General features: G+C 44.3%; 2 protein-coding genes across 2 annotated transcripts; both read right to left on the bottom strand.

Annotated features, from left to right (window-relative positions):
- Nucleotides 1-64,582: 64,582 nt before the first annotated feature.
- Nucleotides 64,583-129,549, bottom strand: LOC147434800 (uncharacterized). The gene is made up of 8 exons (XM_086491215.1): nucleotides 129,455-129,549; nucleotides 124,357-128,666; nucleotides 121,343-121,379; nucleotides 121,116-121,257; nucleotides 120,854-121,036; nucleotides 120,655-120,756; nucleotides 103,455-103,610; nucleotides 64,583-65,043 (listed from the first exon to the last, which is right to left on the bottom strand). The coding sequence occupies exons 1-8, from the start codon at nucleotides 129,532-129,534 to the stop codon at nucleotides 64,882-64,884; spliced, it is 5,172 nt and encodes a 1,723-aa protein (XP_086347341.1). The 5' UTR covers nucleotides 129,535-129,549; the 3' UTR covers nucleotides 64,583-64,881.
- Nucleotides 65,057-70,518, bottom strand: LOC147434801 (uncharacterized). Its single transcript, XM_086491214.1, has one exon. It carries the CDS (start codon nucleotides 66,364-66,366, stop codon nucleotides 65,644-65,646), a length of 723 nt encoding a protein of 240 aa, XP_086347340.1. The 5' UTR covers nucleotides 66,367-70,518; the 3' UTR covers nucleotides 65,057-65,643.
- Nucleotides 129,550-144,179: the final 14,630 nt, after the last annotated feature.

The raw sequence follows: 144,179 nt of genomic DNA, 5'->3' as shown, positions 1-144,179 counted from the left end.
TTTTTGATGGAAAAAAGACAATGCTTAAGGGAATCCCTCTTCACCTACCAGTGGCCTAAAAATTGCTTGTTGATGACTAGTAGAGCATCACCTTTCACTATTAACCTAGAAATGCCAAACTCTACACATTGCTTCAGCCCCAAATGAAGGGCCAGGTACTCTGCCTCATTGTTTTGTAGATAACTTCAAGATTATATTCTTTGGAAAAAATAACTTTATCCTATGGATCCTGGATCACCACCCCGCCTCGTGCTTTTTGCACCACTCTCCTATAGGCTCCATCAAACCACATCACAAAAGCATCTTTCAGATCATGCTCCTCTCCAGCTTCATCTCGTACTACTCTTGGATACACTGGTAGGTCCGCACCCCTATTGACCAAAATGTCCGCCAAGTGAGACCTGCTAGTATGGTCGATCTGGAACTCAAATTCAAATTTTTGCAGCTCCAGCACCCACTTCATAATACGCTTTTCGGGCTTCAAATGCAGCACTACTTTAGGTAGTAGATTGTTAGGCATCAACACAATATTTTTTGTGAACAATCAAATGCACTCTAAATTTCATGTATCTGAAGAATGAAGTCGTCACCCATTGTTCTGCTTCAGTGTAGGTCATCTCCCCATGACTTATCACCCTACTCTCAACGTAGACATGCTTATAGCTCTTGCCTACTTTTTGCAACAACACCGTTCCAATGGCCACAATACCCACAATCATAGCAATATAGAAATCATCCTCACGGTTTGCAGGACACACCATCACCGACTGACACAAAATCTCCTTCACCCTACCAAAAGCTTCTTGTGCCTCTTCAGTCCATTGAAAACCATGAACTTGATGGGCCATCTTCTAAAGGGGTACACATATTGCAAGAGAATCCAGAAAAAATGCCACAAATACTGTTAGGAAATAAGACGTATCTAAATAGATAATTGAGTAGATTACTTAATGGAGAGAGACAGATTTATATACACGAGATTATAGAGTAGAGAGAGAGAGAGAGTACACACGATATACGTGGTTCACCCAATGTGGGCTACGTCCACGGGAAAGCAGCCACTCAATGGCTTTAGTACTTCAAAACAAGAAGTAGTTTACAAAGGGATTATACCCTTAATGGAGCTCCCGCCTTCCTTCACTCTCACCACCTCACACTCACCTTGTTGCATCAACTTCACACTATGAAATGTGTGTAGAAATGGCCTCCTTTTATAGGCCAAAAGGGCTGCCCTCTCTTATGAGAGACAGCCATGTGTAGCCGCCCTTGTGCGAATAAGTCCAAATCTGACCCTCCAATCCGCCCATGTGTGGCCGCCCTTGAGAAGACAAGTCCGCTTTTGAATTCGGCCACCGGCCATCGGCCATTGACTACCGGCCACTGGCCAATTGACATGTTGTTTTCCGACCACTTTCCGGCCGCCGTCCGGCCATAATATTCTGGCGAAAAAGAATATTCCGATGAAAAAAAAAGTCTCGGGGGCCTCCGCCCCCGAGGCCTTTAAAGTTTCCCCTGATTCTTGTCCGTGAAAATTTTGGTTTTCGGTGAGTGATTTTCCTTCACGCACGATGGCTTCTCCTCATAATGGAGGCCTTACAAATGTGCGCCTTTACCACAGAGAATTACAAGGGTAAATCAGGCTCCATACTTAACAATCTCCCACTTGGAGACTGATCTCCAAACCAAACCTGTGACTGCTTTCCATTCTGGCTTCTTATCCTTGAATGCTGATTGAAGATGAGCAAAAGCTCAACTTCTCCTTGTTGACCACCTTTGTAAACATGTCTGCAGGATTTTCACTTGTATGCACCTTTCCTAGCTTTAGCTGTCCCTCTTCCAAAAGAGTGTGTATGAAGTGATATCTCACCTCAATGTGCTTTGTCCTTGAATGAAAGGCTGAGTTCTTCGCAAGATGGATAGCGCTTTGGCTATCACTGTACAAGACACAATTGTCTTGTTTGAATCCAAGCTCTTCTAAGAATCTGTGAAGCCACAGAATTTCTTTGCTTGCCTCCGTCATTGCTACATACTCTGCTTTCGTGGTAGAAAGTGAAACCACTTTCTGCAGCTTTGAAGCCCAGCTTACTGCTGTGCCTCCAACCGTGAACACATAGCCAGTAGTGCTCCATCGAGTATCTTTGTCACCTGCCATATTTGCATCAGCATACCCTTCTAGAAAAATATCAGTTCCTCCAAAATACAAAGCATTTGTTGTTGTCCCTTTTAGATACCTAAGTATCCACTTCACAGCTTGCCAATGCTCTTTACCTGGGTTGTCCATGAACCTACTCACAACTCCCACTGCATGTGCAATGTCTGGCCTTGTCCAGACCATAGCATACATTAGAGAACCTACCGCTGCAGCATATGGAACTTTAGACATATAGGCTATCTCCTCTTGTGTCTTTGGACACATATCCTTCGTTAGTTTAAAATGACCAGCCAAAGGTGTAGAAACTGGTTTTGCATTTTGCATTGCAAACCTTTCTAGTACCTTCTTGATGTAATCTTCTTGAGATAGATTTATTGTCTTCTTCGTCCTGTCCCTTGATATTTTCATACCAAGTATCCTCTTTGCAGCACCTAAATCTTTCATTGAAAAAGATTTGGACAGCTCCTCTTTTAGGTCTTTCATGTCTTGCATGTTAGCACTTGCAATCATCATGTCATCAACATACAACATTAGGATGATGAATTTCCCATCTCCCAAATTCTCCGTGTAGACGCAGTGATCCGAGTTTCATCTTCTTAATCCATGATCCAACATCCATCGATCAAACTTCAAGTACCATTGTCTTGATGCTTGCTTTAAACCATACAAGCTCTTCTTTAATCTGCAAACCATTTTCTCCTTACCTTTTACTTCATACCCCTTTGCTTGAAGCATGTAGATTTCCTCCTCTAAGTCACCGTGAGGGAATGCCGTATTTACATCCATTTGCTCGAGATTTAGATCATGAGCAGCCACAAGGCTTAAGACAAGCCTAATTGAGTTCATTTTTACAACAGGAGAAAATATTTCATTGAAGTCAATACCTTTCTTTTGAGAAAAACCTTTTACCACAAGCCTAGACTTGTACCTTTTCTTCCCACCTTCTTCTTCCTTTAGCTTGTACACCCATTTGTTTTGAAGTTCCCGCTTACCTTTAGGCAACTCAACCAACTCCCATGTTTGGTTGCGATGTAGTGAGTCCATCTCCACTTGCATGCTCTTCGTCATTCTTCTTTGGATTCATGTTGCATAGCTTCTTCATATGATTCCGGCTCTCCAGAATCTGAGACCAAGAGATGGTTGAAGGAAGGAACAAACCTTTCTGGAGGTCTACTTGCTCTTGTAGATCTTCGGGGAATAGGTTGAGGCTCCTCATTTGGTTGACGTTGTTGCACATTGTCACCGTTTGCAGTCCTTGAGTCTTCACCGTCCTCAAGCTCCATGTACTCATCACCTGTTTCTTTTGTTTGTTTTCTTTCCAAGTAATCTTTGTACATATTTTGTTCGTTAAAAATTACATCCTTACTCCTTAAGATTTTACCATCTTCAGGATTCCATAGGCGATACCCAAAGTCTCCTTCTCCATAGCCATTGAAGAAACACTTTTTGGACTTTGCATCTAACTTTGATCTTAGGCTTCTATCTATGTGCATGAAAGCTTCACACCCAAACACTTTGAAAAATGCATAATTCACCGGTTTACCTGTCCATGCCTCTTTTGGAACTCCCCCATCCAATGCCGTTGAGGGTGACCGATGGATTAAGTACACAGACGTACTTACAGCGTCCGCCCAAAGCTCAAGCGGTAGGCCTGCATGTAGCCGCATGCTTCGTGCTCGTTCCATGATTGTCCTATTCATCCTTTCCGAAATCCCATTTTGTTGAGGTGTCCTTGGGGTTGTCCTTTGCCCCCGAATGCCATTGCTAGCACAAAAGCTTTCAAAAGTTTGGGTGCAATATTCGCCTCCATTGTCGGATCTGAGGCATTTAACCTTGGTACCTGTTTCATTCTCCACAAAGGCTTTCCACCTTTGAAATATGGAAAATACATCGGATTTATTCTTCATGACATAAACCCATGTTTTTCTAGTCGCATCGTCTATGAATGTTACATAGTACAATGAGCCACCAAGTGATGGTGTACTTGCAGGACCCCAAACATTAGAATGAACGAACTCAAGTTTTTTATTTTTTCTTTCATTTCCTGATTTTTGAAATTTTACCCTCTTATGTTTACCATAAACTCAATCTTCACAGAACTCTAAGTCCACTTCTTTCAAACCTGGTAGAAGCTTCTTTGTTTGAAGGATTTGCATTCCTTTGGCACTCATATGCCCAAGCCGGTAGTGCCACACTGCACTGTCAACTTCTGTGGTTGTTGCACAAGCTGAAGGTTGCGTGCTAACAGTACACAAGTAAAGTGTACCGACCTTTTCTCCCTTGGCAACCACCAAAGATCCCTTTGAGATCTTCCACCGTTTGTTTACGAATGCAATGTTGTGACCTTCATCGTCGAATTGTCCTGTAGAGATTAAATTTTTGCGAAGAGAAGGAACATGCCTAACATCTTTAAGCTTCCATTCATTTCCGTTAGCAATTTTGATAGAAACTGTACCTTTGCCGACAATCTCACAAGCTTCATCATCTCCCAAGTATACATACCCAAAATTACCTTTGGTGTAGTCTTGGAAATGTTGCTTGTGTGGTGTCGCATGGAATGAAGCCCCAGAATCTACTATCCAGGAATTAGACACGTTGTCTAATGAGAGAATTAGAGCATCTTGCTCTACTTTACCTGCCACATTGGCCTCCGATGTTGGCTTGTTGTCTTGAGACTCTGTCTCCTTCTTCTTCTTGGACCAGCAATCCTTCTTGACGTGGCCCTTCTTGCCGCAGTTCCAACATTCAAGAACTGACTTTGTGCGTGACTTGCTCCGCCTTGAGCGATCATGACCCTTTTGGTTTTTGAACCTCTCCTTAGGCCTTCCTCTTGTTTCCACTGATAGTGTAGCACTTGATGATTCTCCTGTACTTCTCTTTCGTATTTCCTCGCTTAGGAACACCCACAACATCATCAAACTTAAGAGTATTTGTGCCAGAAATAGAATTACTTACAGCCATCACAAGGCTGTCCCAACTATCCGGTAGAGATGATAGTATAAGGAGAGCTCACACTTCGTCATCGAAATTGATTTTCACTGATCGAAGTTGACTTATGTTTGTGTTAAAGTCATTTAGGTGTTCTGCAACTGAACCATTCTCTACCATCTTTAGATTGAACAAGCGCTTCATAAGAAATACCTTATTGGATGCCGATGGTTTCTCGTAGAAGTCGTCAAGTGACTTCATCAAGTCCTCCGTGGTATTCATCTCCGAAACATTGAAGGCCACCGTTGACGCCAAGCTTAACCGGATTGTTCCCAGTGCCTTTCCATCAAGGACAATCCATGGTTCATCTGCCATTGTTGCGGGCTTCTTCGCAAGACCGCCAAGTGGCAAATAGAGGTCCTTCTGGTAGAGATAGTCTTCAATTTGCATCTTCCAATGTTGGTAGTTTTTGCCGTTGAACTTCTCAATCTTGAGCTTCCCTTCCTCTGCCATAACTCCCACTCAATTCAAGGAATCCTTTCCTTGAGATAATTTAGCTACGAGCAAACCTTGCTCTGATACCAGTTGTTAGGAAATAAGACGTAGCTAAATAGATAATTGAGTAGATTACTTAATGGAGAGAGACAGATTTACATACACGAGATTATAGAGTAGAGAGAGAGAGAGAGAGAGAGAGAGAGAGAGAGAGAGAGAGAGAGAGAGAGAGAGAGAGAGAGAGTACACACGATATACGTGGTTCACCCAATGTGGGCTACGTCCACGGGAAAGCAGCCACTCAATGGCTTTAGTACTTCAAAACAAGAAGTAGTTTACAAAGGGATTATACCCTTAATGGAGCTCCCGCCTTCCTTCACTCTCACCACCTCACACTCACCTTGTTACATCAACTTCACACTATGAAATGTGTGTAGAAATGGCCTCCTTTTATAGGCCAAAAGAGCTGCCCTCTCTTATGAGAGACAGCCATGTGTAGCCGTCCTTGTGCGAATAAGTCCAAATCGGACCCTCCAATCCGCCCATGTGTGGCCGCCCTTGAGAAGACAAGTCCGCTTTTGAATTCGGCCACCAGCCATTGAATTCGGCCACCGGCCATCGGCCATTGACTACCGGCCACCGACCAACCGACCGGTTGTTTTCCAACCACTTTCCGGCCGCCGTCCGGCCATAATATTCCGGCGAAAAAGAATATTCCGGCGGAAAAAAAGCCTCGGGGGCCTCCGCCCCCAAGGCCTTTAAAGTTGCCCTTGATTCTTGTCCGTGAAAATTTTGGTTTCCGGTGAGTGATTTTCCTTCACGCACGATGGCTTCTCCTCATAATGGGGGCCTTACAAATGTGCGCTTTTACCACAGAAAATTACAAAGGGTAAATCAGGCTCCATACTTAACAAATACTTTAGCGTGTGCATAAACAAAGACAAACCTTGAGCACTTGAGAGAGGCTCCATCAACACTAGAGCCTTGACCTTCTCTAGATCAGCTTCTAACCCATTTTGCAACACCACATGACCTAGTAATCGTGCTCCAGGTTGGGCCAATTTGCATTTCTTAGGTTTGACTTGACCACCCTCTTTGTCAAGCCTTTGAAACACAGTTGTAGCTTCGACAGATGCTCCGACCTAGAATTATAGCACCCGATATTATCCATGAACACTTTGATAAACCTACCCAAATACCCTGTTCATCCAATCTTGTAAAGTGGCATGCACATTCATTGAATCAAATGGCATAATACGAAGACAAGACATCCCCAAGGAGAAATGAATGTCGTGTTCAATTGGTCTTCAAGCGCAATACCTATTTGGAACTACCCAGAAAACCCATCCATAATGGAATACCTCTCATGGCCTACTACCTAATTTAATATTTCATCCTGGAATGGAAAGGGATAGTGATTCCACTTGGTAGGCGCATTCAATGGCTTGTAATTGACACACACTCTCCACTTCCCGTTCTTCTTTGGAGTGATGACAACGGGTGAAGCCCACTCCAGATCCTTCACAAGATAGATGATACCCGCATCCAAAATCTTGTTAATCTCTTGCCAAAGAGCTTCCTTTGGGATCTCTCCCAACCTTCTCAATTCCTATGCCTTTGGCTTATACTCCTCCTTAAGAACTATTTTGTGCTCCACACCTTTTGCCCCTCACAAATCCTTGTACTCCATTGCAAACAAATTAAGATAAGAGGCATGCACTTGGACATACTCCTCTTTTTCCTGCTTAGTCAGATCCTCACTCAACATATCAACCACTTTGTCTGCACCTAGGCCATGAACATGAGGCTGCATACCTTCTTTTATAGGAGGCTCCTCTATGGTAACCCCAAATAGATCAACACCAATCTTCAACATATCATCCTCGCTCTCCTCTTCCCCTATTTTATTGGTGTAGCCCTCATCATAAGCCATCTTGGTCTCGTACTCATAGCTTATCAATGTATCATCTCCACCTCTTGTTGTGATAGGATGGGAACGTCTCTCTTTGGTCTTCAAGTCTAGTACTATCTGTCTCCCCTTCCCCTTATCGGGAAAGGTAAACACCCTGCTCTCCCAATCCTGTTTGGCCCCTATTGCCACAAGCCATGGCTTCCCCAAGATAATAGGGTAAGTGTTGTCACCCGCTTCACAAGAAGGTCAATGAGACACGTTCACGTCTTGTGTCACACCCAAAAACCTAAATTTAGCATGATTGTCCATTCTCATTTGTACATTTGACTTGGCCATTGCCTTGACACCTGTATCTCTCATAGCCGCTTCAATCATAACACAAACCCGTGCTCCACCATATATATATGCTTGCACTTGCATCTTCTTTTCAATGATCGCATCAATAAGAGGAAGAACATTTGTTTGATTTCCTACGATCAAGGCCATGTTTTGCACAACACACATATCACCCTTAACCCTTGGGAGCCTCGTGCTCACACTCATAGACCACCGCCTTCTCAACTTGGGATTCAATGCCAACAATTGCCCAAAGGTGATGTTAGCCTTTTGATTTTGAACATCACTTACTAGGTCGTTAGGGAAAATATGAACCCCAAAAGGGTCATTTAGGGTCAAAGATGCTTTTGGAATATACACTCTACACCAATTGAGAATGGGCTTGTGGCCATGGTCCCACCAAATTTAACATTTTTTGAATGGCCATAACTTGAGAATTTTAACTTCAAATTTATTGGACAATAGTGTATTTGGATCGCATTGCCGAGCTCTTTCCATATATATGTTACATGATATAGTTTTGAGGTACGTAGATATGGGATATCCATGTCCCCCCTTTTATGTCCTATTGTTGAATGAAATGTGATTGGTTGCTTTTAGAAGGGCCTTTTAGGGTTCATATTTTTTCTAATGTCATATTCCAGACGACCATGCCCTAAATGGAAGTCTGACTGCTTGATTTTGCGATGCCTCCTTTTTTTGCTAGTCTCCGGTTGTTCCCTACCTTCATATACCTTTATCCTTGCAAGCTCTGGTTTCCCATTTAGTTTATGTTTCCTTGTCACCTCTCTGCCTCTTGTTATCTTGAACATCCATGTCTTGCTTGTCTACCCCAATGATATTGACCCTGGGACATCACCTTGGTCTGCAATGCAGTTGGCAGTATAGAATTTTCAATTCCCTGCTCTCTTTGACCATTAAACTGCCGTTGCCCTCTGCCCCTGCCAAACAACCGGTATATACCTCCTCTCTCCCTAGGCGGATGTGGACAATTCGACGCATAATGACCCTCTTCTCCACAATGTAGCATCAGCTAGGCAACTGCCTAGCTCTACCTCTTCCTCCTCTTAGCTGTCCCTTTTCCATCACACTTAGTCACAGCTCCTGCATCTGCTCTGATAAATCTTGGATTTTATGCACCCATTTTTGTGGAATAGCTGCCATACCTTGATTCCTACAATTCTCTTCTTGAACAACATCTCGAGAGCTTTGCGATTTGAGTAGAAATTACGACCTGGTAACCCAAAACCCCCTACTCAATTTCCTTCTTCATCTTCCTATTTTTTAACCTTGAAATTTCCACTACCCCTTTGTAGTTCTCCATGTTGTCAAATCCACCTTTTTGTGCACCTTGGATGCAAGCACACCATGAACTTATCTAGCTTGAAATATGCCGCCATTGGCCAACTGCATGGCTATTGCTAAATCTGCCCAACATGCTTCAAAACGATCTAAAAACAAATTAAAATCTTCACTTACATCCTGTTTAAGTGCCTTTAGACTCGTAGTTTCTTTTTGACAACCAAGGCCTGAGGAATCAATGCACCTCCTCCATGGGAGCACCAAAAGATAAAAGAGGGGGAATGGGGAACACACCCAAAATGCACACAACTACCACTATATAGCTCATGGTATTCACAACACCCTTGTCCTCTTAGAAACACCTTCCAATTTAGACAATTCACACTAGCAGGGCCTTGCTTGCACACTTCCCAATACACACACCACTGTCAAGATCATCCCGCCACATGGTTCATTTTTGCACCACCAACTCACACAACACCTCTCACTCACTCTCTGTACACACGGACACTTCCAGTTCGGGGGGCATGGACCTCCACAGTCAACACCATGGGATGAGATGGGAGCAAGGGAAAGTGAGGGAGACGGGAAAAGACACCAGAATGGGGAAATATGGGCCTAATCTTGATTAAAAACACTTACAAAGCTTCATGCTGCCATAGACAGGGCTGGCTTTGACAAAAGTACACACTCTTGCCTTTATAAGCACCATACACTCTTAAAAAACACTTCTCTTAGCTTGACAAGTACACCCTTCTATCAAGGACTCTCTCTTTTTCTCAAAAAGACCCCCCAAAAAACGTATTTTAAGGCCTTTTATAGAGGTGCATTACATAGTTTGGCAACTCGCACCTGATTGGTCCACTTGCTTGCCCCACTTAGAAATTTTGAGGGTGGTGCCCTCTCGTGCTCCAAGCACTCTTTCCATGCCAAGCCAACAACACTCGATGCTAGTGCTCCCACCACTTACCTTTGTCAATAAAAGGGAGGGGGCCATGTGGGCACCCATCTATGTGTACACGTCCCACGGGCACCACTAGTTCCATCACCAAACACGAGCACTGCCAAGCGTTTCCCGCGAGTGCCATGAGCCGCCAACTACAATGCCACATGTGTAGTGCGCCATAGCCAACACCAAGGGATCTCTCTCTCTCTCTCTCTCTCTCTCTCTCTCTCTCTCTCTCTCTCTCTCTCTCTCTCCCCCCCCCCCCCCCCACCCCCCCTCACTTGTGTCTAATGGAGTGGTGGCCATTTAATATATACACCCCCCACTCCATGGTTTAGTTTCCCCATGTGGGATGTTCTCTAGTGCCATGTGGTAGCAACTAGTGCATTGCCCACCAAAACACCTCAAAAATTCTTCACAATTTTTTCAAACAAATCTCTCCCTTACACCACATTTGATCCCTCCCCATTTATTGCCGCATGATCCAATTGAATTTTTGCAAAATCACATTAACAACCCATGTTTTCTGCCTCAATGCCCTTGGATCCTGCCACTTCCTTGTGGCCTTTAACAGCACACCCAAAAAATGAGAAAAAACACATGATCCCCTTCTACCGCGATTGCCTGCCAACTTGAATTGACTGTATCTTGCCAACCGTGACTTTGATTGACAAGCCATCAATTTTGGCTGACTCCTCACACCACATACTTACCTTTGGAACATTGGCAAGGCCAAAAATATTCCTTGTTTGCATACCTACCAATGTGGTCAAAACTCACCAAAACTGGCCTTCTTGAAAACTTCATTTGGCCATAACTTGCCCATATGGGCTCCAATGATCTCAAAAAATTGATGTGCACCATAATTCCAGCTCTTTGAGTTTATCCACTTACATCTACCCTAGCCCTTCATTTGTACTTGCTCAACCCGTCAAGGATCTACAAAGCATCCCACTTTCTAACTGCCATAACTTTCCCTTTGTAGCTCTGTTTGAGGAGCCGTCTGGACCGACTTGGAAAGTGCCCCAAACACTACATCATGGCACATATTCTTGGTGCTTCAGAAACCTAGATCCATTAGCCTGTTTAGTTCCATGTAGGGTCCCCTTTGGTCTAGAAAACAGTCATAGGCATACATCTCCATATACCCCTAGCCGCCTTGGGCCTTCACACATGCTTAAGCATCCTAGATTGCACCTGCTAGCATGCATACCCATGCCTATGATCACTCATAGCACCGACCATCTTTGATTGCACCAACTTTTAACATGCAAGGGGGGAAAGCATTGAGTACCCCAATGGCTACATATGTAAAACCTAGCAAGAATGATTGCCCCAAATCGAATGCTAAAAAGGAAAAGATGGAAAAGGTGCCATATTCTTTGAGAGTTGGCAATCTCATGTTCGCCATGGTTAGCACACAACCAAACATATTTTTAGTGGGAGTGGTAAGCAGGTATATGGCAAACTTGGGTAGAATGCACTGGGATGCAATGAAGCATATCTTGAGATACATCAAGGGTTCAACCAGAAAGTGCTTACGTTTGGGAACAATGATGCATTCATAGTTGGATACACTGATTTTGATTATGCGGGCCGTGTGGACACTACGAGATCCACATCTGGCTATGTTTTCTTATTGTTGAAGCGGCATTCTCTTGCAGATTGTGTCTCCAAAATTTCATTTTGTCTTCCACCAGTGAGGCTGAGTATGTTGCAGTTTCCAGTGCTAACAAGGTGTGTGGTTATCTTGTCTATTGGGAGACCCTGGTATACATCAGACTCTAGTGTTACATTGTGACAGCTAGAGTGCGATTGCGTTAGCAAAGAATCTTGTGTTTCATTCCAAATCAAAACGTGCATCAAGGCTAGGTATCATGTGATACGGGATATTTTGGCTCGCAAACACATTGAGTTAGCCAAAGTACACATGGATGAGAACCCAATTTTTTTTTTGACAAAGAGTCTATCTTCAGAGTGGTTTGCACATTGCATAGAGAGGATGGGTGTAGGGTGAAGCTATGGTCATGCTTCACACTTGTATAGTTGTACATACTAACCATTACACTTATAGCCACTTGGGCCATGTTGGCCTTTAAGTGGGAGATTGTTAGGGTCTAGGCTAATTGGTCGACTACTGCCCACCGCCCATCACCAACCACTAACCCTTTGTTCTTTGGATATAGCAATAGAATAAGGAGTGGTGAGATAATTCCTCTCATCAAGAGCTCCACCATATCGTGTCTATGCTGCACTAAATTGCACCCAAGCACTCACACTTGCACACTCCGCACCGCACACCCATCATAAGCCGGGTCTAAACAAAGTCATAATTGTATCTCAAGCGGTTTAAGAGGGACTACTTTTGTGGGTCAAGAAAGAGCATCTAAGACAGATTGATAAAAACGTGCAGCATAGGTTGATATATTGCAATGGTATTAAACCTTAAACTTTCAATTTAAAAACTTTGAGTGCTTTCAAAAGTACGTATTAACAATGGAAAGATTGGTGGAAAAGTCTTTCAAAGAAACTGGTTAGTCATGGATTTGAAATGTGATGATCCTATCTTTAAACATGTGCATCTACCTTGTCATGCTAAGGCATGCCAAGAAGAGCATCACAATTTTAAAGCTTCACGATGTGAAAATCAACTCGCAACGTGGTGACATGGCATGACCCGACAGGATAAAAAGAGAAGAAGTAGTTTTGAGCTGATCAAAGATCAAAGATCAAAGGGCCCAACATTGGATCACTTCTGACATGGCATGACCTTACCATACCAGAAGAGAAGAGGTAGTGTCGAGCTCATCAAACACTAGATCAAAGGTCCCAACAATGGATCACTTCTGACACAACACGACATTTAACACACATGTCAACTAGCACATTGCCAAGCACAATCTACTTATGTAACAACCCGTGAATAGAAATCTCAAGAAATATTTTACCCATGTCAAGGTCTTGCATAATGCCACAGGGTTTCAAGGTGCATCACCGACCCAACAACATTGTTGACATGAACTCAAATTTGTGTGTCACCTCATCAACAGAAGCCGCAACATTACATTTATCTCACAGTCTTAGGACAATCTTTTAAGCTTACCCAAAAGCATTTGGCTCTCATCCAATAGACCTAAGTGACTACATGCATTGATTACACAAAATAGACTGTAGTTTGGGAGAGTGCCTCGTGTTGCATCCATTAGACCTAATGGACTACATGCATCAATTACACTAAGAAAATAGATTGTAGTTCGAGAGATTGGCTTGTGTTGTATCCAATAAAAACAATTTGGAGGTTCCTCGTACAACCGAAACTATCCATATCCTCATATAAGTGTTCTAGGCTAGAATTCATCTGGTCTAAACCCCTTACTTCTTATCTTGTTAAACAAAGCCTAGAACTTCCTTGCCACAAGCATGCTGGGCATATCTTGGAATCAACACATTCCAAGAGATGACCTTTTGGACAAGAAACTCATCAACCACTTCTTGTGCTTTTGTAAGGCACCCACATATGCCAAAACATATTTCCAAAGAACCACCAAGCATGTCATCTATGTATAATATCCTCTGAGAATTTCATGGTGAATTCTCTCACCTATGTGAACGTCTCCCATGAAAACAACATAGAGCCTTCTTGCAACAACAACGTTAGGCATATTTTGCAAGCAACACATTCCAAGAGACAACATTTTTGAATGAGGGTTTTCGCTTTGCATCTGGTTAAATAGCCTAGAGATTCCTTGCCATTGTTATGATGGGCATTTCTTATGTCTACAACATAGATTAAAGAGCTACCTTCCCTCCACATCTGGTGAAAAAACCTTATAACTTTCTTGAAACAGCCATGCTGGACTTACTTTTCAATCAACACGTTCCAAAAGATGACATTTGAGCCAAAGACCTCATCAATAACTCTTCGTGATTTCCTAAGGGCACCACATTTGGCATACATATTGATCTATGCATTTCCAAGCATATAATGTTTCTAGAGTAGCCCCCAACTAGCAATCTCATCACAAATTATCTAACCCATGTGAATCAAACATTCCTTTAAGGTCATAGGCCTTCAAGCTGCAAGCATAGGTGATTGAATTTGGAGAGAGTTTTTTCCAGACACTTGCAAGGTTCACAGAGCCCATTGGAGCTAGAGAGGGGCCTTCTTTTTGCATATGGTGAAAACAACATAGAGACTCCTTGCCACAACCATATTGGGCATATCTTGCAATGAACGCGTTCCAAGAAACAACATTTTGATAGAAAGGTTATCAAAAACTTCTTGTGCTTTCATAAGGGTACCACATTTGTCATCTATATTGACCAACACATTGCAAAGTACAACATGCTTCTCCAACAACCCCTAACTAGTAATCTCACGTTAAATTTTCTCGCCCATTTGAAGGTCTTGCATAAGTCTAGAGGCTTTTAAGTTGCAAGCATAGGTGATTGAATCTAAAGAGATGCCTTCCATCTGCATCCAGTGAGACTAGATCTCAATGACCACATGCATTGAGCATACTAGCAATACTGCTTGCATTTGCAGAGGTTCCCTTTTCTTGCATCCAACCAAATAAGTCCAATTTTTTTTTAAATCCAAATTATATTTTCTTGCAGACACACCTTCCTTTAAGTGCATTCCAAGAACCTTCTTTAGGCAAGGAACTCTCACTTTGTATCCAATATCCACCACATCTATGAATGGCATCTGCATGCAAGACCACATCAGAGACCGTATGGCTATGAATCTTGTATAAGACCGCTATCCTTGAACAACATAGAGTTTTCTTGCCACAACAATGTTGGGCATATCCTATGATAAACACATTACAAGAGAGAACATTTTGGACATAAACTTTGTCAAGAACTTCTTGTGGTTTTGTAAAGGCACCACATTTGGAATACATATCAACCTGCATTGCCAAGCACAATATGCTCTTTCCAACAACTCTTGACCAATGCATTTCCAAGCTCGACATGTTTGTCCATTAGCCTTGACTAGTAAATCTGATCGTAAATTTTATGAAGTTCTTCAGTAAGGCTAGAGGCTTTCAGGGTGCAGATAATTGTCATTGCATCTCGAGAGAATCCCTCTCTTTGTATCAATTGAAAATAGCTGTGTAGATTGGAGCTCTAGGAATTGAGCATAAGGTGCCATCAATCAAATAATACTTTTTGGCCATTTACCTTTGCATAATGTTGTAGTTATTTTTGCCAATAAGCCAATATGGCTCCATTGTACATATTTAGTGAGAATCCACCCTATTAAGGGTCATGCAATAAGTATTAGCTACAACACATTAACTAAAGTGTAAAGAGAGGCCTCAAATATGTGGCACCTAAAACAGATCAATAATAAAATTAACTACTCAACTCCACAAGAGGTGGCGTGGAGTTTGGGGGCCCAAATTTTAGGTCATTTTGTTGATTCCCCTCTCTCATCTCTTATGCTATGCTATGTGTGCAAAAAATATGTCTCCATCCCCTCCTCTTACAAGCTATCACTATCATATCTATGCTCTTGTGTGTGTGTGTGTGTGTGTGTGTGTGTGTGTGTGAGAGAGAGAGAGAGAGAGAGAGAGAGAGAGAGAGAGAGAGAGAGAGAGAGAGAGAGAGAGAGAGAGTGGTGTCCTTGTCTATTTGTGTGTACTTGGTAAAAGGAAAAGATGGTGAGAGGTTTGATGGGTGTTTGTGTGTGTGTGTGTGTGTGAGGAAAATTGAATAGATTAAGCATATGTTCTCCCGTTCTCCCAAGAGTGCTATCACAGCAAAGGTTTGTGGCAATCTACAACTTGATTTCAATTCCTGAAAGGGAAATTTGAATTGGCAATACAAGATTTGCAATCTAAGGTTTCGTCAACAATTAAGTGGCAAATAATTGATAAATTTTGCATCAAAATGCACTTATCAATAGTTGAAATCGGATATGTCAAGCACTTAATTCAAAGCAACTGTTAAATTTTTTGTATTTGTGAAGATACAAGCAAACAAATGAGAAGAAGGAGATTCTGAATAAATTTGAGTAAGTTTGGTGATTTTGACACGGCATTGGAGTGCTTTGAAGGGGTTTTGGAAAGGTCAAAACTTTTTGGTAAAGAAGAGGTACTAATTTGAAGGGAGTAAAAGAAGAAGAAGTATAATTGAAGGAAGAGAATCGGCAAGAGGAATGGCTCTTAAAATCTTTTGCAAGAAGTTCAAAAGGAAGTGGCTTGAGGTGCCATCTAAAGAAATTATTCTTTGGCTCGGCTTGGATTCTGTGTGATCGACTTCTTGCTCATAGGAAATCTTCCCTATCGACCTCCCTCAAAATCAGCAAAAACAATGTCAAATAGGGAGCCTCTGTAATGTAAGCTTTTTCTTCTTCCTGCTCTCTACCTGAAACAGCTTGTGCTGGTCGCCATCACCCCATCATCCCTTCACCTTGTCACTCTTTGTGTCTTTTCTCCTTGCATCTCACTTTTTGCTCATAGGAAATCTTCCCTATTGACCTCCCTCAAAATCAATGTTAACCCTCACGGCTCACGGACACCATATCACCTACGACGGATGTTGTATTATTTAGTTGGTATAGTCAGGTACCGGGCTTGTCGGTCCAATAGGAAAAGGGTAAGAGTGATCGCCGATGAGAGGCACACTCTAACTGGAACATTCAAGGGATTAGTTGGCTAAGCATGGGTGCCCAAGTGTGAATGGAGCGAGCTCATATAAAAGTCAACTAAACCTAAAATTCACTCATTCTCTCATTTCTGCAATTGAAGAGTGCTCTTGCTCCATCTCCATCTTCTTCTTCTTCATCGCCTTGTGTGTGTGTGCGTATGCGAGAGAGAGAGAGAGAGAGAGAGAGAGAGAGAGAGAGAGAGAGAGAGAGAGAGAGAGAGAGAGAGAGAGAGAGAGAGATGTTTGGGGTCCTGCAAGTACACTATCACTTGGTGGCTCATTGTACTATGTAACATTCATAGACGATGCGACTAGAAAAACATGGGTTTATGTCATGAAGAATAAATCCGATGTATTTTCCATATTTCAAAGGTGGAAAGCCTTTGTGGAGAATGAAACAGGTACCAAGGTTAAATGCCTCATATCCGACAATGGAGGCGAATATTGCAGCCAAGCTTTTGAAAGCTTTTGTGCTAGCAATGGCATTCGGAGGCAAAGGAAAACCCCAAGGACACCTCAACAAAATGGGATTTCGGAAAGGATGAACATGACAATCATGGAACGAGCATGAAGCATGCGGCTACATGCAGGCCTATTGCTTGAGCTTTGGGCGGAAGCTGTAAGTACGTCTGTGTACTTAATCAATCGGTCACCCTCAACGGCATTGGATGGGGGAGTTCCAGAAGAGGCATGGACAGGTAAACCGGTGAATTATGCATTTCTCAAAGTGTTTGGGTGTGAGGCCTTCATGCACATAGATAGAAGCCTAAGATCAAAGTTAAATGCAAAGTCCAAAAAGTGTTTCTTCATTGGCTATGGAGAAGGAGACTTTGGGTATCGCCTATGGAATCTTGAAGATGGTAAAATCTTAAGGAGTAGGGATGTAATTTTTAATGAACAAAATATGTACAAAGATTACTTAGAAAGAAAACAAACAATAGAAACAGGTGATGACTACATGGAGCTTGAGGACGGTGAAGACTCAAGGACTGCAAACGGTGACAATGTGCAACAACGTCAACCAAATGAGGAGCCTCAACCTATTCCCCGAAGATCTACAAGAGCAAGTAGACCTCCAGAAAGGTTTGTTCCTTCCTTCAACCATCTCTTGATCTCAGATTCTGGAGAGCCGGAATCATATGAAGAAGCTATGCAAGATGAATCCAAAGAAGAATGGACGAAGAGCATGCAAGTGGAGATGGACTCACTACATCGCAACCAAACATGGGAGTTGGTTGAGTTGCCTAAAGGTAAGCGGGCACTTCAAAACAAATGGGTGTACAAGCTAAAGGAAGAAGAAGGTGGGAAGAAACGGTACAAGTCTAAGCTTGTGGTGAAAGGTTTTTCTCAAAAGAAAGGTGTTGACTTCAATGAAATATTTTCTCCTGTTGTAAAAATGAACTCAATTAAGCTTGTCTTAAGCCTTGTGGCTGCTCATGATCTAAATCTCGAGCAAATGGATGTAAATACGGCATTCCCTCACGGTGACTTAGAGGAGGAAATCTACATGCTTCAACCAAAGGGGTATGAAGTAAAAGGTAAGGAGAAAATGGTTTGCAGATTAAAGAAGAGCTTGTATAGTTTAAAGCAAGCATCAAGACAATGGTACTTGAAGTTTGATCGATGGATGTTGGATCATGGATTCACAAGATACTCAAAGGAGCACTACTGACTATGTGTTCACGGTTGGAGGCACAACAGTAAGCTGGGCTTCAAAGTTGCAGAAAGTGGTTTCACTTTCTACCACGGAAGCAGAGTATGTAGCAATGACGGAGGCAAGCAAAGAAATTCTGTGGCTTCACAGATTCTTAGAAGAGCTTGGATTCAAACAAGACAATTGTGTCTTGTACAGTGATAGCCAAAACGCTATCCATCTTGCGAAGAACTCAGCCTTTCATTCAAGGACAAAGCACATTGAGGTGAGATATCACTTCATACGCACTATTTTGGAAGAGGGACAGCTAAAGCTAGGAAAGGTGCATACAAGTGAAAATCCTGCAGACATGTTTACAAAGGTGGTCAACAAGGAGAAGTTGAGCTTTTGCTCATCTTCAATCGGCATTCAAGGATAAGAAGCCAGAATGGAAAGCAGTCACAGGTTTGGTTTGGAGATCAGTCTCCAAGTGGGAGATTGTTAAGTATGGAGCCTGATTTACCCTTGTAATTTTCTGTGGTAAAAGCGCACATTTGTAAGGCCCCCATTATGAGGAGAAGCCATCGTGTGTGAAGGAAAATCACTCACCGGAAACCAAAATTTTCACGGACAAGAATCAGGGGCAACTTTAGAGGCCTCGGGGGTGGAAGCCCCCGAGATTTTTTTCGCCGGAATATTATGGCCGGCGGCGCCCGGAAAGTGGTCGGAAAACAACCGGTCGGTTGGCCGGTAGTCAATGGCCGATGGCCGGTGGTCGGAAGTCAATGGCCGGTGGCCGGTGGTCGGAATTCAATGGCCGGTGGCTTAATTCAAAAGCGGACTTGTCTTCTCAAGGGCGGCCACACATGGACGGATTGGAGGGTCCGATTTGGACTTATTTGCACAAGGACGGCTACATATGGCTGTCTCTCATAAGAGAGGGCAACCCTTTTGGCCTATAAAAGGAGGCCATTTCTACACACATTTCATAGTGTGAAGTTGATGCAACAAGGTGAGTGTGAGGTGGTGAGAGTGAAGCAAGGTGGGAGCTCCATTAAGGGTATAATCCCTTTGTAAACTACTTCTTGTTTTGAAGTACTAAAGCTATTGAGTGGCTGCTTTCCCGTGGACGTAGCCCACATTGGGTGAACCACGTATATCGTGTGTACTCTCTCTCTCTCTCTCTCTCTACTCTATAATCTCGTGTATGTAAATATGTCTCTCTCCATTACGTAGTCTACTCAATTATCTATTTAGCTACGTCTTATTTCCTAACAACTGGTATCAGAGCAAGGTTTTCTCGTAGCTAAATTATCTCAAGGAAAGAATTCCTTGAATTGAGTGGGAGTTATGGCGGAGGAAGGGAAGCTCAAGATTGAGAAGTTCAACGGCAAAAACTACCAACATTGGAAGATGCAGATTGAAGACTATCTCTACCAGAAGGACCTCTATTTGCCACTAGGCGGTCTTGCGAAGAAGCCCGCAACAATGGCAGATGAAGCATGGATTGTCCTTGATCGAAAGGCACTGGGAACAATCCGGTTAAGCTTGGCGTCAACCGTGGCCTTCAATGTTTCGGAGATGAAGACCACGGAGGACTTGATGAAGTCACTTGACGACTTCTACGAGAAACCATCGGCATCCAATAAGGTATTTGTTATGAAGCGCTTGTTCAATCTAAAGATGGCAGAGAATGGTTCAGTTGCAGAACACCTAAATGACTTTAACACAAACATAAGTCAACTTCGATCAGTGAAAATCAATTTCGATGACGAAGTGCGAGCTCTCCTTATACTATCATCTCTACCGGATAGTTGGGACAGCCTTGTGATGGCTGTAAGTAATTCTATCTCTGGCACAAATACTCTTAAGTTTAATGATGTTGTGGGTGTTCTCCTAAGCGAGGAAATGTGAAGGAGAAGCACAGGAGAATCATCAAGTGCTGCACTATCAGTGGAAACAAGACGAAGGCCTAAGGAGAGGTTCAAAAACCAAAAGGGTCGTGATCGCTCAAGGCGGAGCAAGTCATGCACAAAGTCAGTTCTTGAATGTTGGAACTGCGGCAAGAAGGGCCACGTCAAGAAGGATTGCTGGTCCAAGAAGAAGAAGGAGACAGAGTCTCAAGACAACAAGCCAACATCGGAGGCCAATGTGGCAGGTAAAGTAGAGCAGGATGCTCTAATTCTCTCATTAGACAATGTGTCTAATTCCTGGATAGTAGATTCCGGGGCTTCATTCCATGCGACACCACACAAGCAACATTTCCAAGACTACACCAAAGGTAATTTTGGGTATGTATACTTGGGAGATGATGAAGCTTGTGAGATTGTCGGCAAAGGTACAGTTTCTGTCAAAACTGCTAACGGAAATGAATGGAAGCTTAAAGATGTTAGGCATGTTCCTTCTCTTCGCAAAAATTTGATCTCTACAGGACAATTGGACGATGAAGGTCACAACATTGCATTCGGAAACAAACGGTGGAAGATCTCAAAGGGATCTTTGGTGGTTGCCAAGGGTGAAAAAGTCGGTACACTTTACTTGTGTACTGTTAGCACGCAACCTTCAGCTTGTGTAGCAACTACAGAAGTTGACAGTGTGGTGTGGCACTACCGACTTGGGCATATGAGTGCCAAAGGAATGCAAATCCTTCAAACAAAGAAGCTTCTACCAGGTTTGAAAGAAGTGGACTAGAGTTCTGTGAAGATTGTGTTTATGGTAAACAAAAGAGGGTAAAATTTCAAAAATCAGGAAATGAAAGAAAAAAAAAAAACTTGAGTTGGTTCATTTTGATGTTTGGGGTCCTGCAAGTACACTATCACTTGGTGGCTCATTGTACTATGTAACATTCATAGACGATGCGACTAGAAAAACATGGGTTTATGTCATGAAGAATAAATCCGATGTATTTTCCATATTTCAAAGGTGGAAAGCCTTTGTGGAGAATGAAACAGGTACCAAGGTTAAATGCCTCATATCCGACAATGGAGGCGAATATTGCAGCCAAGCTTTTGAAAGCTTTTGTGCTAGCAATGGCATTCGGAGGCAAAGGAAAACCCCAAGGACACCTCAACAAAATGGGATTTCGGAAAGGATGAACATGACAATCATGGAACGAGCATGAAGCATGCGGCTACATGCAGGCCTATTGCTTGAGCTTTGGGCGGAAGCTGTAAGTACGTCTGTGTACTTAATCAATCGGTCACCCTCAACGGCATTGGATGGGGGAGTTCCAGAAGAGGCATGGACAGGTAAACCGGTGAATTATGCATTTCTCAAAGTGTTTGGGTGTGAGGCCTTCATGCACATAGATAGAAGCCTAAGATCAAAGTTAAATGCAAAGTCCAAAAAGTGTTTCTTCATTGGCTATGGAGAAGGAGACTTTGGGTATCGCCTATGGAATCTTGAAGATGGTAAAATCTTAAGGAGTAGGGATGTAATTTTTAATGAACAAAATATGTACAAAGATTACTTAGAAAGAAAACAAACAATAGAAACAGGTGATGACTACATGGAGCTTGAGGACGGTGAAGACTCAAGGACTGCAAACGGTGACAATGTGCAACAACGTCAACCAAATGAGGAGCCTCAACCTATTCCCCGAAGATCTACAAGAGCAAGTAGACCTCCAGAAAGGTTTGTTCCTTCCTTCAACCATCTCTTGATCTCAGATTCTGGAGAGCCGGAATCATATGAAGAAGCTATGCAAGATGAATCCAAAGAAGAATGGACGAAGAGCATGCAAGTGGAGATGGACTCACTACATCGCAACCAAACATGGGAGTTGGTTGAGTTGCCTAAAGGTAAGCGGGCACTTCAAAACAAATGGGTGTACAAGCTAAAGGAAGAAGAAGGTGGGAAGAAACGGTACAAGTCTAAGCTTGTGGTGAAAGGTTTTTCTCAAAAGAAAGGTGTTGACTTCAATGAAATATTTTCTCCTGTTGTAAAAATGAACTCAATTAAGCTTGTCTTAAGCCTTGTGGCTGCTCATGATCTAAATCTCGAGCAAATGGATGTAAATACGGCATTCCCTCACGGTGACTTAGAGGAGGAAATCTACATGCTTCAACCAAAGGGGTATGAAGTAAAAGGTAAGGAGAAAATGGTTTGCAGATTAAAGAAGAGCTTGTATAGTTTAAAGCAAGCATCAAGACAATGGTACTTGAAGTTTGATCGATGGATGTTGGATCATGGATTCACAAGATACTCAAAGGAGCACTACTGACTATGTGTTCACGGTTGGAGGCACAACAGTAAGCTGGGCTTCAAAGTTGCAGAAAGTGGTTTCACTTTCTACCACGGAAGCAGAGTATGTAGCAATGACGGAGGCAAGCAAAGAAATTCTGTGGCTTCACAGATTCTTAGAAGAGCTTGGATTCAAACAAGACAATTGTGTCTTGTACAGTGATAGCCAAAACGCTATCCATCTTGCGAAGAACTCAGCCTTTCATTCAAGGACAAAGCACATTGAGGTGAGATATCACTTCATACGCACTCTTTTGGAAGAGGGACAGCTAAAGCTAGGAAAGGTGCATACAAGTGAAAATCCTGCAGACATGTTTACAAAGGTGGTCAACAAGGAGAAGTTGAGCTTTTGCTCATCTTCAATCGGCATTCAAGGATAAGAAGCCAGAATGGAAAGCAGTCACAGGTTTGGTTTGGAGATCAGTCTCCAAGTGGGAGATTGTTAAGTATGGAGCCTGATTTACCCTTGTAATTTTCTGTGGTAAAAGCGCACATTTGTAAGGCCCCCATTATGAGGAGAAGCCATCGTGTGTGAAGGAAAATCACTCACCGGAAACCAAAATTTTCACGGACAAGAATCAGGGGCAACTTTAGAGGCCTCGGGGGTGGAAGCCCCCGAGATTTTTTTCGCCGGAATATTATGGCCGGCGGCGCCCGGAAAGTGGTCGGAAAACAACCGGTCGGTTGGCCGGTAGTCAATGGCCGATGGCCGGTGGTCGGAAGTCAATGGCCGGTGGCCGAATTCAAAAGCGGACTTGTCTTCTCAAGGGCGGCCACACATGGGCGGATTGGAGGGTCCGATTTGGACTTATTCGCACAAGGGCGGCTACACATGGCTGTCTCTCATAAGAGAGGGTAGCCCTTTTGGCCTATAAAAGGAGGCCATTTCTACACACATTTCATAGTGTGAAGTTGATGCAACAAGGTGAGTGTGGCTGCTTTCCCGTGGACGTAGCCCACATTGGGTGAACCACGTATATCGTGTGTACTCTCTCTCTCTCTCTCTCTACACTATAATCTCGTGTATGTAAATCTGTCTCTCTCCATTAAGTAATCTACTCAATTATCTATTTAGCTACGTCTTATTTCCTAACAATCATCTTGTAGTAGGCTTCCACTCTACCCTTCCCATTTTGAGTCACCTTGGACGAAGGGTGTCATTAAATATCTAATATCTAACCAACCCAAATGATTTTCTCATATTAAACTGATCATTTAATATGGGATAATAAACGGGAACAAGGGTTAGAATATAGGCATGTGCTTATGGATATATCTCAACACGGGGCGAATGCTAAAGGGGCCCCAATGAGAGATGGTCTGTCAAAGATCAAGGTTAACTAATGAAGCTTAAAAGAACTTAGGGTTAGCTTCATTAAAGACCTCCAATGTTTAGTGTTAAAAGTCCTTTGACCTTCAGCAAACTAGGGCTGAGCTTGAGGTGGGAACCCGACCTAAACTTAAGCAAGCTAGGGCTGTGCTTGAGGTGGGAACCCAACCTAAACTTAAGCAAGCTAGGGCTATGCTTGAGGTGGGAACTCCACCTAAGGTGCTTGTCATGTTTGATGACGAAGGTACTTGAGGTACTTGTCACATTTAATGAGGAAGTTGCTTGAGAAGCTTCCTATGCATGCGCGGTAAGATGCTTGAGTCAAAAAGAGAACCTACACACTTAATGAGGAAGTTGCTTGAGAAACTTCCTATGCATAAAAATCTCAAAGTTAGGAGAATTCTAAAAGAGCACATGGGACACATGTCAAACTCTCACTAAGCTTAACCACATGGTGTGCTTGAATGCTATTGGTTGGGCTAAAGAGGGGTCCAATGAGCTTCTACTTCCATCTAGCAAATATCTAGATATTTTCAAGCTCTCTCTCTCTAAGGGGTAATGAGGACACTTGTCAAAAGACTACCCATGTACTTGATTGCATGATGCATGTGATTGGCTAGGGGGAGAGGGGTCCAATGAGCTTGCAACATGCAGAAAGGTCACCACTCGCCCAAAGCAAGGAGGTGGGGTGCTAGGGGGATATACTCCACACACACACACTCATTTGCAAAGCTATTCTCACTTGGTGAAAGTTGAGGAACACCACCTCCTTCCCCAAGCTTGTGAGAGTGAAAGCCTACACCAACACTCTTGGCTATGGAATGCAAATCCAACCAAGAGTCATGCTTCAATGCTTAAGCTTTCCATCTTCTCCATCTTTATTAATACGCTATTATGTATGCTAGCAAGAAGAGTAATGATAAGTGAGGAACTATTTCTTTCTCCTATGGAATGTTTCTTCTTCCTCTTCCCTATCCTCATTCCCCGCTAGTTCTCTCCACCTTCGAAGGTGTTTGAGGCCTTGGGATTGAGGCTTGGGATAGTTAAGGCTTTCTTCAAGTTTATGTTATGCTTGTGATGCATGAAGCTTTCCATCTTCATTGCAGCACCTAGGTTACAAGGAACACAAAGATTGTGTTGTACCAAGTCTCTCTTGATGGGAGAAACTATAATACAAATGCCTATTGGAGGGGGGACCGGCTCCATATGAATCCGGTCCTCAACTACTGTCATGTTCTCTAAACTCTCTCTCTTGCAAAAGTATTGTTCATGCCAAGTTAACGAAGTACCATGTTTATGTTGCTACCATCAATTAAGTTCAACCGCTATGCTCACAAAGAATCTCTCAAAAGTGCTTCACCTAATTTCCTAATTCTGCTACTGTCGAAGTCCATAGGCAATTACATTGGTATCAGAGCATTTGGTTTCTCTTTTCTTGCTTAAGAAGAGAGGTCCTTAAGTAGCCTATTAATGGTTGTTTATGTTAATTATATTAGTGTAAGTGGGTCTGGGATCTATTATCGGTTTTGTTGAGCCCACTATGTGGGATATGGTGCACACCTCGGGAGCTTTGGTCTTAATAATGGAGTCTTTTTAGACTTTCCTACATATTTACATTATTGAGCCATAAGAAGTCCGAAAGGAGCTATCCCTCGATAACTTCGCTATGTTAGACTCACTCCACTACTCTCTATAATTAACCAATTCGAGCCGTGGGTGTAGATACTTAAGTGCCTATTTTCAAAGGCTAAGAGGAGTAGCAACTAAGGTTTTGAATTGCCAAAGAATACACTAAGTAAACACATAAGTTTAATTAGCATGGCTGACAATAACCAAGAGAGGAGAATGAACATTGATAACTTTGATTTTGCACATGAAGGTGCCAATGATGATGCCCCCATGTTTGCTAATTATCTTGTCACTAGGTTGCAACAAGCTATGGGCAACCCCACTTTGCAAGCCGAAGTTACTCAACAACTTCGTGCTTATGGGATTTCCTTTCCTCTCCAAGAGGAGAGAGAGCTTACGAGGCCTCTTGAAGAGACCCCCAAAAGAAAACTCTCTCCCATACAAGAGGAGAAATCCAAAGATCAAGAAAGCAATGAATCCCTAAATTCCTTCGAAGATGTGGCTCCACAAAGAAGGAGGACTAAACGATCGCCAACTCCTCCCAAGAGGAAACGGTTAACCCATAGTCCTTCTCCTCGTCACTCCAAAAGGGAAGAGAGAAAACCAAGTAAGAAAAGGGCAAGAAAGAGGTCACCCTCTTCTCCTTCTTCTTCACCTTCCTCCTCTACCGGCTATTCTCCTAGAGAATATAAGAGGGGAGGACATTGAAAATCTTACCCTGCATGGCAAAGGTCACAAAAGCTCAAGAAGTTCAAAGAGGGAGGAAAGAGTATCTCTTTTCTCACCTGTGATGGCACCTTTGGTGCTACCGACAAAGTATTGGCTTTCATCCAACAATTTGATGCGGCCTTTGGAGACGAGGGCTTCACGGAGTCCTCCAAGCTATGCCATGTAGCTATGCACTTCCAAAAATTGGCTCGTCAATGGTGGTCTAGCCTTCGAGGCAATGGCGAAGCCCCAAAGACATGGAAAACTCTACGAGTTTCCATCATGAAGCAATTCCTTGCAAGTGATGCAAAGGACAAAGTGCTCACCGAATGGCGGAGTTTAAGGATTCTCTTTCATGAGTCTATCCACAAATATGTGGACAAGTTTTGGGATTTACATCTCAAGGCTACTGTCTTTCAAAAGATAGACTTTGCTGAGCAAAAACAACAATTTTGTGCGGGATGACCTGAAGAGATGGCCAAGTATGTCAACTCTCAACGGCCTGACTCTATCAACGAAGTAATCCACCATACCATGGTTGCTTCACGCATCAATTTCCAACAAGGGGCTAGATGGAATGTCAAACCCATGGAAAATAAAGACAAAAGTGATGCAAAGGGAAAAATTAATGCCCAAATTTTTTCCCACGACCATTCCAACAACAGCAACAACAATCGGTCCAAGGAGAAAGGAGTTTACAAAGGTAAAAATAAACTCTCTCCTGAAGAGCTTGAAAATTTTTGCAAGGATCACAAATGTTTTAAGTATGGGGAGCAAGGACATGGCTATCGTTCTTGCCCCAAAAGAAATGCTCACAATGAGACTCCTAGAGCTTCCATTATCGAAGCTCCAAAAGAGGATACTCATTGCAAAGGATTACCTCTCTCCTATACTTGGGGAAAGGTAAGGGAGCATGATGCTTTCATCTTGTTTGACCATGGTTCTACTCTCAACTTCATATCAATGGAGTTGGCCACCAAGTTTGGCATTCAAGATTTTGAGATGGGAGATGTTGTAACTGCCGATGCTGCTTTCAAGGGACAACAAGCCTCCGCTACTCTCTTGATTGGGAAGTTAAGGCTTCATGTCCAAAGCTATGTCGACAAAGAAGACTTCTTCATCTCTCCTCTCCAACATGAGGATGCTATCCTAGGGATACCATGGTTCAACCGCATGGCTGCCAACATGAAGTTCCCTGAAAGGAGAATCCACTTCACCTACAGGGGAAAGAATATGTATATAGATGCTAATGAGTTTGGTCATACTATACCACTTGTAAATCCTCTCGCCCTTGATAAATCAATGAGAAGCTCAGTTTTTGCATACATGATTTTTGTCAAAGAATCCCTAAAAGGTCCTAATTTTTTAAAAAGGTGAATGGTAGGAATCAAGAAGAGTTAGACTTGTCTAACTTTCTAAAAGGATTCAAGATGTTCTCATTGATGATATCCCTATGGACTTACCTCCAAAACGAGGGGATTATGACCATCGAATTGAGCTCCTATCAGGAAGCTCACCGCCTAACAAACCTCTCTATCAAGTTTACAAGATCAAAAAGAGGAGATCATGAGGCAAGTACAAGAATTGGTAGACAAAGGAATGGTGAGGCCTAGCTCCTCTCCCTTTTTCTCTATAGTCCTTTTAGTGCAAAAGAAAGATGGTACATACCGCATGTGTGTGGACTATCGTGCACTAAACCATATCACTATCAAAAACAGATTTCCCGTACCTCGGGTAGAAGATCTGTTTGATAAGCTACAAGGCTCTACCTACTTTAGTAGGATTGACCTTAAAAGTGGCTACCATCAAATAAGGATAGTGAATGAAGCTATCCTAAAGACCGCATTTCGTATAATGTTTGGCCTTTATGAATATCTAGTCATGCCTTTTGGCTTGACTAATGCACCAGCTACATTCAATCGATTAATGGAGAAAATTTTTAGACCCTACTGCAAATTCACTAGAGTGTTCTTTGATGATATCATCATCTACTCCAATTCCTTGGAGGAACACAAGAAACATCTCCAAGTGATTTTTCAAGCATTAAGGGAGAATAAGCTTTTTTCTCAATCAAAAGAAAAGGGAATTTTTCCTTCAAGAGATTCAATACTTAGGTCATATTATCTCTCAAGATGGTATCCGTATGGATCCATCAAAGTTGGAGGTAATAAAAGCATGGCCTAATCCAAGGAATCTACATGAGCTAAGAAGCTTTATTGGTATGTGTGCATACTATAGATGCTTCATAACAAAATTCTCTGAAATAGCAGGACCATTACATGACTTAACAAAGAAAAACGTTAAGTATTCATGGACTGCTAAGGAGCAAAGTGCTTTTGACAAGCTCAAAGAGAAGCTTATCTCCCAACCAGTCCTTATGCTTTCGGATCTCTCAAAGCCATTTGAGGTCCAATGTGATGCTTGTGGTGATTGCCTTGGAGAAATCTTACTTCAAGAAGGGCATGCCATTACATATGAGAGCCGAAGGCTCAACACGGATGAATGGGTCTTAGGCATTTATGAGAAAGAGATGTTAGCTATTCTACATGCCCTAGACACATGGAAGCACTATCTATTGGGGACTCCATTCATCTTATGAGCAGACCATCAAAGTCTCAAGTACTTCATGATGCAAACAAAGCTTTCCGACAAACAAATGAGGTGGACAAATTTTCTTTCACAATTTAATTTCCACATTGCTGGTAAGCACAATCAAGTGGCTGATGCACTTTCACGACGACCAAAAGTTAATGTTGTGTCAATAGCAACTCACAATGATCTATCTTCTATGATAGATGAGTATGCTACTGACCCTGACTTTAAAGACATAATGTCAGCCCTTGCTTTGGGGAAGAAAGAGTAACCATTCACCTTGCAAGATGGTTATCTTCTCCATGGCAATAGGCTATGTGTTACCCACTCCCTTCGTGAGAAAGTCATGTATGAATCCCATGCTCCTCCCTATGCGGGGCATAGAGGCATTCAACCTACTCTTCGAGGAGTAGAGACGTACTTTTATTGGCCTACCATGAAAGTGGACATACAAGAGTATGTTTCAAAATGTGTAGTATGCCAAAAGACCAAGTATGGTAGAGGGAAGCAAACTGGATTACTCCAGCCATTGCCAATTCCTAATTCACCATGGGAGAGTATATCCATGGATTTTATCTTTGGATTACCAAAATCTATCCATGGGAATACAGGAATATAGACAATAGTCGACAGGTTTAGCAAGCAAGCACACTTTATCACTGTTAAGAAGACTATTAAGGCACACCAAATGGCAACTCTCTTCATATCACAGATTTCAAGCACCATGGATTGACAACATCCATCGTGTCAGATAGAGATCCTAGAATGACTAGTAATTTCTGGAAAGGTCTCTTCAAAAATCTAGGTACAAGATTGAATTTCTCTTCGGCCTATCACCCACAAACGGATGGCCAAAGTGAGATAGCCAATTTTACGATTCTTGATCTACTAAGACCTATGTTATAGAAGTAGATCAACTCTCACAATGGGAAAAGTACTTACCTCTTGTAGAGTATGCGTATAATAATACTATCAATACTTCTACGGGAAAAGCACCTTTTGAAATCATAGAGGGAAGACCTAAAAGTCCCTTGCTACTTAAAGTACATGGGAAGATCTTCGCTGCTGCCGATGAGTATAGCTGTGACCTGCAATATCTTTTCAAAAGATTAAGGAGGCTATATCCCTCTCCCAACTAAGGCAAAAAGATGTTGTTGCTGACAAGCACAGAAGGGCCTTAACGTTCAAAGAAAATGATTGGGTCTTACTTAAGTTTCTAAGGCTCAATTGAGGCAAACGACGGGCAAAAATCTTACGGGCCATCAAAAGTATTACTCTAAACTAGCAAAAAGATACTATGGTCCTTTTCAAATTTTGAAGCGAATCAATGAGGTGGATTATCAACTCAAGTTACCTAACCATTGGCTCATACACAATGCTTTTCATGTGAGCCTACTCAAGCCCTACAAAGGAGAGCCTCCAAATGAATCAATTATTGAAGACCCTCCCGAAATCGAAGATCAAGAAGAGGTACTACAACCCAAAGCTATCATTTGGCATGAAGACAAGGTACTACGACATGGTAAGATTATCCGACGGTATCTTATCAAGTTCAAAAATTATCCTTTTGAAGATGCTAGATGGATGCAAGGAATCCAGCTTAAGGATAGTATGAACCTTGTCAACGCTTACAATGCTACATTAGAGTAACCAAATGTACATGTTTCTTTTAAATGATCAATGTCATTAAGAAGAGAATGGAGTTTAGGAGGGCCTTTATTTGGCAGTTTAAGGGAGTCAAACCTTTAGTATTAAGAAAGCAAGCAAAGGATGATTTTGAATTCAAACAAGCAAAGCGGCTAGTTTATTTGAATTCAAATTTTCCCCTCAAAATGAAATTTAAAATCTAGCGGGCAAAAGTATATCATGTAGCATACCTATCAAAAGAGCTCGGCGTGTAGATTCCAGATCTATAATCTCCGTTCAAGTCGGAGATCATATGTGGGAGTTATGGAAGGCCGAAAATCATAAAGTTTTCCACCCCCTTTTTGGGGGGAAAAGTGCATCCTTTGACCATCCTTACACCTCTCTTTCACACCCACCATTCTTGCACACATGGCCTACATCTATTCGTCAAAATGTTAATCACCTCCATAATCTCATGGCAAATAAAGAGGCCCTCTTAGACTCCATCCTCTTCCTAATGTTTTTGTCTTATAAGACTCATTCTCTCTTTATTGTGCACAAATTTAAGTAACTTATGCATACTAAGAATCATGTTTGGGATGACGACGTCTCTCAAGCACCATGTAGAATCTGCCACTCTACTTGGGAGGATGGAATGGACTAAAGAGCAGACATGCTTGCGGCAGCTATGTCTCCCAAGCACCAAGTGGATTAGTCATCCATCTTGGAATGATGTCGTAGGGTAAAAAGGGATCCTCTACCCACTAAGATAAATTGACTAATGACTATGATTTTATCTCATTTACCTCATAGTCGAGGACGAATATGATTTCAACAGAGAGGTAATGTCATTAAATATCTAATATTTAACCAACCCAAATGATTTTCTCATATTAAACTGATCATTTAATATGGGATATAAACAAGAACAAGGGTTAGAATATAGACATGTGCTTATGGATCTACAACACGGGGCCAATGGTAAAGGGGCCCATATGAGAGATGGTCTGTCAAAGAGCAAGATTAACTAATGAATCTTAAAAGACCTTAGGGTTAGCTTCATTAAAGACCTCCAATGGTTAGTGTTAAAAGTCATTTGATCTTAAGCAAACTATGGCTGAGCTTGAGGTGGGAACCCGACCTAAACTTAAGCAAGCTAGGGTTGTGCTTGAGGTGGGAACCCGACCTAAACTTAAGCAAGCTAGGGCTGTGCTTGAGGTGGGAACCTGACCTAAACTTAAGCAAGCTAGGGTTGTGCTTGAGCTGGGAACTCCACCTAAGGTGCTTGTCATGCTTGATGACTAAGGTACTTGAGGTACTTGTCACATTTAATGAGGAAGTTGCTTGAGAAGCTTCCTATGCATGGGGGGTAAGATGCTTGAGTCAAAAAGAGAACCTACACACTTAATGAGGAAGTTGCTTGAGAAACTTCCTATGCATAAAAATCTCAAAGTTAGGAGAATTCTAAAAGAGCACATGGGACACATGTCAAACTCTCACTAAGCTTAACCACATGGTGTGCTTGAATGCTATTGGTTGGGTTAAAGAGGGGTCCAATGAGCTTCTACTTCCATCTAACAAATATTTAGATATTTTCAAGCTCCCTCTCTCTAAGGGGTAAGGAGAACACTTGTCAAAAGACTCCCCATGTACTTGATTGCATGATGCATGTGATTGGCTAGGGGGAGAGGGGTCCAGTGAGATTGCAACATGCAGAAAGGTCACCACTCGCCCAAAGCAAGGAGGTGGGGTGTTAGGGGGATATACTCCACACACACACACTCATTTGCAAAGCTATTCTCACTTGGTGAAAGTTGAGGAACACCACCTCCTTCCCCAAGCTTGTGAGAGTGAAAGCCTACACCAACACTCTTGGCTATGGAATGCAAATCCAACCAAGAGTCATGCTTCAATGCTTAAGCTTTCCATCTTCTCCATCTTTATTAATACGCTATTATGTATGCTAGCAAGAAGAGTAATGATAAGTGAGGAACTATTTCTTTCTCCTATGGAATGTTTCTTCTTCCTCTTCCCTATCCTCATTCCCCGCTAGTTCTCTCCACCTTCGAAGGTGTTTGAGGCCTTGGGACTGAGGCTTGGGATAGTTAAGGCTTTCTTCAAGTTTATGTTATGCTTGTGATGCATGAAGCTTTCCATCTTCATTGCAGCACCTAGGTTACAAGGAACACAAAGATTGTATTGTACCAAGTCTCTCTTGATGGGAGAAACTATAATACAAATGCCTATTGGAGGGGGGACCGGCTCCATATGAATCCGGTCCTTAACTATTGTCATGTTCACTAAACTCTCTCTCTTGCAAGATTATTGTTCATCCCAAGTTAACTAAGTACCATGTTTATGTTGCTACCATCAATTAAGTTCAACCGCTATGCTCACAAAGAATCCCTCAAAAGTGCTTCACCTAATTTCCTAATTCCAATACTCTCAAAGTTCATAGGCAATTTCCATTACAAAGGGTTGTGCAATGTGCATGGGCAGTAACAATGTGTCGATGCAAGGCCATGTAATGTGGCCCTATTATGCCAATGTTGGAAATGCATGGGGTAACACTATGTTGTGCGCAAGATGTGAGTACTGAACTGGTTGTTCAATGGCATTTGCTATGGAGGCTCCACCTATACTACATTGTTGAAACATTTTTTTTTGAAGATGTTGTGCTCTTTCTTTGATATTTGGTGTTGAAAGTACCTGTGCCATGATTTTTGTTGTCTATGGCTTCTATCGTACCCACTTGTACATGGTAGTTGTGATTTGTGAGGACATCTGAGCTATGTGTCGATTTTGTTGTTTTGATCTCCATTGCCAAGTTATTGTCATTGATTGGGTTGAGTTTGAGGTTGCTTTAGAATCCATTGATACTTGGGTGGTATTGTGGTGGATTTTGACTATTGTTTGGGCTACCAATACCAAGTATAATTGTTCTAAAGTTGTTGAGATTTTGAAGTAGTAACCTACCATTTTTTTTGTCGCTTCTTTCAAAGCTATAGGCTTGGATATCCATATTTTCGTAGGTTTGTTTGCCATGATTGATTTCTCCACCCATATTTGTCTCGTGGATTGTCTATTTGAATGTCGTATAGGTGTAGGTGTAATCACTTGCTGCTGTCGATTTGCAACAATGGGTTGAACTTCCCACATGTGATCACTTTGTGCCAATGGAGTTACATAAGGGGTGTCACCAAGTGTGGACTTCAATGTATCCTCTTTCCAATCCGGAATGCTTTGTAAGTGTGCATCCAAGGAACACCTAGGATGATTGTTTTGTTGAGATTTGTGTCGGCCATGACATGAAACTGATGTGGTTAGTGATGGCCGTCAATATTGATTGATAGATTGGCTTGGCCTAAGGTGACTATCTTTTCGCAGTTTGCAGCCTTGAGCTCTATTTGATTCGTCAATTTTGGTACATTTGTCATCTTCATGTATGTCACCAAAGATTACAACTAGGTGGTTGTCCTCCCCCTTGCATCATTTGCTCCAATCAACTTGGATAAAAAACAAACACCTATACCTCCCTTAGACAAGAGAGACCTCCTCCTGGATCAAATTGATAGCTTGAATTGTAGCTATCCATCCACAACAGTCTCATGTACTACCCCTTCCAAGCATCAACTTGCATTCTCCAACTACCTTTAATCATAGCATTAGCTAGCACACCAATCTCCTAAATACGCATACATAATCTTTCCTTCAAACCAAGGATTGGGACAATTTCTTCTATCTCTACATGCATTTCCATTACGGTTGGCAATTGCTTGGCCAATCTTGCATTCGAAAGTCCTCACATAACCTATACCATGGCTAAAGCTTTATCAATAAGTAGTTGTCACTTTGCATTCTCATCTAACATTGGGTCATCAAATCCCCAATCAACTTTGTCTTCCAGACCTGCATGACCAAAAGAGTCTACACATGGCTTCTCAACATCAATATAAGTTTCTAACACATGTTGGCACTTGGAAGTACACCACCAAATGTCAAAAAGAGCATTGCATAGCACAAATCTTGCCACAAAATCTACCATAAAATGTCCAAGAGCATAGCTAAAAGAATCCGCAGTTGGTAAATTAAGTTGCTCATTCACAACAAGAGCTTTACATGTATCCATAACTTCATGAGAGCATTCCAAAGATACATGTACCTGCTCATGATGCAGCATAACTTCTTGCACACCCTTTGGCTTCTCACACATATCCACTACATCAATATGCATAAGATTATATTTCCCATACCTTGAGTAAGAAGAGACAATCTCCCAAATACTGTCCATATCCAAAGAGTTGTTATAGCTTGACTCGTTCTCCTCTTTTGTTTCTAGATCTAGAATCTCATCCATTTCTATCACTTCAACCTTGTCTACAAACCTCACAGATCACTTAAAATAGTGTTCCAACATGGATCATGATCCATACACCTCTAGCCCATAATTGATATGAATCAATTTCTCATAGTGCCTATAGTTACCTTAGACACACTGGTGATATTTTTTCAAATTTGGATATCTTTTGCTTAAGCTCATTTGTCAAATTATGGTCAAGTCTTCACTAAAGTGGATTTTTTGACAACTTCTCAACCAATTTTGTGGCACTAAAAGGCTAAATTTTAAGAGTAGGATGCCTCATCGATGTGCACAAGAAAAGGAGAGCTGCTCCATACAAAATTATTGACATTTCATCCAATGAGAAAACCCATGTCATAGATAAAGAATTGGAGCAATCCTGATAAACATATTCATCAAAAAGTTCTAAGCAACAAATGGAACTAAAGTGAAGGCCACCACCTTCCCCACAGAGATGTGGATACTCCATCAGAAGCCTTAAGTGATGGACAATGCTAGATGCTTGCAGTTAGATAGCATCTTTCTCCTACTACCTTGGGGCACTGATTTCTAGAGAGCTCACAAGCTTATGTCAAGCATTCTCAGTATAACGGAGAAGAAAATCTCGCCGACAAGGATGGAGCTATGGTGCAAGTCAAGATCACAAGAGAGATGATATGTCAAGAACTCCCCTGTCAACTAGCCATCACAACCTGCTACTCAAGACAAAAGCAATAAAAAACAACAAGGCCTTCATCAAGCAACGTGGTCACAAGTTGACATATAAGGATCTGATCTATTTAGAGACAAAGTTACCACATTGACCGATTTCACAACACCTTAAATACTTTCATGGTAAAACACAATCTCAAATTGAGCCCCATACAAATAATGTCGCCATATTTTGAAAGCAAACACTATTTCATAGAGTTCTCTTTCATAAGCACAATATATTTTCTATGCAAAATCAAGCTTCTTGCTTTAAAATCCAATTGGCCTCTTTCAGAGAATTCATCTTAAAGCCATCCAGCCAGACAAGAGGAACCAATACAACAAAACTCTGAAGAGAGTTAGGAGGAAAAATCTTGCATTTTAGATGATAGCTTTGGTAATAAACAAGATGAGATATATGTCAAAGTGTGTGAAAGGATACAGAAGTTAACGATCGAAATCAATGACATCAAGCGGACATTATCAACAGCTGCAAAATTCATTACATAGAAAGAAAAGATGAGGTTGAAGCTAGAGTAATGGACCTAGAAGCTATCCGAGATGATGAGGTTCCAGTTATCCAGGTGGATTACAAGCTAAGAAAGCAATGGGAACCATTGTCAGGAGTCATACTAGTGGATGGTGGCACTGGTGTCAATATCCTAGGGAAACATCTCAGACAAAAGCTAGGAATCATAGATTTAAAACCAGCACCATTCAGCGTGAGGATGGATGATCAAAAGGTGATTCAGGCTACTGGACTAAAACATGCAAATCAAAGTGGGCAAGAAGAAATTTAAGACCATCTTTCCAGTATTGGATATACAAGGAGCATATGGGATGCTTCTAGGAAGACCTTGGCTCAAAAATGTGGTGCTATACATAATTATGCAAATCATACATTAACTATCCAAGGGGCCAGTCCAAGGATTTATATCGAACTTGATAATACAAGAAGGTGGAAGAAGGTTTGAGGCCCAAGGAATTACTCAAGGAATATAGGATGAAGAAACTAGAAAAGATGCTTTCCTCAATGAATATTTTTGCACTCACAGAAATAGACCTTAGTGTTGTGCTCATGGATACAGATCAAGCCGAGAGACAAAAGAGACAATACCCATACCAGTTCACTGAGATGAACCTTGGAGAGAGGCAGTTCACTGAGATGAACCTTGGAGAGAGGATAGTTTAGATGGATGGATGGCCACCAGAACAACCATCACCAAACAAAGGGGGAAAGCAGTGCAAATTCAGACCAGAGGGGAAAACCAGTTCAAAATTTTTTGATAAAGAAAGCCCAGCAGTTGAAAAATCTAATATTTAGAATGGCCTTTTGGAATTAAGAAATACAATCAATGATTATGTTGTTGGTATCAAAATAGATAAAGAAGTTGAATCCATTGCTAAATGGAAGGGAGGAGCCTCAAACTGGTTACTCCCAGATGACCAAGAAGTTGAAGAGTTTAATCCCGGCTCAGAAGAAAATCCCACAGTGATCAAAATCAACAAGCATCTAACGATAGAGATTAAGGAGAAAGCCAAGGCACTATTCCAAAAAGTACAAAGATGTATTTTCTTGAACATATGGATATGAAAGTAGTCAATCCCGAGGTGTGACAACATAGGATACCACTGAAGCCAAATGCTAAACTGGTCAGGTTATACAGTATAGGATGAACCCAATTTTGCCAAGAAAGTGAAAGAGGAGATTGATAATCTTATCAAAGTTGGGTTCATCACAGAAGTTGCAAGTAGTGACTGGCTCTTTCCCATAGTGGTAGTTCCTAAAATGAATGGGAAACTAAGGGTATGTGTGGACTATAGGAAGATGAATGCACAGACAATTAAAGATCCTTTTCCACTACCCTTTACAGATATGATGAAAAATGAGATTGCAGGCCACAAAATGTATAGTTTCATGGAGGGATATAGTGGCTACAATCAACTCAGAATTGCACCAGAAGATAGGGCCAAGACTAGATTCATCATTGAATGGGGAGCCTTTATGTAACTAGTAATGCCATTTGGATTGTGCAATGCTCTAGCAAACTTTCAGCAATGCATGATAGAAATTTCCACTGAGTTTTTGCATAAGTTTTTGTTGATGACTTTACCATATTCTCCTATGAAGAAATGAAATTATTATTTTTGGAGATGGTCTTTGAGAGGTGCAGAGGAAAGAAAATATGTATGAATCCCTTCAAGTCAGTGTTAATGGTTTGGAAGGGACAAATTCTAGGACACATAATATCTAGCATTGAGATTGAATTGGCTAATGACATAATCAAATGTGTTCAGCATGCCACAGCTCCACGATAGTATCTAAATTGAGTTCCTTTTTGGGAGATTACAGGAGGTTTGTTCACATGTTTGCAGCTAAGGCATTGCCTCTATATGAATTGACCAAGAAAAGAAACAAGTTTATCTAGATTGAAAAATGTGAGCAAGGGCTCCAATCCTTAATCAGCAAGAAGCTAGTCCTTCACCAACCGAATTGGGATGCGATTTTCCATATACATGTAGATGCTTCTAGCATGGAGATGGGAGCTATACTGGCCCATCCTGATGGGAAGACGGACTACCCGGTCTACTTGCAAGTTGCAAGTTTAGTACAATTGAATAGGGATACTCAACCACTAAAAGAGAAGTAGTGGGGATGGTATTTAGTGCTACCAAGTTCAAGCACTGTCTATTGGGAAAATTATTTCACTTCTATGTGGATCATCAGGCTATGTTATTTTTTCTCAATAAAGTTATCATACAAGGAAGGTTAATAAGATGGATGATGTTTCTCTTGGAGTTTGAATTTAAGATATTCCATAAGCCAAGGAAAACACATTGTGGGGCAGACTTCTAAGCCAATAGATGCTGAGTTATTCAAAATGCAACTGAGGAGGAGCCAGACCCAGAGTGGTAGGATGTTTATGATTCCCTTCAGCTGGGAAGTTTTCTAGAAGATTGGTCCTAGAATAAGAAGAAGACGCTGATCATAAGAAGGCTGAAATTTACCATCATTATGGAGCACTCTACAGATTGGGCATTGATGGTGTACTTCGTAGATGTATGCCAATGAAAGGAAGAATGCAAGTGATTATGGAAGCCCATAGTGGAGATGCAGGAGGACACTTTTCAAATGATATCACAAATAAGAAGATCCTCCATGCAGGATTGTGGTGGCAGACAATGATGGATGATGTCAGAACGTTTTGTAAAACTTGTGATATTTGCCAAAGAATGGGAAGGCCAACAGTTGCTGATATAACACCACTGAGTCTTTAGTACATCAACTAGGAATATTCATAAAATGGGGTATGGATTTTATGGGGCCGTTTAAGAATATTACTCCAAGGAAGAATAAGTATATCATCATGGCCACATGTTATTTCACCAGAAATCGTAGATGCCATTATGTTGCTGATGTAAAAAATAGGAGAGAACATAAGTTTAATTTCTCTAGAACTTCGCCCAATTCTTTTATAAAGGAAAAACTTCATATTAGATATTGTCTCTTTTGATAAGTGCCTAAAAGCATTAAAGAAGTCTCTCTCTCTCTCTCTCTCTCTCTCTCTCTCTCTCTCTCTCTCTCTCTCTCTCTCTCTCTCTCTCTCCCCCCCCCCCCCCCCATCTATGTATCTTTTGTATTTATTTATTTTTTAAATTCATTTTTTGTCATGTAAAGCTAAGAGATCTCTTGGGTGTGAGAGCACACAAAATTGGAATAACCTTTATAACACCAAGATTAGATTTGATAGACTATTGAAATCTCTTGGGTGTCAAAGTAAGCACAAGGATTTCTATCACCCGAGTGAGGTAGTTCAGAGATCCCAATTTCCTCTATACTATTAGGGTTTACAATCAGCACTCACTTCATGGATCCAAAGGATCATCGAGGTAAAGAGAGAGAGAAAGAGAGCGAGTGTGTATGAATATGAGGAAAATATTGGAATATCCTTTCAATCAAACATGAGTTCTGTCTTTAGCCCTTTTTGAAATCTCTCTTCAATAGGTCTTACATAAGAGTCCTCGATAAAATAGTTGTGTCTCTTGAAATTGGGAAGTTGAGGAAGCTAAAATACCTTGTTGGTCACCCAAGTGTGGCAAGTTAGTTTCTTCAATTGCCTTTAGAGAATCAAGACTTCATTTTTGCTAGGTTAAGTGATTTCTGCTTTTTTTAATGCCGCATGAAATAGATCTTTGTAGTCTTTCGGGATTATACTCATAGAATTGAAAACCTCATCTCTTCTAGTACTCATGTGTGGCCGTAGAATGGGTATCTCAAAGTTTTACAATCTAGAGCAACATGTCTTACAATTCAAGACTCTTTGGATACTCATAGCTATGTACATGTGAATAGAATTTTTCACAACCTAACTTTGGCAGATCTACAGTATGAGGCCTTTTTGGATAGCCTCTCTATCACACAAGTGTGGTAGTTTGAATATTCTATTTCCCTCTCAAATATGAGGTCTTGAAATTAAGAACCACCATGTATAATATGAAGTTTCTCAAAATGTAACCCACAAAAGTAAGGTATTTTGGATATTTGAGTTCCCTCTCAGATATAAGGTCTTTAGTTCAAGGCTCTTAGGATAGATTTGTAATTTCATTTGGGATAGTTTCTATGTATGAGGAGTCTCAAGGAGTATGTTGATTATCGTAGTAACCTCTTGAGTATCATGCTTTGATTTAAAGGATCTTTAAAAGATCTATCTATTCTAATGTCTTAGAGTTCAAAACCCATTGAATACATTTGTTCAAAGCATTAATGCCATTCAAACTTGAGTGTGAGAATCAACACACAAGACAAGTAGAATGATCAATGCTTTATAGCAGGATTATCCAATAGTTTGCATAGGACTATTGTGATAGTTGATTTTCTTATTCTATTACAATGAGTCTTCTCGTGTGTGTGTGTGTGTGTGTGTGTGTGTGTGTGTGTGTGTGTGTGTGTGTGTGTGTGTGTGTGTGTGTGAGAGAGAGAGAGAGAGAGAGAGAGAGAGAGAGAGAGAGAGAGAGAGAGAGAAAGAGAGAGAGAGAATAAGAAGAGGGAATGCAATATCCTTTCTATCACCCATATGTGTCTCTCTTTAGGTCTCTCTTCTTAGATATCTATCAATCCATCTATCTCTTGGCTTTACCAATTCCCTCTATATTAGAAGGTCTTTGTAGACTCAAGTCTTGAGTTCTATGATCTTTTTGGGTTATACATGCATCTTATAATATCCAAGTGCTCTAGCATGTTTCAAAGATTTCCATAGCATTACATCCTTAGCTCAAAACTCATTGGGTAAATTTTTTGAGATCTTTAACCGAATTAAAACTATCTATTGTCACAGGTGTTGTGTGCCCTATTTTGACATCCCAATTCTCTCTAGATGGTCAACACACTTTTTGGAAGCCCAATCCAAAAGAATTTTTTTGGAATCTTGGGTTTGTTCCTGGAACCTAAACTCAAAACCAATGCATATTCAAGGGTTCTTGATAGTGTTCCTATAGTGTATGTCTTATCCCATATTACTAATAAGTAGGGGAATACATAGTCTATCACCCACTCATGAATTGGCAACAAAGATACTATTCCCCTAACATCCTTCTAGGCCCAAACTGTGGTAGACTAGAGATCTCAATTCTCTTTGGAGTATCAAAGTTTGAGTAATAGTGTGGGATTATCTCCATTGCCTCTTGAGTAGAATGCCTCAAGCTAGAGTATGAGCTTCCTTGCACAGAAGTTCAAGTCAAAGTAGATCATTGAGGACTTGGAATAACCTTTTTATAACCCTAGTATAGTATATTGTTTATTTTAATTGCCTCTTGAGTGGCATGGTTGGAGCTACATTATACGAGCATTATGCGCTTCCTAGCACTTAGGTTCAAGTCCAAGTGGCATGACCTTCCCATCATCCAAGTGTAATAGATTGCTTATCCTAGATATCCACCCCATCAAGTAGATCCTTGATGTCTCTTGGGATTATTCATGAAATGCTAAAATCATCTCCTCATGAATCTGATGTGTGTATGTTTGTGCATAAGCAACATTAAAAATGACCACATTAATAATACAATTTGTAGTAATGCAGGAAGTGACAAGATTCACATTATTATCAAGGCATATGGTATGCTCCCCATGGTGATGTTGGTAAATTTCCCTTTTTTTGAAAACCAAGTGTCATTCTATGTAAGAGTTGTTGTTGTTACGTGCATGCATCATAAACCAAAAACTTAATTAGTCTTTAATCTATGGATTGTTGGTGTCTTTGAAACAATGCACTTGTTATTGATGTCAACATAGTATGAACTATAGGCTTTACGGGGATTTGGTCAGCCATATTTGGGGGGGTTTTGTTGGCGATGTAAGGCCAAGTAGTCTATCTTATAACCTTAAGCTTTGCAGATTCCATACACATGCTTTTAAATAGCATAAGATAGGTGGCTCCATTTCTTGCAAGCTTTAGTTGTGATGGCAATTTCTTTGCTTTAAGGAGTGACCACCCTGTCATGCAAGTAGTGGGGGTAGATCACGCATGTGGTCCTGCCAGATCGTACCATCTAACACAACCCATCTATACCCATGATGAGATACTTTTTGGGTTTAAACCAAGGCTTACAAGTGGTTCTCTTGAAAATCCCTGTGTTGGATCCCACAAAAATTTCTCATGCTATTGTGTGTGAAAAATTTGTCCTCCATCCTTCCCGCACTAAGTATAAGATAGGAGTTACTTGAAGTAGGCCCCCATAGGGACTTAGTGCTCACCATTGAGCTTGTATAACATAGTTGGAATATTATGAAACTCTAATTGATAATTATGCATATTTCTTTTACCAGTATCCATAGCCTTTATAATCCTTTCAAAATTGGTTGTTACAAAATTCTTGAACCGGCCTTTTTATTTTTTGTACCACGCATAGAAATGAAGAGTTTGAAAAATGGATAGGCTTTATCTGTGATAGATTGACCTTATGTGCCTATCCTGATGTGTGGTTTCCGCCTTTGTGAATGTACTTGAAGATTTGAGTTGAGACTATTTTGTCTTTTTCTAGCTTCTTTCTATTGATGTTGCCATCCTCTAACTTAAGCTGCATAGTAAGGAATGTTGTCTTTGCCCTACTCCATTCTTGAAGGTTGTTACACTGTGGTCAAGTTTTAGACAAGGGGAATAGATTGGACAATGCTCAAGAAAGGAGGTTTGGTCAGTATTATTGACCTATAGTATATCATCAAATTACCTAAAGGTAGTATGGAACATCGCTACTTTATGCCTAGTTGTGGGTGTTGAGGTAAAGCCCCATGTGGTCGGTTAGGCCAGGCGCCCACCCAATATACTTATTCATTATGTACATAATAGAATAATAGGGCGCAAATGTTGATAGTGAGTTTTAGACTTGCAAACAAAAGTCTCCTCTTCTTCTCTCCTCTCCATTGCTGCAGACACACTCACACATGCTCCCACTCATGCACTTCAACTAGTATCAGAGCTTGGGGATCGGAGAGCACCATTGGAGCTTGGTAGGGAAGAAGTAAAAACTTCAGCACATTTTTGCAGATCTATTTTGGTTTCTCACAAGAGGTTTCTATTCATGCCAATTCCAGCGGGACCAAACCAATTTTTTGTGCTCTTCAACTTTGAGGAAAGTTTTCTCAAAATTCTCACTGATTTTGAGATATGTCACATAGACTGCTTGCACGCTGTGTAGGACAAGCTACACATTTTGCAAATCAAATTTCTCTTAGTAGCATCAGCGTTTCAGGTCAATTTCCATTATTCCGAAGCGTTTTCACGTGCCCTACAACTTTGCATGAGGAAATTTCTGCAAATTTTGCACGGTTTGGGAGATATCTACTTCAAACATTAGGATGGTCTACTTTTGTAGGTTCTTCTACCTACCTGTCCTTTGCATTGTAGGAGTTGTTTGGTGTGTGTACATATATGCATACGCAGAGATACACTCACAGATTGATATGCAAATGTTGTATGCATATTGTGGTGATTTTGAGTGTTTCCTGAGCTGATTCGCTACATCCAAAGAGCTCGGATTGAGCTTGTTGGTTCTCTTGTTTTGTGCATATATGGTTTGCTCTCAGTGAAGAAAGTGTGGGCTGAACATTCAAGAAATTTATGCGAATACATTGAGAACATCTTGTGGATGTATGCACTCTTGTGGACTCACAGGATTTGAGAGTGGATTCATCACATGTTATGTGCATTGACTTGTGCGATTGAGTAGATTTTGGAAAGTGTGGTGCACGGATTTGCAGAGAGTTTTGCAAGCATTTCTAGCATGATTGTGAGCTGAATTTTCAACTGATTTGGATGCTCATTTGATACAGATTTGGTGCATGCTTGATGCTTGGTTATATTGCCATGTGGATGCATATGATGTGCGCTTTTTGACGGATGATATTCTTCGCCTTGCAATGGCATATGTGTGCTAATTTTTAGTTGTTTTGAGCATCAATTTTGGCCATATTTTGGTTGGTTTGCATCCAAGTTTATGCTAGTATATGCCTTGCTTATAGAGTGCGGTTGATGCACTTTGTGTTTTGGATTATTAGATAGTTTTCCAAGTTCAGGGAGTTGAAACTTTGGGGTAGATCATGTATGCTTGAGTGTGGATTTTGTGCATGATTTGCTCATGGTTTTGAGAATGTTTATGGCATGTATGGTTATTATGATTTGCAATTGTGCTTTCATTTCATCTTGTCACTCATTGGTTGCTTTGCCATAGTGTTTTGGCATCGCATTGTGCGAGTGTTTGCTCACCGAATTATATCATTTGAAATGTATGCGGTAATCTCTTCAAGAAGGAGATTTTTGATGATAGGTTCATCGATTATCGCATAGTGCTCTTGGATTAGAGTGGGTTTCTTGGCATCATTTGATCGGTTTTGCTCACTTGTGTCATTACATTGATCGCCATATTTTTTGACAGTTCTCTTGGATAGCTTATGTTGTATTTTGAGAGTACTTGGTGTGTGAGTTATTCAGAATTTGGCTATTTAGTTGATCGATTTGTGCTTGATCTTGTCACGGGTTATCACCATGGATTTGGCATGTACATCATTGTCAGGGTTTATGCTTTTTCATACAAAGTTTGATGGTTGAAACTTTGAGCATTGGAAAGCAGGTAGGCATGATGCATTGACTTAGTTGGGCCAAGTGTTGCCACTACAGGGCATGGATGTTAGGCCAAAGTCTATGATTGATGATGAGTGGGAGGACTTGTACGAGCTTGCATGTTCACCGATCATGTTACACCTTGGTGAGTCAGTCTATCACATTGGTTTGGATGCATGTTCATCTAGAGATTTATTGGAAAGATTGTGCAATACTTCTGACACAAAATGAGTCTAGAGAGATGCCTATAGTCAAAGGACGATCTTGCGGACATATAGATGTTGTGTGTTGGCATTGCGGTCATACAGGGCATGTATGTAGGTGTTGTTTTTTAGTGGATGAGACAGCGCATGAGACATCACAGGAGAGATGCTATCACTTTGGATGATGTGGGAGCACATGTAGTGTATGTGGCTACACATGATGGAGATGTCGACTTTGCTTCCATGTTTACTCCTGACATTCTTATGTCGATTTTTGACGACACATTACCCTTGCATTGGATACTAGATGTGAGTGCTACATTTCACGTCACGCTGAGTTATGAGTGGTTTAGCAAATATTCTAGTGGTATGCTTGGACGTGTGTGTCTAGTTGATGGTTCAGCGCATGACATAGCTCAGTGCATGACATAGTTGGACGTGTGTGTCTAGTTGATGGCTCAGTGCATGACATAGTTGGTGCAAGAGATGTCAGACTATTGTTGCCGAGTGGTGCATCATACGTGTTGTGAGATGTAAGCCATGTGCCAGGTTTGATGCAGAACTTGATCTCTATGAGTCAGTTACGAGACAATGGGTTCTAGGCAGTGATGGACGAGCACAGTTTCATATTGCGTCGTGGACAGCTAGTCATAGCGAGAGGTTCTAGTGTTGGCACCATTCATGTGATGCAAGTACATTATATGCGAGATGGCACAATCTTTGTGAGTACGCAGCCATGCAGAGAGACGAGGCATGTCTCCTTTGCAAATAGGTTGCATGATGCTCTAGTTTGTGAGCATGTTGAGCCAGTTGTGCAACAAGGCATGTCATTCATGGATGCGATGATAGATATGGATGGCTTGAGCATTGAGGATTTAGTCGTGATTCAATTATTCATGGATATGCTTAGGCCAAAGACTGATTCATGTGAGTTGGAGCTAGGCATTGCTCCTGCCTCACAAGGTTCAAGACAGACATATGCTCTTGGTGCACATGTGACATGCGATGGACACGAGGATGAATTCTAGGAATCGGAGTTCGGGTGTTAGGGTGATTGCCATGAGTGGAGTTTTGAGCCAGATTTGACTAAGATGGTTAAATTGGCAAGATTGCCAGGATTGCATTAACATTCGGGAGTCTCATGTACAAGATACTGATCTCGAGACCCGACATTGCATTTGTTGTAGGTGCATTTGTAGTGGGAGCAGCCAGTCATGCAAGTGGCTGATATTGGCCTTGAGCAGAGGGGCACTTTGCAATGTATGGTGAGATATCTGCAAGATGTATGCGGCTTTTGTGAGGAGTATGTGGTGGATTGCTCTATACTTCCTCTACAATTAGAGCTGGATGCACACAAATTCAGTGAGCTAGTGTGCATTGGCTGAGATCATATTTGTGATGGCCTTGTACAGGGTTTGTACGGTTTTCTTTTCTCTCTCACAACCACATTGGCCTTTACGTGGGAGGTTGTTGGGGTAAAGCCCCATGTGTCCCGTTAGGCTAGGTGCCCGCCCACTATACTTATTCATTATGTACATAATAGAATAAGGGGGCTCACATGTTGATAGTGAGTTTTAGCTCCTGCAAACACAAGTCTCCTCGTTTTATCTCTTCTCCATTGTTGCACACACACTCACACACTCTCCTACTCACGGACTTCAGTGGGGTCTCACAACCTTGTACATATGTAGTCATATGTAGTCATAAGGGGGCTCACATGTTGATAGTGAGTTTTAGCTCCTGCAAACACAAGTCTCCTCGTTTTATCTCTTCTCCATTGCTGCACACACACTCACACACTCTCCTACTCACGGACTTCAGTGGGGTCTCGCAACCTTGTACATATGTAGTCATATTCTAAAGAGTGCAGTTATAGATTTCACCATCCCGTGACAATCCAATCCCATTGGTATGTCATTAACCTATTTGTAGTCATATTCTAAAGAGTGCAGTTATAGATTTCACCATACAGTGACAATCCAATCCCATTGGTATGCCATTAACCTATTTGTAGGTATCTCCATTACATTGGACAATCATGTTGTCCACAAGCCATGAGTTCATGAAAACAACTTGGTCTTAAAAATGGAACAACCATTCTTATATCTTATAACAGACCAGGTTCCGTTTACACCAGTGGTGGGGAGATTTTGTAATGGTCATAGGCATATGTAATGTGTTGGAATATTTTGGATTTTAGTCCTAGTTCACCTTCATGGGGGATGTTTTCATATCACCTTTCACATATGCTGAGAAAACTGATGAAGCTTTTAGAGGTGGTCATCATAGAAGGAATCCATAACCCATTATGATTGGATTTTAATGGTGTAGCATAGCAAAGCCATTTGGTTCAAAAAAAAGGCCCTCTTCTTGATAAGAGGAATGCATGTGTTAAGGATACATGCTGGTAACAAAGACAATCAGAAAAACAACAATAACGTCAAATTCTATAATTCTTCACATGTTGTGTGAATACATAAGGGTTGAGTAGGTATATGGTTTAGCCCTTTATGTAAGACATTACGAATATATGAATCAAAATTAGCTAAATCATATGTGAGTATGTGTTGTATTTCTTCAGAGAAGCCCATGATGCCTTGTTGGCATAGACATACATATTGTGATTCATAACAAAAAATAGACTTGGCATTTGACATTGTGTCCTTAGTTGATTCCAAGAAAGTTCATCCAAAACAAATATTATCTAGCTTACATGCATTGTAGCCTTCCACTCCATAGAAAAAAAGACTAATAAAATTCTTAGAGATATGATATCCACAAAGGCATTAAGGTATTTCATGTGATATATGTGGGGGATTTCCATAGGTGGGCCTTGGGTAATCATCCTTCTTCCAACTTCATCTTTGACTATCAACTCCTGCAATCGTATGTGGGGGATTTCCATAGGTGGGCCTTGGGTAATCATCCTTCTTCCAACTTCATCTTTGACTATCAATTCTTGCAATCATAAATATTAATGATTCTTAGTTGACTGGGCACATCTTCGGGTGTAAGCAAACTTGTTTCTAGCAGTTGGCATGTTTTGAAGGAGTAGTATGCATAATGGAGGTAGATTTGGGGGGGGGGGGGGGGGGGGGGGGGGGGGGGGGGGTCATGCAACCTAGCATTGGCATTGGGTTCTCCTTGGCTAGATCATATAATATTAGCCATGCAGGGATATCAAGTACAACTAATAGCATGAGCTCACAATTATTATCATTGTCCACATTTTGTAGATCATGTTGTAATGAAATGTGGGGTCCTTGATGAATAATAGCAGTCCTTGTATCAAACTAGGGATAGTCAACAACATATCTCCAAACCCTAAAGGGTGCAATGCTGCAACCCAAGATTGTACAATCTCCTGCATACCATAAAGTGTTACTGATGTACTTTTCTCAAAGAGTCAAAGATGGTGTTTTCAACACCTCAAGGACCATTAGTGTATGTGTAAGAAGCAGAAAATGACCACATTAATGAGACAGTTCATAGTAATGTAGGAAGTAACAAGATTCAAATTATTATCAAGGCATATGGTACAATAAACTAAGCTCCCCATGGTGATGTTGGTTAATTCCCCCTTTTTTTAACCAAGTGAGATTCTATGTAAGAATTGACCCTATTACAAACATCTATCATAAACCAAAAAACTTAATTAATCTTTAATCTATGGACTGCTAGTGTCTTTGAAACAATGTACTTGTTATTGATGTCAACATCGTATGGACTATAGGCTTTATGGCTTGTAAATTCCCCAATGTATGCTTGTTCTCCACCATATCAATCAAACCTTTAATGTCTCTTGAGATTGTTCCTACAATGCTAGAAACTTAACTCCTCATGTGTGTCTGTTTGTGTGGGTCGGGATGTCATAAGTGAAGGTAGGACTTGCTTACCCATGGCATGGCACTCCCAACAGAATATCACCCAAGAGTGGAAGAGTGCCTATTCACATTTCCTATAGTTCTCTAGGTATCAGGTTTAGAGATCTACTGGGAAAATGAAGAAGAAATTGAAATTCAAGTCTTTTGTATTTTTGTTTTCTCTCTCTCATCTCTGTCTCTGTTTTTTTTTGTTTTCTAAAAGAAATTCTCCTTCTTTCTTTGTCTCTCTAATCTTTTTTTTTTTTTGAAAAAAACTAGCAACCCCCCCCCCCCCCCCCCCCCCCCCCCCCCCTCTCTCTCTCTCTCTCTCTCTCTCTCTCTCTCTCTCTCTCTCACACACACACACACACACACACACACACACACACACACACACACACACACACGCACGTGCACACACACACACACGCATGTTAACCCTCACGGCACACGGACACCCTATGATCTATAAACGTTGTATTGTTTAGAGTCAGGTACCGGGCTTGTCGGACCAATAGGAACAGGGTAAGGGTGATCGCCGATGACAGGCGCACTCTAACTGGAATATTCAAGGAGTTAGCTGGCTAAGAATGGGCGCCCAAGTGTGAATGGGGTGAGCTCATATAAAAGCCAACTAAACCTAATTTTTACTCATTCTCTCATTTGTGCAATAGAAGAGTGCTCTTGCTCCATCTTCTTCTTCTTCACCTCCTTGTGTGTGTGTGTGTGTGTGTGTGAGAGAGAGAGAGGGAGAGTGTGTGTGCGATCGAGCATTACGAAGGCACGACGGTGGCGAAGCAGTTGAGCGCGGCACGACTGCAGCTTCTTCTTCATCGCGGCGAGGAATCCACCACGAAGGCGAGCGTAGAGCGGTGAGTGACACACCCTTTGCTCTCTTGAGCTTGCTAGTTTAGGCTTGTTGTGTGCTTGGAGCCATTTGTGGCTCGCACACGGTGTATTGGCAAGTCCCTTGCTTCGACAGTGCGGCAAGGAGCGCACATTTTTGGCGCCGCTGTCGGGGAAATGCCCTACACTAAGCTCGGTTAAGCACTTTACGCCTTCTTGTGGTGCAATTTCTATCATAGGAAAGGCAGGGAATGAGTGTGTGTAGTTGTGTGGAGATTTCTGTTTTTTGCGTTTTCTGCATTTTCTACGTTTTCTGGTTTGCACTGCACAGTTAGTATTTCTTGCGTTTTTGCATTTTCTGCATTTTCTGGTTTGCACTGCACAGTTCTGTCAAGTTTCAATTTCTGCATTTTTTGGTTTGTGCACAGTTAGACGCACAGTTAGTTAATTAAGTAGGCTAGTAATTAGGTGAGATAGAAAGTAGGTAGGTGAGGTCAACGCGCACCAAAACGCGAACCCAAAAAGAAAAAAATAATATATTTTTTTATAAAAAAAATTCGAGAAATTTTTTTTTTCGAAAAAAAAAACGTGAGTGAGGGGGAGGTTAAATTTTTCGAAAATAAAAAACGTGAGTTATAAAAACGGACGGGTTGGTTTGTATAAAAGATAGATCTGGATCGGGATCATTTCCCCAAGCCCAAGCCCAAGCCCAAGCCTCAGTCCTCAGCCTTATGATATATACTAGACTCACTCTTATATATATACCCTACGCCCTCAAGAGGGAATGAGAGCATGTGGGACAAGTCCTCCACTCTCCTCCCTTCTCTTCCCACTTGCACCCTTAGACTTGCTACTTGGAGCCTAGTTCCCCAGCTAGGAAAAGACCGTTTCGGGCTTTTCTGGAGCAAAATAGAACCAAACGGTAGGCTGTAAAGCACAGCGCGTCCCTCCTAGTGATACGCTCATTTTGAGCTATCACACGGCCCATTCCACGACACGCTCTAAAAAATCTAGCAAAAAAACAAACAAAAAACACGCTAAAAACTAGTCACAAGGCCTCCTAGAGCAGCTTTTTGACACCTTAGGGTATCAAAAGCACATGCACTTACGCTATGGGCGGGTGCTAGAACACGAGCATATTGAGGGTGCCTCTGTTCATACGGACACCCATTACCCATCCACGATAGGCTCTAGACCCTCAGCGGGGACACAAGGTAGCACCACCCAAGACCCTAAAATAGCCGCTAGTGATTCCTCCTCCGACTCAGAAATCATGGAAGCATACCCTACCCAAAACACTGAGAGAGAAGGCCATGCACCTCCCGAAGCTCCACAGCCTAGTACTAGTATGTTTAGCCGTTTCATGGAAACATTAGGTAGAGCTACTCGCTCGGAACCTGATGCAAATGAAGCACACGAAGGGGGTGGGGAAGTGGACTCTCCTTTCACATCGCATGTGGACCCCACACCCCCAAAGAGTGTCCATGTGGATATTCTGCCAACTTCTTACCAAGAAGGCCCTGTTGAGCTGCCTCCTTCAGAAGTTCCCTCTAGAGTACCGTTGGTGACAAGTAAAACCACGGGGAGCAACATTGCTTCTACCTCACAAGAAACCGTTAACACGTCGACTCTAGAAGGATTGTTCATTAATGATCATTGGACATACGACCTCCACACTGAGGTGTTGACGGATCTACACTCTGGCCACGCCTACCATGTAGGATGGATAGAGATTGTACAATCCACCTCTAGTGCCACAAGCATCGAAGATCAACAGAAAATGATCTGTAATGTTATCCATGGCATTATTCAATCAGAAAGGCAAAACCGAGGGGTAAATATACTCTCAACTGGCCCCATGAGATTTCTGGATACGAGCAAGGCTCAACAGCCTACTCTATCACAAATGGAGACTCCTCTAATGAGCCCCATGGACCCATCTTACGTCATTTCACATGAGGTCTCTATGCAATCTGAGCCTCCGAGCGAAAACTTTAGCTTCCCTAACTTGGCTCAACCCTCTATAAAGGAAAACACAGTGCTCACTCCAGGGATAGGCATGACAGAGAATGTACCGATGACATCTACGGTTAGCGCAGTGCCACTACCTAGTGTCGTAGTACCTAATATGGGGCCTCGACCGTATGTGCCTCTAGCCCCTTATGCACACATGGCCCCCACACCTCCAATTGTACCACTTGTTTATGCTCCTCGAGTGCCGCTCCCTAGCCCTTATCCGAGTGGACCTATGCCCGGTTATGTTCCATATCCTGCATCATCCACACATATGCCAAGACCGGTACCCGTTCCTCTCCCACATATGATTCCAAGAGTACCTCCACCAGCCCTGCCTCCTCACATAGGTGACTTGGCAGTGTTTGCTCAAACCATAGGTCGATCTATCGCGGAAAATATGAGTCATGCATCTGATAGAGTGCCTAGAAGTAAGGCAGTACAAATTGCCAAACTCACGCAAAAATTCAATGGGGACGAAGATGCTAGAAAACACATTGAAGTGTTTGAACAAGTATGTGATTCCTTAGGGGAACGCAACGAACTACATAAGTGCAATGCCTTAAGCTTGACATTAAGTGGGAAGGCTGGAGATTGGTATAGAACCCTAAGGGTGGACGAGAAAACAATCTACCCTACCCTTCGAAGGTTGTTTCTAAAGGAGTACATACGAGAAGGTGTACTTTGGGGTGTAGCATCTCAGCTACAGAAGGCCGAACGTAAGGAAGGAGAGTCAGTAAGGGACTTCATTAGTTGTCTAAAGCACTTAAACTCTCGCTGCCCTGTAAATGAGCGCTTCAACAATAACCAACTGCTGGATCGATTCATTCGAGGGTTGAGGAATGAAGGAATCTATAATGGACTAGTGATTAGAGGTATCACAACCTGGGAAGATGTCACTGCCAATGCAATCCAATTAGAGGACAACTTGATGATAGCAGGCATGAGGGTGTCTACTGACACGAGATCCACTAGCTCACAAGCCATTGAGTATGAACCCATGGCTGCAAAGCCCATTGCCAATGAGCCAAAGGTATTTGAGACATTCTTGACAGACCTCACCAAGGCAATCCAAGAGTCTCTTAAGGATAATCGACCCCCTCAAAATAGTCACATGTATCCAAGAAGGGAGCAACAATGGTGTTCCATTTGCTTGGGTCCACATAGCACTAGTGAGTGCCCTACGTTTAGAGTAAAATTTAATGGAACTTGCAACGCATGTGGTAGGTATGGTCACCAAGCTAAGGATTGTTTAATGATCAAACGTATGATGGAAAATAGACCACCTGTAGCCTGGACGGATGCACCTCGAGCTCCTATATTGATGCCTGCTCCACCTGTTGAGCAACTACCGCAACACATGGTCCCTAGATCTCAAAATGTTGTACAAGCTACACCGCTACCACCTCCTGTGCTAGGACCGTAGCCCCCGCATCCAAGAGTCGCTCCTATGAACCAAATGGGTTGCGAGCCATCTAATGCTTATGCAGATGGCTGTGAGGAGGAAATAGACACTAGTATTGCCTACGGACTTGATACATTGGAAGAGTGTCCTATATACTACATGGAAGATTGTTGGGGGCACGTCAAGCCGGTTTATCAAGATGCTTCTCTCACATCCAGAGGTCAAAATATCAACACCCAGGCTAGGAGGCCACCTCTTCAATGCTACGAGTGTGGTGGACCACATCAGGCAGCGGAGTGCCCTATTAGGCTGCAAAAGAATGCTGCACAGATGCAAATGAATCAAGGGAGCACGTCTGCAATGCCAATACTCACATGTAATCGTTGTGGCATAGATCACTTGATTGCCCAATGCCACTATAACCCAAATGCGCCTAAAATCACACCCCTAAATTTGGTCGAAATTGCTAGTGTGACATCGCCAATACCACCCATCGCACCCGCTTATGCGATTACACGGTCCATGCTTCAAGGGCCAGGCCATATCCTCGAAGAGAGAGACACCGCGTCAGTTATCCAAGCAAAGAAAAAGAAGACACGAAGGAAGAGGTCGCAGAATACGGAAAATTCAAATCCAAGTTCCAAAACAAACATAGGAACAGGAGATGACCCCGTGTATATGAATGACCTCGAGGATGATTCAGATTCAGTCGAGACAATGGAGACTAGAACCAATACCACAAAGGGAAAGACCGACAAAGAAAACCGTAACATGGAACCAAATGAAAACAGAATAAGAGAAAACCATAAAGAGCCTCTGAAAACACCACAAGTGTTTCCAAATCCAATCCAAGACCCCCAAGATAAACCGCAGGGGCAAAAAGGGAAGAATCGTAAAAAGAAGATTGGGACGTACCCAAACCCAGTAGACGAGATTGAGCAGGTGAAACATCTAAGAGGTTTAGTGGAGGAGACTCAAAGGAAACTAGAACCAGAACCCATGCATGTCAAAATTCATGACACAGTGTTTCCCACGCAAGTTCATCCACCCCACATGAACCATAGACCGTTAGCCATATCTAGTATCATCCAAGAAGGGAGTGAGGACGGGACATCAGAAAGTGAGCATACACCCTTCTTGTTGGAAAGGATGTTTAACGAAGGAATACCTGATCCCATTGAGGAATATGAGATTCCATCCTCACCAGTTCCTAGTCAAGGACCTACACCCTGCAAAATGCCAATGAATGTTGCCAAACTAGTGGACTTCATGTCTTCTGAGGTCCGAACCACGATCATAGCAAAGCTGTATGGAGATCCTGAGTTATTCCTTGCACTTTGAGCATTCCTTAACGGAGAGCTACGAACGGGATTACCGCAGTTTGCGCAACCAAATAGGTCTAACTCGATTATGATTGATGAGGAAAATCATGTGCAATCACTTGACTTAGATGGACACGAGTCCGTAATCGAGGTACCCATTAACGAATTAGGGCAGTATTTTGAAGGCGACGAGTCTAATGCGACCCTACCCATCACTACCAAGGGATTAACTATAAAGGGAATTCTTGATGGTGGTGCGGGAGTTAGCATCGTTACAAAATATTGTTGGGAATCCATGGGAAAACCCCGCCTAAGTGTTACTAACATTGTGGTAAAGATGGCAAATGGTACCATAGCCAAACCTATGGGGATGCTCAAGGGTCTTAAGATCAAAGTTCTAGGACACAAGGTACGACACACGTTCATTGTAATGGATTTCTCTAAACACCTTATGTCATATGAAATGATTTTAGGACGACCATTCATGAGGGAAGCACAAATGGTTCATGATTGGTCTAAAAATCATGTCTATTTGCAATTCCAAGACTCTGTCCTTAGAGTGGATTTGGTGACTGGTAAGGTACACCCCTTAGGGAGTAAAACCATTATTGATCATCGCTGTGACACCACAGTTCACTCGGCCCCACTACAATATTGTTACACTTGTAAGAAGGATACAGACATTGGCCAAGATTCTCCTTATATGGATATCTTACCTGGGATGACTGAGTCGGACAATGTGGATTGGGTCCACCTAGCAGCAACCATAGACACTTGGGGAAATAGGGGGACGACCTGGGTAACACCTGAGGGGGATGAAATGCCTGTACCCTTAAATATGCTACAAGCAATGCATATCGCTTCCGACAAGACTCATCCTAATGTAACGAAGAAAACGTACAAGTGGGTCCCTAACGCTTCCTTAGTGACCATAGCTAGTGCTAAAAAACAGAAGCTTTGTAAGAAACGTACCACTCGCTCCAAGAAAAGTAAGAAAATGTTGCGATGGATCCCTAAACGACTATTGGAAGCCCAAGGCTACTATCAAGGAAATGATCAAATCTGGGTGCCAAAACGTAGATTGTGCTCTTACCTATCACCTGACCCAAGTGAGCCCAATCCCGTAGCTCCAAAACGAATCAATGATCGTGGAAAGAAAAAAATCACAGAATGCTACACACCCGCTCCCGAGCTAGTTTGGGTACCAAAGAAAGAACGATTTGTTCCACCTAGCTCAGGAAGGGGGGAGTCCCATGAAGCAATGGTTACTTAGGTTCTTAATCCGATTTAGGCAGCATTGTATGAAATGTACTAGAGCTTTCTAGTGGGCTTAACCCTATTGACCTTTAGCTTAAGTATTATAAAGGGAGTTTACTAATGTGATGAGCCTGGGGAGGGTAACAGTGTTATATGACCCCCCAAAGTTACAAAATTAAAATGCTGAAAATGAACAAACAAAAAATCAAAGTGCCACAATGTAAAATTTTAAGCTGGAAGAGAAATCCCTGCTTAAATTGGTACTTCACTCACATGTATCGCCTATGGTACTAGAGCCCTAGAGGTTCCCAGTGTGGGCGCTTTTCCTTGAAAAGCAAAAAACCCAAGGCATACAAAATAAGCACACACATCATAATTGAATCAATGTGAAAAGACTTTGGGGGGTCAAAGAAAAAGTAATCAGTCAGGCGATGATTTCATGAGAAATTCCTTTTATGGTAGCTTAACTACAAGGTCTTCTAGATATAGCCTCTAGTCAGCCCTCGAACATGAATACTTGGCTCTCGCGATTAAACAACTTAATTGACCACAGATAATTAAGAAGCTTACCCATGGTATTAATATTCGATCTCTAGTGCCTTTCGACCGTCAAATTAGCGACCCCAGACTTGTTTAATTTTCTACCTTTACATCTGTTTATGCATTTGATTACATTGCAATTTAATGTTCATTGCTGACAAATTGTCTAAAATTCTATTACCAATCAATTTGTCTGTCTAAAATTGCAAGTGATTTTTAATTGTATATGAGAATGCAATTATTGTGGCAATGTTGTTTGATTTTGCAGTGATTGAAGAAGGCTACGCACATCCATGTCGACTGCTCTCCTATCTCGACGAACGAGCTTCAACTGGATAGCTTCCGAGGACGGAATCTACATCAGGAAGGGGGGCATGTTAACCCTCACGGCACACGGACACCCTATGATCTATAAACGTTGTATTGTTTAGAGTCAGGTACCGGGCTTGTCGGACCAATAGGAACAGGGTAAGGGTGATCGCCGATGACAGGCGCACTCTAACTGGAATATTCAAGGAGTTAGTTGGCTAAGAATGGGTGCCCAAGTGTGAATGGGGTGAGCTCATATAAAATCCAACTAAACCTAATTTTTACTCATTCTCTCATTTGTGCAATAGAAGAGTGCTCTTGCTCCATCTCCATCTCCATCTCCATCTTCTTCTTCTTCACCTCCTTGTGTGTGTGTGTGTGTGTGTGTGAGAGAGAGAGAGAGAGAGAGAGAGGGAGAGTGTGTGTGCGATCGAGCATTACGAAGGCACGACGGCGGCGAAGCGGTTGAGCGCGGCACGACTGCAACTTCTTCTTCATCGCGGCGAGGAATCCACCACGAAGGCGAGCGTAGAGCGGTGAGTGACACACCCTTTGCTCTCTTGAGCTTGCTAGTTTAGGCTTGTTGTGTGCTTGGAGCCATTTGTGGCTCGCACACGGTGTATTGGCAAGTCCCTTGCTTCGATAGTGCGGCAAGGAGCGCACAACGCACGTGCACACACACACACACACACACACACACACACACACACTGTGGTACTTTAGAACTCCTAGCTTATTTTTTAACTCCTAAAGCTTCACTTCAAAAAAGTCCACACCATGGGACTTAGCACATCTTAAGGGACCTGTTGGGGTAGGGGTTTTTCCTGCCTAGGTTGAGTATCACACACACACACTTTAACACCTCCCTATTAAGCAAATTCGAGCTTACTTAACTCTTGAAATTCTACTATGGTCTCCACCATGGGGCATGGCCCTTGTAAAAACTTGAGGTGCTACATTGTGGTACTACCTCGGGCTAACCCAACCGTAAAAGCACTTGGGTTTCCTCTTTATTACACCTTGCAGGCGGCCTCACCATCTCAGCTAGGTATCTCTCCACTCATGGAAATCTGTGTGCTATGCAGTTATGGCGACCTCTCTCCTTCCTCTATTTAAAAGGTGAGGGCGCAGCTCTGCCCCTCACTTAGCTTTGTGTGTGCTCTGTTTTTTGCATAAAGAAAGTGACTACATGTTTGTATCTCTACTGCATCGAAGCATGGAGCTCTCAACTCAAGTAACACAAGTCGGCAACTTTTTCATGGTTTTTTTCGCATTTACTTTATGGCAATATGTTTATGCTGCGTTAGAGGGAATGACACCTTGAGGGGATTTATACACAGTATAGTAAGAAACAATGGGTTATTTTTTCTGCAAGGATATAATCCCAATATTGGGGTTCTGATCTGTGTTGCGTTATTCTTGTTGAGGATGCCGTATTGGTGGTTCTTTTTGGTATAGCTTACTACCTACTGTCGTTGTTAAACCCTGGTTTCTCTATCATAATGGAAACCTTCCTACTAACTATTGTTTGGTGGTTTGACCATTGGTTTGGTTATGGCTTTTGCCCTGGTAACTGGTACAAACAGACATTTTTTGGATGCTTACTAATTTGTTTGCAGGTTGGCTGGCTAATTGGTGCCTTGTTGCATGGGTTATTGCTCTATGACTAGTTAAACCATAGTTGTTTATTGATGGAGAACTTGAAATGGGGGGTGTGTTGTTCCACCCTCTACACTCCCGTAGTCAATATATTTTTGGGCCAAGTGGCACGCTACTGTTGTTTCTGAACATATCTTTATAACCAGGGTAAAAGGCAATACTCTACGTTTTCTGCCTAACCACTAGCAGTTGTTGTTCCTTTTATACTTGTTATTTGTCTTGGGCTACTGCTTGCCACTGCTTAGGTTGGTTTTTTTGAACAAAAAGGGGTTTTATCATTGCAATGTTGTTTGACATCACCATGATATGGGAAGTGGCCATGATTGCATTCCATTATGTCTTTTGTGACGGTTCCCAAATTTTGGTTGATTTACTGCCGTTCGCTATTTACATGGGAATTATGGTTTTGTAATTACGGTGAAAATAGGGCTTGACCCTACTGCATACAGGTGTTAGATGGTTCTTTTTGGCCCTACTTCTTTTGGTTACTGGTTGAATGGCTAAAACCGTCGTGATAAAAGTACTACAAGGATCTCCTTCTTTCATTCACATAAGGAATTGGTTACTGTATAGCATAAACTTTTATTAAAAAAAGTTAGACTCATGTTCTTAACTCGATTCAGCAAGGGCTTCTTGCCACCTAGGTTGGCCATAAGAATGTATAAGGTAGGTGACTTGCAAACTAGTGAGTTCGGACAACATGGTGGGTCTAAACTTTACCCAACTTAAAACAAACATTGAACTAGCCTATGGCTAGATCGAAACTATTAAAGGAATTCTTTTATATATACTAAAGAAAATCTATTGCATAAACTTTCATATGATGGAGATTTCATTAATCTAGGAAGATGAACTGTGATAATAAAAGTGGGGGGATTCTGACACTTGGATTAGAAGGGGTGATGGCCTTCTAATCAGAATGAGGTAAAATTATTCTCTAAATCAGAAAATTTTTGGGTTCTTTTAAAAAAAAACATTTACTATGGACTTAGCTTGTAAAAGGTAAAAAAAGTTTGTAAGATGGACATGGATAACAATTGGTATAGTCCATTGATAACTATAAATCACATCCAAGGCTAACATATCTGTTGTTTTGTTTGGATGGATGCAGGTAAGGACTCTATCTTATCTTGGAAGGTTTTTTTGACTTCGGCACGCTGTCCTACACTGGATTACACACTCACTTAGTATTCGGGAAGCTCATCTGCTATTTGTTTACTGGAATGAGACCTTATTCTTACAAACTTTGTACAACAATAATTCTAAGACTGAGTAGTTTTTTATCTTTTCGTTTTTCTAAAGCCAGCTGTCTTTTGAATGTAAAAGTTCAATTATGTCTTATTATTTATGGTAAAACAACTACACACACATCTTATACATAAGGTTTTTCTTTCTAGAAAAATTGGGATACTGGCTTTGGAAACTAATTACGAAATTGAGCTCTAGGATGGACCCACAGTCTGTAATCCCTTGACTGGTTGACTGGTGTTAGGTGGTCCTTCATAGACTTTATTTCTGGTCTCCTACTCACGGCTATTATAGTCTTTGACTTTACCGGTTTAAGGTTTGCAGGCTCAAACTACAGTAACTAATTCTATTCATGTTTTAAACTATTCCTTTTCAGGACCACATACCCTTTAGAATGGCAGTCCGCATGAGTATTAAACACAACCCTGAGAATCATGCAAAGATTTTAGAACATATTAAGTTGTACCTTAAAAACCGTAAACCAAAGAATGCTTTGGTAGTTAGAACCAGACCCTTCCTTACTAGAAAAGCCAAAGATTGTATCACTTACTACAATAAGAAAAAATAACCTCACTACACTTTTTGAAATATTGCAGACTCTTGCTCTCTCACAAGGACTGGAATTGACCTCTGAGCCCCTCTTGGTGGCCACATCTCTTGTCCTCAGATGTATTAACAAATTGGATGCCTCTCAACTAATATATGACTTGGCTCTTACCTCTGACAAAAAAATTTCTATCTTGCATATGCTGTCTTTTAATGATTGGGTTAAAATTTTGGCTATCCTGGACAAGAACTTCAACGAAGGGGTAAATTTGATTGCCCAATACATAGCCCAACTTCCCATACTTTCTTCACAATACCAACAAGAGCTTGCCCTACTCTCTTCCTCAAGTGCTGATCGCTCTAAATTTTTAAGGAAGTTGTGCGGCGTCAATCCATCTTTTGTCTGTACACCGGCTACCCCGACTATTCCTCAAACTGGTGGTATCTTTTGTAGGGATAGTGCGGCTCTTGAAGCCGTGAAAGAATTTCAGAGTAATATTTGTTCCCTCAATGATTCTAACCTCTTGGAAATGGTGCCAAAAATCTTTAAAGTTTTTCTTGTCTTACGTGTTAGACAGATTGAAGTTGAATCTTTTGGGGTTGACCATCAGCTTTGGGTCCTGCCCAACAAGGCGTTCTTAGCACCCATTCTGTGTGAAACATGGATATACCTTGCCAACCTCCTTGCCTCTACTTTGGAAGACTGCAGACTCAAGATCTTAAAAGGTGGACAATTTCTTGACAAAGGGGAGCTCATCAAAGCACCCTTCAACCTCAATCTCATTGACCATTCCAAATGCCCTTCCAATACTGGTCTCTACATCCGTACTAAAGGAAACATGGAATTTGCTAAAAGTAACCCGGACTTCTACATAGAATCCATCCGGAATGTTTTTTGGCCTTATGTAAAATGTGCCTGCAAGTTTCTTGACCTTAAAGCCTCTTGCAAATCTAGCATATGTGGTTTGATCATGCCATTTGGTTCATTCTCAACCATCTTGACCTACTCCTCCCAGAAAAACCAGTGGATTTTCACCTCTCTTATTTGTTCTTAATTGGGTGGCCAAGTTAGACAAATAGTAATTGCTCAGATTGCCTTTAACATCTTTCGTGGATTAATGTTGGATATCTTAAAATAATTAAAGTCTGATGAGCGTGGGATCTACCTTGCTACTTATGCTAATTAAAAAAGCGTTAAGATCATCACTAGCTTACTCAAACCATGTATTAATGAGGATGATTCCCCTGCTCTGAAAAGATCCAACTCTCTGACTACCCCAAACTCCTTTACTTCTTTTTTAACTCCTAGCTCTTCCTCTACCCGGGGGAAGGCTCGTAGCTACACTAGGGGAAGAGGCAGAAACTCCCCCATCAGGAATTTCCTTGAATTGTAATCCTTGGTGATATTGCAGGTTACTACAAGCCCTTGCGGTTGAAGAACTCTCAACAAGGTTGCTCCTAACCAAGGTTATATCTACATACACTGTCTCTTCCACAATGTACTTCTCGATTGGATACAACCTAAACCCATTTTTTGTGAGTGCTTTGACTTTATTTTTGGCAATCACAAATTACTTGATAATATACTCATTGGATGGAAGTATCAATAACCCGTAAAAAACTTGGTTTATAGTAATGGTTTTCCTCGACAAAAATCTGTTCCCGAATGTACATACTATCAATTTACCACATTTTGCAAGAACTTCGATACATATGGTAGGCATGTTTGTACTTGTGATCTCAGCATTATTGAAAATATTAAAGCACGTAGAATCTTGACCAATGGGCTCAATCAAATACCTAACTTTCCCAAAAACCCTCACCTTACTCTATCAGCTGTACTAAGCTACCTCACTGACCTTGTCAATGCTCTCCAACTGGAGATGACACTCCTACCGGACTTAACTAAAGTTGTGAAAGAATGCTTCTTTCAAAAAATATCACAAACTCCTAGAAAATGGTTATCCTCTCTAAAAGGAATTATGCTATGACTAAATGAGAAGCTCTTGGGATCGTGTATGCTTTAAACAAATTCAAGCATTATTTGTTGAGCAACAGAGTGGTTTTCCATATTGACCACCAAGCATTGGTGTATCTAATTAAGAAGCCATTGCCAGTAGGAGATAAGCTAGATGGTTGTTGTTGTTGTAGGAGTTTGATTCTGTGATTGTTCACACTCCAGGTCAAGAGCATGCTATAGCAGATTGCTTAAGAAGAATTGAAACTGGAGAAGATCCAACACGTGTTAATGATGATCTCCCTGATGGTGAGTTGTTTAAGGTCCAACACGCAATATGTCATGGTATGACCAGATGCTGATATTCTTGACAGATGGCACAATGCCAATAGGTTTTACAAGGATCAAAGAATAAAGTTTTCCCTTAAAAGTAGACCCTTTTTTGTTATAAAAGGAGCTTTATATAGAAAGGGGATTGATTAAGTGATCAAAAGATGTGTTCTAGATTTTGAACAGAAAGTTGTATTGCAAGAAGCTCATTCAAGAGCAGCAAGAGGACACTTTTCAGGTGACATAACAGATAAAAAGATATTACAAGTTGGGTTGTGGTGGCTCACAGTGTTGAAAGATGCTCATGAGCATGCAAAAAGTTGTGTTATTTGTCACAGAAACTTGGTCAGCTACTACTGATTCTAGAGATAGGATGTCTCATCATCCTATATTGCCTTTGGAACCCTTTCAAAAGTGGGGATTGGACTTTATGGGACGTGTAAAACCCATTACATGTAAATGATGTAAATACCTTGTGGTTACAACAGACTATTGTACCAAATGGGTAGCGGTTGTAGCTCTCAAGGGTAACAAAGCTCAGAGTGTGGCAAGGTATCATAATATCATAACCAAATTTGGTTGCCCTGTGGAGCTGGTGAGTGATAGAGGAAGTCATTTTCTTAATGAGGTGATTTTTGAATTGACAAAAACTCATATGATCATGCATAAGAAATCTACAGCTTATCATCCTCGGGCCAATGGACAAGCTGAGAGCACAAACAAGACTTTGGTCAGAATCTTGAAGAAGATTGTTCACGATAATCAGAAGGATTTGGATTAGAAGTTGGATTCATCATTGTGGTCTTTTAGAACAGCTTTCAAGGTAACAACGTGTATGACTCCATTTAAATTGGTGTATGGCCTTGAAGCTATAGTTCCCATGGAATTTGTGGTGCCAAGCCTTAGAGTGAGTGCAAAAAAATGAGTCCTAAATTATCATTCAAATACATGAGCAAATATCTAATGCAGCTGGAAGAGAATAGGTTGGTCAATGCCTACATCACTGAGGTGATTCATAGAAGGAGAAAAGCTTGGGTCAGTATGAGTGTTAAATTTAAGGTCATTCATGTTGGTGATTGGGTAATACTCTACAATTCAAGATTAGGACCACATCCAAGTAAACTGACTCTGAGATATATAGGTACATATCAAATTGTTCAAGATTTGGATAAGTGCACATTTATTGTAGCTGATGTTTTTGGCACCAAGGTTAAGACGCATGTTAATGGTTTCAAGTTGAAAAAGTTAGGGAAAACCACCTCATTTAGATTGTCCCATAGCAAGGTTGATTAAGCTAGATAAGTTTCCAAAAAGCAAGGATGTTAAGAGTTTTTTGTGCTCATCAGTGTTTTAGATAGGACATCAAGAAGAAGAATGTTGCACCTTAGGGCCCAATACAGGGAAAGAAGCTTGGTAATGTAATTGATGATGAGTCAGAGTTTTGGTTGAGTCTAATAGCAGATCAGAGACACCAAGGTTCAGAGCTAATGAGTTGGTCAATCGAATTATGGTGTGACGGATGTTACTAGGTTGGATTCCCATGGGTATGAATTTGCTCCAAAAGAGCTCTTTTGAATCTTCTTTCCAATCTTTCCAAGATGACTTTGCTAGAGACTTATTCCAAACCTTGAAAATTGAGAGAGAAATAAGTGTGTGTGTGTGTGTGTGTGTGTGTGTGTGTGTGTGTGTGAGAGAGAGAGAGAGAGAGAGAGAGAGAGGCTGGATTGCACAAGGAGTGCCATGCACATAGAATGAGAGAGACTCACGAATTATCATGGCTACCTACTTTTAAATACAACATACAACATTGTGTTGAAAGGAACTTAAAGTATACATGGCCCTTCAATGATGCTATCAATATTTGTGATGCCTATCAGCTATGTGCAACATATTTAGTCTGTTGGGTATCTAAACATGTTTTGGCTTTCTAAACCAAGCCTACGTTTGACTTTTGCATGTGAATCATTGAATGTTTGAGAACTTCTTTGGTACATTAGTTTGTATAAGAGTTCCATCAGATAAATGGGTCCTTTTCATTACCTTGTTTTAGAATGCCCTTTCCCTTGGCGCACTTGTTTCATACATTTGATGTACGTGCGCACATGCATTACTCTGGTTAGGAAACTTTCAACTGAAGCTCCCTCAATGCTTCTTCAAAATGCAATTTCTGTTAAAAGCTGCTTCTTTCAAAATCTGTGTCCACATAGTGCTTCTCCTCTAAACACATCACATATTCTTGGAGGCATACACAAGCCAGATGCATCTCTCACATCCCTTAGCTGTATAAACTACAAAGACTTTTGATAAACCGGACATCGCACGCATTTTAGCAAACAACCCACACTCAATGCTGTTAACAAGATAAGAATTTCATCTATTATTCACTAAGAACAATCTTAAAAGCTTGATAAAATGAGCGTTGAAATAGCTATCTTAAAGGAAAAGCATTTGCACTAATTTTAATTAATGTCAGCCAGAAAAATATACTAAAGATTTCCTCTGGAGATTAGTTCGTTGCGAGATAACACAAAAATGGAATGTGCCCAAATGACCATATGAGTCTGGATATATCTTTGCCAAAATACTTCCCGAGGAATATGCTCGCTTTTGAGTACTTAAAATAATTCTATACCTAAAATTGGGGACTCAATAAACAAGAGCTTTTCTCAGACAACATCCTTCCGTGGGGATCGAACCATCCCATTTTGCTGCACAAACTTTGCTACTTAATATCAGATTAGCGAGTCTATTTCTCCCCTTCTCATTACTGAGGAGATGCCAAGTATCAACCCTTCTCTTCGAGAATCTGTGGAGGGATCAATGGGTGGCAATACACAACACTCCGCAAATGAAGTTCCATCAAAAGCATAAGCATACGGCAGCCCTGTCGCAACCTGTTACATCTCTCTCTCTCTCTCTCTCTCTCTCTCTCTCTCTCTCTCTCTCTCTCAAAGATAAAACATACAAAATGTCCATCATAGCACAACAGGGCAAACTAAATAAGCTATATACATCCATGTGAAAGCAAGGCTACTTCTTTTTCAGCCTCTCAGAACTCCTGAACGTATACAATCTAATCAGATACAAGAGGTGGAAAGTTCTCCTCCTATTGTGTCATTAGTACAGCAAAACGATCTCAGTTTATCCGAACTATGGTACAAGCAGGCAGTAAGCCATTGAGGCCTGTAGATAGAGCCTGGGCCGGGAAGGTACTGCTGCTGAAGAAGAGGGACCATCTGAAGGTGGAATTTCACCTGGGAATCCCTGCACCCATAGACCATGGTAGGCTGAAAAACACCTCTACCCTCGATGGACAATCGGGAGTTAGATAGCATTATCGTCCACGGAGGTCATATATGACCCATTGGACCGGAGGGAAAAAAAAAAAAACATTACAACGCAGCCTTTTAAGTGAGGGCATTGGATACATATCAGTTATGGACTGAGGGTCCGTCAGCAGGGTAGAAGATAAGAAAAGAAAAGGAAAACAAGACTTAAACCTGAGTAGGGTTGGATGAGGGGAGAACCCCTTTGGGAGTTCGAAACTCTTGAATGATGGCCTTCCCCCCTCGGTAGACTGCCCATTTGCCTTGCTTTCGGGCTTCTCCGACCTTCTTGAGTTCGCACTTTTTAACCTTGAGTTGATTCATGGTCAGCTCCTCAGCAATCCAAACCTTTGTTCCTTTGAGGAGGTAAGATTGGCGCAATAGCCTCACTCGCTCCTCTTTGTCCTTAAAAGTGAGAAGGCAGTGCTCCGGTGATACTTTCCTGTGTGTGTCGTTAATCCAAGAAATGTCTTCTGGCTTGATGGCGATGGGCTGAATAATATCGTTGAGCTTGATGATTGCTTCTTCAAGCGTGTCCTCGGTAGTGCACCATGGTGAGGGAAGCCCACCTATTCGGATCTTAAGGGCATTTTCTTCGTGGAGTTTCTGCTCGTGAAGCTCCATCGTCACACAAGTTTGTACTTTTGCCAAAGCCACAGACTGAGCATTGGTGACTTTCACCTCAACTTCTCTTACTTTGTCTGTGGCAAGATCGACCATGGAGTCGAAGCGCGCCTCAAGCTTACCGAGGCGAGCCTTGAGATCCCGATTCTCTTCCGTAAGCTCGTCAAGGGCTCTTTGAAGCTGTCCAATCCGGTCGTTCTTGCTCGGTGCTGCCACAACGGCTGCAAAACTGGGTCGGCTCCTCATGGTGACCTTTGGTGTATTCATGGTAAAAAATCGGGCTGTGATGGCTGCTGCTCACTTTGTCCCAAAGTGCACAGAGATTTATCTGGGTTTGATTTGAAGCCCTTAGCTTTTAGGGGGGCGGGGGCTCTTTAGGTTCAGAGTGGCGAGAGAAAGAGAGAGAGAGGGAGAGAGGAGTCGTCTCCTCTGTCTGCTCGGGTGCCACCACCTGCCGCAGCAACTCCAACAGCTTCAGCAGCCCCTCGTCGTCCCCAGCAGAGGGAGGCTCGCCTTCACCATCGTTAGGCTTCTCGAGTCTCCGTTGCTGGTGTCGTCTCGGCTCTGCACGCTGTCACAGCAGCAGGTCACGAGGATGCCGCAGGTTAGCTTGGAGGGGGCGGGGCTATGGCTTCATACCTCCCCATAGGGCAGCCCCTCGCCCAGGGGGAGGCTGGGGGACAGAGGACGGTGGCGGTGGCAACCTGCGCTAGAGTAAACGAGGAGGATCCTTCACAAGAGAGGGGTATTGAGGATAATTATGGTGGTGGGGGCCTAAGCAGGGCCTTTCCCTCACCTAAAAGCACACCACAACTCCTCTCTGTTGGGGAGATATTCACAATCCTAATATGAGGCTTGTCATCTTTCAGCTTCCTTGTCGACAGCCTATAACCAACCACCTTAAAGCATAGTCACATAGGACGCAAAATGGGAACGGGGAACGCGGAACTGGAACGGGCAAGAATTGCCATATCTTGTAACGCCATACAACTGTCTGTGGACTTGATAGTCAAATGAGCTGGATTTGATGCGCCTGTGAAGTCCGCTCGTAGCTCCAAAAGGATGTCTGAGTCCTCAGCATGGCGGCACCCTAATGGACCCAACCGCCCACTACACTGCAATACACCAGCTTTCTCAAGTCCCACCAGGTTGATCTCCTTTAAAATAGGGTGACGGTTTGAGCCCACGACTCTACCCTCCAAATATGGAGCCAAAGGGCTAGCCAACCCACCCCACATGGATGCTTGTGTGAGGATGCCCATCATTTCGGTTGCTTCCGGGGGTTCTCACATGCGCACACACCCAATCTTAACAAAAAGGAATTAAAGGCTTAACATTACTCCAATTTTGAGATTAGGGGCTCATTAGGAAGCTCGAATTAGCGGCTTTAAGCATTGATCAAGGAAATTGCTTATTTCAATCTGGAAAAGTGGGAGAAAATGACACTAAATGCAACATGAATGACTCTAATCTCACTATCAATCACAGGTAGATGAAGCTGAGTCAAGCTCAATCCAAATGCACCAATATGTGATTGTGAGAAGTGACTAGGAGATAAATTTTTTTGGAATGGCTTAATTAGAGAGACTACTACACACATTAATGGGCTCAATAACTCTCTACTAATCAATGCCCAATTAGCCAAGGAGAGTAGTGGCTCAAGGGAATAAAACTCAAGAACTTGGAATAGGGACCAATACCACCATGGATAGTACATAAAATTGGGCTTTCAATATGTCATGTGGCACATATGGTATGTTGTGAGTCATACGTGATAGTAGTAAAATCTGGGTTCTGTCAACCTTACTTGATGATAGTGTGGATGTCACCAAATTTTAATTTTTGCGTTACATGTGAAGAACTATGCTATTACTTCATATGTGTTTACTATATTTCTAAACAAAACTAGAACAACTCCGACAAGAGACTTAAGAGACTGTGTTTGATTGATTGATTTCGACCGAGTACAATGGGCTCCTTTTATAGGAGATGAAGAGTCACAAATGAAAAGACACGTCTCATGGCGAATAGACATGACTCTAGGCATAGAGACACATCCTTTGGACGAAGAGTCGCAACCGTAGAGCGAAGGTGTGTGACCAGTCGTCGAAGGAGTGTGCCTAAGTCCTCCACAACATCGTACTCTCTCATTCTCTCTCTCATTCAAACCATATATCCCCCATCTTTTCTTTGATGAGACTAGAATAACCTCTATCCCATGTCAAAAGCTTCGCGAAAACCCACAAAGCAATAATAGAGGCATCTCACCCTGCTCCTCACCTGCTCTATCAAACATCTCAATGTCCAAATATGGTCCACGTAGAGGTGGTGTGCTCAACTCTAACTCCAACACTGCCCCATATATCTTGGCCAATCATGGTAGATGTGGTTGGCCGGGGGTCCATACAATCCCCTATTTTGTGTAGCGGCACTTTAGTATGCATCATCCAAGTCTCAAGAGGATCCTCTTCCAAAGCTCTGTTGAAGATGTGAGCAATAAAGGGTGACAAGGTCCTAGCTGCATACATGAAATGCTCTCTAAAAATCAAAATGGCCGCAGGCTCTCCCATACTGTAGTCTCTATATGCCTCGTCGTACCATACCCTCAATGAAGAACTTGGAGGTTTCCGCCATGGGCATGTGGTTGTGGTATGGGAGGCTGATCTGGTATCTGATATAATCCCACTGCATATGTTTGCCATGTTGCTGGGTCCTCAATGGGTGTTGTTGGGCTGATCTGGTTCATGATATAATCCCTCTCCGTAAGTGCACCGCTCATGCAAACTGTCACGTGACACATCCCAACCCTATGTGTCCGTGGACAAGCTACACCACAGCAAGGTTCAGTCAGTCCAGTCAAGTCTAGATTAACAGTGATCTGGCACTTTTGTGAGTCTATTCGTAGACCGTGCATGCCCAGTCACTTAGCATAGATGCATATCCTCTAGTTGCACACAGCATGATCATCAGTATTCCCTTCAGAATCCATCAGATTCAGTAAGGGGAATTTTCCAGTGCATTTAGCCTATTTTCCCTATTTTTGGTTATTTTCACTTATTATTTTTTAAGTGACTTTCCAACAAAAGTAGGTAGGGCAATTTTGCTAAGTTAATATATAAGCAAACCCAAGTTAGCACTTTCTGGCAAAAGAGGCAGCAGGAGCTTCCCGCTCAACAGGCAACTTCTCAGCAGTACCCCCTCAGACCCCCTAGCGTTTTTGGATCCCCCACATTCGCCACACCTCAGCCCAACGTTTTCAGTTGGTATCCTTGCCAGAAGTCTTCCAAGCTTGGCAGTTGCAGAATCGCTAGCAGTAGTACCATATGCCCTAGCGTTTTGCAGTGGCCATCGTAGGAAACTCCCAGCCAAGCTAGCGTTTTTGCTGGCGTCTTTGCCTTGCTGCAGCGATTTCACTTTCAGCCACAATTGGAGCACTTGCAGCAGCGTTTTCAGCCCTAGAAACAGTAGCAGAGTAACCCCTTGAAGCATTGCAGAGATCCACCATTTTCAGCCCTTAAAATGCAGCCAAAATAGTCAATTTCAGCCATCGAAACAGTCCCGAATTTCAGCAGATAGAAGACCATAGATTTCAGCCATCAAGTCATCGTCGTCATCACCGTCGTCGTCATCGGCATAGTCCGAGTTGCATCAGTCCATTGCATACGCATTGTACCACTTTGTGCAATCAAAAGTAGACCACCCTCGCCGACGAGAGTGGGGCCTTCGGAGGAGGGTTTTACAAACTCTCGGGTGTCGTATCTCTCTTCTCTCCTCCTCTCAGTCTCATACACTTGCACGCACAATATCCACTCACTTTGTTCGTGATCATAGCACTCTCCATAAAGACGGAAGGCTCTTCCTTCCCTAAGAACTAAAAGGAACCTTGAGCAAATATAGATCACTAATCTTGAGAAAATACAACATTCATTCCGGTGCACCGTACATTGGTATCAGAGCTTTGGAAGTGTTCTGTACTACTCAAGGGAAGAACCACAAGAACCACAAGATTTTTTTTTGCTTGTTGCAGTCGCACGAACCCAAGTTCGCTTGGGCATGTCGATTCCTAATCGTGTTTTGTTGAAGAGTGACAGGAATCCCAAGAAAGAAGGGCTTGTCCAGCCTCCCCTTGTGTCTCTTTTCACTCATTGAGAGCGGACCGTGCACTTAGCGGCCGGCCAATCGACATGAGGTGGGAAAAAGCAACCTTGGTGTGAGCGCAAGGCCGCCAAGGGGTGAGCCCACAGAAAGGAGTAGAAGTCGGGTGAAGAGAAGATCCTTCTCCAACGCGATTTGCAAGCGAAAGAAAACCTGAAGAACCTCAAGAACCCAAGACCCTCTGTAAGGTGAAGCGGAATGAATGTTGTATTTTCTCAAGATTAGTGATCTTTACTTGCTCAAGGTTCCTTTTAGTTCTTAGGGAAAGAGAGAGCTTTCCGTCTTGTAGAGTGTAGTGGTCACGAACAAAGTGAGTGGATATTGTGCGTGCAAGTGAATGAGACTGAGAGAAGGAGAGAGAAGAGATACGACACCGAGAGGTTGTAAAACCCTCCTCGGAAGGCCCCACTCTCGTCGGCGAGAGTGGTCTACTTTGATTGCACAAAGGTGTACAATGCGAATGCAATGGACTGATGCAATGGGACTATGCTGATGACGACGACGGTGATGACGACGACGACTTGATGACTGAAATCTGAGATCTTCTAATCGCTGAATTTTGGGACTGTTTCGGTGGTTGAAAATGACTGTTTTGGCTGCGTTTTTATGGCTGAAAATAGGGAACATCTGCAACTGTCTACGGGCTCATCTGCTACTGTGTCATAGGCTGAAAACTGCGAGAATCCAACTGCTGAATTCTGCGTTTTGCTACTGCTGAGCTGGCGTTTTTGACAAGGCAGAAAAAATGCTGAATCTGCAAGTGATGCTGGCGTTTTTGTCAAGGCTGAAAAACGCTGTCTGGGATGTATCTGCTGAGGTTGGAAAACACCAAGCAAGAGGACTTGTGGGCGATGGCTTGCTGGGAGGAAACGCCAAAGGGAAGGAGTGGATGGCGAGAGTCTACTGCTGAGGGGGGTTACTGCTGAGAAGTTGCCTGTTGAGCGGGAAGCTCCTGCTGCCTCTTCTGCCAGAAAGTGCTAACTTGGGTTTGCTTATATATTAACTTAGCAAAATTGCCCTACCTACTTTTGTTGGAAAGTCACTTAAAAATAATAAGTGAAAATCCCAATAAATAGGAAAATAGGCTAAATGCACTGGAAAATTCCCCTAACTGATGCTAATGGATTCTAATGGGAATTCCGATGATCATGCTGTGTGCAACCCGAGGATATGCATCTATGCTAAGTGACTGGGCGTGCACGGTCTACGAATAGACTCACAAAAGTGTCAGATCACTGCTAATCTGAACTGACTGAACCCTATTGTGGTGTAGCTTGTCCACAGACACATAGGGTTGGGATGTGTCACGTGACACCCTCAAGAATCAAGAACCTCAAGAACCTCAAGACCCTCAAGAACCCAAGTCCCTCGCGAACTTAAGAACCCAAGATCATAGTGCATGGTCGTCACCCGAAGCGGAATGGATACTTCGCATACAGGTGATGAGCATGAGAGAGGCGACGAAGATTCTTCCCCACCAGGAGATGATTTCTTCAACCCTCCCCCTTCGCCATCTACGCCACCAAGTGCACCAAACCCTGTGGAGACAATGGTCAAGTAGATGATGGCCATGATGAATAGACAAGAAGCAAATCGCCTTGCTCAAGACCGAGCGCGACGAAAGAAACGTAAAACTTGCCGCAAAACAAGAAGACAATCGACTTGCTTTAGAACGCGAGTGCAACGAACGCAAAGAACGGAAACAACTAAGAAAGGCGGAAGAGGCGGCAAGAAACGTGGCCTTGGAGGCCGATCGTACCGCTCAAAGATTGGCTTTGGAGACCGAGCGTGAGGCTCAACGAGAGCTCCGCACTCGAGAATCGCTTCGACAAGCGCTAGCCTCAAAGACCGAATCACCCAAAGATCGTGGGAGTTCCTCAAGTGGTGCAAGCCACGATGCGGATTCCAACAACCCAGTCACAGAAAAGTTGACTTTCAGTAAGTATGATGGTAAGATGGATGCTACGGAGATTCATTCTTGGTTGCATCAATTTAATGCTTATTTTGCGACAACTAAGAAGACAGGAAATAGCAAAGTTTTGATAGCAGCTATGTACCTTGCCGGTGATGCCATTAATTGTTACCATGCATGGCAAGAGGCACAGCTAGCTGCGCACCTAGAGGAAGCCGACGGATTCACGTCCCTTTCATTCGATTGGGCTGATTTCCAAGACAAGCTCAAGGCGCGGTTTATGCCACCTCAGTACCTCGCACGATTGAAAGACGATTGGCGCTCTCTCAAGCAAAATGGTATACTAGTTATGTCTTTTTCTAATCGTGTTTTGCAGCTAGGCACTCAATTACGAAAATCGGACGATGAGCGCAAAGAGGCTTCTCTCTTTGGATTGGACGAGTATATCAAGTACGATGTCGAAGTCTTCGATCCAATCGATCTCAACAAGGCGGTAGCGATTGCTCTCGCACAGGAGATGAAGCACAACAAGGGAAAGCCTAAGGAGAACAAAACTTCCACAAGTACCTCGCAGACTTCTCAGAACCCTCAGAACGGTAAGAATGGTAAGAATGATAACTCTTCTAACCAATCTTCCAACAGTCTATCATCAAAGAATTCTTCCAATGAATCTAAGGGTAAGGCTAACAAATTGCTAAACCTAAGCTTACTTCATATGAAAAGGTAGCACAAGGAATTGTAGGAGGATACATCATGTCGGAAGAACAAAGCACTTATTCTAAGGAAGGTCGTTGTTTTCATTGTCACATTAAGGGTCACATAAAAAGAACATGTCCTAAGCTTGATTCGAATGAATCTAAAGAACCCACAGCACCCACTTCCTCTGTCAATGAAATGAATGATAACACGAGTGTGCCCCAAGTTTCTCAGGACCCTCCCATTGATGATTCTCTCATTAAATGTTATGGTCGTACGTAGGGGCACCGTTTTGTCATATTGTTTGACCCAGGTAGTATGCATGATTTGATTAGTTCCTCTCTTGTTGAGAGAGCCCGCCTCGAAGTTAGTCCGAGATCTCCTATCGAGGTCTCTGGCTTTCGTCCCGGTATAAACGCTCTCATCACGGAGGAGTGCCTTGATGTGTTGTTTGCAAAATTTAACAGACTGCCTTCACTAGAAGATTTGTTGTTTCTCCTCTCTCAGGATGTGATTTGATTTTGGGCATTCAATGGTTTTGTGATAATGACGCTCTCATGGATTTTATGACTAACACTATCACTCTCAATGCCACAAGTGGTTCTCCTATTGTCATTCATGGAGAGGACATTGCTCATTCTCCATCTCTCATTGCTAATATGCAGAACAAGATTGAAAGGATTCAGGAGAAGGAGACTCTCACAGTCTCTTTTCTCCAAAACATGACACACAGGATTTGCATGATTGTGTGAAGCATGATGATGATTTGATTGACAATGATTTGCATGATGATTTGGATGACAAAGACAAGCATGATGATTTGCATGATCAAGATGTGATTTCTCCCAAGCATGATGAGTTGCATGAAGATGATGTGATTGTTCACAAGGATGAGGTGTTAGTGGATGCTTTTTCTAGCGAAGCTAACCTTGTTGCAGATTCGATCAATCACGAAGAAGCGATCTTGGCTTTTGAGTCGAGGTCCAAAGAACCCTCACAGGAAGTATTATGTGTTCGCATGATTGATACGCACGCATTGTTCAACTGTTTCATTTGTGATTGTTTCCTATATTTTAGTCCCCATCTTTATGTGGTCCATTTCCTAGGCATGACATACTGTATGTTGAACACGTTTCTCTCATGGATGAGCACGAATGTATGCGGATTTTTCATGAAAAGCTGAAATGTATGTATGTAAGGAAGTCACAACCCATGTCTCTTCCTTGGCATGACACAGTTGTAGAAAGAGCACATGATAGTATGAGCACCAAGCATGGGCATTTCCATTGTGATTTGCCACAGTTGATTGATTTCGATCAAACAGAAAAGATTCGATCTCATTGTTTGCGTGTGTTTGATGAACGGGTTGTCACTCCGTCTCTTATGTTCATCCACATTGCATACACAGTCTTTAGAGATGACACGATTTTTTTTCTTCACTTTACATGGAATGGGTATGTTCATGGTTTTGTGTTGGAGATGGTTTCAGGAATTTTCAGCCATGGAGATTCTTGAAGACGAAAGTAGCAGGTCTTTAGACGAAGTTAAAGCATCACAGGAGCCACAGAAGACTTTGTGTCGCTTTCGGCGTGGCCCAAAGAAGCAAGCGTTGCAAACCTTTATGAAGTTCAAGTACCGCACGACCCACACATCAGAGTGGGCCGGTGAAGAGTCCCTTCCAGGATTCAGGATGCTGTTGACGATCTCCTTCGACGCCACACACTTCGGTACTAGTACCTCACTTTGAAAAGGAGGGGATGTCACGTGACACATCCCAACCTTATGTGTCCGTGGACAAGCTACACCACAGCAAGGTTCAGTCAGTCCAGTCAAGTCTAGATTAGCAGTGATTTGGCACTTTTGTGAGTCTATTAATAGACTGTGCATGCCCAGTCACTTAGCATAGATGCATATCCTCTGGTTGCACACATCATGATCATCAATATTCCCTTCAGAATCCATCAGATTCAGTCAGGGGAATTTTCGAGTGCATTTAGCCTATTTTCCCTATTTTTGGTTATTTTCACTTATTATTTTTAAGTGACTTTCCAACAAAAGTAGGTAGGGCAATTTTGCTAAGTTAATATATAAGCAAACCTAAGTTAGCACTTTCTGGCAGAAGAGGCAGCAGGAGCTTCCCGCTCAACAGGCAACTTCTCAGCAGTACCCCCTCAGACCCCCTAGCGTTTTTGGATCCCCCACACTCGCCACACCTCAGCCCAGCGTTTTCAGTTGGTATCCTCGCCAGAAGTCTTCCAAGCCTGGCAGTTGCAGAATCGCTAGCAGCAATACCATATGCCCTAGTGTTTTGCAGTGGCCATCGCCAGAAACACCCAGCCAAGCTAGCGTTTTTGCTGGCGTTTTTGCCTTGCTGTGCAGCGATTTCACTTTCAGCCACAATTGGAGCACATGAAGCAGCGTTTTCAGCCCTAGACACAGTAGCAGAGTAACCCCTTGAAGCATTGCAGAGATCCACCATTTTCTGCCCTTAAAACGCAGCCAAAATAGTCAATTTCAGCCACCGAAACAGTCCCGAATTTCAGCAGATAGAAAACCATAGATTTCAGCCATCAAGTCGTCGTCGTCGTCGTCACTGTCGTCGTCATCGGCATAGTCCGAGTTGCATCAGTCCATTGCATACGCATTGTACCACTTTGTGCAATCAAAAGTAGACCACTCTCGCCGACAAGAGTGGGGCCTTCGGAGGAGGGTTTCACAAACTCTCGGGTGTCGTATCTCTCTTCTCTCCTTCTCTCAGTCTCATACACTTGCACACACAATATCCACTCACTTTGTTCGTGATCATAGCACTCTCCATAAAGACGGAAGGCTCTCTCCTTCCCTAAGAACTAAAAGGAACCTTGAGCAAATATAGATCACTAATCTTGAGAAAATACAACATTCATTCCGCTGCACCTTACACAAACTGTGCCATGCTACACCAGAATCTCTACTATGAGTATATGGAAGAGAGAGTAAACAGAGAATTATCTTGTGCGAGTGGAGGAATGAAATGAAATGAAGTGATATGAGTTTGAAAAAGGCCTAAAAGGCCTATGAGACCAAGAAAGTACATTATTGTCATATGATCCAAATGTAGAGTCTAGAAAATGCAAAAGATTAAGGTAACAAATGTCACAACTTGGTGACAAGGCACAGCCATGACTGAACTGGACGAAGAGAGCAAGAGCCAAACTAGACCCTAGAAGAGCCAACCTGAGCCATGCCAGAGCTGCCTACAAAACGTAGCGCAAATCACAGGAGGCCATACGACGTGCCGGCGTGGCAATATGGACGCGGGTGACATGGCAGCTGGGATATGGAAGCTTTTCGATGTCAATTTGGAAATCGTCGATTTTCTGGGCTTTTTGACACCGATTACTACTAGCAGATGCTCTTAGGTGCCTTATAAGCAGCAAGCCACAATGCCTTTAAATATGAGTTCCTTGGGGAAGCCACTGCAAACTTTTGTGTTTGTGATTGCAAGGTGGCTCTCCTCAGCAGTTGTAAACTCTGAAGTTTTCAAGCAATAAAGAAGTACCGCAAGGGGCTCCTACCTTAGGGACCAATGCATCTGAGTTGGGAACTCTGTCTCATTGTGTCTCGTCTCTAGTGTCAATTCTCTTTCACGCTCAAGTATTTGCTGTTTCAGTTCCGTTCGTGGTGGCGTTGTCTATCTTACTGCCTTTTCAGGTGACTTGCCGGTTATAACAAATGCTAAAATGTGAACAAATAAATGAACCAGTAGAGCCAATTGGTGGCATATCTACCAAAGCGTGATCTCCTCTATGAGTTGCCCCTGCGAGTATGATCACATGAACTCTCTTATGGGTTGCAGCCTCCTACATTGCTACGGACTTGGACACCCCAAGTCGGGAATCTGACACGATACACACGAGAATCACTGAAAATACTTCACAATCTTATCACAATTTTTAAAATAGAGTCGAGACTCGACATGTCACGGCGTAGTTCCATGCCCAAAGGTATTGGCCCCAAAATCTAGCGCCCCTTTCGGTATTTATTTTTATATTAAAGCTTGAGCAAAGTACAACTCCTGAGGGACCCTTGCTCTCAGACTCTACGTCCAGATGCTCTACAGAGTGAGGCCCCAAGGGCTCTATTTATTCTTACAAGGGATGCCCCAAAAGCAATTAGTTTACAAGCAGTAAATCCCAAAAGCATCTGGTCCCAAAACTGCCCCCAAAAGTAATTAGTGCAAATTGCGAAAATCCGTACACCTTGCCACGTGGCACAGCACAAATCACGTAAGTCCATCCTGCTGCCACGCAAGCATTGTCAACGCAAAATGCGAAAATCCGTACTACTGTCCACGTCATCAGGTCCAGGTAGTACTGCCACGTCATCATTTTGTGACACACCCCTCTCTTGAAAGAATTGTAATTGCCCTTGATTACGCCTACAAAATCAGTCATAAACCATAAACCAGTTCAGTAGACACTGACTCTAAGTACAGATGCACTAGGCGACATAAATCTAGCACTTCTACAAAGACGACAGTCACATCACATCACATTTAAGTCATATCACATAGAATCCATTCAGATCTAGGATCCTGATTCCTGGCAACGTATTTAGCAATCGCATCTAGATCCACCCCGGATCTCACTGATGTCGGATTAACTAATCCTTATTGCCATCATGTCCATAGATTTCTCAAGACCAAAATGTTGCAGTCATTTCGTCAATCATTCCATCTTTCAATCCTGCAGTCAAACAAAATCACATGTGTGAGTAATCATTTCTGGGAATTCGAGTTCATCAATCAACAGACATTGAGTTCATATTGAACAGAGTGTTTCAGTCATTCAGTTCTAGTCATCTTATCGCTATGTAGCCATCCCATCCCTTAGGAACTCTTGATGCGCTCTCCACAGTTTCATTTAATCATTCATCATCAGTCATCATCATCATTCAAAAATGATATTCTTATCTCGAATTGTGATTGAGTTCATTCAGGAGCTGTCATTGCTCCAATTCGTTAGCATCTCATTCTTGATTTCACCTGTTATCCGTTCACAAATAGCAAGATCTTCTAGAAAACATTAATTTCATACATAAATTAGAGTATCTTCAGAAATTCCTATTTCTAAAGTTTTTTTCATTCATTAAACATATAGTTCAAAATCACACACTTAGTTCATACTCGACTCACTATTTCAATCATTCTGTCTAGTCATCTCATCCGTCCAAGAGTCTCGATGCACCTAGATCCCTGTGTAGCCATCTCATCCCGCAAGAACTCTTAATGCGCTCACCACCGTATCCACTCATCTCATTCATATGAGAATCTTGATGTACTAGAGTCATTCATCATCATCATTCATTCAAATTTCAAACAAAATTCATGATTCTTATATCGACGGATTCATTCCATCACTCCCGATCGCTTTCAAATGCAAATTCCTTGCCATGTCATCCTTGATTTTTCCTAGAAAAACAGGTAAAATTTCAAGCAAATGGTTCACCTCATTGCAAAAGAGTCAAGGTCCAACTCCATGCTTCCAAACACTTTCATATGCATGTTCCTCCTCCTATTAGTTATCTGCACACAGATAACAAGAGTCTCCAAAAAAACATTAATTCCACACATACTAAATTTTTTGCAAAAACCCTAATTTTCCAAAGTTCTTGAATATAAGATCTGCTCATGTCAATGCGTAGAGCTTGTTGAGCAGATCAACTTTGCCTTCTATTGCATATCCAAATTCTCAACCGTTGAAGAGATTTTTAAAGGTCTTCTGGCAAACTTCCTTGCCAAAAATTTGTCATATTCTTCATTTTGTTCTTCAGTTCTCCTGCTAGATTTCAACTTTTCTTTGCCTGCCCACTGAGAGATGTTATCTCTATCAGATTCTCCATGAAAACCAATGTGTAATCTTGGGTTTTTGATGGCTTATGCTGTCACAAACTGCTGACATTTCAAAGCCCTAGAGAATGGGGCCAACTTACATATGCCGGCCGAGGAGCCTAAACCCTAAGAAGAACAAGTACCAGAAGAAGAAGTCCTACCGACTTATGGGGACCCCATCCGATGGGTCCCCAAGAGACATCAAGGAATTAAAATAAAGCAGGACCCACACACACACACACAAAGACTTGTGCCAAAAATTGATGACGTGGAAGCTATACGGAGGTTCCGAAAATTCCGCTGACTGCTGACATGGCAGAACTGTACAGATTTCCGCTTTTTACGCTACAGTGCTGACATGGCAGAGTTGTACGGATTTCCATGATTTAAGCTGGCAGCTTTTTGGACCAGAAGCTTTTGAGTTTTAAAGGCTTTTCATTGTAATTGCTTTTTAGGCCAAGGGCCTTTAAATATGAGGCTAGGGCTCATTCTTTGGCATGCTTCCCGGAGAAGGTGCAGAGTCTCGAGTACCGGCTTACACTGTGTTGATAAAGAAATACCGAAAGGGACGTCAAGGTTTGGGGCCAATACTCTCTGGGATGGAATTTCGCTACTCCGTGTCGCGTGTCGTCTCTCTCTCTCTCTCTCTCTCTCTCTCTCTCTCTCTCTCTCTCTCTCTCTCTCTCTCTCTCTCTCTCTCTCTCTCTCTCTCTTAGTTCAGTTGTTATTGAAGTGCTAAAAGTTTGTTCAGTCTCTTCTTTTCTATTGGCACGTGGTGCTCGTCTTGTGACAGTGGTATCAGAGCATCAGGCATGTGCTTTTTTGAAAGCACACCAGTCCCACAAAAGAGCAGACAGAGCAAACCAGAGTTAATTGGAAATTTTGGCTTCGTGCTCCGGCCCTGGACCTATTAGGCACTTCCACCCTTACTTCATCGCGCATCGGGCGCGCTCCCGTCTTCATGGCTTTGTCTTACAGGGCATAAGCCAAAAAGAACCCAAGACTTGGAATTCATGGATTCAGCAGAATATTTGCAGTTTCTGCTCAACGAACTTCACGACATTCTTTCGTGGCATCCTCAGAAGATTCTTCCGATGCTGCAAAGTTTTCAGCAATTTTTGAACTACATGTTACCTCCTCTGATGCCCCAGGTGGTACCTCCTCCTCTGGCAACAGAAAGTATGAGAGCTTCCAACTGGCAAACTTATCAGCCGTCTTTTCTGATTGGAGGAGTCTTCAAGAATAAGGTGCAGCCATTTGACCCCGATCCAATGCAACCGCCTTTGCCACCACCACCGCCACCAGGCTACAATGGTTGGAGCCCATATGGATACCCTTATTATCCATACCCGGGATATGCGCCTAACCAACTCAAAGATTTCAAAGATGGTGGCACGACAGTCAAATTTTTCACTTTTTCTGGGGTGAAAGATCGCAAGAAAGCATTGCAGTTCCTATAGCAATTCGACAACATCTATGCTTTAGGGAACTATACAGAAGAATCCAAGATTTCTCGATTTCTCGAGCAGCGGGATTTCTTAAAGATAATGCTATGCAATGGTGGAGTTCAATAGCGACACAACCACATGCTCCAAGGACCTGGCAAGCTTTCAAGACAGTTTTTGCACGTAGTTACATGACTTCTATGTTTGAAGTCCGGATTTTGGCAGAGTGGGGCAACTTGAAAATGCTTGCCACCGAAACCATGGACGAATATAACCAAAGGTTTCAAACGTGTACCTTCCGGTGTCCTTCTTTGGATCTGTTCCCTTGGAGGCCCAGTGCAAGCGATACACCATTGGACTACCATCACCATTGCAAGAATATTGTCTATCCAAGCAAGTCTCTACCATGCAAGAACTTATGGACCATGCCGCGGTCGGCTACAAACTGATGAAGGGAAAGGTAGAGTTTACCACAGAAGATCTCCGGCCGCTAACCACAACTCTCAGCAACAACGAACAAATTCTCTCGAGTCTCATGAAAATCAACCGCAAAGGCCTCGTTTGACGCCTCAACAACAAGACACCTTACTACAAGAAGGCCGATGCTTTGGATGCTTTCAAACAGGGCATAATCGTTCTAATTGTCCCAAACGCACTGATAGATCAGAGCAGCCGACGCCCGCACCAACGGTCGACAAAACCCGAGCCCCACCTCCTGCTAAGAGAGCTAGACACACTATTGGACTAGTTCCTGATATTTATGGCATACGCCTTGGGAGTACAAATGAATTGTGTCGAGCATATGGCAAAGTCAATGGCTTCAAAGACCTTATTTTCTTTGATCCCAGAGCTACAGAGAACTTCATCCATCCAGAATTTTTAAAGCAGATGCACTTTGATTATGATCCAGAGGGTGGAGAAATTGAAGCTGAGCTAGCCACGGGGCAAACTCGGAAAGTAGTACCGCTCATTGATGCTCTTCCAGTGACTATTCAAGATTATCATGGAAAAGCTGATTTCCATATCATGAAGTTGGGCAATTGCGACCTTCTCTTGGGCATGCCTTGGCACGACAAGAATGATGTGACTCTCCAGGTTCGTAACCGAACCATCACCGTGATGCGAAGGACAAGCCAGTCGTCCTCAAAGTTCGTTTGTTCGAACAAAACCTCGAATGAACTCTCTCTATTTGTTTTTCTTTATACCTAGATAGTTTTGTTTGAAATTTGTTTGAAATGGAAAGTATTTGTTTTAAACTTGTTTTGGTGCCGATTTGAGAGGTTTGACTTTGGTTTTAATATTGGTTTCAATGATTGGTGATCTTACTCCCGAGTGGAGTAGTGAGAAATGATGATTAAAAAGTGTTGTTTTTGACTCCCGGCCCGGACCTGGATAGCTATGTGGGAGGAGTATTAAGAAGTCTGAGCAGTGGTTACTCTCAGCACCTCCAAACGACGCAGGCTGCGGTCTAGGGGGCGTTTGGTAGTAAAAGGCCTCTATATCTCCCGGCCCGGACCTTTTTAGGTTATGCGGGAGGAGTGATGAGGGAGTCGTTGAATATCTCCCGGCCCGGACCTTGTGCGTTATGCGGGAGGAGTGTTCATCGACGACTTTATGTTTCTATGTCTTGTAACATGCATATGTGAGCATTTTTTTTGCATTGTGATGTGCCAACCACTGAATATTCCTAATTGGATGAGATTGCTTGGGTATGTAATTTTAGTGCATCAAGACAGCCGTGGAAGATCAGTACGGTTTGGGTGTGATGGCTAATTTTACTACGCCAAAATATCAAGAGTTCCGATCTGGACGAAAGGAGAAGCTAACCCCTGGATCAAAAGAGCCGAAAAGAGAAGCTAACTCCTTAACAAAAAGAGCAAACTGATTGTCCTCAGAATGTCCCTCGGAAATTTTTTAGCTAATTTGAGTTATTTTGCAGATATGTTGTAATCGCGGACGATTACTCTCTTTCAAGAAGGGGAGATGTCACAAACTGTTGACGTGTCAAAGCCCTGGAGAATGGGGCCAACTTACATATCCCGGTCGAGGGGCCTAAACCCTAAGAGGAACAAGTAACAGAAGAAGAAGTCCTACCGACTTATGGGGACCCCGTCCGATGGGGCCCCAAGAGACATCAAGGAATTAAAATACAGTAGGACCCACATACACACACAGGCCTGTGCCAAAAAATGATGACGTGGCAGTTGTACGGAGGTTTCGAAAATTCCGTTGACTGCAGACGTGGCAGAACTGTACAGATTTCCTCTTTTTACGCTAGCAGTGCTGACGTGGCAAGGCTGTACGGATTTCCATGATTTACGTTGGTAGCTTTTTAGCATTGCTTTTGGACCAGAAGCTTTTGAGTTTTAAAGGCTTTTCACTGTAACTGCTTTTTAGGCCAAGGGCCTTTAAATATGAGGCTAGGGCTCATTTTTTGGCATGCTTCCCAAAGAAGGTGCAAAGTCTCGAGTACCGGCTTGTACTGTGTTGATGCAATATAAAGAAATACCGAAAGGGGCGCCAAGGTTTGGTGCCAATACTCTCTGGGTGGGAATTTCACCACTCCGTGTCGCATGTAGTCTCTCTCTCTCTCTCAGTTCAGTTGTTATTAAGGTGCTAAAAGTCTGTTCAGTCTGTTCTTTTCTATTGGAATGTGGTACTCGTCTTGTGACATATGCCCTGTAAGATGGGAGCGTACCCGATGTGCAATGTACGAAGGGTGGGAGTGGCTAATAAGTCCGAGGTCGCGACACGAAGATTCTTTGTAGAAATTTCCACTAAACTTTGAAAGCACCAAAGTGCTTTGTCGACTCCTTGGTAGGACCGGCATGCTTTGAGACAAGCACACGCCTGAAGCTCTGATACCATTGTTACAGACTTGGGCACCCAAAGTCGGGAATCTAACATGACACGCGAGAATTATTGAAAATACTTCACAATCCTATCACACTTTCTAAAATAAAGTCGAAACGGCCGCGCGGGGTAGTTCCGTGCAAAGAGGTATTGGTCCCAAAATCTCGCGTCCCTTTCGGTATTTATTTTTATATTAACGCTTGAGCAAAGTTACAACTCCCGAGGGACCTCTGCTCTCTGACTCTACGTCTAGATGCTCTGCAAAGTGAGGCCCCAAGTGCTCTATTTATTCTTACAAGGGATGCCCCAAAAGCAATTAGTTCAAAAGAAGTCAATCCCAAAAGAATCTGGCCCAAAAACTGCCCCCAAAAGCAATTAGCGCAAATTGCGGAAATTCGTACAGCCTGCCATGTGGCACAATGCAAGTCGTGGAAGTCTGTACTACTGCCATGTCAGCATTGTCAACCAAAATGCGGAAATCCGTATTGTTGTCTACGTCATCATTTTGTGACATACATCATGGCATCCATCTCCTCCTTTGTAAAGAACCTCGGAAGAGCTGCTCACCTATGACAAAGTGAAAGTGGGGATTACCCACCTTGCTTCATTGGAGTTCCCTCGAGTGCATTACACCCGACATCAATGTTTGAGATAGGATTTGCACAAGCATGTAGTTGGTGATAGGCATGAACTCATACCTGTGGTTGGTGATATGGATGAACTCTTGGCGCAAGAGCACAACCTCCCTCTAGCCCATACCAGCTAGTGTGGGAAGATAATTCCTGGGGATTCTTACACATATTGAGAGCCTACAATTAGTTCTACACATCGGAGTGGGGTGGGTTTTTTGTATTTCTGTGGCACCTCAATGGATGCCTTATATTCCTTGTCATGGTTCACTCATTCCTGGTAAAGCTCTTTGGGTCTCCTTGCAGATAGCGGACAGTTTTTTTTGCGTCAAAAGGATCCTTCCATTAGGTTTCTAAATTATCCAGTGGGATACATCTCCCTAGCAAGAGGGTACTCTGTATGAGAGCAATGTTGAACATAAATATACAGCCTGGGATAATGCTAATGAATACTGTCACGAGGACGTGGCAACTGCTAACCTTAGTTGTTTATTTCTTTCCAGTGATTTTTGTTTTATTTTTGAGAAGTTGCAAATGGTCGGACATTGTATGGCCAATGTGAACGGTAGTTTCACCTGCAGATGGGAAGTGGGTCGGCACTGGAATTCGTATAGTAAGAGGATTTCTAGGCTCGGTTCAAGATCATGTAGGTCCCCCCGTCGCACTTAGCAAGTTGGTGGATACTAGGAAGTGAACTCAATAAAGGCATAAAGCCAAGGTGGGGTCACCAAAGGAAAGTACCCGACAGTTGGGCCACGTTGCATTTTTGAATGCGGTCCCAATGGGGATAGATGGTCTAAAGACCAATGGGAGCCCAACGGAAGCATCTCCTAAAAATTAGGGAACTGCTATTTTGGGCCATAAAATCTGTTCGCGTCATTACCTCTGGAATGACAAGGGGAACATTTTAGAACTTTGCTGCAAAGTCAATTGGGCAACCAGTCCGGGAGATTTTTAGGCAGCAAGCACAAAACGGGAAATGGCCTGTAAATGTGCCAAGTGACACTCTCTGGTGGACTTTCCTCATGCAAGAAGAAGTGGCGCTGAATTTCTAGCTGGGAGGTTCATTTGCAAGCTCCTGCCAGTTAAGAGCTATTGTGTGCAAGCTTTCCCTCTCATGTACAATGTGGTGCAAGAAGTGATGTCTTGCACACTCTACACTGCTCTCTCTCCCCCCTACGTGCAGTAATGTGATGCCCCACAAGAGGGCTCTTCATTTGACTCATGTACAGCTGTGTGGTTACATGCGTTTTTGTTGAGGCAAGAGCCTCTCTGAGCAGGAACAAGAGTAGCTAACTGTTGCTCCAAAAGCAGGCACCGGTGAGGGTTATGTGCTGTATTTTGACTATTTTTCAGCCATATGGACGCCAGAACCCTTGGGAATAGTGCCCCACTACTAGAGGGCAGTTCAAGGCTGAAAACAGGGGAAAAACCAGTAAATACAGTGAGCTGAGTTTACTGTTTTTGGGCAGAAATCAGAGGGTTTATGCCAGTAGAAGTGAGTTCTAGCAGGGGAATTGATTTCGGGCAAGTTTTGGGACTGTTATGCTGCCAAAATAATGCCAGAACATGTGGTATCTAGCTGGATACAGGTAAAGAATTCCCGGGACTCTTCTTTGTAATCTACCCTCTTAAAGTAAAAAGAAATACTGAAAGGGGTGCCAATTTTGGGGCCTACAGGTTGTCGGCATCTGCTCGGAGCATTCTAGCTTCCAAGCTCTGTGTGTGCATAAGTGTTAATTCCCGTCGCAGGTTACCTTTCTAAAGTGCTCTATGTGTGTGTCTAAAGTAAAAAACTTCGGGTGAAAGCCAAAGCCTACCGCCCTACGGGCCGGTTTCAAGGTTCCGTTGCCGCGACATCAATCACTTTTTCCTCATCGAGTGAGCCTCGGTTGTTTTGGGTAAAGACACAGAGTACAGGAACGCGGGATTACACTACGGCTGACAAAGGGAAGGGCATTATGGAAGAGGGTTCCTCTTCGAAGGACGGACAAAAAATTCCTATGGTGTTCGAGATTGGCGAGAGCTTATGGCCACGTCAGTTTGTACCTCCTATTGATGTAAATGTCCCTCCGGTACAGGGCTTTATAATTGGGCAACTTGAGAATGATGCGTTCAAGGCTCAGTTAGTTGCCACCGTGAATGTCTTCTCGTAACTGATGCAGAACCCAAGGTTTATGGAGTTCTTGCAAGCGCCACCAGTGCCACAGCAAAATAGGCAACCTACACCGCGAACAGAGCTTGTTGAGGCTCAAGCCCAAGTACTTCATGCATCTCAACAGAATAGGGAACACTCGCATGTTACGGAGTCAAGGGCTCCAAAACAGGTTCCTCCTATCCTTGAACAGGTGGTTAGGACGCCTATTCCACAGGCTATGCCAGTTCAGCCCGTCACCTTTCAGAGCCTGCATGTTGTCTTGAATGGACAGGGAATTGGTTACCACGCAATGCATCCAGTTTTTCCACCACCCACGGTACATCCTGGGTATTTCGGGGTGGATCTGTGTTCCAGAGTATGGCTGGTTATGCGCCTAGAAGTCAGCCGTACATGCCAGGAACAGTGTTTGGGGGTATGCAAGATGGTAGCATCGGCATGCAACAGGGTTTTCAGAGCAACCAGGGCCAGTTTGAGGAGACCCATTGTCCCACATCTAGAGTCCTTGAAGATCTCTTTTGATTAGCATAAGTGGTGACTCGATCACGAGCCGTTCTTATACTATCCTTAGCCAATTTGAGCATTTCTTGCATGTCATACAAAAAATCACGAGCTTGGAGTTCCTTGACTTTCTCTATGCCAAAAGCAATCGGGGATTTTGGCTCGAATCCATACATCAGCATGAATGGGCTAAATCCAGTAGCAGAATGCTTGCTACTATTGTAGGCAAACTTTGACTGTGGAAAATACCTTTCCCAATCAGATTGCAGGCGAGAGACATAGGCCCTCAACATGTCCTCTAGAGTCTGATTCATCCTCTCAGTTTGTCCGTCGAACTCACGATGGTCAGAAGACGACATACTCAACTTTGTCTAAAGATGAGCAAACACATCTCGCTAAAATCGGCCCGTGAACTTAGTATCTTGATCACTTACAATATCCTCTCGCAGACCATACAACTTATACAGCTGATCGACAAATAAAACCGCCAACTCATGGCTTTTTACTATCCTTGGTATGAATTTCACCATTTTTGTAAGTCTATCAACCACAACCCAAATGGCGTCATTGCCTCGACTAGTATTTGGCAAACCAACGATGAAGTCCATGGAAATACTTTGCCACTTGGCATCTGGGATTTCCAGTAGATGTAGCAGGTCAGCTTTCTTAAGGCGCTCTGTGTCACCAGCGTGTGACTACTATCTATCCTTTTTGTTGATTTCTTTCTTATTATCTATTTACTTTCACTTTTTGGAAACACCCCTCGGGAAATCTAACTGCCCTGCATTGCATAGCTAGTGTGGAACTGTCCAGAGGGAGTCCTGGCCTGAGGGCAAGAGAGCACTAAGGTTGGACAAGGACTATGGTTAGCCAAGTGGGGTCATTGACTAGCCAAAGTGGAATCCTTTGCTACAGAGGCTACATTTCAGTTCTGGATGTGGCCGCAGTGTACAAAGAGGGTCGGATGACCTAGAAAGATACAATGGCAGCATCTCCTAAAATTTAGGGAACTGCTATTTTGGGACCTGAAAATGTGTTGGCGTCATTACCTCCGGAATGACAAAGGGAACATTTTCTTACTCTGCCGTGAAGTCAACTGGGCAACCGGTTGGGAGATTTTTAGGCGGCAACCCCGAAACGGGAAAATGCTTGTAAATGTGCCAAGTGGCACCTTCTGGTGCACTTGCCTCATGCAACAAGAAGTGGCGCTGAATTTGAAGAGGGGAGAGCCTCATTTTCAGTTTTGTCACAGGTTAAGAGCTATGGAGTGCTTGCTTTCCCTCTTATGTACAGTGCGGTGCCAGGAGTGATGCCCTGCACGCTACGCACTGCCCTCTCTCTCCCCTTTGGCAGTATGTTATGCCCCTCTAGTGGGCTCTTCATTTGACCAATGTACAGTTGTGTGGGTTCATGCGCGATTGCCGAGGCAAGAGCCTCTTGCACAGGTACTGGATTAGCTAGCGGCTAATCCCCCCCGCAGGTACAGGTGAATTCGGAGAGGTTTCACGCCAGAAATCTCGTCCGATTCAAAGGGCAAGTAGCCCTACAGGTGCGGGAGCTCGAGGACTTGCTAGGGATGCGACCGGCACGCGGAACGGAGCCCGAAACAGTGAATTACAGCCTGCTGTGTATTTTTGCAGGTTTAGGGTTTTGGCCCTAAACGGACCCTAATACCCCCAGGAGGTTCGGGGACGCAAGGGGACCGCTGTACAGGCGATCTGGAGTATTTTCAGGGCTGAAAACAGAGAATTCAGCGTGCTGCAGATTCTCGCCAGGTTTTGCAAAGTGCCCGTATGCGTCGGGAAAGTCAGTCAATGCGTGGGAATACTGACCGTGAAGGGTTCTAGTACAGTTATGCTGCCGAAATCGGGCTGGAACAGTGGAAATTCAGCCGAGTTTGTGCGGGGCAGCTTGTAGGAACCACAGCGTTTATTCCCTCTTTTGAACAATAAAGAAATACCGAAAGGGGCGCCTAAGTTAGGGGCCAATCTGGTGTCCGTCTACTCATACAGGTGCAATCTAGCAGCCTGTATCCCTCTCCCCTTTGTTGTGTCTTGAAAGTACAGGTAAAATAGACGACTAATAATGGGTGAAAGCTAAATCAAGGTTTAAAGTAAAGTCTACCGCCCTTTTTGGATTGAACAGGCCGGTTTCACTCTGCCTTATTGACCTGACACTGAGTGCATCTCTTCACATAGCTCTCTATGTAAGAGCGCATCCTTGCCCAATAGAAATATCGCTTGACCAAAGTCAAAGTTCTTTGAATGCCTGGGTGCCCAACGCTAGGAACATCGTGGCATTCGAACAAAATCCTTTGTCGAGCCTCATCGATTTCCAACACGCAGACTTTCCCATTTCTGAACAATAGTCCATCTCTATTGGAATATTGTCGCTGTAGTCACCAAGTGCTTTAATGTCTGAAACCTCTCGTCGAGACACTCATTCCAGACAACAGGGGGATTACCATTACCGTGAGGACCCAAAGTCTTCAGTCCTTTAACGCCTCCTTTTAAAAGTTGTCTAAGAAGAGCAGTTGTAACAGACTTGGACACTCCAAGTCAAGAATCAACCGCGACAGCACCAAATAACCACTTCAAAACAATTCACAGATCACAATAGATTTGCACTGGCCCGACGGAGTTTCGTGCCTAGAGATATTGGCCCCAAAGACTGGCGCCCCTTTCGGTATTTCTTTTTATATTAATCAGATCAAAGTACAAGAGAGTGGTTAGGGTTTCACTCTTAGACTCTGCGTCCAGATGCTCTGAGAAGTGAGGCCCGCACCACTTATTTAAAGGTTACAAGGGATGCCCAAAAGCAGAGCCCCAAAAGCTTGAAATCAAAAGCAATTGCTCTCTCTCTCTCACAGAGAGTCAAAACTTGAAAGCAAAAGCATTCTCTCTCTCTTTCTCATTAAGTAGGAAAAAACCGAAATTTGCGTCGCTCATCATTTTCCAAAAAAAAATAAAAAATTTAATGGCCTCCGCGATTTTCGAAAATTAGGGTTTTTGGCAAAAATTAGCGTTTGCAGGAATTTTAGGGTTTCTGGCACAAATTAGGGTTTTTGTTGTCTGTAGCCACGTCATCACTTTGTGACATACCCCCCTCTTGAAAGCATTGTAATCGACCGCGATTACAACAGCAAAACTGACAAAAGCCATCAACCGTCTTACCAGACATCGACTGTTAGTACCTACATACTAGGAACACATATCTAGCACATGTACAAAATCAATAGTCACATCACACGACATCACAGAACATCACCAGACATCACAGGACATCACATGACATTCAACATTCATTCGGATCTTAGACCATGATTTATCGGCAATGAAGCTAGCAATCACATCTAGGTCCAATCGGGACCTCAACGATGTCCGATTGACTAACCCCTATTGCAACCATGTCATTCGAGATCAATCAGACCAAAATGCTGCAGTCATTTCGGCTATCAGTTCCTGCACTCACAAGAAGTCAAGAACAAATCAATATCATTATCAAGAATTCCATTTCATAAAGTCATCCAACAGAATACTGTCAGCTCTCAGTACCCCTGAAGCTCAAAGAGACATCAGTGACTTTAGTATCAAAATCAAGGCATCTGTTGACAAGGGAGCGGAGTGACTCCCCTCTTGTGCATCCCACTGCACCAGATCTCCGGCCAAGCTGAATTCTGGGTTCCGTTTGGAGTAGACTATGCTAAACCAAAACATCGAGGTAAAGTTTCACAATCCGAGGAGTATCTGCTAGGTCCTCCTCCTCCATCCACTTCGCATCAAATGCAGGAAAGTTCTTGAACTTAACCAAGAACACGCCTTCGGACTTTACCTTTCTTCGTATCGTTATGTGCCAAAATCTGTTCAGGAACAAGGACTTCCTCGTTTTCTTCCACTTCGGGTTGCTCATCAGGCTCCCCATCATCAGGCACATCACCCTTAACAGGGTTCAAGAGACTCACATGCAATGCATTATGAATCCTCCAAGTATCTGGCAGTTTCAATCGGAAGGAGACATCATTTATCTTGTCAGTGATCTGGAAAGGTCCGTAGTATCGCATACTAAGCTTTGGAAAAAGCCTCTCCTTTCCCTTTTTCTTTCGTAGGCGTGCCTTCTCAAAACGTAAGAGCACCCAATCATCCTCCTTCAATTTCAAGTCGCAACGATGGAGATCCGCTGCCTTTTTCTGTCATTCTTGAAACTCCTGCAAAGTCTCGTGAACCTTGGCAAAAGCCGTATCCAAATCTCACGGATATTCATCCGCTTCAAATTTCTAATCTTTCGTGCTCAGGAAGGATAGAACCTTCGCAGCACTTTCAACAATCTCACATGGCGTCTTCCGTCGAAGAGTGTATCGTGTTATTGTAGGCAAATTCCACCAAAGGTAAGTTCTTTTCCCATTGAGTCTTCTGATCCAAGATACAAGACTTCGATAAATCTAAAACCACTGAATTGGCAATCTCAGATTGCCCGTCAGTCTACAAGTGGAACAATGACAAGAATTGCAACCGCGTGCCAATGTTCTCCCAAATTGCCTTCCAAAACAAACTCATAAATCTGGGGTCTCTGTCGGAGACAATCGTCTCAGACGTGCCATGTAATCGGAAAATCATCGTGATCATTCTGTGTAATCGGGAGATCAAAAATGAAATCCATTTCAATACTTTCCCACGGGCGGGTGTATATGGGTAAAAGGGTGTAACAATCCCTATGCCTTATGCCTGTCAAACTTGACCTTCTGGCATACCAAGCAACTGCGCACAAACTCTTCCACATCTTTCTTGAGTCGGCCAAAAGAAATATCTCTCTACCCCTTTCATCGTGGTAGCAATGCCGCGGTAACCCGTAAAAGGTGGACAGTGGCATTCAGTCATAACCTTTTCCCTCAACGGCTGTGTAACGCACAACATAGTCTTTTTCATCAAGTAGCCTTCCCGAAGGGAGTATCCAGCTATTGTCTCCCCATCCCGTATCCATGTGAAAATATCTGCAAAATCTGTATCTGTGGCATACTGATCGACCATATCCTCGAAGCTCCTATGATGTATCACGGAAATGGCCAGAACCAACGGTTTCCGAGACAAAGCATCTGCCAGCACATTCTTCTGGCCTTGCACATGGACAATGTAGAAGTGGAACTGTGAGAAGATGTTCGCCCACCGCATTTGCTTTTCCGAAAGCTGCTTCTGTGACAAGAAGTAGCGCAAACTCTTATGGTCTGTAAAGACAGTAAAATCCGCTCCAAGTAGGTAATGCCGCCACTGAGTAAGCGCATGGATAACCGCCAAAAGCTCTTTCTCATAGATCTGTGCTGTCATCTCCGGCCTAGAGAACAAACGGCTCTCGTAAGCTATGACATGGCCTTCTTGCATCAAGACCGCACCCAGACTACGACCACAAGCACCACAATACACTTCAAATGACTTCTGCAAGTCCGGCAAAGTCAAAATAGGTCACGTAGTCAATTTCTCTTTCAATGTCCGATAGGCAGTCACCTCTGTGGGTCCCCACGAACAAGGTACTCCTTTCTGTGTCAAGGTATGCATAGGGGAAGCAACCTCTGCAAACTTTCGTATGAACCGCCTGTAGTACGAACACAGTCCCAAGAAGCTTCTAACTTCATGGACATTCCTCAAATCGGGCCAATCACAGATAGTCTCTATCTTGGCCTGGTCCATTTGCACTCCTGCTGCTGACACAATGTGTCCCAAAAAGTGTATCTCTGGTAGGAAAAATTCACTTTTCTTTGCATTAATCACTAACGTGTGATCTCGTAATGCTTGAAAGACTTGAAGCAGATGATCTCTGTGTTCTGCCTCATTCTTGGAGAAAACAATGATGTCGTCAAAGAAAGTGCCAACAAATAGCCTGTACTCTCGAAAAATCCTGTCCATCATGCGGTTAAATGTCGCAGGAGCATTGGTTAAGCCAAAAGGCATCACCAAAAACTCAAATAACCCAAAAGTCGTCCAAAAAGCTGTCTTGTAGACATCTCCTGGCGCTATCCTGTTCTGATGATATCCACTCTTCAAGTCAATCCTGCTAAAGCACGAGGATCCCTGTAACTTGTCGAGTATATCATAGATCCTAGCAATCGGAAATCTGTTCTTGATGGTGATTTCGTTGAGTGCTATAATCGATGCACATTCTCCAAGATCCGTCTTTCCTCAAAACCAACAACACTGGAGAGCAATATGGTGAAGTACTAGGCTGGACGAGACCCTTTTCTGAGAGGTCTTTCACTGGGTTCATAATCTTTTCATTCTGTACTCGGCTCACACGGTAAGGTGGCCGATTCGGTGGCGTGCTTCCAAGTATCAGATCAATGGTTTGATCTTCAGGCCCTCTGAAAAGCAATCGGCATGAGTGTGGAGAAAAATCTTGGCATTCTTTTGATCAGGTGAAAACATATTCAACCTTTATCCATCGTTCAGTTCTCTCCCAAAAGAATGAGTAAGAAACTGAAGTTCATCAAGTACAATCTCTAAGCCCTTCATTTATCAAAGTTGCTTTCTCGGCCCGATAGTCAACCACGGTGTGGTTCTTGCGGTACCAAGGGATACTGAGTAGAACGTCACTCGCGTGCCCTGAACACCCCTGTCATTGTAAACGAAGTTTGCCAATGCTCTGTGTAATGGGTGCCAGTCGAACTACCTCCACCTGTGGCGTCAGTCTGTCGGGCGTAATTCCAAATCGAGCCGCCAATTCCAAGTGAAAAGAAGTTGGCCTTGGCTCCTTCAAAAGAGCTTCCTGATCCTTCACTTTGCCCCAAAAGCGGCAAAGTTTGTACTTTTATTCATTAAATTCGGTGCAGGTTCCACGCCATGTGGTACCAGTTCTGTTTTTCTATCTGCCTTCTCTGCCACGTTCCTTAGCTACTCTCGAACTCTCAGGCCTGTCGTCGTCTTTATCATTCTGTTCTTTCTGTCCCTTTTAGGGCACTTCGCGGAGATATGTCCATGTTCCCCGCATCCAAAGCACTTCCCCTCTCTGATGAAGCGAGCTCTCTCCTTAGGAGTAAGCTTGGGTCGTGCATCCTTTTTCTCTGGGTTGCTCTTTTTCTTTCTACTTTCATTCCCAGAAGTCTGTTCGGCTCGTTGTGTCATGGCCTTATCTATGGGTAGGTCAAACTGCCACAGTGAATGGCAAAGCCCCGCTTCGCATGACTCATCAACTTCTAAATAGAAGCTGACTTCTATTCCAAGCAGTGATCTCGGATCTCTATAGGTAGACCCAAGGTAAACTGCTCAATCTGTTCTCTGACCGAGATCTTCTTGAATGAAGAGGCGGGTAGAAAAGAGCTCCAGAATCTTTCACAGTAAGCATTGATTGTATCTTTCTTGGTCATCCGAAGATGGTTCCAAGTAGCTCGTACATCTCGTTCATATTCTTGCGTCAAAACCAAGAAGAAATAAAAAGCTTCTTAAATTTCAGCCATTTAACTGGCGCAGTCTTGTTTAAAAGAAGCGTGGACCACCAAGTACGAGCATTCCCCTTAGAGTAAGAGGTAGCTCTCCGAATCTTGGAGTGCTCTGAATAGGGTCCTCCCGTGAAAGCGATGTCAAACTGCTGTATAAAAGACAAAGCCTTCGAAGGATCTGAGTATCCTGAGAAAGTATCAAACTTGATCGAGTGGCCACCTTCCTTAAACTCTCGGACTTTCTTGCTTTTATCTTTGAGAAAGTCATACTGGTCGGCTTTGTAAAAATTCTTCTTGTTCGCATAAAAGTTTCCGTCATCGGAATCTGAGCTGTCTGTAGACGAGTCCTCAGTAGACCTGTCAGTCTCTGGGCGAGATTTAGCCTTCTTTGCCTTTCTCTTGCCCTTTCCAGAGTGTTGCTTCTTGCTTCGCTTTTTACCTTTTCTGTCTTCTTCGCTCGAATCCGAGGAGCTAGAAGAACTGTCAGAAGCAGAAGAAGAAGAAGAATTGGGTACTCCTTCAAATCGAACACGCTTCTTCCGTTCCTTTTCCTTCTCAAAAGTCGACTCAAGACCCAAATAACCTAGAAAGTCAGTGCTTCAACCACCTCTTCTAGTTCCTTCTCGGACTACTGTTTGTGATCGGAAGGTTTCTTGAGAGCGGGTTTCAGGGGGTGTAGTGGTTTTCTGCCACTGTGCATGCACTTCCTGAAAAGAAGTCTCTCTCATATATTTTGCCAGTTTCGGATCCTTCGCAAAACTGAGCATCATCTTTGTTGCATCGCCGATCAATTGACGACGCTTCATCTCTCTTTGCTCCGCCTAAGTAGGCCGAGGCAGGCCATACTCTCTGCCGGAATCGTCGTTGTGATCCCTGCCCGCATCTCCAGATGCAGAGGGAGTCGACTGATCCTTGCGTGAAGCCATAGGTGCCGCAGAAAAAAAAATTGGGGATCGGATTTCCCGTAGAAGAGAAATCGGTCATGCTTTGATACCACTGTAACAGACTTGGACACTCCAAGTCAAGAATCAACCGCGACAGCACCAGATAACCACTTCAAAACAATTCACAGATCACAATAGATTTGCACTGGCCCGGCGGAGTTCCGTGCCTAGAGATATTGGCCCCAAAGACCGGCGCCCCTTTCGCTATTTCTTTTTATATTAATCAGATCAAAGTACAAGAGATTGGTTAGGGTTTCACTCTCAGACTCTGCGTCCAGATGCTCTGAGAAGTGAGGCCCTCACCACTTATTTAAAGGTTACAAGGGATGCCCAAAAGCAGAGCCCCAAAAGCAGAGCCCCAAAAGCTTGAAATCAAAAGCAATTGCTCTATCTCTCTCTCACAGAGAGTCAAAACTTGAAAGCAAAAGCATTCTCTCTCTCTTTCTCATTAAGTAGAGAAAAAGCGAAATTTGCGTCGCTCATCATTGTCAAAAAAAAATAAAAATTTAATAGCCTCTGCGATTTTCGGAAATTAGGGTTTTTGGCAAAAATTAGGGTTTGCAAGAATTTTAGGGTTTCTGTTGTCCGTAGCCACATCATCACTTTGTGACAGTAGCAACTTTGGAGCTGTCCTTGATAAATTTCTGAAAGAATCCTGTAAAGCCTAAAAAGGACTTTACTCGGCGTACATTCTTCAGAATGGGCCAAATTCGCACTTTATCCAACTTTTCAGGGTCGATTCCATCATGAGTAATGATGTGACCCAAATACAGAAGCTCTTTCTTGAAGAATTCACACTTAGAAGCCTTAGCATAAAGCTTCTCAATTCTGAGTACTTCAAGAACAACGTATATGTGCTAAATGCTCAGGCAAACTTCAGCTATAGATCAAGATCTCATCGAGAAATACAACAACGAAGTTGCCTAGAAATGGTCTCAGTAGATCGTTCATCATCTACTGAAACGTAGCCGGAGCATTGGTCAAACCAAAAGGCAAGACCAAAAACTCATAGTGACCATAACGCATATGGAAACCCATCTTGTTTGATTCGTATCTGATAGCCTGATCGCAGGTCTATCTTCGTAAAATACAACGCTCCATGGAGCCGATCTATCGGATCGTCCATACGCGGGAGCGGATACTTGTTCTTGACAGTGAGCTTATTCAACCCTTTGTAATCCACGCAGAAGCGCATAGTGTTATCCTTCTTTCGAGAAACTAACATTGGTGCTCCCAACGGGGATTTACTTGGCCGAACAAAACGAACACACAAAGTGGATCTCCCGGCTATACAAACCGCCTACAGACACGCGTCGGACGAACCACCCAACCATAGCCACCATCCAACAGCTCCCTCGTGTTGGGGCCAACGTCCGAGGACGTAGGCGTACACCTGTAAGACCGAGCGTCCCATACCACCCGGCCTTACCTCCTCGAGGTGGCCTCGCGCGCTCCTAGCCTCGCAGGCTAACCACTGGCACTCTGCCAGTGGGGGTTGATAACTACAAATGAGGCCTTCGCCTCCCTTTTATAATAATGGCCGGCCTCATTGGCCGTGTTCACACTACGTCCGTCCGAACAAGGGACGGCCATCCCGTCGACATCTAGGCTAGATCCCCTCTCCTTTAAGCGGGACATAACAATACTACTGTGGATGCTTGGTACTGCGACGCCGACGCCGACGACGAGGCTGTGGGTTGATCTACTTAGTACTATCACCGGGAGTGTCAAATGTTGGGCCGGGCAGCCTCATAACTGAACCCCATGATTTGGAAGTTGAACAGTCACTTATTAATTAAATGTCTGATAAGAGGTGGTTCACATGCGGCTATATGTTGAAATGCGGTACTGTGCAAGAGAGGGTATGCAACTATGACCAGCCTGGACATGCACGTCCTGCTAGAGGCTCACAAGGGTGCCAGGCTAGGTCCTAAGCTAAGACTGACGCTAGACTGTAGCACTGTGACATGAAACGTTTCGGGGTTTCGAGGTTTCTGAAACGTTTTGTTTCGGAGCTCAAAGAAAACGAAACACAGGTTTCGTTTTATATGTATATTCGTATGATTATACATTGAATACACATACAAATTCACTTGTAAAGACATGAAATACCAAAATCTAGATGTGAGACTTGAGTGAAAAAATCAACTCGTTTCGCATGTTTCGCCGAAACATTTCGGCTGTTTCGTCGTTTCAGGGTTTCAGAGGGCTGAAACAGGTTTTTATGTCACTATGGACTATAGCAGAAGCTTGTCACTTGGTGCAAGGAGTGCGCACATGAGACCCATTCCTCATCTATAAAAGCATCAGGATTAGATTTGTCAAGGCATCTTCACAATTCTTGAAAAACAAGATATCTTGCATGCGATCCTTCCATAGATCAAAGCCACTACCATCAAACTTCTCAAAGAGGTTCTTGATCTCTGAACGAGGACATGTGCAAGTACAGGCACTCTGGAGCAAGACTAACAAAATCAGCAAAGAAAGTAGCTTTGTACACTACTGTAAACAAAACCAACTCCTGTCATTGACTTCTAGGGAAACCCTAATCCCCAAAAGTGATGATCACCTCCAAATTGAAAATACAGCATGGAAGAAGAACTCCAGAAAACTTTGTCGCGAGAAACCTCACTCTGATACCAGTCGAAAGGGCGGAAACGCGTGCAAAACACCTACCACAAGGTGTAGTGTCACCAGCCAGTGGCAATTCCATTTTTGTATTTTTTCTCTTTCTTTGGGAAATTTCGTTTGCTTTACCTTTTGGAAACACCCCTCTGGAAATCTAACTGCCCTGCATTGCATAGCCAATGTGGAACTGTTCAGAGAGAGTCCAAGCCTGAGGGCTAAAGAGCACTAAGGTTGGACAAGGACTATGGTTAGCCAAAGTGGGGTCATTGGCCAGCCAAAGCGGAATCCTTTGCTACATAGGCTACATTTCAGTTCTGGGTGTGGCTGCAGTCAGGGTGGTCTCGTACGGTCACGTACGTTTTGTCCATGTACGAAGACGTACGGTACTCATCGAACTAGAGAATTTTATGTCGTACGACATGGTTACATACGTTCAAAAATAAAAACACGCAATTCTTAACCCTAGATTTTACACTTAGGACAAATAGACAATTGATTATCACATTGGACAAGAATGCAACTTGCAAGTGCCAAGTGCCGACACTCAAGAGTTGAGAATCAAGACAATGAGACACAATGGGTATGAACTGCGATTCGCATTACATATGTCATAAATCAAAAAGCTAAGTTGAGATTTGATAATCGAGATGATACAAAAAAGTAGGCCTTTTAAGCCTCAATCATGCAAAAAGTGGAAGTAGGGTCAAAAAAGATATGAGAGACACTAAAGTCTAAGAGCTTTCTCCGCTCTCATCATCATCATCATCTTAATCTTGTGAGCTATGCTCATCGATGTCATCTTCATCCTCACATGAATCGGATTGTGGTGTGTCATAATCTCCCTCACTAAGGAGATTTCCCTCCTCGTCATACTCCGGCTCTCTAGGGTCCATAGTGTTGGATCTACGAATAGGCACATCCTCCAAAACAGAGGCCGCCGCAATGGAGCCGCTTCCCGAGCCTCGCCACACATAGGTTGTAGGAGTAGTAGCCTCCATCTCACGCCCACGGCCACGGCCACGGCCACGAGCATGGGAAGCTCTTGCACCTCTTCTGAAAGAAATGATGTACATGTTACTTACAGTGAGCTCAAATGAAGTGCATGTTACATGAATGTTAGAGCTGTACAGATTGTCAGTTTGGCAATTGCTCTTATGGAATGTCCAAAAGTTTGTTTAGTGCTATAGAAGTGAGTATTTCTTGTCAGTTTGTCAAGGATACAGCAATTATTTCTATTGAAGAATACATGTGTAACTGTATTCTTAAACTGTCAGTTTGGGTATGCTCGAAAGGTTACTGGATCCAACGTGTACTAAAAGACAGTGGCAAAATGTGACGCTTCCATTTTGTCATTGGAAAGTTATGGACTCAAAGCAATGGCAGAGTGTGACGCTTCCACTATGTCATTGGGACAGAGTTCACACGCAGGCAATACATGTGTCAACGAGGTGTTGACTGTGAGCATGTATGTGTCGTACATGTGTCGACACGGTGTCCGGACACCCGAGTGCTGACTGTAAGCATGTACAACATAGGTGCAAACGAGGACGTTTGAGATTTCAAGAGGGGGGTATATGACCAACTAGTGGCAATTCCATTTTTGTTTATTTTCTCTTTCTTTGGGGAATTTCGTTTGTTTTACCTTTTGGAAACACCCCTCTGGAAATCTAACTGCCCTGCATTGCATAGCCAGTGTGGAACTGTTCAGAGAGAGTCCACGCCTACTTGATGAGGGCTAAAGAGCACTAAGGTTGAACAAGGACTGTGGTTAGCCAAAGTGGGGTCATTGGCCAGCCAAAGCAGAATCCTTTGCTACATATGCTACATTTCAGTTCTGGGTGTGGCTGCAGTGTACAAAGAGGGTCAGATGACCTAGAAGAATGTAATGGCAGAAACTCCTAAATTTTAGGGACTGCTATTTTTGGACGGCAAAATGTCTTCGTGTCATTACGTGCAGTTTGACATGGGGATCATTTTGTTACTCTGTGGCCAAGTCAACAGAGGCTGCAGGTGAGATATTTTTAGACCCAAGGGTCTAAAGCGGAAAAATGCACAAATGAGTGACACTTGGCACTCTGAGGCCAATTTACTACTTAAAGCGATGGCAAAAACGTGATTTTCAGCTGTGAGCTTGTTTTTGAGTGCTCTCACAGGTGGGAGAGCTTCAATGGAGTGCTGGCTTACCCTCTATGTACAGTGAGGTGCAGGATGTCATGACCTGCACACCTCTCACTGCTCTCTCTCTCTCCCCTATTCTTTATGGTTATGCCCCTCTAGTGGGCTTTTCATTTGACCAATATGTACAGTTATGTGGGTTCATGCACGATTGCTGAGGCAAGAGCCTCTTGCACAGGTGCTGGATTAGCTAGCGGCTAATCCCCCGCAGGTACAGGTGAATTCGGAGAGGTTTCACGTGCGAAATCCCGTTCGATTCAAAGGGCAAGTAGCCCTACAGGTGCGGGAGCTCGAGGACTTGCTACAGATGCGACCGGCACGCGAAACGGAGCCCGAAACAATGAATTCCAGCCTGCTGTGTATTTTTGCAGGTTTAGGGTTTCGGCCCTAAACGGACCCTAATACCCCCAGGAGGTTCGGGGACGCGAGGGGACCGCTGTACAGGTGATCTGGTGCATTTTCAGGGCAGAAAACAGAGAATTCAGCGTGCTGCAGATTCTCGCCAGGTTTTGCAAAGTGTCCGTATGCGTCGGGAAAGTCATCTAATGCGTGGGGATACTGACTGTGAAGGGTCCTAGTGCAGTTATGCTGCCGAAATCGGCCCAGAACATAAGAAATTCAGCCCAGATTGTGCGGGGCAGCTTGTAGGGAACCACAGCTTTTATTCCCTCTTTTAAAGAATAAAGAAATACCGAAAGGGGCGACTATTTAGGGGCCAATCTGGTGTTTGACTCGCATATAGATGCATTCTAGCATCTGTATCCCATTCCCCTCTCTTGTGTCATTATAGCACAGGTAGAATAGACGACTAATGATGGGTGAAAGCTAAATCAAGGTTTGAAGTAAAGTCTACCGCCCATTTTGAAGTTAACACGCCGGTTACATGTAGAGGTTGAAGGAGTATAAAGGAGGCAAGCAGAAGAAGATATGCGCAAGAGACGAGAGCAGAAAGAGAATGCAAAGCAAAAAAACGAGATTTGAAAGTGTACTTCTATTCTACACTCAATGTCCTTTATATGGTTTAAGTTAGGGTAAGACTATGGGGTTACACAAGGTTGTCCTCGTACAGCGTACAGGAAGATTCATATGTTCCGTATTGTACCGTACGACTCGTACGTTCCGTACATGACTCGTCTTTTTTTCTTTGGTGTGGTTGTTTTTGTGGTTGTGGTGTGGGGTCGGATCGTTTCGCAATTTTGATTGCATTTGACCAAGAGCCCAATGGGTGCATTGGCTCAAACAACCATGACCTATGTGCGGCGAGGCTCAGGTAGCGGATCTACTATGGCGGCCACCACTTTGGAGATCATGATTCTTCTTTTTTCGGACATTGCCGTTTCCAATGTCCATGGACAAATCTTTGATGTTCTAACTTGTAAGACTTAAGTTGCAAGTACTTGATACTAAGTACTAAGGTCTATGTCATGACTCATATGATCTATCATGTTCTAACTTCTGAGTTTGAAAACTTCTTTGTTTAGTCTCTCTTGTAGTGTGTAAAGACATATGAAATGTTTTTTGCATCGTACGTTACGTCAACGTATGTCTATTTTTTTTTAGTTCGATTAGTACCACACGTCTTCGTGCGTGTACCCGTCGTACATAACCGTACGTGTCAACCCTGATGGGGTATGATACAAGGGAGCCAGTAGAGCCAGTAGGCCTTTATCCCCAACAGCCCATTCATGTAGTTGGTTCCTGTGCTAAGAGGGTATGGGCAGATCCATTGTTCCATTCTGAGGATGCTACCTCTGGGTGCTTGTGCATATAATAGGACTCTCCTCTATAAGGGCTGTCTTGGGATCCAAGAGAGTGATTGTGGCCATCTTGTGAGACACCAAGGGCTACTCTCTTTTTTCCAGTATTTAATGTGCATTGCTCCTTACCATCCTCGGAGGGTGCAGCACTGGCTTGATCAGCATTCAAATGCTTCCCTTTCACAATTCTGGTCATGTAGTTGGGATCTCGGGAGGCAAATTTCATAATTCATGTGAATGTTAGCTCATGGGGTACTACCTGGTGGCACTTGGGCTGCCCAGTCTGCCATGACCCAACTTGTCAGAGATGCACTGTACAGATTGCTAAGTGCTTGCGACATTACTTGAAAGTATGCCTGCATGCTTATTTTGTCTGGGTGGGCGGTTTGCCTGCTTCTATGTCGAGCTGGCATGCAGCATGGCTTTGTGACTTAAGGGGTTGTCACTTGACTACAACGTTTTCCAAGGTCGCACAGGATGTATGAGGGGACAGCAGCAGATCCCCTATTCCTGCTCATAAACCTGGATAATAGATATGGCACATTAGATATGCTGCCTTCTACGATGCATGACTTTGACCCCTTACCCCCGCAATATTGTCTTTGTCACGATATGGAGTATTACTATATCGATTATCTAGAAGCCACTCCTTTCTCAATAGCCGATACAGTGGTTGAGACACACTTCTCACAGTCAGTGGGGCACAGCAGTTGGCTCTCCTAGGGCAGCAGGATAGAGTCGCTCGCAGAGGTTTTCTCAGGTAGTGGGCTCGCACTACAGTGTTCTTCAGTGTGGATAAGGGGCACTACGCACCTCCCCTGTTGTTCATTTTACATTCCTCATGCATGCCACCTTGATATACAGATAGTTTGTGCACATTGGCTTTCTCACAATGTTGTACTTCTCTGAGTGACAGGCTCATACAAGCTTCCCTAGAGGTCTACTCCTACTCAGTACTCTCTCTCTCTCTCTCTCTCTCTCTCTCTCTCTCTCTCTCTCTCTCTCTCTCTCTCTCTCTCTCTCTCTCTCTCTCTCTCTCTCTCTCTCTCTCGCAGAGGTTAATATATCATTTCATTTCTCTCTCTCTCTCTGAGTCGCTCGCAGAGGTTTTCTCAGGTAGTGGGCTCACACTACAGTGTTCTTCAGTGTGGATAAGGGGCACTACGCACCTCCCCTGTTGTTCATTTTACATTACTCATGCATGCCACCTTGATATACAGATAGTTTGTGCACATTGGCTTTCTCACAATGTTGTACTTCTCTGAGTGACAGGCTCATACACTACTACAGCCACGCACAGCTACAAAGACAGAGGGGAGACAGTCGCAGCTCACAGACTTCTTTCAGAGGATTGCCGCCCCTCCCTCACCAGACACTCAGAGGGGAGTGACACTCCCACAGGCGGAGGTGAGCCGAGCTAGATGACGACCACGAGTCACAGGCTACAGGGGCGCGAGCTCCCACCACCGACAGATCGAGGAGATCCGAGCCCGGGAGCGCCGTGCCACTGAGGAGCGAGTAGCTCAGATGAGGGCCGACCCGACAGCTTTCATCCGGGTAGCCTTGGCACCAGCCCCGCCCATGTACCACATCTTACATCCCCCCATTTGTACAGGATGGAGCTAGATAGCTTGATGCATTCTCATTCTCATGATTGTACTACCTTGAGCATATAGACATGCATATACCCCTAGAGATAGAGCTCCATCCCTCCTCAGATACTCCCCTACCTACATTCAGTTCAGTTTTGTATCAGTTTTGTTTCATTTGTCTTTCCGATAGACGGATGACATACACACCATGTACATTTGATTTGTCTCATAGGCCGATTTCGGCCTGACATAGACGTTAAAAATCTTTCTTTCTTTCTTTCTTCTCTCTCTCTCTCTCTCTCTCTCTCTCTCTCTCTCTCTCTCTCTCTCTCTCTCTCTCTCTCTCTCTCTCTCTCTCTCTCTATATATATATATATATATATATATATATATATATATATATATATATATATATATATGAGAGTAGACAATGACATACAACTCATACCATCAAAGAAACCCAGTACACAAACCTATCACTAACGGCTAAAGCATTTGCATGCGAGCAGGCATGCATGTCTTATGTGCACATGGTCGTCTCATGCACCTGTGTGCATACATGTGTGTGCACATGTTCATGTGTACAACAGAGAAAAGACTAACATCCTCCGGAGCACATACCTGAAGTTGAAGCATTTCTGTTTCTGTAAGACCGGCTAGATGAGAAATAATGCACCGCAGTACATTACCATGGGCCACCATGAGGACATTGCGACCTTCATCCAGCCTGGGAACAATTGTTGACTTGAAAAACCGAACTGTTCGCTCAGCAGTGTCCTTCAAGAGGTCAATGAAAGGATTAATACAAGAAAAACAGAAAACTAACGAAAGCACAATCTCCAAAACTTCAAATAAGGACTTCCGAGCATAATAGCTTATAATGGAAATCGTGAAGTTTCATTCTCAGGCTTCCATGCCATTGTGGGAACCTTGAATGTTTTGTGGTGAGAGATGCTCAGAACTGTGCATGCATTAGATTTTGAATTATAGCAGGATAATATCTACCTATTAATAAAACCACAACCTACGATCTCACCTTGTGCATGTCCTCCTAACCCCCACATTAAAGAAAGGGGGCCTTCCCCTTTTCCTGCTCTCTCTACACTCCTCACCTGCTTTGCTACTTCCTTCCCCTTACCCGTCCTCATTCCCTTCTCTGTATCACCATCCTCTCGAACCTGACTCCTCCTAAAGACTTATTGTTTTGCAGAGTCTGAGGCAAGCTTAGCCTTCCACATTGGCCTTTTACACTTTTTTTTTTTTTCGAGAAAAAGATCCTTTTATTAGTTAATGAAACTGCCCATAGGGCTACAACCACCTCTACAAGAGAGGGCTACAACACTCAGAGGGGGAGACTCTCCCAATGAAAAAACAACATATGTACAATGAGGCTAAATCAAGAGATGGGAGGAGGGAAGAGCCACACAAGTGGACGGTAGTGCCATCTGAGCACACCCTAAACCATGGTGAAAAAAGGCCCAGGGCGCCAAAGTCGAAGAAAAGCCTCTATGCGCTCCCGCATGCGGTCGGAGCTGCCCTGGAGTCTCTCGAACTTTACTCAGTATGGATCAGCTCAAGCCAAAGATCCCGAACAGTCTCTGCTGGTGGTATTGAGCGAGCCTCGAAGATGCGGAAGCAGCAGGCCCGCCAGATGAACCAGAGTCTCAGACCGCACATGAGCTCCCAACACTCCTCTCTCACTGCACCACTCCTGTGGAGTAAGCTCTGTAGCAGGCTCGCGTGTAGGTTGACCCCCTGCATCATTATCATCCTACTGGTTGAGGATAGCTCAAACTGAAGTGCCGGGCCTGTGAGAGTGGACCAAGCAGCTGCCCCCCAAGTGTACTGCCGAGCTGTAGAAAGAGCTGGCATCTGACCAAGAACACGAAACCAAACCTGTTGTGTCAAAGGACAGTCCCAAAGACAGTGATGTTGAGAGACCACTACGTACAAGCCAGCTCCCAACTGCTGTAGATCGATGTGCAACCAGCCACTGGAACAAAGTGGCTCGCCTCGGCTGTCTGGAGTCCCACAACCTCTCCCAAAAAGCTAACAAAAACTCGGCTGTGAGACCCTCCTCCTTCCAATGAGGTGCTGCAGTAGGACGAGCCTCTCTCCATGCTGCCAATATGTGACGTCCCAGTCGAACACTGTACTGAAAGAGAGGGACACTTGGATGATCTACTGAGGAGAAAGGATCCCTCCAAACCACTCACCAGGATCCCACTGCACTCGTGCCAGTGGACAGCTCTCCCAAGCCCACAGTCTCCAGTGGCCAGTCTCTAGAGCTGCTCGGTCAGGATCTATGACACAGGTCCTCCCACAGATGCCCACTGTAACAGACTTGGACACTCCAAGTCAAGAATCAATCGCGACAGCACCAAATAACCACTTCAAAACAATTCACAGATCACAATAGATTTGCACTATCCCGACGGAGTTCCGCGCCTAGAGATATTGACCCCAAAGACTGGCGCCCCTTTCGGTATTTCTTTTTATATTAATCAATCATCAAAGTACAAAAGAGCGGTTAGGGTTTCACTCTCAGACTCTGCGTCCAGATGCTCTAAGAAGTGAGGCCCTCACCACTAATTTAAAGATTACAAGGGATGCCCAAAAGCAGAGCCCCAAAAGCTTTTAAAATAAAAAGCATCAGTTCTCTCTCTCTCTTAGAGAGTCTTTTTCTCTTTTTTTATAAAAAAAAGCGAAATTCGCATCGCTCATCATTTTTCCAAAAAAAAAAAAATCAGCCTCCGCGATTTCCGGAAATTAGGGTTTCTGGCAGAAATTAGGGTTTCTGCTGTCCGCCACGTCATCACTCTATGACATACCCCCCTCTTGAAAGCATTGTAATCGACCGCGATTACAACAGCAAAACCGACAAAAGCCATAAACCGTCTTAGCAGACACTGACTGTTAGTACCTACGTACTAGGAACACACATCTAGCACATGTACAAAATCGACAGTCACCTCACACGACATCACAGGAAATCACCAGACATCACATGACATTCAACATTCATTCGGATCTTAGACCATGATTTATTGGCAATGTAGCTAGCAATCACATCTAGGTCCAATCGGGACCTCATCGATGTCCGATTGACTAACCCCTATTGCAACCATGTCTATTCGAGATCAATCAGACCAAAATGCTACAGTCATTTCGGCTATCAGTTCCTGCACTCACAAGAAGTCAAGAACAAATCAATATCATTATCAGGAATTCCATTTCATAAAGTCATCCAACAAAATACTGTCAGCTCTCAGTACCCCTGAAGCTCAAAGAGACATCAGTGACTTTAGTATCAAAATCAAGGCATCTGTTGACAAGGGAGCGGAGTGACTTCCCTCTTGTGCATCCCACTGCACCAGATCTCCGGCCAAGCTGAATTCTGGGTTCCGTTTGGAGAAGACTATGCTAAACCAAAACATCGAGGTAAAGTTTCACAATCCGAGGAGTATCTGCTAGGTCCTCCTCCTCCATCCACTTCGCATCAAATGCAGGAAAGTTCTTGAACTTAACCAAGAACACGCCTTCGGACTTTACCTTTCTTCGTATCGTTATGTGCCAAAATCTGTTCAGGAACAAGGACTTCCTCGTTTTCTTCCACTTCGGGTTGCTCATCAGGCTCCCCATCATCAGGCACATCACCCTTAACAGGGTTCAAGAGACTCACATGCAATGCATTATGAATCCTCCAAGTATCTGGCAGTTTCAATCGGAAGGAGACATCATTTATCTTGTCAGTGATCTGGAAAGGTCTGTAGTATCGCATACTAAGCTTTGGAAAAAGCCTCTCCTTTCCCTTTTTCTTTCGTAGGCGTGCCTTCTCAAAACGTAAGAGCACCCAATCATCCTCCTTCAATTTCAAGTCGCAACGATGGAGATCCGCTACCTTTTTCTATCGTTCTTGAGACTCCTGCAAAGTCTCGCGAACCTTGGCAAAAGCCCTATCCAAATCTCGTGAATATTCATCCGCTTCAAATTTCTAATCTTTCGTGCTCAGGAAGGATGGAACCTTCGCAGCACTTTCAACAATCTCACATGGCATCTTCCCCGTCGAAGAGTGTATCGTGTTATTGTAGGCAAATTCCACCAAAGGTAAGTTCTTTTCCCATTGAGTCTTCTGATCCGAGATACAAGACTTCAATAAATCTAAAATCACTGAATTGGCAACCTCAAATTGCCCGTCAGTCTCCAACTGGAACGATGACGAGAACTGCAACTGCGTGCCAATGTTCTCCCAAATTGCCTTCCAAAACAAACTCATAAATCTGGGGTCTCTGTCGGAGAGAATCATCTCCGACGTGCCATGCAATCGGAAAATCATCGTGATCATTCTGTGTTCTCGGGAGATCAAAAAAATGAAATCCATTTCAATATTTTCCTAGGGGCGGGTGGGTATGGGTAAAGGCTAGAACAATCTCCGTGCCTTATGCCTGTCAAAGTTGACCTTCTGGCATACCAAGCAACTGCGCACAAACTCTTCCACATCCTTCTTGAGTCTCCGCCAAAAGAAATATCTCTCTACCCCTTTCATGGAGGTAGCAATGCCACGGTGACCCGTAAAAGGTGGACAGTGGCATTCAGTCATAACCTTTTCCCTCAACGGCTGTGTAACGCACAACATAGTCTTTTTCATCAAGTAGCCTTCCCGAAGGGAGTATCCAGCTACTGTCTCCCCATCTCGTATCTGTGTGAAAATATCTGCAAAATTTGTATCTGTGGCACAATGATTGACCATATCCTTGAAGCTCCTATGATGTATCGCGGAAATAGCCAGAACCGACGGTTTCCGAGACAAAGCATCTGCCACCACATTCTTTTGTCCCTGCACATGGACAATCTCGAAGTGGAACTATGACAAGATGTTCACCCACGGCATCTGCTTTTCCGAAAGCTGCTTCTGTGACAAGAAGTAGCGCAAACTCTTATGGTCTGTAAAGACAATAAAATCCGCTCACAGTAGGTAATGCCGCCACTGAGTAAGAGCATGGATAACCGCCAAAAGCTCTTTCTCATAGATCTGTGCTGTCATCTCCGGCCTAGAGAACAAACGGCTCTCGTAAGCTATGACATGGCCTTCTTGCATCAAGACCGCACCCAGACTACGACCACAAGCATCACAATACACTTCAAATGACTTCTGCAAGTCCGGCAAAGTCAAAACAGGTCCCGTAGTTAAATTCTCTTTCAATGTCCGAAAGGCAGTCACCTCTATGGGTCCCCACGAAAAACGTACTCCTTTCTGTGTCAAGGTATGCAAAGGGGAAGCAACCTCTGCAAACTTTCGTATGAACCGCCTGTAGTACGAACACAGTCCCAAGAAGCTTCTAACTTCATGGACATTCCTCAAATCGGGCCAATCACGGATAGTCTCTATCTTGGCCGAGTCCATTTGCACTCTTGCTTGCAGACACAATGTGTCCCAAAAAGTGAATCTCTGGTAGGAAAAATTCACTTTTCTTTGCATTAATCACTAGCGTGTGATCTCGTAATGCCTGAAAGACTTGACGCAGATGATCTCTGTGTTCTGCCTCATTCTTGGAGAAAACAATGATGTCGTCAAAGAAAGTGCCAACAAATAGCCTGTACTCTCGAAAAATCTTGTCCATCAACCGGTTAAATGTCGCAAGAGCATTGGTTAAGCCAAAAGGCATCACCAAAAGCTCAAATAACCCAAAAGTCGTTCGAAAAGCTTTCTTGTAGACATCTCCTAGCCCTATCCTGTTCTGATGATATCCACTCTTCAAGTCAATCCTGCTAAAGCACGAGGATCCCTGTAACCTGTCAAGTATATCATCGATCCTAGGAATCGGAAATATGTTCTTGATGGTGATTTTGTTGAGAGCGCTATAATCGATGCACATTCTCCAAGATCCGTCTTTCTTCAAAACCAACAACATTGGAGAGCAATACGGTGAAGTACTAGGCTGGACAAGACCCTTTTCCAAGAGGTCTTTCACTTGGTTCATAATCTTTTCATTCTGTACTCGGCTCACACGATAAGGTGGCCGATTCGGTGGCGTGCTTCCAGATATCAGATCAATGGTATGATCTTCAGGCCCTCTCAGAAGCGATCGGCATGAGCGTGGAGAAAAAATCTTAGCGTTCTTTTCTTCAGGTCAAAACATATTCAACCTTTATCCATCGTTCAGTTCTCCCAAAAGAATGAGTAAGAAAACTGAAGTTCATCAAGTACAATCTCTAAGCCCTTCATTTATCAAAGTCGCTTTCTCGGCCCGGTAGTCAACCACGGCGTAGTTCTTGTGGTACCAAGGGATCCCGAGTAGAACGTCACTCGCGTGCCCTGAACACCCCTGTCATTGCAAACGAAGTTTGCCAATGCTCGGTGTAATGGCAACATCCCATCCGGGTGCCAGTCGAACTACCTCCGCCTGTGGCGTCAGTCTATCGGGCGTAATTCCAAATCGAGCCGCCAATTCCAAGTGAAAAGAAGTTGGCCTTGGCTCCTTCAAAAGAGCTTCCTGATCCTTCACTTTGCCCTAAAAGCGGCAAAGTTTGTACTTTCATTCATTAGATTCGGTGCAGGTCCCACGCCATGTGGTAACAGTTCTGCTTTTCTATCTACCTTTTTTGCCACATTCCTCAGCTGCTCTCGAACTCTGAGGCCTGTTGTCGTCTTTATCATTCTGTTCTTTCTGTGCCTTATTAGGGCACTTCGCGGAGATATGTCCATGTTCCCCGCATCCAAAGCACTTCCCCTCTCTGATGAAGCGAGCTCTCTCCTCAGGAGTAAACTTGGGTCGTGCATCCTTCTTCTCTGGGTTGCTCTTTTTCTTTCTACTTTCATTCCCAGAAGTCTGTTCGGCTCGTTGTGTCATGGCCTCATCTGTGGGGTAGGTCAGACTGCCAGAGTGAATGGCAAAGCCCCGCTTCGCATGACTCATCAACTCCTGAATAGAAGTTGACTTCTATTCCAAGCAGTGATCTCGGATCTCTATAGGTAGACCCAAGGTAAACCGCTCAATCTGTTCTCTAAACGAGATCTTCTTGAATGAAGAGGCGGGTAGAAAAGAGCTCCAGAATCTTTCACAGTAAGTATTTACTGTATCGCTCTTGGTCATCCGAAGATGGTTCCAAGCAGCTCGTATATCTCGTTCAAACTCTTGCGTCAACCAAGAAGAAATAAAAAGCCTCTTAAATTTCAGCCATGTAACTGGTGCAGTCTTGTTTAAAAGAAGCGTGGACCACCAAGTACAAGCATTCCCCTTAAGGTAAGAGGCAGCTCTCTGAATCTTGGAGGCTCTGAAGAGCGTCCTCTCGCGAAATCGATGTCAAACTGCTGTATAAAAGACAAAGCCTTCGAAGCATCTGAGTATCCTGAAAAGTATCAAACTTGATCGAGTGGCCACCTTCCTTAAACTCTCGGACTTTCTTGCTTTCATCTTCGAGAAAGTCATACTGGTTGGCTTTGTAAAAATTCTTGTTGTTCGCATAAAAGTTTCCATGATCAGAATCTGAGCTGTCTGTAGACAAGTCCTCAGTAGAACTGTCAGTCTCTGGGCGAGATGTAGCCTTCTTCTTGCCCTTTCAGAAGCTTTGTTTCTTGCTTCGCTTTTTACCTTTTCTGTCTTCTTCGCTCGAATCTGAAGAGCTAGAAGAACTGTCAGAAGAAGAAGAAGAAGAAGAACTGGGTACTCCTTCAAATCGAACACGCTTCTTCTGTTTCTTTGCCTTGTCAAAAGTCAACTGACGACCCAAATAACCTAGAAAGTCAGTGCTTTTCTTCTGCTTTTTGCCGTGCTTTTTGGCTTTCTTTTGCGCGTCAAAAAGCTGAGCAATCCGTGTATCAACCACGTTCTCCAGTTCCTTCTCCGTATATTTCTTGGAGGCAGAAGGTTTCTTGAGAGCGGGTTTCGGGAGTGGTGTTGTGGTTCTCTGCCACTCCATCTGTACCTCTTCCAAAGAGGTCTGGTTCATATATTTTGCCATCTTTGGGTCCTTGGAAAAATTGAGCATCATCTTTGTTGCATCGCCAATCAATTGACGACGCTCCATCTCTCTTTGCTCCGCCTGAGTAGGCCGAGGCGGGCCATACTCTCTGTCTGAATCTTCGTTGTGATCCCAACCCGCATCTCCAGATGCAGAGGGAGTCGACTGATCATTGCCTGAAGCCATAGGTACCGCGGAAAAAAAATTCGAGGATCGGATTTCCCGTAGAAGAGAAATCGGCCGTGCTCTGATACCACTGTAACAGACTTGGACACTCCAAGTCAAGAATCAATCGCGACAGCACCAAATAACCACTTCAAAACAATTCACAAATCACAATAGATTTGCACTGGCCCAGCGGAGTTCCGTGCCTAGAGATATTGGCCCCAAAGACTGGCGCCCCTTTCGGCATTTCTTTTTATATTAATCAATCATCAAAGTACAAAAGAGCGGTTAGGGTTTCACTCTCAGACTCTGCGTCCAGATGCTCTGAGAAGTGAGGCCCTCACCACTAATTTAAAGATTACAAGGGATGCCCAAAGGCAGAGCCCCAAAAGCTTTTAAAATAAAAAGCATCAGTTCTATCTCGCTCTTAGAGAGTCTTTTTCTCTTTTTTTATAAAAAAAAGAAAAATTCACGTTGCTCATCATTTTTCCAAAAAAAAAAAATTCAGCCTCCGCGATTTCCGGAAATTAGGGTTTCTGACAGAAATTAGGGTTTGCAGGAATTTTAGGGTTTCTGGCAGAAATTAGGGTTTCTGTTGTCCGGCACGTCATCACTCTGTGACACCCACAACTCGGATCCTCTGAAAACAGCACTCTGCCACCTGTGGGGCCTCTACTGAAACTCAAAGTAACCGACCCTCACCTTGTAGCTCGAAAAACAGGGAGGGTACAGTCTCTGAGCAAGCCCGAACTGCGATGAGAGCCTCTAGCCAATCTCTAGAGTTGCTGGGTCAAGATCTATGACACAGGTCCTCCCACAGATGCCCACAACTCGGATCCTCTGAAAACAGCACTCTGCCACCTGTGGGGCCTCTACTGAAACTCGGAGTAACCAACCCTCACCTTGTAGGTAGCTCGAAAAACAGGGAGGGTACAGTCTCTGAGCAAGCCCGAACTGCGATGAGAACCTCCAGTCGCGTGAAGGCCCTGATCCATCTGGGAGCTGCTGACTCGAGAGGAGCGAGCCACTCAGCTGGTATTGCCTCTGAGATGTCCTGACACATGCTCTGCACCCGTCTCATGCCCTGTAACTGGATGCCTTGCAGCTCCTCTAACAAGCCTGAGAACTATAGCCCACCTAAAGTGCATGTTGGACCCTCTACCATGGGACCCCAGGAAACATGAGGCCTACTACCAACCAAGTGGCCTCTCTGAGTGCTAACCATGGGGTTCCAAACAAGGGGCTGTCTCAGGCGCTCCTCCGTGCAAGTAGGCTAACGCTGCTCGAGGCCTCTCCGCAGCTGCTCCCAGGATCGGAGCAGACTCATAGCGAGGCAGTCCTCCACTCTCCTGCTCAAGCCAACTCTGCGCATCTCTATCAGAATCCATCTGGTCGAAGGTTGCGAGGGGCCTCCAACCTGAGGCACTTTATCACTAAGCCGTTGAAGTAAGAACTACTTCCAGGGCTCCTCTCCTGGAAAAAGTCCTCCAACGATAAACTTCCCTAGAAGGGCTCTGCTCTAATGTGCTGGTTCTATGATCCCCAACCCTCCCTGAGAACAAGGAAGAATGATGACCTGCCCTGCCACTTTGGCCCGAGCTATCTGAGTGTCACGCCCTGACCAAAGGAAGTTCCTGATCAGCCACTCGACCCGACTAATGCAAGAACTCGAAAAGATCCAACAAGAAGTGATGTACCACATAGTAGCCAACAAAACCTGGTTGGCCACTACAACTCTGCCTGCCAGAGAAAGTCGTACGGAGCTCCAATGCAACAACTTCCTCCTGATGGACAGGAGGAGGGGAGCAATCTGCTGCTCGAGAGACAAGTCCAAGCCAACCTGACAGCCCAAGTATCGAACTGCAGTCCCTGGGGGAATCCATGTGAAACCCGCACCTGGCATCCAATTCGGCATAGGAGCACTACCAACCGAGAAAGCCACTATCTTTCTCCAGTTGATCAGTGGGCCTATTGCACAGCAAAAGGTCTCAAGAGCCTGCTCACACCTGTGAAGGTTGGCCTCCTGGCTATCCAAGTATAAGGCTGAGTCATCTGCAAACTCAGCATCCAATAGCTCATCTCCCCGAATAGGGAGCGCTAAGCCACGTAAACCAACCTGCTGTGAAACCAAAAATCTGCTCATCGCCTCAGCATAGACAAGAAGAGGAAGAGGGCAAGAGGACAGCCATGTCTGACCGATCGTGTGAGCATGAAACGATCACCTCTACCTCTTGACAAAAGTATCTGACTGTGTGCCTGCCTGTACAGAGCTGACACACCTCTAATCCAAGCATCCGAGAAGCCCATCCTGCGTAGAGTGCCCTCCAAAAAGTCCCAGTCAACTCTATCGTAGGCCTTCTCAACGAGAAGAAGTATCACCAGATCCTCACCACAAAGCCACGCGAGGGCAGAAGCCTCCCAAAAAGTAAAGATTTTGTCAAGGATACTACGCTCCTTGACAAAACCTGTCTGTGTCCCATGTATAATGCTCTCAAGGAGTGGCTGAATCCTTAAAACTCAGAGCCTTGGCAAGAATTTTGTAGGATGAGTTGAGGACGGTGATGGGTCGCCACTGTCGAATCTCATCCAAGGAGCCACCCTCCTTGGGAATGAGGTAGATCAGGCCCTCACTCATGCTGTCAGGCATCTCTCCTATGTGCAAGATGTGTTGAAAAGCGCTGCAGAGATCTGAGCCAAGCAAGTCCCAGTACTACAAGAAAAAACTGGGAGTCAAACCATCCTCACCTGGACAGCTACCACGGGGCAGTGCTCTAAGAGCCACGTGTAGCTCCTCTAGCTGAAGAGGCAGCTCAAGCCTTTGGAGCATCTCCTCAGTCACAAGACAAGGCATCTGTGCCCACACCTGCTCTCAACATGCATCGTGACGCTCTGACTGAGGCTCTGCAGACAATAGATCACGATAAAAGTCAGTAGCAACTGCACGCATGTCCTCTGGCTCTGAAGCAATTGACCCGTCGGGCCTCCTCAACTGACTAACCTTGGCATGCGTATGCCGGGGCCCCACTGCCTCAAAGAAAGTGCCTGTCACTTTGTCACCCACCTTGGTCCACTGAGATGCATGTCAATGGAAAGCAAACTCATGGCGCCTCTCCTCCATGCTGACAAGCTCCTGGCGAGCCTACTGCAACTGCTCCTCCAACCAAGGACCGTCTAGATGCTTCTCCTACATCCTCTGCAAGGAAGCAACGCCCCGCCAGAGACACTGCTCCTCCTCTCTCGCTGCAGCCAGGCGAGCCAAGGACTCCTGAAGAAAGAGTCGACTAAGCTGAGCAAGTCCTGAGGCCACTCTGTCAGAAGGAGAATCCTACATGTCTAAGCTCTCTGTCCAAAGAGCCAAAACTCGCTCTCTGAGTGCAGAGTCCAACAAGACCCTCTCATGATGCGTAGCATCGTGCTCCCCCCCCCCCCCCCCCCCCCCCCCCCCCCTCTGCCTATCTGTCATTGTGAGGATCACTGGTGCATGGTCCGAAAAGGAAGTCCCGGCCAGAATGCCAACTGTCCCACCCAAGTCACAGAAGTGGTCACTAGTGTAGAAGCGATCTATCCGAGATAAATTCACTCCAACCACTCTACGATCCGAACGAGAGAAGGCCAGGCTGTCTGGGAGCCTCACAAAGCTAGAATGCTGCCACACATCTGAAACCCGCAGAGTCATACAAAACCTCGCCCAACTGCCAACTCAACTCCATGCACACTAGTATGGCTACCTCCAATCCTGTCAGAGGGGTCCTCCAACAAGTTGAAGTCACCCCCAATGCACCATTGCTTTGCCTACGGCAGAGACTGAACAATCTGAGACCAAAACTCTGCACGTGCACTCGCCACATTGGGCGCATAGATGTTTAGGAAACCCACAAGGCAACCCTGAACCTGCATAGTGATCCACTGAGCCCTGCCTGGCACAATAATCCCTCTGCCCACAATGGCCTGCTGCAAAGAATCCGCAATAGTCATACATACCACGCCTTGGATGTCTCCAGGTCCAAATGCAGCTGACCAAAAAGTCTCATATCTTCCACACAAAAGCTGACCACAACGTCTAATGCGGCTCTCCCAGATGATGCTCCTGTAGCATAAGAAGGTCAATCTCTCCTCCCACAAGGCATCGCTGAAGCTCCTAACGCAGTCGGCCCCTCTGACGCTGAAACTGGGCCCACCTAATCCCTACACGTTCCATGAGACGATCCTCATGGGGAGCGAGAAAGAACTGATGTTGCCGCAACAGCTAACCGTGCTATCTTTGAGGCAAGCTTGAATGGGGAGTAATCCACATCCGAGCGTCCTCCAGATAGGCATGACTGCACAGAGTGTCTGGCCCAAGCCCAAGTAGAACGAGCCGTGCGCAAAGCAACCTCCTCTGTCCAGGAGTCCTCATGTATGTGTACATAACATGGCGGGCTCTGCATGTCAGCAAAGAAGTGAACCACAATGTGTCTACATCCTGCTGCGTCTGGAGGTGTCACAGAAAACTTGGCCAACGGCCACAGAGTCCGAAGCAAGTCTGTAACCCCTAGGTCTCCCATGTGGTGAGAGAACTCTAGGGCTTGTGTCTACAGCCACTCCAACAATGAGTCTAGAGACCACTCAGCCTGGCTCCCGCCGCATAGGAGAAAAGAGAAGCCAACCGCTACGTCCAAGGCCTCTATCCCCCTAGCTGCAAGGAACAGAATATGAACTCTGAAGCAGTCTGCCTCAAGGTCTGGTGAGGGGTCGCCGAGAAACCGTGTAAAGTCGTAGGCAAAGAAATCCCAACAACGACGAATGTCGAAGCTCGTCAGACCACGAGGAACTGCTGCAAAGGGGGACGTCTGCACTAGAAGAGGGGGTCGCAAGAAAGGTTGTCCCTCTCTCACCAAGACTAGTGGCAAAAGCGCTGCCAAGAGATCTCCTAGCAGCCGAGGAGTGCCCTGCCCCCTGGGGCGGCTGCGGGGCTTGAGCGGGAGGAGATGAGGGAACAGGGGGGCACGAGGGAGAAGGGGAAGAGGGGGCACGAGGGGGAGCGGTAGAGAGAGGAGGGCGAGATGGAAAGGTAGAGGGAGAAGGTGGAGGGGGCACGGAAAGGGGGGGGGGAGGGGTTGTCGAGGGTGAGGCTGAGGTGGAGGCTAGAGCAGGGACCTCGTCCTACTGAAGAGGGTCGAATCTGTTTCCCGTAGGAACCCATTGCTGTTGGGCAGGAGCCTGGGCCCTGGGGACCACTCTGAGTGCCAGGTTGGCGCGGTGGCCCCCACCGACGTCGACCACGAACCTGCTGTCATCCCTCCTCCGCTTGAGCCCCAGGCTCGGAGGGTGGCTCTGCCTGCATACTCTGTGACTCTCTCTGCTGCTGTTGGGCAGCCCTTGAGGGCTGGGGTTGGGCCTGTGGTGTAGGTTGGGGTCTCCTCCGTGGACAGGCCTTCGCAAGATGGCCCATCTAACGACAAATGAAACACTAATTCAGGAGGCCCGAATACTCCACGCTTTATCGAAACCAACCCCCACTCATCCGAGGAAGTAGGATGACCTTCGGGGGAGTGTGGGTGTCCCTAACCCGAACACATACTAAGGGGATGCCGGCCGCCTTGGCAGCTACCGAGGCTACCGTACGAGGTGTCTCCAGGACAGTCCCAATCTCTGAGCCTATCCTGGACAAAAGTGGCAGGTACTCTCTCCTCAAACCAGGAAAGCAGACAGAGATGGAAAGGTCTGCCTCCTCTACCAGAACATCTCTAGCTGGATTAAACCATGCCTCCATTGTCGAAAGTGGGCACGAACTGCTCGGATGGCCAAGGGGCTCATCACGATGACCTTGGACGCCATCTTGGAAGTCTCGAACTCTATCTGATAGTCGCCGCGTTCGAGGAACTGAACATCCAAGATCTTGCCCACCTCTGCGAGAAGGTGGGCCTGGAGAAGATCACGTAACTCTCCTCTGCTGGGTCTGGTGCCAAGAATTTTGCAGATAACGGAAGTCTCCTGAAGGCGTTCCACCTCTGGGACTAGGCTCGCTAACTCTGTCGATGAGAGAGAGCAAGTCGAATGGTGGGCTCAGCGGGGTCGGGCGAGGGGGCTTCGTGAGAGTCCCTATGAGGTGGAGCATGAGCCTCCATTAGTGTCTGCTGCCGTAAAGAAGGGCGAAAAGACGATGACGAGGGGTGGCCCTCTACTAGCCGAGCACGCCGAGAACGCCTAGAGTATTGACGATTTCAGCCGAGCAAGACCCGGGGGGAGGGGGCGGGGGTAGCGATGCGGAGGGACCGGGAGTGCGAAGCAAGGGAGGGTGGGCGGCGGGCTGAGGCAGGGGCGGGCAGGCGGGTGGGCTGAGGTGCTGCGACGAGGTGGGCTGGGGCGGGTTCGCAGGGCGCTGAAACAGCTGCGCGCTGGGGCAGAACGCAGGCAGGGCAGGGCAGCGCAGCGCGCTGGGGGGAGAGCGATGGCGAGAAGGGGGGGGGGGGGGGGGGGGGGGGGGGGGGGGGGGGGGGGGGGGGGGGGGGGGGTGCGAGGGGGATGAGCGGGGGCAGCAACGAGCTCCGAAAACTATATCATATCAGCATAATCTACGCCTTTTACACTTCAAGAGCCAATACCTCAGTTGCCTGTCTGCCTCAAAGCACCTGGCTCAGAAAAGTTAAAACACGAAGTAGGGTCATTGTGTTAGAGTTTTGGCATCTCAAGTGAACTATACCTAGATGAATCCAGGATAAGCCCAGATTCACCCATAAAGGAAAGTGCAAGGTATAGACCCATGGTAGTCACCCACAAGACAATATAACCATCAGCTCCATCATGCATAGTATTGACTAAATACCACGACATCCCCACTAACGTCGTCAGTGCCCAATAGTGGGTGTAGAACTAGGTACTAACATATGCTCCCAAACACAAGAACACACACACACACACACACGAGCATACATCAACACAAAGTTCAACGTACTGAGTTTCTATCATGACTCCGGAGATCAAGGGCAGACTCAGCCATAATGAAGCCTAGCACTAAAAGAAGCATTAAATCGGAAAAATTAGCACAAAAATGAGGTAGTTGATAGGCATACGCACCACAAAAAATAGAAAGAATTAGCACAATATCAACTGGTCATAACTCGGACGAAAACTTCACAATGTGAAGTCTGCATGTCCGCTATACGACTAAAAGATATACCTAGATGAATCCAGGATAAGCCCAGATTCACCCATAAAGGAAAGTGCAAGGTATAGACCCATGGTAGTCACCCACAGGTAAATATAACCATCAGCTCCATCATGCATAGTATTGACTAAATACCACGACATCCCCACTAACGTCGTCAGTGGCCAATACTGGGTGTAGAACTAGGTACTAACATATGCTCCCAAACACAACACCACACACACACACACACACACGAGCATACATCAACACAAAGTTCAACGTACTGAGTTTCTGTCATGACTCCGGAGATCAAGGGCAGACTCGGCCATAATGAAGCCTAGCACTAAAAGAAGCATTAAATCGAAAAAATTAGCACAAAAATGAGGTAGTTGATAGGGCATACGCACCACAAAAGATAGAAAGAATTAGCACAATATCAACTGGTCGTAACTCGGACGAAAACTTCACAATGTGAAGTCTGCATGTATAGAAGCCAAATCCGGCAATTTTTAGGCGCGTTTTGAGAAGCTCTCACTACAAGGATACGGTCCAACTACCCACAAGGGGCAGCATTTTGAGATGCTAGAGGAAATTTTTGGATTGGCTTGAGGAAACTTTGGAGCCTTTCGGCGTGCAAGAAGGAAAGACCTATTCATTTCCAGAACTTGTACCTCAAGATGGCTCCCCCTTGCTCAACAACCAACGACTCGAAGAACCAAGACCAACACACGGCTATGGAAAGATCGACTACCATCCAGTTAAGTGGCCTATGCTCAACCACAGTTCTCAAGGAAACCGGCAAATTGTTTGGCTAGAGATTGTGAAGCCAAAAGCAAATGCACGAGTTCGCTAGAAGACACCGGCAAAGGCAAGCTTGACAAGGACGGTAGTACCAGTACTCAAATAGCTGCCTCGGTCCCCACGAGGTCCGACCACAGTTGTTATAAATGTGACACGACGCTTTGTTTGGCTCGGGAGTTTGAAGTCAAAGATAAAAGCAGGAACTCACAAAGAGACAAAGACAAAAGCAAGCTGGACAGAGATAATGGTTATAAATATGTGAGAGAGGAGATCGGCATGGCACACGTGGTGGTGACCACAGTGGCCATGGCACCAGATTTCTAGTCAGAGGGTAGGTGCCACCACCTGCTTCAGCCAGAGAGAGGCTTGTGAGTGGCCGAGAGGGGCAAACAGTGCTCTGTATAATCAATTTGGACCCTTGTGTTGGAGTTCAAGTTATCGGTGTTTGGATGTTTGAACCTGTGGGTCAGAGTACAAGGCACATGCATTTGGCACGGAACCAATCGCGCGTATCTAAAACAATATGGATGAGTGCGCCAATCCATTGTTGTTGGGTGGATTATGAACAGGATGTGTTTCAAAGTCCATTGTTTGGAAAGTTTGGACGTGATGTGTTCACGGTTCACGAATGGGGATTCTTGGACGTAGTGTGGTCTACAATTCAATTATCTATAAGGCAACCGATGCTCAAGATGGCATTCTTCTAAGGTAAAAAGTTGAGGGTAGCGTAACCGAGGTGTATCCAATAGTCGGCCGCTTCTAGAGTGTCCATGGTAGCTTCTTCATCGACTTGGTCTCACTATTGATGTCCACTATGAGCTGCAAAGAGGGTGTTAAAGTTTTGGCATCTCAAGTGAACTACCCAATGTGATCCCATTATTTATTTTGGCTTTAGGTATTTATTTTACTTATTTGTTGAGGTCTAGGTAGGGCTATATAAGCACACCTAGCCCCCATTGTATTATTATCAAATCATTGCCAAGGTTGGTTGGTTCAACAATATCTTCCTATCTCTCTCTTTCTCTCTCTCGTGTGTTCTCCCCATTGCTCCGCATCGTGGACTTTGACACCCTGGTCTCTATTAGATGCATGCACTAAGATGAGCCCCACCTCTTACTTGCAGCTTCCTACATTGGGACAATTAGATTTTAGACAGAGACCAAGCACTTGCATACTGTCATAATTGGAATAAAACTAACCAGAAATTATCCCAGATAAAATGAGCTTTGAGATCACACAGCCTCAAAAGTCTCATTTAAGTTTTGAAGAACTAGCTTACAAAGCTGCGTTGCTTGACATCTTCATCACCACCTATTGATGAAAGTGAGGCTTTTCTCTTACCACAGTTCAAATGCTGGACTGAGTCATTGTAACATTTTAGTATCTAACAAGAAATTACAATTGATAAAAACTATCTGTTACATAGTTTAAAACCATAGACGAAAAAAACATGCTTTTCCAGAGTTGTTGCACCTACACCTGTTGGCTTCACTCCACTCAACGTGACTTTTAACAGGCAAAAGCATGAATTTCACTCATAGTCAAAGTCCATGCAGGATTCGCAGTTCCTGCATGCATTTTTCTCTCCCTAAAACAGGCAGCACGACGGAACAGAGGCAAGACTCCCTTGCTTAGAAGCCTCGTCATATTGGCAATACTAGCCTTCCTCGAGAAATGCAGTTCAAAATTAAGTAGAGGACTACACGACCATCATCAACTTCGCTTAACGCTTGCATAAACACAACAATTGCTTCAACATCATACCTGCAAACTCTCTCCATATGGGGGCCGGGTATCAAAGCTTCTCCTCCACAACTTCACTTGTTCGTGTCCAAACTCCTTCACTGCCGCCTCCTTGCTCAATCCCTACATGCCCTACAGCAATAGTCCATAAGAAGGTCATCTTACTCAATATAGTTACAAAAGCAATGTGAGTACCCAAAAGATGTCACGCGTACATTACCTGAAGATCACCATAGCAGCGCTCGTTCAAGGCAGGATCAGCATAAACAGGCACCATTAAGCAAGAAGCATGTTCCAGGGCTTTGGCAGCAGCATCCCTGAGCCGCAATCTATTTGCATCGCCTGCCTTTCCAGTACCATGAAACCCTCCACGTACAATGACAGGCACTCTCTTGTACCTGCTCTGTTGTACAAATCCCAGAAAAAGCTGAAAATGTAATACATTATAGAAAAAAACAAGGATATGAGCACCAGATAGGAACCTGGGTCATGGCTATGAGTGCAGTTTGCTTTGACCGAACCAGTCTACTTGTAAAAATTATGTCGAAATCAATTTCACTAACAGCTTTTCCAGCAGCAAGGGCCTCTGTAATTCCCTTTTCAGTAAGAGGGATGTCTACGTCCCTGAAAGAGAGTTTGATAGACTCTTGAGAAATGAAGGATATGACTGTTCCTACAATTTTAAAGATTCGGTTTATCCCAAACATACCCTGTAAAAAGCTTCATCTCGTTCCACATGCTCTCACCTACAATTTACAATTATCAAGGCTCGACTGATCCACATTAGTTAAACTCAAAGTCATAAATGTAACTATTCCTGAAATTATAATGGTACACAATCAGCTGTGCGACTCCTTCATAGTCATGATAAAAATGCACACAAAAAAAAAAAAACAGAGTGTAGGGGCCTAAATGAAAGCACACCATAAAAACTATGTTAGATGAGTGAAAACAACTGTTTGAGGCTTTTTGAAATTTGTTTGGTCTACAAGTTCCGCTCAGGAGGGGTTTATTATAATGAGGCAAAGCAAACAAAAGTTCTTTCACATGAAGCAGACCATCAACTTCAGTGGCTGATGACTTACGCAAAGCAAAGAGGGAAAAGAAATAGCCATTAACATTTCATCCCACAATATCAAGCATGATAATAATTGGCATTAAAGAATTGTTTCCTTTTTCTACATAAACCTTCACCCCTCACGAGCCACTCCCTACCTCTAGGGCCGTTAAGCCCCTCCCCTGTTCTACATAAACCTTGACCTGCGAGCGAGCATGACATTTGTGTCACCGTAAGCTCTTTCTTGCGCTTGTACCTCTCTTCCTCTCTCGCTACCTCTTATACTCTCTCTATTTCTTTTGCTTACTACCACTTATTAAGTTCTTGGGCATCCTCCCCAAGCGAAACCCTGCTACATACTCCCATATATTGTCCTTATTTAAGCGCCATGGCGTCACACAACGCTTCTCCGCATGAGAATGGCGCCGCTAGCACGCTTCAACCTCCTGACTCCACACATGCACAAGCTTCGTCCCAAGGATGCTCTTCCTCCCATCTCCCGTTACGGATGCATCCCTAGGGGAGGTGCTACAACACCAACTCCAGGAGATGCAACGGAAACTCACGGAGATGATTGCCACGCAGGTCCCGTTTTCACCCGCGGCCATGAGCACCTTGCCTCTTCAGTTCCATCCCGACCCCTTCAAAGGAGAAAAAAAGGAATGTGAAGAAACTGCTATTGACTCATGGCTAGCGAAATGGACAGCCTACTTCGATTTGTATCGTTTCGCTGATGCCCAAAGCATCGTCAAATACAAATCATGCTCCAAGGCAAGGCTTATGCCTGGTGGGCTAGGTTACGACCTAAGCCAACGACTTGGGCAGATTTCCACACGGTCTTTCGCACTCGCTTCAGGCAAGTGGATAATATCGAGTGTTTCAAGAAGCTATTCAAGTTGGAGATGGGCAAGAAGACACAGGATGCTTATTCATAAGAATTCGAGGACTTCGTCCACAAGACGAAAGCCTTGGGAGACCCACAGGTCATATTGCAAATGCTTTATCTGTTTGGATTGTTGGCGGCTTACCAGAATGAGGTATTGCGGAATCTTATTACTTCGCTAGAGGACATCTAAAAGTTCGCCGAGAACTATGAGAACACCTTGGTGGCTTTTGGAGGTGGCCCGACAGACCGGCCACTTCCGCGACGACAAGGCATGTCCTAAGCAAAAGAGGAAGCCGTCTACCTCCGCCCCGACGACTACTTCGGTAAATATCGTTGACAATCGAGGTACTTTGTCTTTTTTTAATTCAAAAATTTTTCATGTAAATGCACGTAGCTGCCCGGGTTGTCGCATTAATAAGGCTGTATTTGGCCCGCACGATCTTCTCCCCGTTAAAGAAGAGATCAATGGCCACGCTGTGACGGTCTAATTCGACAACGGCTCTACTCATAATTTCATTTCTTCATGTGGTACAGGAGCAATCAATGAACTGAGGTTGTGCCGCAACCCGACCTCCGAATCCAGTGTTACCACGAAGTCTTGGACTTCTGCATCATGGGCCTTGAGCATGTAGATGTTATTTTAGGCATGCCATGGTTTTACAATAAGACAACTTCTCTGTCTATCGATTATGCATCACATAGAGTTTTCTTTGAACTTGATGGTGTGTACCATGTGGTCGAGGGATCTCCTTCTTCCCTGACCGCCAATTATATCTGCTTTCTTCTCATGTGGTACAGGAGCAATCAATGGACTGAGGTTGTGCCGCAACCCGACCTCCGAATCCAGTGTTACCACGAAGTCTTGGACTTCTGCATCATGGGCCTTGAGCATGTAGATGTTATTTTAGGCATGCCATGGTTTTACGATAAGACAACTTCTCTATCTATCGATTATGCATCACGTACAGTTTTCTTTGAACTTGATGGTGTGTACCATGTGGTCGAGGGATCTCCTTCTTCCCTGTGCAACTTGCAGTTTGTTGGGTTAAAGATTCTGTTGTTAATTTCCCGTCTCAATGTCATTCTCTTTTTTCAAAAAGTGACGTTACTGCATTGGCAGTTCCTGAGTCTCTGTTTGATTATGATGTAACTGTTAAGCGTTATTTGGATTCTGTTTTGGCTGAATTTGAGGACGTTTTTCCGCCTTTTTTACTTTTTACTTTTTACTTTTTTGGGCTAGAGCCGGCAAGCCAGCAAGGAACTGCCTTTGCTTCGCGTGCACGCAAACGAGTGAAAGACAAATTACCTTGCGGACTTGCCGACGAAGGGAAAAGCGCTTCCATGCCGTATCGTGGCATGTCAACGGGGAATGGAAGCAAGTTTCCCCCTCGGGGGAGTAAAAAGTCTTTTCATGCCATGTTAGTCAGTCCATGTTCCCTTGTTAGTCACGCCACCCGAGGGTAACGTCGGGAAATCACCAAACGAATTCAGTGATGCATTTAAGGACCAAGGCTGAGAGAGAGGGACAAACCCTTGTAACTCACAGACCGTACTGAATCTTGCCCAGGTACTCCAGGATTTTCGCCTGGTAGAAAAAGGCCCCCGTCCAGCGGATGTCCGGTAGGACTGCCATACCCAAGGTGGGCGTCGGCTCAAAGGAGGCATCCCGATCCGGCCAACCATGGTCACCAAGGCCCGCTCGGAAAGCCCCAGGACCATGTTAGGCGGGACCGCACCGTACGCAATAACTACAAGCCCTACGAGCTTTCAACACCCTCACGGGCCAGAGCATTGTAGTATCGCGGTACGGCCCCGCAGAGGAATGCTGCAACGTTATCCGCATAGGCACTCCTCAGCTGCGGTCCACGACGACCATTATGGGCCCCACGGGGGACAACCCATCCTGGCAATCGCTTTCCGCTAATCTCCCCTCCCAGGAGTAACACTTCGGTATCTTCACCGCTCGGATTGTTTAACAGCCGTCTAGCATGTTCCAAACAGGGTCGTATTGAGCTTCTGAGATTGTCCAGCTCAGGGCACTGTACCAACAAGTGCGTAAGTGACCTTGAACCTTCTTCCATTCCGCATAACGGGCAAGTCCTCGACTGTGCCCGTTCAATCTTATCCTTAAGCCTTAAGCCATCCACTCTTGCTAGTAACAAGACTTTCTCCTCCATCCCACCGGGGTTCTTCCCAATGCTCTGCCTATAGAGGTATCCACGCGTGTCCTCATACTTCCTCTCGATATAAGGATCAAGGGAGACACATTGATGTGAGTGTTCCCAGAGCTTCCAGCTCTCCTGCCTTGCGGTTTCGACAAAAGCGCCGTTGATATACCTCTGCCCCCAAAACTTTGTCCTTTTACACCAGGTCCACTTCTTGAATTGGTTCCATTCTGGTATATTATTAACCAAATCTGCAATCCAAGTCTTTAGACCTGCGTACTTGGTAAAAGCTCGTACCCTCTGTCCTGCACAGTAAGCTGGTACGGGGGGGAGCCCTAACTCCCGGTGAAGAGTTGCTGCTGCCACAGAACTCGACTTCGCGGCCTTACCGACTACCCACCTCATTCCAGTTGCTATAAGCGTCTCTAATGGGTTCAACTTCCTCATGTCATGTGAGCCCATGATCTCCGCTCCATAAGTCGCCACTGGGAAGACGCACGCCTTGAGAAAGGCCAACCTTGACCACATCGGAATTTTCTTAGAGCATAGAAGGTGTTTATGAGCATATAAAGACTTACGTGCGCTCTCAATCCTATCTTTAAGGATAGTATCGATCGAGACTTCGCTGTCTATTAAGATGCCCAAGTATCTATATTCCGAAGCTACCTGAATCTCCTCAGGTCCGATGTGAGGTTTGAAGGCAATAAGTTCCTCAAGGTCCCCGTTGAACACGGTCGCCTGGCATTTCTTTATGCCGAACTTCATCCCCCACTTCTCCGCCCAACTATGCAATCTATCTAAACTAGCCTGCAACTCCTCCTTAGACTCCGCAAATAAAACTAAATCGTCTGCAAAAAGCAGGCCCTGGATCTTCAGGAGTAGGCCTGGAATAGCCACCCCAAGGTCAGTCGCACCCTCATCCAAGATGTCATTAATGAATATGTTAAAGAGAGTAGGCGACGCGGGACACCCTTGACGCACGCCACGGGCGATTTGGACCTCCTCACTCAACTTCGCTCCCACCCGCACTCTGACCTTGGAAGATTGGTACAAGGCTCGAAAGAAATTCAAGCAGCGACCTCCAATCCCTATGGCTTCCATCTTTAAAAAGAGCGCCTCGTGTGGCACTGTATCGTACGCCTTTTCAAAGTCAATATATGCCGCAAACGTCGGTTTCTTAACAACCTTTCGTCTGAGCACAATCTCTTTCAAGGCAATCACTTGTGCCACACACTCCTCCTGAGTCCGAAATCCGGCTTGACCACGCAAGAAGAAGTTTCTTTCCTCAAGTTTCACTGAGATCCTATTGATCACAAGTGAGGTCAAGAGCTTCAGAGAGATTGGAATCAGAGAAATCCCTCTGTAGTTGTCCGGATTAGAAAGATCACCCTTCTTCGGGATATACACCACTACCGAGGTAGATGATGCCTCCGGCAACTTCCCTGAATCAAACCAAGTACATAGCAGTTTGAAGACTGCTCTTCCCATGTCTGTATTTGGTTTAAATCGATCTGATCTAGTTCCCTTGTCTTGCATAAGGATCTTGAAAAATTCAGGGGGAATGCCATCTATCCCAGCTGCTTTATGCCGCTTGATCTTGCGGCATACCTCACGAACTTCAGTCCATTTAATAGAGTCATTGATGTCCTCTATTCTAGGCCAAAGTCGCACAGCATGGTTTTGCCAGTGTTCTGGGTCCTTGCTGTGTCCGGAGGGATCGGCGAAGACGCGAGAAGCATGATCCTTCCAAATGTCTCGGATCTTCTCTTCGTCCGCCTGCAGCTCGCCGTTCTGGTCTCTTAGGGGTTGAGCGGGCCCTCCTTTTCTGCTCCCCCCTAGAACAGCTTTCATATGCTTCCACCAAGCATACCATTCCTTGCGTCTTGCCAATTCGACGCTCTTGAGCATGAATCGTTTGAGAGCCTCTCTCTCGCTTCTCTTCGTTTCAGCTCGCGCCTCCTTTCGGCATTCAACAAACTTCCTCCACGCCCTATCTTCCCTAGAGGAATCACTCTCTGCATCCCGCAGAGACTTCCACGCTTCCCGTCTTCGGTTGATGGATCTCCGGGCTCTCGGGTCTAGCCTAAAGCCTCTATTAGGCCTCTTGGGGGGCCTTACGGAGAACGCACCAACATCTCGAGAGACTCTTTCAGCTGCCTCCTCAAAGCTCTTCGACTGACGGTTCACCGCCGCCTGCGGGATTTCCCCCTCCTCCGCTGCTTCTGGTAGGGAATCCCAGAAGTTGTGGTGTAAAAAGAGTTGAGCCGCTGGCTCAATTCTAGTTGCATCAATGGAGGGGGGAGGTGGTGGGGGAGGCTCCGCACACACCGCATCACACACCAACTTCACCTTAACAGGCCAGTGGTCCGAAACATCCACCGATCTCTGGACACTGGCATGGCCGAGGAATTGAAGGGCCAGATCATTGGCCAAAAAGAAGTCAATGTCTGATCGTCCTTTACCACGGGAAGAGTGATACGAGAGTCCAGAGCCTCTCGTTTGGACAATCTTAAAATCAAGGTCTTCATTCCCCAGCCATCTCTTCATCGGGCGCCGTCTAAGATTCCAATCCCCTCCGATCAGGAGAGGAAGGCCCTTTCTGCCCAACCTACGAAGCTTCGAAGCTAACGCACTTAAGACGTCTGCTCGCTCATCCACTAACTGCCTCTGCGGGACATAAACATTTCCATAAATCCAACCATCCTTCATATTTAAAGGGAAGAGTTGAACAAACAAGGAGTTTACGTCCGACATTCCCAACTCAAAGGATCTGAGCTCCTGGGAGACCAAGGTCACAAGTCCCCTGGCTCCTGGTTTATCAGACCCTGGCACTTGGAATGTCGAATACCCCGCCATTCTAAGGGGCCATGCACCCTGAAATAGTCGAGTCTCTTGGAGACCCACCACATTCCAAGTCTTTTGTAACATTATGTACTCCAACTCCCCCCGCTTCGACCGGAGTCCATTAATGTTAAGCGTGGCAAGGATCGGCGATTTCACCACTTCCATCGCCGGCCTCAAACGGTTCCTATCTCTCCTAGCGAAAGGAAGCGAGATCTTAGCAAACCACCTAAGCCTACTCTCCGATTGGATGACCTGGAGGACATCTAGGGCTGCTTGTTTACTAGAAGTGAAAACATCAAAGCGGGTGCTCCCCGTCCGATTGTTAAGGAATCGATCCAAAAGCTCAATACTTGCAAACAGGGAGGTTGATCTCAGTGCGCGCCTCAAGGCCTTGCTGAATGACACTTCGGTGTGTTCATTAGCGCCCCAGATGCACAGCTTGCCAACCTTCCCTTCTGAAACACCCCTCCCAAGCCTGCCTCTCATCATTACCCGTTCCTCTCTAGCCGGCCTGCTTGGGGCGGTGACCGGGTCAATCTCGGGTACCGACAAGGATCTTAGCCTGTTAGTTTGAAGTTGATCGGCATTCATGACCTCAATGTACCGTACTTCCCTTGCTGAGTTCGTTCCATCTTGGTCTATGCCCCCGCCCCTCAGCTCCTCAGATGGTTGCCCTTCCGAGTTAACTGTGAGGCGTCCAGTCTCAGCCATAGCTAGTGAGTTTTGCTGCCCCGCTACGCACTGGTTCATCCCGTCCTTCCCGGTTTCTGTGAGTTCGGGTTCACCGTAGCAGCGACCAGCGGGGCCCCGCTCCCCACTTTCTGGGGTGCTGTCGATCGCAGTACTCGGGGAAGCTCCCAGCGCCCGCCTCCCCGAGGGTACCTGGTAGCAGCCCTCTTCCACGTCAGCCCAGGTACCCTTAACTGGTGCTCCTGGATCGTTTATATAATATGGTTGTGAATTCATAGAAAATGCACGGCTATACTTAATGAACAGGTTGTTCACCTTAAATTTGGAGGGGTCCGGGTTAGGTATGTCGTTCCCGGGGGATCGACCACCCACTTTCCGGACTATGGTTATCCTGCATGTAACATTTCATGGTCACAACTGCCAACGTGTTGAAGAATCAACTCCATCCTCTAAATTCGTGGATTCACATGAGGTATCGGTACAATCCGCACAACGTTCTGCTTCTCAATCGGTGGGCGAGACCGAGGGACAAGCGGGTCCTTGATCTGGGTGTGGTCCATAACGGTCCCGTGGTTAGCAAGACTTTAGAATCCACACCCTACTGTAACTCATCACGTAGTTGGTACACTTGCGGGTGGATCACCAAGCCCGAGGGTCCATGAATTTGGCTCGAAGTAGAGGGTGTTCCGTGAAATGGGATGGGTCAGGGGAACTCGGCGCCTCACCTCACCCGTCTCCCGTTTCAGGGTGCACCCACCCTTCCGCAAGCGTTGACTGTTCCGTGGAGGGTGACATTGGCACCGCCCCGAGGGAGGGTGGATCGTGAAATGGAGTGGGTCAGGGGAACTCGTCGCCTCACCTCACCCGTCCCCCGTTTCACAACCCACCAGTCCGTCTCAAGACGTCACCGCCACCCCTTTAGTTTGGAGTTTACTCTCTCCGTGAGTCAAGGGGGGGACCAGCGGAAAGGTTACACAAGGAGCGCTTCCAACCCACCAACCTCAGTTGTATGAAACACCCATCCGCTGGTGGCTCGTGAAATGAAGTGGGTCAGGGGAACTCGTCGCCTCACCTCACCCGTCCCTCGTTTCACAATCCACCAGTCTAGGTTCTGGTCTCAAGCCGTCACCGTCCCCCCTTCCGCTGGGTAAGTGTTTCACACTGTTGGTGCGGAATTACGGCCAGAAGCCTCTCCCCCCAAGCGGTCCTCCAGGGATTGTGTCCCTCTTGGCTGCCACTGGTTGTGTCATGAGGTACATTCCTTCTCCCCTTGCATTCAAATATGAGAAGCCGAGCCTTTACACCTAAGGGGGTTGGTTGTAAACCAACGGAAAGTATCTGGGCGTTCAGGGTGTTCCCCCCTCGAGTCCGCTCGACATCCTTGTATGATTTTTACAGAACTTTCCCTGAAAGGGCCCGTTCGACATTCTTGGATGATTTTTACAGGGCTTTCCCTAGGTCCGACCATCCTTCTTGCCTTCCATACTTTCCCAATTTCAACCCCACCCCGATCAAGCTTTGCAGCTCATACTCGTCTTTAAGGCATTATGATCACTAATGTCCTCCCCCCTCCCCTTTGGGATTTTACTCCTACACACGGAGAGGGTTTTTCAACCGTACATGGTCCCCCCATTGAGGTTTTGGGAAGCACTTAGTCGACGTCCAGTCCCGCCACGTGGAGGCGGCTTCCCGTTTTTCCGCCAGCTTTACCAGATGGGCTTCCACCATCTCGTGGGCATGATCTTGATCATAAGAAGAGATTTTCCCCGATAGCCATCCCGTCTATCGGGCAACCTTATAGGTTCATCCCGAAAGAGGAAGACGAGATAGCTAAGCATCTTCAAGCCTATCTTGCCAAAGGTTTTATTGAGCCTAGTAAATCTCCGTGGGGCGCTCCGGTTCTTCTTGCCAAAAAGGACCGTGGGATGAGCTTTTGGGTGGATTACAACGATCTCAATAAGGTCACCTTCAAGAATAAGTGTCCATTACATTGCATGGACGACCTTATGGATCGACTCTCACATGCCCGTTATTTCACCAAGATCGATCTACATTATGTGTTCCATCAAATACGTATACATCCGCGTGATGTCCCGAAAATCGTGTTTTGTACACAACATGGGCATTACTAGTTTTTGGTGTTACCCTTTGGGTTGACCAACGCTCTTGCCACTTTGCAACAAATGATGAATGATCTCTTTCGTCCGTATTGGGAAAGTAGGTTGTTGTGTTCCTCGACGATATCTTAATTTAGAGTCTTACTGTAGCCCGAACAAGATTTTCTTAGCAAACTTAAACCCAAGCAAATATCTAAATGGAATGGACCCATGTTCAGCTATGTGATAAAGCGAGCATAACGACCACGACAAGAAAAGCATGCTTAATCTCTAATGTTGCTTTAAAATTCAAGGCTTTAATCTAAACTCGCATGGGATTTCAAAGGGTTTGTCCTCGAAACCTAATCCTCTCCACCACTCAAAACCACAAGCATAAATTCTTGTTGTACATTCCATTTTTTACATCTTCTATGAACCCTTAATGTTAGTTGTATGTTTCCTTGATAGCGAGAAATGTGAGAAAGGGTAGGCCTGGTTAGCACACATGTAGCTAAGAAAGGTTGAGGAGATTCAAACACCTATAAGCTATAGACAGAAAGAAAGTTACACAAGCACCTTAAAAATTAGAAGTAGACTTCATAGCATAGGATTTTTGTAAACTACCTCCTTCTGAGAGTGAAAAAAACTTTTGTAAATTAAGTTTTCAAATTCTTTGTGAAAGAGAACATTCTAATTTAATTATCACCTAGAGGGTCTTATAGATGCATGCATAATGTACATGAGTTTGATTTTCTACGTCTAAGGTGCAGGGTGTGTATTCTCTTTTAACATTTAGTGTGAAAGAGCTTCTCAAAAGCATTCAAAGTCAAATGAATGAAAGAAAGAGACCTGAGTGGAAACAAAGTATAAAAGGTTTGTGGTTGACAAAAGGAGTGTTGGTTGAATGAAACTATGTAAATTTTGTGTTTGCTAATCGAAAAGAAACGAGTCCAAGATACTCCAATGAAAGTAACATTGAATGCACCTTTTTATTTAAGTGGATGACAATATAGGACTTTTCTTGTGGGAAACTTTATGGTTCTTCTATAATAGTAAAAACACAAGATCAAGTTTAACAAAAGGAAATTGTCTCTAGCACTCCACGCGGACATGTGGTGCTAGCGACAGCTTTGCTTTGGTTAAACTTTCCAAACCTTTTATTCAAAGAAAGTGGTGGAAAATTTTATCCTTTAATAGATTTATCGCAAGAGACGTTACACACTTATTCTATCCAACATGTGTTAAAAATAACAAAAATATATACTACTTTTCAACAGCATATTTTTATTCTCACAATGCGGTTGAAAGAAAGGGTCAATTGTTATTATTGTGTGTGTGTGTATATGTGTGTGTGTGTTGGGTCTTTTTTTTTTTTTTTTTTTGGGGGGGGGGGGGGGGATCTATTAAGGGAGGGAAAGACAACTAGCAAAGCAGAGAGGGTATGTACGACATTTCTAGTGTTAAAGACTTGATTTTCCCAGCAATCAGCACACAAAGATACAACTTTCTATAGCATAAAAAAATCAAAACTTGAAATGTAGTGCTTAAAGATGCCCATGATAACATTGTCTCCTATGATCCATTCTATTCTAATTTGTGTGTGTGTATGTTTGCGTGTGTGTGTGTGTGTGAGAGAGAGAGAGAGAGAGTATGTTTCTATGATATTGACAAAATAGCTATGCATGTCACAAGAGTTGAATCACCTATGTTGTGTAATAATGATGTTGCAATATTATAGTTAGTGTTGCTCAAACTTTTGATTCGCTCGAGAATCTTGCTCGAGTTTTGGAAATCCTCCTTAATTTACAGCAAAACGCTCAAGGAGCACCTGCAACACCTTCGTCTCGTCTTACGTGTTTCGGGACAAGAAAAGTTGTATGCAAAGCAAAGCGCAAATTTTTCCGCACAGAATTGCTATATTTGGGTCATGTCATCTTAGCCAATGGCATTCGCATTGACCCCGAGAAGATATGTATTGTGTTGGATTGGGCCATTCTTCACACGATTAGGCAAGTAAAATTCTTTTTGAGTTTTACTCGCTCCTTTCGGAAGTTTATCAAGGACTATGCTCGTATTGCCAAACCCTTTACTCGTCTGCTAAAGGGCGTCCGAAGCAAAAAGCATAGTGTTAATCCGTCGATTCGATGGACCGATGAGCTCAACCAATGTTTCCAAACATTGAAGCGACTCGTTACTACTGCACGGTGTTGAAGATAGTGGATCCAAGCAAACCCTTTGTGGTGGAAACGGATGCTAGCGATTATGCAATTGGCATTGTCCTATATCAAGATGAGCAGCCTGTAGCTTTTGAGAGTCGTAAGCTCAGAGATGTGCAGACACGTTATTCCACACAGAAGAAGAAATTGTTGGCGGTCATTCATGCTTTGAAAGTTTGGTGCCATTACCATTTGGTGTCCGCTTCGTGATATGGACAGGCCACCATTCTTTGAAATATCTCTGTGATCAGCCCGACCTTCATGGTCGAAAGGCAAGGTGGGCCGAACTCATGCAGGAGGTCGACTTCGAGATACGCTACTGTAAGGGTGCTACCGGTATGGTGGCCGACGCCCTTAGTAGAATTTTGGAGGTCAATACTCTTTTGTTTGCTGAAATTTTGGCTGACTTCTATCTTTCTCTCAAAGGGCGTTGCCAAAACGACCGTCACTTTGGTGCAATCTGGCAACAATGAGTCCAAGACGGAATTCATAGCCCGGAAAGCTATGGCGGTCCAAAAGCCCCTGAGCTGGCTACAAAGAGAAAGATAGTAGAGAAGTATTCCATTCGTAATGGATTACTTTTCAAGCAAGGCAAAGTGTGTGTGCCCATTGCTGAGGATATCCGCAAGCAAATTTTGTTCGCGTGTCATGATGCACCAAGTGCAGGACACCCTGGCATACATCGTACTTTGACCTTGGTTGGCCGGTATTTTTATTGGCCGCACATGAAAGCTTTTGTTGAAAAGTATGTGCGGGAATGCGTGCAATGTCAGCTCAACAAAGCTGAACGACAAAAACATGCTCGGTTATTACATCCTTTGCAAATTCCCAAAGCAAATGGACAAGCATTTCTATAAATTTTGTGGTTGGATTACCTCGAACCAACCCTCGGCACGATGCCATTTGGGTTGTCATCGATCGACTCAGAAAATTGGAGCGATTTATCCCCACACGTTCCACCGTAAAGAGCCACGAGTTAGCTCAGCTCTTTGTGGAACAATTATACAAATTATATGGTTTGCCCGACAAAATTGTCAATGATCGTGATCCAAAATTCATAGGCAAGTTTTGGCAAACCGTCTTCTAGAGATTGGAGACCCGTCTGTGCATGTCATCCTCAGATCATTCTGAAACTGATGGACATACCAAATGCACAAATCAAACTATGGAGGACATGCTACGTGCGTATGTCTCCCGACATCAATCTGATTGGGAACGTTATCTCCCACAGATTGAGTTTGCTTATAATAATACAAAGCACTCGGCTACTAGCTATAGCCTGTTTATGCTTATGTACGTTTATGAGCCGAAACCACCAATTGCCACTGGATTCAAGGGGAACACGATGCGATCGGTAGCCAATTTCTTACATGATGTGCAAAAAATTCTCCAGATCGCAAAAAAAAAGCATCGAGACGGCACAAGATCGTGCCAGTTTTTACGTTAATGAGCATCGACAACCCCGTGAACTCCAAGAGGGCATGTGGGTGTACCTTAGGGTGCCGAAGGATTCCGAAACGATCCGAACAGTTCATCCTCAAAAGTATCTTCTCCTTATTGTGGTTCGTTTTAGATCACAAAGAAGATAAGTGGGGTTTCTTATAAGTTGGACTTGCCTCCAGGCATTGTTGTTCATCCCGTGTTCCACGTGAACCAATTGAAAGAACGGTAAGGACACGATGACTTAGTAATTTCTCATGAGCAAGCCCCGAACTTGGAAGACACCACTTCCACTTAACCCTTCACAAAGTCCGCAAGTCTCGCAAGACTTCGTATCTTGACTATTTGATCAAATGGAAGCATCGTCTTGAATCCCAAGCCACTTGGGAGTCAGTTAGATCGTGAAGGAATTGTCCCGGTTAAAGGTTTTATAACCGAGGATATTGTTGAGGACAGCAATTAAAAATAAGGAGGGAAGTGTTATGTCCCCAGACATCAGGATGGGCACTTGCAATTGTGTCTACCTGGCCGTTGGTTATGAAGTCCTATAAATACTTGAGCCTCATTAGTGGATCATCTTGTGTGATCACCACACTTGGACTCTTGGCCCTTGGCAGCTCTGCCCACACACCCATACTGGTGTGGGTTTGGTGGTACGGGACACCAACCCTTGTGGCAGAGGCCAGCCCGTTTGGCTGCAGGCTCCCAAGCTCGGGGGTGAGCCCGTGTTGGCTCTATGGCTTGGAAGTGAGCCTAATGTCCTCTCACTATGTTTAGGTGTGAGTTTGGCTTGTGTCATGTCGTGTGCAGGGTAGATTCGGCAAGAGACTAACACCTAGGCAGTCCATGCCACATGTTAGCGGATACAAATGGGAGACACCTTGCACACAAGAGACTCGATCAGAGCATAAAGAACGGGGCTCAGGAGGAGTAGCAATTTTATTTAGAGAGGAGTTGCAGCCATTGATACATATAGCCCGCAAGGATGAACATGCTAGGTACATGTGGGTGAGACTGAGAGCAAAGACAAGCAGATACCTCTACATTGCTATTTGTTATTTTCCTCCTACAATGTCAGTGTATGCATCACCTAGAGAACATTCCCCCTTTTCTATTTTGGATGATAACATATGATGGAGGACATACACACATGTATACTTGATTTGTCTCATAGGCCGACTCCGGCCTCATATAGACGTTAAATAATCTCTCTCTCTCTCTCTCTCTCTCTCTCTCTCTCTCTCTCTCTCTCTCTCTCTCTCTCTCTCTCTCTCTCGGAAAAGAGGCTGACACTTGAAAATCTCCTAGAACGCCCAAATGGTGCCTATTCCTAGAGCAAGTACATCACTGTTTACATAGCGGGCCTATAGACATCAAAAGGAATATTGTAAAAACGAGATATAACCAGGCACATGGCCAAACTCAGAAGACTGAAGGATAGGGGGAAAAACCTCTCTTAAAGAGTAAAAAGTGCCCTGGCAAGCTAAGTGGAGAGGGGATGTCAATAGCCTCTAAAAGATGGGCACTTTGACCAAAAGCCCAATCATCAACTGCAAATCAAGAACTGGAGCCACCAAAAGCCACCAGCGGTGAAGCTGACAGTCAGCAACTACGAAAAGCTCAGTGGTGAACAAACGTCGCCAGCTGATAAAAGCTGACAGCAGGAGGCACTTAACATCACCAAGAGACTTCAGTAGCAGGTCACAAGGTGGGTAACAAAGCACTCCACAGAAGCTGACAAGAAGCTTTCATCCAGAAGATCGAACGGTCCACTTGCTGAAGGTGGCTCCTGAAGGCCATGGCTGGAGAGGGAACAACAGGGAGACAGTGGAGGTGTGAGTGCGCGTGTGCGGACGGAAGAGAGAGAGAGAGAGAGAGAGAGAGAGAGAGAGAGAGAGAGAGAGAGAGAGAGAGAGAGAGAGAGCGCAAGATATAGTGAAGAGGGGGCGATCGGCCCTCCATGACTACATGGGCAGAGGACCTTGTCTATACAATCAGATGATGGAAGTGGGTACCGGGTACCCCCCTAACCCCATAAATAGGTGCCCAAGGGGAGGTAGGGCAAAGCCTAGAAAAATCCCCCACAACCCAGCAAGAAAATGATATATGGAAATATATGTGGGCGTCCGAACAAAAGTGGGCAGCCGGCCCAAAATGAGCGGCCGGACAGTGATGCAATCTAAATGCATATGCAAAGGGTGGCCAGCCCGGAGGCACACTAGCTATACATGTATGCCCTAGACCTGTGAAGTAGTAGAGTGGTGTAAGTCTAACACCCCCTCTCAGCACCGGATGTTGAACAAACCGCGTGAAGCCGAAGATGTGAGGCAAATGATGAAGATGTCTGCTGCAATGTCCACTGAAGGACAATACTCTAGCAAACTCCGCAGCAATCTGGGGTGTCACGACTGCCAAGAGATCTCCATGGTAAAGTGTCATCACGAGCAATGTAGCGAACTGCTGTACTCCACCGATACAGGGTGAAGATACTGCGTGCAGGTCCCGAACTGAGTGTGAAAACAACTCCTCCTCGTAAAAGAAGTGCCAATAGACCTGCAAGTGTCCCACCCAAAAGGACCTATGGAACCGGAAGCCCAGGAACCGGAAGCCTATCAATGCATGAACCTGCAACCCAGTGTGGCCAGGTGGCTAAGCTGTGTAAAACTCCAAGAAGGCCAGATGTAGCAATCTGCGCCGTAAACTCCTCCGAATAAAGGGAAGCCAGACTACGTAGTCTGCACTATAGAAGCTACAGTAAGCTACAGCAGTCACCGATAGACCGCACAGACCACCACCGGATGGTGTCCTGTCAGTATGTAGGGTAATCCAAGATGAGGGGAAAGCCAGACTCAAGAGTCTGTCTTGTGAAGAGCCTCTGAGCAGAGGTGTGGTCAGACCAAGGTGTCTGCACCGTAATCATCCTGTATGAAGAAGGGAAGCCAGACTAAGCAGTCTGCGATGTGAGATCCTCTAAGAAGAGGAAAGGCCAGACCAATCTGTCTGCACCCTCTTGCCTGTATCTCCTGCCTCCAATCCTCCGTGTCAACCCAAACAGAATCCGCGCCAACAACGCCACCAACCCGCAACTCAGTGTGGCTCTCAATGTGAATGAGCTGAGAGTGGCCTACTGCCCAGGTCACGGGATAAGTCTGTTGTAAGGTTACGGAGGGTGAGTGTAAGCATCTTTGAAGGAAGCAATCCAAATGAGCAGGAGTGTAGAAGAGCAACTGCACTACCATCCAAGCCAAGCTCTGGGTGACTCCGGCTGTAGTCACGTAATGATACCTGATCTCCCGCATCTCGCGGGTAAACTCTCCAAGAGAGTCTAAAGAATTGAAGTCCCACTCCAGTTTGTAGATCCAAGCAATGAACCTGTCCAAGAAGATTTCCAAGGTCCTCTCCCTAAGTCCATGTAGATACTCGTGTGTAAGCAAGTGATCTAACGTGTCGAGGTCAAGTGGTAAGTGAATGCTTTGTACTTCAATGAATGTTCCTTTTATGTTCCCCTCAATGCAGACTCTACTGACTTGACGACGACAAATCACTGCGGTAACTCCTCGGGAAGAGGCACCTCCGGGGCTGATTTGATGCACCTTTGGATCCTTCTCGATGTGGGATTGCGGATGGCCACCAACGGTAGATTTGGGGTTGATTTGCGCTCCCGACGTGAGAGGAATAAAGGGGCGAATGATGGCTGCAAAAACGCAGATCTGCAACGAAAAAAGCAGCAGATCTCTCTCACAAAGTGATGACGTGGCGGACAGCAGAAACCCTAATTTCTGCCAAAAACCCTAAAATTCCTGCAAACCCTAATTTCTGCCAGAAACCCTAATTTCCGGAAATCGCGGAGGCGGATTATTTATTAAAAAAAAATTTGGAAAATGATGAGCGACGCAAATTTCGCTTTTTCTCTACTTAAATGAGAAAGAGAGAGAGAATGCTTTTGCTTTCATGTTTTGACTCTCTGTGAGAGAGAGAGCAATTGCTTTTGATTTGAAGCTTTTGGGGCTCTGCTTTTGGGCATCCCTTGTAACCTTTAAATTAGCCGTGAGGGCCTCACTTCTCAGAGCATCTGGACGCAGAGTCTGAGAGTGAAACCCTAACCGCTCTTCTGTACTTTGATGATTGATTAATATAAAAAGAAATACCGAAAGGGGCGCCAGTCTTTGGGGCCAATATCTCTAGGCACGGAACTCCGCCGGGCCAGTGCAAATCTATTGTGATCTGTGAATTGTTTTGAAGTGGTTATTTGGTGCTGTCGCGGTTGATTCTTGACTTGGAGTGTCCAAGTCTGTTACAGTGGCATCAGAGCCCGGCCGATTTCTCTTCTACGGGAAATCCGATCCCCGAATTTTTTTCCGCGGCACCTATGGCTTCAGGCAATGATCAGTCGACTCCCTCTGCATCTAGAGATGCGGGCTGGGATCACAACAAAGATTCAGGCAGAGAGTATGGCCCGCCTTGGCCTACTTAGGCGGAGCGGCGAGAGATAGAGCGTCGCCAGTTGATCAGCGATGCAACAAAGATGATGCTCAATTTTGCCAAGGACCCGAAGATGGCAAAATATATGAACCAGACCTCTTTGAAAGAGGTACAGATGGAGTGGCAGAGAACCACAACACGACTCCCGAAACCCGCTCTCAAGAAACCTTCTACCTCCGAGAAATATACGGAGAAGGAACTGGAGAACGTGGTTGATGCACGGATTGCTCAGCTTTTTGACACGCAAAAGAAAGCCAAAAAGCACGGCAAAAAGCAGAAGAAAGGCACTGACTTCCCGGGATATTTGGGTTGTCGGTTGCCATTTGACAAGGCAAAGAAACGGAAGAAGCGTGTTCGATTTGAAGGAGTACCCAATTCTTCTTCTTCTTCTTCTTCTGACAGTTCTTCTAGCTCCTCGGATTAGAGCGAAGAAGACAGAAAAAAGCAAAAAGCGAAGCAAGACACAAAGCTTCGGAACGGGCAAGAAAAAGGCAAAGAAGGCTACATCTCGCCCAGAGACTGACAGTTCTACTGAGGACTCGTCTACAGACAGCTCAGATTCCGATGACGGAAAGTTTTATGCGAACAAGAAGAATTTTTACAAAGCCAACCAGTATGACTTTCTCGAAGATAAAAGCAAGAAAGTCCGACAGTTTAAGGAAGGTGGCCACTCGATCAAGTTTGATACTTTTCAGGATACTCAGATGCTTCGAAGTCTTTGTCTTTTATACAGCAGTTTGACATCGCTTTCGCGGGAGGACGCTATTCAGAGCACTCGAAGATTCGAAAAGCTGCCTCTTACTTTAAGGGGAATGCTCGTACTTGGTGGTCCACGCTTCTATTAAGCAAGACTGTGCCAGTTACATGGTTGAAATTCAAGAGGCTTTTTATTTCTTCTTGGTTGACTCAAGAGTTTGAGCGAGATATACGAGCTGCTTGGAACCATCTCCGGATGACCAATAGCGATACAGTGAATTCTTATTGTGAAAGATTCTGGAGCTCTTTTCTACCCGCCTCTTCATTCAAGAAGATCTCGTTCAGAGAACAGATTGAGCGGTTTACCTTGGGTCTACCTACAGAGATCCGAGATCACTGCTTGGAACAAAAGTCGGCTTCTATTCAGGAGTTGATGAGTCATGCGAAGCGGGGCTTTGCCATTCACTCTGGCAGTCTGACCTACCCCACAGATGAGGCCATGACACAACGAGCCGAACAGACTTCTGGGAATGAAAGTAGAATGAAAAAGAGCAACCCAGAGAAAAAAAAAAGGATGCACGACCCAAGCTTACTCCTGAGGAGAGAGCTCGCTTAATAAGAGAGGGGAAGTACTTTGGATGCGGGGAACATGGACATATTTCCACGAAGTGCCCTGATACGGCACAGAAAGAACAGCATGATAAAAACGACGACAGGTCTGAGAGTTCGAGAGCAGCTGAGGAATGTGGCAGAAAAGGCAGATAGAAAAACAGAACTGTTACCACACGGCGTGGGACCTGCACCGAATCTAATGAATGAAAGTACAAACTTTGCCGCTTTCGGGGCAAAGCCAAGGATTAGGAAGCTCTTTTGAAGGAGCCAAGGCCAACTTCTTTTCACTTGGAATTGGCGGCTCGATTTGGAACTACGCCCGACAGACTGACGCCACAGGCGGAGGTAGTTCGACTAGCACCCGGATGGGATGTTGCCATTACACCGAGCATTGGCAAACTTCGTTTGCAATGACAGGGGTGTTCAGGGCACGTGAGTGACGTTCTACTCGGGATCCCTTGGTACCACAAGAACTACGCCGTGGTTGACTACCGGGCCGAGAAAGCGACTTTGATAAATGAAGGGCTTAGAGATTGTACTTGATGAACTTCAGTTTTCTTACTCATTCTTTTGGGAGAACTGAACGATGGATAAAGGTTGAATATGTTTTGACCTGAAGAAAAGAACGCCAAGATTTTTTTTCTCCACGCTCATGCCGATTGCTTTTGAGAGGGCTTGAAGATCATACCATTGATCTGATATCTGGAAGCACGCCACCGAATCGGCCACCTTATCGTGTGAGCCGAGTACAAAATGAAAAGATTATGAACTCAGTGAAAGACCTCTTGGAAAAGGGTCTTGTCCAGCCTAGTACTTCACCGTATTGCTCTCCAGTGTTGTTGGTTTTGAAGAAAGACGGATCTTGGAGAATGTGCATCGATTATAGCACTCTCAACGAAATCACCATCAAGAACAGATTTCCGATTCCTAGGATCGATGATATACTCGATAGGTTACAGGGATCCTCGTGATTTAGCAGGATTGACTTGAAGAGTGGATATCATCAGATCAGGATAGCACCAGGAGATGTCTACAAGACAGCTTTTCGGACGACTTTTGGGTTATTTGAGTTTTTGGTGATGCCTTTTGGCTTAACCAATGCTCCTACGACATTTAACCGGATGATGAACAGGATTTTTCGAGAGTATAAGCTATTTGTTGGCACTTTCTTTGACAACATCATTGTTTTCTCCAAGAATGAGGCAGAACACAGAGATCATCTGCTTCAAGTCTTTCAAGCATTACGAGATCACACGTTAGTGATTAATGCAAAGAAAAGTGAATTTTTCCTACTAGAGATACACTTTTTGGGACACATTGTGTCAGCAGCAGGAATGCGAATGGACCCGGCCAAGATAGAGACTATCCGTGATTGGCCCGATTTGAGGAATGTCCATGAAGTTAGAAGCTTCTTGGGACTGTGTTCGTACTACAGGCGGTTCATACGAAAGTTTGCAGAGGTTGCTTCCCCTCTGCATACCTTGACACAGAAAGGAGTACCTTTTTCGTGGGGACCCACAGAGGTGACTGCCTTTCGGACATTGAAAGAGAAATTGACTACGAGACCTATTTTGACTTTGCCGGAATTGTAGAAGTCATTTGAAGTATATTGTGATGCTTGTGGTCGTAGTCTGGGTGCGGTCTTGCTGCAAGAAGGCCATGTCATAGCTTACGAGAGCCGTTTGTTCTCTAGGCCGGAGATGACAGCACAGATCTATGGGAAAGAGCTTTTGGCGGTTATCCATGCTCTTACTCAGTGGCGGCATTACCTACTCGGAGCGGATTTTACTGTCTTTACAGACCATCAGAGTTTGCGCTACTTCTTGTCACAGAAGCAGCTTTCGGAAAAGCAGATGCGGTGGGTGAACATCTTGTCACAGTTCCACTTCCAGATTGTCCATGTGCAGGGACAGAAGAATGTGGTGGCAGATGCTTTGTCTCGGAAACCGTTGGTTCTGGCTATTTCCGCGATACATCATAGGAGCTTCGAGGATATGGTCAATCAGTATGCCACAGATACAGGTTTTGCAGATATTTTCACAGCATCGATACGGGATGGGGAGACAGTAGCTGGATACTCCCTACGGGAAGGCTACTTGATGAAAAAGACTATGTTGTGAGTTACATAGCTGTTGAGGGAAAAGGTTATGACTGATTGCCACTGTCCACCTTTTACGGGTCACCGCGGCATTGCTACCACCATGAAAGGGGTAGAGAGAGATTTCTTTTGGCGGAGACTGAAGAAGGATGTGGAAGAGTTTGTGCGCGGTTGCTTGGTATGCCAGAAGGTCAAGTTTGACAGGCATAAGGCACAGGGAGAAGGGGAAAACTGGCTCTGGAAGTCGATGAAGTATGTCCACGTGGCACACAGAGCCACGTGCACGTGACAGCACAGCTTATGGGATACTACCAAAGACAGATATGCCAGATTGGCCCTTGAGTCCTCCAGACACTTAGCTTTACATGGGGACACATCATGTTGGTATGCAAGGATGTCATCATGGTTCTAGATACATGGCTTCAACATGGAAAGCTTGCTTCCCTTCCAGTACTCCCTTGATGCACCATCACTGTCTCTTACATGGGTGAAGATTACTGGACTCATTCGCCAAAACTTGCCCAATTACATGGATAGAGCCGACACAGAAATCGAGCACGAAGATGGCTTTCTATAGAGAGCATCTTCTCCAACTCATGGGGGATGGATTTGTCATTCGACCAAGCTCTATTGACACACATCTATCTCATGGGTCACAGTGTGCCATTGATCAGATACGGTCATCTTCACACCAGCTTGAGATTGAGACTGAGGGATACCAACAACTAGCACGATATGCCACCTATGATATACAGAGCCAAAGACGTAGATGTTGTATACATGTCAATGCACAGTGTATTCCAAGATACGGGGTCGCGTCCAATGTCAGAGAAGGCTTCGGACCCTTCTCCAGAGTCATAAGCTATCAAGACCAGAGATGTCTTGGATTGTATCTAATTGAGTTACACAGACACAAAGATCTGAACAAAGACAATCCCATAGACATAGACAGTTAGAGAAGCATGCACCACTGCAAAGCTAAGCTCATACTCACACCTGTGGTACTCTCATTGACTGAACATTGGAGCTAGGGAGATCAAGATGACCACGACTAAGGAGAGAGGCTTCACAGCATCGATGGAGACTACAACAAGGGATTCGAGCCATATTATCTCGACATCCAGAGTACAGATGAGGATGCATTCATAACCCATTATATCACCCTTCTGTATTGGGCACCCATTGTTGCTAAATTGGCTTTATCTTACAGAAAAATAATTCTAAATAAATTATTGGATTTATAAGTGAGAGGGTTTTCTCACTAGGAACACCAAGGAAAAATAATTCTAAATGAATTATTGGAATTTTAAGTGAGAGGGCTTTTCTCACTGGAGACATCCGAGTACAGAGTATTCCTAGTGCGTCATTTAAAGTAATGATGGGAACACTGAGAACGGGAATATCTGTAAGGCCACCAGGAACGGGTACTTCTGATGTGTCACATCGGATGGGTGACAGGGAGCATCAGAAAGAAGTATCCGACCATCCGGGAACGGACATCTCTGATGCGTCATAGGATGGGTGACATAGAGCATCGTGAAGGAGATTGTACCGTAAGTTCGGTAGGAAGTGACTAGGTGATGGGTATTCCTGATGCGTCACAAGGTGGGTGACGGGTGCATCGGAAAGGGAATATCCATAGTCGAGAGGAAATTCCGAACTGTGTTAGAACTGTGCACAAGGAAAAAGCAAGCACTTGAATGAAGATGGGTTCAGAGGAAACTTTGAGGAAAAACAGATGCTTTTTGAGAAAGCGGGATTGCCTTTCGGGAAAGCAAATGCTTTCTCGCGAGGAAGTCTATGTCTGCATTGCAACTGTGCATGTGATTGCATCCAGGGACGCCTGGGAAGTGTTGTGAAAGCATTGTTTTTAACTTATAAGGTTTTATTGAGTTTTTGGACAGATTCATACCATTTTTTAAGGTGACCGATTGCCCACTTAATAAGTGGGCAGCCATCTGATAAATAAGGCAACAGATCAGCCAGCATTTTCTCTCTCTCTTTTTCTGGCAGAGCAGCGGGAAAAAAAAAAAACAAACGGCCGCGATCTCTACACTAGTAGCTATTCGTGCCCGTGGCTAGGAGCTATAAAAGCATCACATGCCCTTACTCAGAGAGGAGGACCAATCTTTGCAAGGAGGAGATACTGCTGCAGATTTCAGCCGTAAAGAAGACGTTGCCGGTGATGCCCATGGCTGCCCCAAGTGTACCAGATGTCGCCAAGACCCAGTGCGCGAGTTCCCTCGCGAAGAAGTGCCTACGAA

Source organism: Adiantum capillus-veneris, chromosome 19 (genome assembly GCF_014529385.1).
Source record: "Adiantum capillus-veneris isolate H3 chromosome 19, ASM1452938v2, whole genome shotgun sequence".
NCBI lineage: Eukaryota > Viridiplantae > Streptophyta > Polypodiopsida > Polypodiales > Pteridaceae > Adiantum > Adiantum capillus-veneris.
This window is presented reverse-complemented; position numbering and strand designations above follow the sequence as displayed.

Coding starts and splice junctions, on each gene's coding strand:
- LOC147434801 (XM_086491214.1), bottom strand. CDS start 66,366: ATGAATACACCAAAGGTCACCATGAGGAGCCGACCCAGTTTTGCAGCC.
- LOC147434800 (XM_086491215.1), bottom strand. CDS start 129,534: ATGTACCTCATGACACAACCAGTGGCAGCCAAGAGGGACACAATCCCT. Junction 128,667..129,454: donor GGGGGGAGAGGCTTCTGGCC/GTAATTCCGCAC, acceptor TGTTACATGCAG/GATAACCATAGTCCGGAAAG. Junction 65,044..103,454: donor CAGAAATGCTTCAACTTCAG/GTATGTGCTCCG, acceptor GAGATGTAACAG/GTTGCGACAGGGCTGCCGTA.